The 122,227-nt window shown below is 41.5% G+C and overlaps 1 protein-coding gene across 5 annotated transcripts; it reads right to left on the bottom strand.

The window, feature by feature from the left end:
• Nucleotides 1-17,930: 17,930 nt before the first annotated feature.
• LOC116984905 (mucin-2-like) lies at nt 17,931-107,291 on the bottom strand. Of its 5 annotated transcripts, XM_033039294.1 has the most exons (46): nt 107,216-107,291; nt 98,770-98,805; nt 97,141-97,215; nt 96,816-97,044; nt 94,758-94,875; nt 92,483-92,573; nt 84,366-84,460; nt 79,662-79,839; nt 79,391-79,513; nt 73,832-73,952; nt 73,606-73,744; nt 73,402-73,503; nt 73,253-73,325; nt 73,033-73,170; nt 70,942-71,100; nt 69,965-70,056; nt 69,224-69,350; nt 66,650-66,884; nt 66,505-66,566; nt 66,323-66,414; nt 64,517-64,665; nt 64,287-64,425; nt 63,882-63,986; nt 62,508-62,696; nt 59,760-60,005; nt 56,590-56,746; nt 54,624-54,749; nt 52,086-52,224; nt 49,498-49,526; nt 48,712-48,714; nt 45,125-45,414; nt 45,019-45,082; nt 44,873-44,913; nt 44,657-44,830; nt 39,407-39,566; nt 39,061-39,293; nt 35,962-36,148; nt 35,620-35,839; nt 32,398-32,567; nt 30,723-30,792; nt 26,642-26,742; nt 26,520-26,551; nt 25,203-25,313; nt 23,348-23,399; nt 21,322-21,436; nt 17,931-18,329 (listed from the first exon to the last, which is right to left on the bottom strand). In XM_033039294.1, the coding sequence occupies exons 1-46, from the start codon at nt 107,262-107,264 to the stop codon at nt 18,125-18,127; spliced, it is 5,841 nt and encodes a 1,946-aa protein (XP_032895185.1). In that variant the 5' UTR covers nt 107,265-107,291; the 3' UTR covers nt 17,931-18,124. The 5 variants fall into 5 exon arrangements, with proteins under 5 accessions (XP_032895185.1, XP_032895184.1, XP_032895187.1 ...); XM_033039293.1 differs by having other exon boundaries at nt 44,657-44,913; XM_033039296.1 differs by lacking the exon at nt 45,019-45,082 and having other exon boundaries at nt 44,873-44,923.
• Nucleotides 107,292-122,227: the final 14,936 nt, after the last annotated feature.

Genomic DNA, 122,227 nt, shown 5'->3' with positions numbered 1-122,227 from the left:
TCGGAATTTATTCCTTGGAATGTACGATGATGAGGAATGATCTTAGACGTGTATAAGAATATGAGAGAAATAGATTAGGTAAATGCAGTTTTTTTTTTACCCAGTAGGGGAATCAAGAACCAGACAACATGCGTTTAAGGTGAAGGGGGAAAGATTTAGTAGAAACCAGTGGGACAATTAAAAAATATATATACATTTATTTTTAAACAGATTGATGGAATAAGCTGCTGGATGAGATAGTTGAGGCAGCTACTATCATAACATTTCGAAAACACGTGGACAGATACGTGGATAGGATAGGTTTAGAGGGATAGAGGCCAAAACGCAGCCAGGTGGGACTAATGTACACGGGGCATGTTGGTTGGTGAGGGCAAGTTGGTCAAAGGGCTCGTTTCCACTCTGTAAGACAATGACTCAATTAACTCTACTTTGGAACTGCCAAAGATTTAAACATTAATTTTTGGAATCTCTCTGTATTATGAGTTAAAGAATGGGCTTGAATGAAGGCAGGCAATTAATTAGAATTTACTTCTATTTAGGTGGTCAAACAAAATTTCCTGTGAATGCGTGCATGGCTGGTTATTGCCCTAGTACTATGCAGATGAACAAAGGAGAAACTTTCTTTGGGGTGAGGCTGGTGTGAAAATAGTTAAAACAATGAATGAATGCAAATAGTTTGGTAAATTTCCATCTTGGGAGTACATGAATCCAATAATAATTGTAAACATTGCACAGTGTTACTTTGAATCAAATATTCTCAATGTCAAACAGATTTCCATTATTGGATTCACCAATTCACTCTGAACCTTTAGTATTCTCTGCCTGAGAAAGCAGCCATGGTCATGACGTTTAGTTTATTGAAGTATGAGACAGATACATTTCTTAATGGCAAAGTGATCAAGGTATAAACAGACAAGGTAGGTACAAGGTATTGAAGTAAGCAAATCATCCATGATCATTTTGATTGGTGGAATAAGTCTGATGAGCCAAATAGCTTACAGCTGCTGTAATTTCTAAGTTTGTTGCTATATAGCTCACATGCACCAAACACATGTACATACTCGGCAATGTTTACCAGTATCATACTGCACGCATCATCTGGTGCAAGCTCAACTTTGGGTTTCAGGTGATCTTCAATAGCACACAAGATAAAGGCTTCGGTCATATGCCCTTTCACACATTAAATTATTGACCGAGCAAAACCAACTCAGCTGGTCAGGCAGCATCCGTGAAGGGAAATGGACATTTGAGACCCTTCAAATGGGCTGAAAGAGTAGCTGGGTTCTAGACTACCTAGGTGGAATGCGAGGTGCTGTTCCGCTAGATTATGACTTACTCTGACAGTGGATGAAGCCAAGGACAGGCTGGTCTACGTGGGAATGGAAAGATAATTTAAGCGGCTTACAACCAGGAGGCAAAGATGGCCACAAAATGCTGAAGTAACTCAGCGGGACAGGCAGCATCTCTGGAGAGAAGGAATGGGTGATGTTTCGGGTTGAGACCCTTGTTCAGTACTGATGGGAGTGTGCGGTACAGAGATAAAACGTATACTGATGTCTGGGGAAATTCATGGAAGGTGTTGCTGCCTGTCCCGCTGAGTTACGCCAGCTTTGTGTCCAGCTTCGATTTAAACCAGCATCTGCAGTTCTTTCCTACATCGGTAAAGATGGCCGCTGTCGATAGAGAGCAGGTGCTCAGCAAAAATAGAATGCGCTCGTTCTCATCTAGAGAGGAGACAACGTCATTAGCATTGAATGTAGTAGACGAGATTGGATGAGGACAATGCACATTCTTCATTTCTCCAGGAGTGGCTGTTTAAGTTACTGAATGGAAGTGAGCGAAGAAGTGTAGGACAATTAATACTGGGCAGTCTCAATAAGAGAAGTAGCATTGCTGGACCATGTTTGGGAATGGGTCTTTAGGTGGATCAAATTTCCACATAGATCTACATCTGCACTGTGAAAGTATTCAAAGGGCCAACATATTCCTGTAAAGGTGAAAGTCAATGACATATCCATTGACATCAAGAGTTGGATAAAGAAAAAAAAGCATATTGCAGCTGTAGAGAACTAAAGACAGGGAGTCATGTCAAGAGTATAAAATATGTATGGTGATGTTGTTGTGGTTACCAATACTCAAAATTAACTCAGGCGACACAGAGAATGATAATGTTTCAGGCTTCCATCACCTGCAGCTGATTGATTGTTTTGCCAACCAAGTAATCGGAATCCATTCCCTTTCAAACCAATTCAATTACTGCATTCCTATCCATCACCTTCGTTTCAAGACATTACTTCTCTATTGTTGTAAATTATGATCACTATTTGATTCTGGGAATTTGCGACTTGTTGAATTTTAATTGAAGTGATTCATGATCAGATAAAGCAAGCTTCCTTGTAGAACCTGAAGAAAACAATATAGATCTTATCAGTGTTTGCTATAAAAAATATCAATCTCCCTCCAACTATGCCTCATGGATACCTATCTTTGATTTTACTGTTGATGGTGATGGAGATTTATCAGTAATGGTTACAAGACACAAGAAACAAATGCCGACTGAATTAATTTGTTATAATGGAATTCCCAGATCTTTTTCAACAAGAAGTATGTGGGTGGATGACAAGAGAATCTTCTGCTCTCACCGAGTACGGTCTTTCTAAAGGGCCTGTCCCATTTTGGAGACCTCCACAGCAACCTTTGAGGACCTTGCCGCCACCCATGGTCGCTGCAAGGTCGCCTCAGGGTCACAGGAGGTTTGGTCACTCTCCCTAATGGTCGAAAGTGGTTTCCGCGTGGTGGAGGGTTCATCTAGTTTGCTGTTTTTTCCCCCCATCATGATTAAAACCGGCCTCAACTAAAAATAAGTAGCCATTTGAAAAATCGATAATCGCAAGTCTAGTTGTAACTGGTTGTGACGCTAGTCGTAGGTAGTCAAAGGAGGTCGAAGCGCAGTGGAGTGGGGTCGCTACTTACTTACAGGCAGTCGAAGGCAACCATAGGCAATCTCCTTTGCTGACCGGCCATTTTGATTGGCTTATTGGAGTTTCACGACCTAGAAGACCCACCGGTAGGTAAAATGGCCGCTAACTTTGGGACAGGTCCTTTACCATCATGGAGCTGGCTGACTTCGGAGGCTGTGATGGCGTTGCGGCTGCGACTCGACTTGAGGCTTCAGATTTGCTACAACACGTTTCACAAAACATGGGCGGGGGGGGGGAAACAGGTCCCCCCCAGGATTTCCCACCATGCAATTTGTGCGAGCTGCAGTCCGGAATGTTAATGGATGACCACGGTAAACTAGAAGCTGCAGTTCATGCAGTGATTAAACGGCTGAAGAGGTCAGCATCCAGCGGAACTTTTGTCTGATCAAACCCTCCCAATAATATCACTCCGGTAGACACAAAATGCAGGAGTAACTCAGCGGGACAGGTAGCATCTCTAGAGAGGCCAGCGGGTGATGTTTCAGGTCGAGATCTTTGCTGTAGGGAGAGTTATTCCAGCATTGTGTCTACCTTTGATTTAAACCAGCATTTGCAGTTCTTGCCCACACATCAGTCCAGCCCGCTTTGGTCTTTAGACTACTGCCTTTTAGACTTTAGACTGTGCGGCAACAGGCCCTTTGGCCCACCGAGTCTGCGCCGACCAGCGACCACCCCGTACAGTAGCCAAAAAAGTTGGGGGGCTGCAGCCTCCTTCCCCCACGGTTCCGCAGCCCACGATTAACTGACTTGCAGTGAGCAGATTATTTGCTATTTTGACAGGTCAGTCAAAGCTCTGTAATATAATTACATTCCACAATTATGTGTTCCTAGTTTTCCCTACCTAATATACGTCAGAAAAGCTTAGGTATGAGGCTGTTGTAGGTCATTTTAAAAGAGAAAAAAAAATACAAGAAATATAATGTTGGAGTTAGCCTTGAAACAAGAAGGGAAAATGGCCAACATAGGGTTACGAGGGTAATTAGATGTGTCAATGTGTTAAGCTCGGCACAGCTAGCTTGGATAGAATAACATTGGATGTTGTAAACCAGGCCAAGAGTAATAAAATACCCAGGAAATGGGTCTTTTGCCCATTTGTTAGATATGGGAGAGGTGTCAAAATAACAGGAAACATAAGGCTAAACAGAAGTGTGAGGAAAGACAAAGATGAATGGTTCCAGAAACATTGATTCATGATGACTTATTTCAAGTCCACAAGTAGGGTGGTGGGGATCTGGAACGCATTGCCAGGGCTGGTGGTAAAGGCAGATACAATGGTGTCTTTAAGAGGCTCACCAAAGTCTTATATAACTGTAACATGATCTCCAAACTTCTATACTCAATACTCCAACTGATGAATGCCAATGTGCCAAATGCCTTTATGACCACCCCATCTACTTTCAAGTGACACCATGTTCAAGGAAATATGTACCGGCATTCCAAGATAACTACTCCACCACACTTCCTAGAACACTGCCATTCACTGTACATGTCCTGCCCTTGTTAGACTTCCTAAAAAGTAACACCTCATATTCATCTGTATTAAATTCCATCACCATTCCTCAGTCCACCTGCCCAAACAATCAAGATCCTGCTGCAATTTTGGACAGCCATCTTCACTATCTACAATCCCTCCCACTTTAGTGCAACTGTCTTCTAAGAATAAGCCAGTTTTGAATCTATACAACAAAGTCATTATGAATCTTGTAAATCCTTTGTATGTTCAGGGAATGTGTTTTAACAGATTGTTTTGTATATATTTTTTATTCCGGATAAATTTTATTTATTGGAAAAAACTTGGCTTGCCCGAGGAGAAAAATGAGGCATTATTTTAAAAGGAAAGTTTCTTCTTATCTGCGAAATGGTATTTAAATTCCAGAGAGGTTAGCAAGCATTCTCACATTAAGCCATGATTTTGCTTCTCAAATTCCAAACAATAACAAAGCATTATCACTGTATAGATCAACACGAGAAAGCAACAGTCAGCTGGCACCTGATACCAACCTGCTAAATCACAGCGCAAGATTGATGTAGTAATTAATAAGATTATCCTCAGCAAGAACATTTTTGTCTCTCGGGTCAAAAGTTGTGGGTTCAGCCCCATTACAAAGATTTTTCAAAATGGATGCTTTTTTAACATTTATTTTCCTGAATCAAGGTGTTGCTAGCAAGACTGGGATTTTCAGGCATCTCGTGTTTTACACGCATTTGATTTATGCCTTTTTGAAATAATACACTTGTTCATTTAACATCAAATTCTGATTTATGCGCTCATAATTAGTGAATAATGCACTCAAATTTACACCTGGCAACGTTGTCTCGTATACGTTTAATTTACTCGTTCTTGAATTAAGTGCTGCTGCTGCTGCCTCACAGCCCCGGGTTCAATCCGGACTTCAGGTGCTGTCTGTACGGAGTTTGTATTTTAGCCCTGTCACTGAGTGGGTTTCTTCTGGGTGCTCTGGTTTCCTCCCACATTTCAAAAACATGCAGGTTTGCAAGTTTGCTAAGTTAATAGGCTTCAAATATGCAAGTTGATACGCTTCTGTAAATCGCCCCTAGTATATAAGATGTGAAAGTGGGATGACATGGAACTAGTGAATGGGTGATCAATTCTTCGTTGCAGCTCAAAAGTAAACTAAATGTAACCCCCGCATAAACCAAGAGGTGGTTCTATTAAGCATAGCTAACTGCCTTCAAGATGGCACCATCTTTAACAGCTGCTCTGCTTCTGGTGTATAGAAATATGATAAGCTCATGATCAAGAAACAGTTCAGTTTAAATTGTGCAAAGACCACTCTCCTTCAGGCTTCGTCGGAGTATTGGTCCAAACAGCCAAATTCCAGAGGTAGGATAACAGGGGCTGCTCTTGGCACCAACGCAGCATTTGACAAAGTGCAGCATCAATGAGCACAGGTAAAACTGAAGATTATTGAAATCAAGGGGAAAACTCTCAAATGGTTTTTGACCTACTGCATTCTTACAGTTGTTGGAAGTGAATCGCCCCACAACATCATTGGATGGGGTCCTCAGGACCCAACTGCCATGAACCACATCACTAATAGTCATTCTTCCATTATAAGACCAGAAAATAAGATGTTTGCTGATGATTGGATAGTATTTGATTATACTCAAGTTTCATCAGCCAATGAAGCAGTCAGTGCCTACAAGCAGCAAGACTTCAATAAAATCAGACATGGGCTGCAAAGTTGAAGGTCATATTCATACTATACATATGACAGGACATGAGCATTCCAAACATAGGGAAACTTAATTACCTACATTTAATACTAAATGGCCATTGTCAAGTCATTCACTCTCACAATCCTGGGGATCCCTGTTGTCCTGTCACATGAATACTAAGGCTACAAGAATAGGTCAAAGTGAGTCACAAGTAATTCCCTTCTAGACACTCAAAGTATTCCAATCATCTAAAAGCCGCAAATGAGAAGCGTGAGGAAATATATCCCACTTAATTAGATGAGTGCAACTTTCACGTATCTCAATCAGTCCACGAGTGGCACTGAATCCACCATTTTTAGGCTCCACCATTTTAGCAAAGTCACTGAGGGGATTTATATGATCAGCCTGTTCCATCAGAACCTATTGGAGGTTGTAGTGTTTAATAGCTTGATGTAGGGAAGAAGCTGTTCCTGAACCTGGACGTTACAGTTTTCAGGCTCCTGTACCTTTTACCCGATGGCAGGGGTGAAATGAGTGTGTGGCCAGGGTGGTGTGAGTCACTGGTCTTTCATCACTGTTGGGTCTAATTGGTTGCAATTCACAAAGGTGGCTTGCCACCCACCACTTCCAGGACATTAATAATTGCCTGCCTTGGCAACATTCTAAAACATATTTAAATAAAAGATTCGGCATAAAGTTAAGTATTTCAATACTTGCCTCGTTAAGTATTTCTGGCATTTTGCTTTTGTCTAATTTCCAGCATTTACGGTTTGTTTTGGTTTAGAGACAACATGGAAACAGCCCTTCAGCCCAGCGAGTCCATGCAGATCATTGATCACTCATTCACACTAGTTCTATGTTATCCCACTTTCACATCTTCTCCCTAAACATTAGGGGCAATTAAAAAAAACCCAATTAACCTATAAACTCGTACATCTTTTGGATGTGGGAGGAAATCAGAGCACCTGATGGAAACCCACTTATTCACAGGAAGAACATACAAACACCACACAAACAGCGCCTAAGGTCAGGATCAAACCCAAGTCTCTGGTGCTGTAAAAGGGCTTTCTCACTGTGCGACCTGAAGCAAGACTTAACAAGATTTAACATCGTGGGAACCTTCTGCGATAGCAGTACGGCATTCGTGGACCACCGAGGACCTCCGTGGCGCTAACGGCAGGTAGTCGTGTGACTTGGTAAGGTCGGGAGAAAATTCAAACATTTTTGAATTTCTCCAAGAGTGCCTTGAGCACTTTTTAGTGAGCGTTGCAACATTGTATGAACGCAGTGGCCCGTGCGATATCCGTAATAACTCTTGCGGGTAACGTGGGAACTCCTGCGAACGGTGAGTAACTGAGCAGTTTGATTGTCAGTGCTTGTTTTACCTCATTGTTAAATAAATATATTTTTTACTATCAGATTGATGTCTGCAATTCTTCATTAACACATCACTACAAGATGAATGTCTCTAATGTTATAATCCCTCTCATGCTGAAACACAAAATAGTTGAAGGGAGGTGAAATAATCACATTTTCATTCTTTTTCATTTTTGAGTGTTCAGGTACCTCACTTGCTGAGCTATTTTACTCCAGCAGTTTGTGTCTCTTTTTGTCTAAAGCAGTTTCTAAGACTGGAGGAACTCAGCGGGCCAGGCAGCATCTACGGAGGGAAATGGACATGCGACCCTTTCTTCAGGCTGCCTTATCTCTCTCCCCCACCCCACCCCCCCTCCCCCAACTCCCACCCACACACACAAATGCTGGAGAAACTCAGCCCGAAACGTTGCCTATTTCCTTCGTTCCATAGATGCTGCTGCACCCGCTGAGTTTCTCCAGCATTATTGTGTACCTTCGATTTTCCAGCGTCTGCAGTTCCTTCTTAAACACAAATGCACCGAGTTCCTCCAGCACTTCGTGTTTTGCTCAGTATTCCAGCATCCGCTGTCTCCCGCGTCTCCAATAAAATAAAACTACTGTCAAAAGGGTGAAGAATAGGGGCAGAGATAGATACATTCCTGATTAGTGCGGCTGTCAGGAGGTTATGGGGAGAAGGCAAGAGAATGTGGTTGAGAGGGAGTGCCCATCTGTTACTATTAATTGGACAGTTCGGTCTGTGAAACGCAACACGCCAGACCCGACATCCAGCCCGGTGGTCAGTCCTTTGAAGATAGACAGCAGTTGCTTGGAGCAACTCAGCGGGACAGGCAGCATCTCTGGAGAGAAGGAACGGGTGGCGTTTCGGGTCGAGAGCCTTCTTCAGACTGAAAGTTTCACCTCTATAAAATAAGACAATCATCACGGTCAATGTGAGACAAAGTCTTTATTCCTATTTGACAAAATAAAAAGACGACTTCTTGCACATATTGAGAGAAGGTGCATCACACCAAACAACATTTGTCTAAAAAAAACCAGATTATTCTTCAGCTCATTAAAGAGCTCGGGTGAAAAAAAACAATATAGTGTGTGAAAAAAAGTAACATCATTTGTGCCACGTGATTAACAACACTACAGTCCACGATGTTTATTCAAGATTAACGGGAAAGATCGGGAGACGAACAAGTCACTCGCACAAATAACAGAAATGCCGAGTACCGTGGGAACTCTTTATCGTGGGAACTCTTTATCGTGCGGAACTCGTGCTGGACCACGACCACTTCACTCGGGTGACATCTTGCTTCAGGTCGCACCGTGAGAACTTGTCATAAGGCAGCAGCTCTACTAGCCGAGTCACACGAGATATTATATGATTAATCAGAATCTGACTAAAATTTGTCCAGATTCAATTCATTGTAAAATATAAAATATACATCAGTATATGTTGCAATGAATGAAAAGAGTTAGCAAGGATTCAAAACCATTGTAGCCCAGACCTGGTTGAAGGATACAGAGAATATAGGGGCTGAATGTTCCTGCTAAGAAAAGGTAGGCAAAGCATAAATAAGTTGTCAACAGGCTTTTGTTTTGAAATGCTCATGTCCTGTCATAAGTGCGGTATGAAAACACACCAGTCAGTTAAAGCACTTAAGGAATTTAATTTATATTATACGTTGCATCGGCATTTTCTCCAGGCATTGTTTTCTAAAATGCCACATCTGTTTCTTTCAAATAATTTAAATATTATACACCGTGGAAAGATAGGTAGCATTTCATCAGGAGAGCTGAGAAAGCACAAGATGCTTGGAATGAGGAAACCCAGCGGAACGATCAACAAACCTAGGCTCCCTATATGGCGTGGCATTGTGCACTATGTTATGAGTGCGATCACATGCACCAGAACAGCATTTCAACAATTTAACAGCCTTTTGGAACTCATACACAAGTCAGACCTGAATTGTACAATGTTGGACTGTGCTGTGCATTTCAAGGGGTGCGTAGTGAATTTGCCCATTTGATGCAAAGAATGGAGGTCTTGGAATGGAAATAAGGAAATTCCTGCAATTTATACGGTTGACAAATTATAATAATAATCTCATCCAAAGGAAATGGATGAGATAGCACGTAAAACAGGAACATATGATTGAATTTCTGTGCAATCTCATCCATGAAGTTCAATTCATCGTGCCTCCAGCTTCTCCCCCCTTTTCTCCATTATGCTGGTGAATATTGTAAAACTCACGGAAAAGCTAATTATCCCAATTTAACCCATAACAATCCCAACTCTTCTCTTGAAAGTTTCCCCCTTTCATTCCTCTGTCAATACGTTTCATACACTGATCACCTAAACTATGGCCCATAGTAAACAGTTCTAAAGATTGCAAACGTATTACATTGAATAGTAACAGACTTTGCAAAAATGTTAACCAGACTGATAACACAAATACATGCATGGGAAATTAAATGTAATACAGATAACGATGTGATACATTTCCATAGGAAAAATCTAGTGTGAGATAAAGTAAATGGTGTAATTTTAAAAGAAATACTGAAGCAGAAAGCATTGGCGTGTACCTACAATAACAGTTCAGGCTGCTGCTATAACATCATTTAAAAGACATTTAGACAAGTACATTATTACAAAGGTTTGGAGAGATATGGGCCAAACACAGGCTAGTTGAGATAGAGCATCTTGGTTGGCATGGACGAGTTGGCCCTCAGGGGCTGTTTCCATGAGGTTAATTCCCGGGATGGTGGGACTGTCATATGGTGATAGAATGGAGCGGCTGGCTTGTATACTCTGGATTTAGAAGGATGATAGGATATCTTATTGAAACATATAAGATTATTAAGGGATTGGACACACTAGAGCCAGGAAACATGTTCCCGATGTTGGGTGAGTCCAGAACCAGGGGCCACAGTTTAAGAATAAGGGGTAGGACATTTAGAACAGAGATGAGGAAAAACCCGTTTACCCAGAGAGGTGTGAATCTGTGGAATTCTCTGCCTCAGAAGTCAGTGGAGGCCAGTTCCCTGGATGCTTTCAAGAGAGAGTTAGATAGAGCTCTTAAAGATAGTAGAGTCAGGGGATTATGATGAGAAGGCAGGAACGGGGTACTGAATGTGGATAATCAGCCATGATCATAGTGAATGGCAGTGCTGGCTCAAAGGGCCAAATGGCCTACTCCTGCACCTATTGTTCATGCTGTATGACTCTAAACAAGATGGCAGATGTGCAGGAGTGGGCGCCGTCTGTGTATGGCAGCCTGCCCGCAGTCCGTCTCTTCACCTTTTTTAATTTATTTTAAGTACTGTCAAAAAATGTTAGTTGGAGGTCTTTTATGTGATGGGTGGGGTTGGGGAAGTGGGAAACTTTATTTCTTAGTCCCCTACCTGGTCGGTGAGGCAGCATCCCTCCGAGCTGCTTCTTTGCCCCGTCCTCGCGGCCTACCATCGAGAATGGAGCGGCATTTCCTGTCGGGACTGGCCAGAACTACAGCTTCGGCCGCGGCGCAGCGCTGGATTTGGAACGCCGCGGAGCCTGGGATCGAGTTTGCTGCCGTTGGAGCTCCAACCGCGCGGCCTGAGGACTACGAGTGCCCCGGTCTCTGGGGAGGAGGCAGCCGCTCCAGACTTTCCAAGCCGCTGAGGAATGTTTCACCCGACACCGGTGTTTCATCTTCACGGCAAGAGGGCCCTGAAAATTATCGGACTGGCTGCAAGGCCACAAATGGGTCCCGACCTCGGATGTTTCACAGAGGAAAAGGACAACTTTCTGGTGCCTTTCCCCACAGAGAAAATTTTTGATTCTGCTGTGGGGGGACGTTTGTGTTGAACTCTATAATGTGTTGTGTCCATTTTTATTTTTTTAATATTTTTTTTTAAAACCTTTTTTCTATGGTTTGTATGGAAACATTATTTATTTTATGTAAAGCACTTTGGTGTCAATGCGAGTTGACTTAAAACGTGCTATATAAATAAAACTTACTTACTTACTAAATATTTATATGAAAGGATCCTAAAGGGTTTTAGAAACAGAGGCAGAGTTGGGCAATGTTACATAACACAAAACCCTTCTGATTTACTATGTACAAGAAAAACCAAGGCCAGTGTTCGCTCCCTGACCAACTGCCTGAATATTGAGCCCCAAATTACAGTCAGTGGACTATGTTAGGCAGGCAACATCACTTTATCCTCAACACTTTATATCAAGCGTGATGTCAGGGGTAACACCAGCTTTGGCAGTGAACACACCATCATTCATAGTAGGGTGAACTCACAAGACATATTTTACTTACAGTGGTGAGGAGGTCCAGGACTGCATGAGAGCAGGCACTGTTCTCATTCCCCCTCCTCCTTTTCTCCTTTTTCCCCTGGGGCTGGAATGCTTCAGAATGAGCTGACGAGGTGCAGGTGGCCAAGCCAATATCAGCTAATTGGAGCCAGCTGGTGATGATGGGGATAGGCCCCTCTCAGCTAGTGATTGGGAACAGAGCAGCATCCCAATCAGCAGAGGGGGCACTGTTAATTTGTGTTTATTGTGTTTTGTTATTATTACATGTATGGCTGCAGGCAACAGCATTTCGTTCAGACCGAAAGGTCTGAATGACAAATAAAGGATTCAAAATCACACCAGGTATATCACAGGAAGAGATCACAGGGCAGGCAGAGGGAAATGTTCATATGTTATGCTCAAATTTCCTTCAAGAAATGTTCCTTCTGATCCCTCTCGTCCAGGGCTGCACAAAGTGGAAAAGAAGGCGAGTTGAGGCAAATCAAGTTTATTGTCATGTACAGGTATAATGAAAATCTTGCTTGCAGAAGTATTACAGGGACACTGGGTTTATACCCAAGAGACACTCATTTAACAATGTGAGACGTCTGTTTAATATAATGTACTCACATAGAACGATAAAATAAGACATCAATGAAATCATTAGACGCAGAAAAAGCATTTGACTAAGTAGAATGGAAATATCATTTTACAGTACGTATTGCAAAAATTCCAGTTGAGAGAAAATTATATTTCATGGATAAAATTGCTATATGACAAGCCGACTGCCAGATTACTGACTATTCATGTATTCTCACCTAAATTTCAGCTATACAGGGGCCATAGACAAGAATGTGTATTATCACCCCTATTATTTGCCCTCGCGATTGAAGCTTTAACGGAAAGTATAAGAGTACACCCGAATATTCACGGCTATAACACTAAATATTCTAATAATAAAATATCATTATATGCAGATGATTTATTACTCTATATCACCAATTCCCAAGTTAGCATTCCAAGTATACTAAATCTTATAGAGGAATTCGGTTCCTATTCAGGATATAGAATAAATTGGAACAAAAGTGAAATTATGTCAATATAACCTCAAGAGCCGACACACCTCCTAAAATTCCCTTTCAAAATTACCACGGAAAAATTTAAATATCTTGGAGTTCACTTAACTAGAAAATAAACTTCTCTATTTCAAGCAAACTTTCCTCCTTTAATTACCCAACTAAATGCCCTTATTCAATTTTGGAAAACGCTTCCGATGTCTCTCATAGGCAGAATAAATGCCATAAAGATGATCTTCCTCCCACAAATCATGTACTTATTTCAATCAATACCGATTTATCTTCCTAAAAAAATGTTTTTAAAAACTTGACTCTCTGATCACAAACTTTATTTGGGATTATAAAACACATATAATCCATAAACGACATCTATGTAAACCCAAAGAAATTGGTGGACTGGCTCCCCCCAATTTTTTATACTATTATTGGGCAATTAATATTAAAAACGTAATCTATTGGATGGACAACACATGCCAACAGGTAAAATGGTTAGTAATGCAGAGAGAGGATTGTTCGCCTTTTAATATAGGCGCGATTCTTCTCTCTCCAATGAATTTGAAGAAAACACTATATGAGAAAAATCCGATTATCCACAGTAACCTACGAATCTGGAAACAAGTGAAATCAACCCTTAAACTGAGAAATTTATCTCTTCTCTCACCCAATTGCCAACAACCCTTCGTTCAAGCCGTCTATTTTAGACAAAACGTTCACACATTGGGAAAGATTAGGAATTTAAAAACTCGGAGATCTTTATGAGATGGGAACTCCTCTCTCATTTCAAGAATTACAGTTGAAATATCATCTGGTAGTCAATATATTAGATACCTTCAACTATGAGACTATCTGAAATCATATATCCTAGACTATCAATCTATGTTGCCAGACACACTAGACGAATGTATGAATAGAAACTCGGATTCAAGCAAGTTAATATCATATCTGTATAACACTCTTTTAAACATAAAAATCCCATCATCGGAAGTAATTTGAAGAGCTTGGGAAGATGAGCTTGGCCTAAAAATTTTAAAGGACAGATGGGAGGAAAACCTTCTATATATACACAACTGTTTGCTTAACGTTAGGCATTCGTTAGTCTAAACTGAATAAGATCTTTCCAAATACCAAACACCACTTTTTTCTCTCCTTTTCTTTATGTCCTTTTATTTTTTTTTCTATTCCTCTCTGTTTTCTTTCTTTTATTCACTGTTTGGCTACACTACTTTGGTAATCTAGGGGTTCTATCTTTGCACATCTCACTTTTTCCTCTTTCTTGCTTTTTCTCCTTTCTTTTCTTCTAATTCAAAGCAAGAATGTTGAAATTGAAGCTGTACAATAACTGTATAATTTTATATGCCGTTGGGAAAAAAAAGTATCATAGGGACATAAACATTGACTACACACAGAAATATCAACCATACCTAAATTACACATCCACAAGACAATGAAAAGAAACAGAATAGGCAAGTTCATGATTGTGGAAGATGTGGACCATGGTGTTCTGTTGCCAAGTTGGGATTAGTGTTATGCAGGTTGGTTCAATGGTCTGCAGGTTGTTGGAAAGTAGCTGTTCCTGAGCATGGTGGTGTGTGACCTCAGGCTTCTGTGCCTCCTAGCTGATGATAGCAGCAAGAAGAGGACATGGCATGGATGGTGTGGCTCCTTGACGCTAGATGCCTGCCTTCTTGAGGCAATGCTTTATGGAGATGCTTTTGAAGGCAAAGATGTGCTCATGAATGACTAGACATAGTAACCACTCTCTGCAACCCCTAGCACTTCTATACATTGGAATTGCCATACCAGACCATGATGCAACCTGTCAGGATACTTTCTACAGTACACCTGCAGAAGATTTTTTTAGGGAATTCAGTGACATGCGAAATCCTTTTAAGCTTCTAAGAAAGTAGACTGCTGGTGACTTCTTCATGATTACATCCTTGTGCTGAGCCCAGGACAGGTTATCTGAGGTTAACACTCACAAACATGATGCTGCTATCTCCCTCCTCTCCCGACTGACCAATGAAAACTATTGTGTGGTGTCCCATTTTCATCTTTCAGAAGTAAATGGTTTGTTCCTTGGTCTTGTTGACAAGGAGCGAGAGATTGGTGTTACGTCATGACTCAGGCAAGTGTTCTATCTCTTTCTTGTTCTCATTGCCAGCATTAATCTGGCCAGTAGAAGTGCAGAGAATAAACACAAAAAGCTGGAGTAACTCAGCGGGACAGGCAGCATCTCTGTAGAGAAGGAATGGGTCATTTCGGGTCAAGACCCTTCTTCAGACGGGTCTGAATCTGAGTATGAAGAAGGGTCTTGACCTTAAATTACCCATTCCGTCTCTCCAGAGATGCTGCCTGGCTCGCTGAGTTACTCCAACTTTTTGTGTTTATCTTCAGTTTAAACCAGCATCTGCAGTTCCTTCCTACAGAGAATGCAGAGATGATTGAGGGTGTTGTCAGGACTTGAGAGCCTGAGCTATAGAGAGATGTTGGGCAGGCTAGGACTTTATTCCTTGAAGCTCAGGAGGCCGAGTGTTGATCTTATAGAGGTGTATAAAATCATCATTGGGGAAAGATTTACTATGATGGGATGGGGACCCACAGTCCCGTTTATATCAACGGGACTGTGGTTGAAAGGGTCAAGAGCTTCAAATTCCTGGGCATGCACATCTCTGAAGATCTTTCCAGGTCCGAGAACACTGATGCAATTATTAAGAAAGCACATCAGCGCCTCTACTTCCTGAGAAGATTATGGAGAGTCGGTCTGTCAAGGAGGACTCTCTCTAACTTCTACAGGTGCACAGTAGAGAGCATACTGACCAGTTGCATTGTGGCTTGGTTTGGCAACTTGAGCGTCCAGGAGTGGAAAAGACTACAAAAAAGTAGTAAACACTGCCCAGTCCATCATCGACTCTGACCTCCCTTCCATCGAGGGGATCTATCGCAGTCGCTGCCTCAAACAGGTTGGCAGTATCATCAAGGACCCACACCATCCTGGCCACACACTCATCTCCCCTTCAGGTAGAAGGTACAGGAGCATGAAGATTGTAAGATCAGGTTCAGGAATAGCTACTTCCCCACAGCCATCAGGCTATTAAACTTGGCTCGGACAAAACTCTGAACATTAATAGCCCTTTATCTGTTATTTGCTCTTTATCAGTTTATTTATTCATGTGTGTATATATTTATATAATGGTATATGATCTGTTCTGTAGTCATGCCTACTATGTTCTGTTGTGCTGAAGCAAAGCAAGAATTTCATTGTCCTATCAGGGTCACATGACAATAAACTCTCTTGAATCTTGAACCTGAGGCGCAACTTTTTGACTCAGAAGATGCTGGGTGTATGGAAAGAGCTGTCAGAGGAGATAGTTGAGGCAGATGCGATAACAACATTTAAAAGACACTTGGACAGGTACATGGAGAGGGAAGGATTCGAGGGTTATGGTCAATGAGATAAAGATGTTGTTACCGATTCACACTGCAAGAGATCTGCCACTGAGGAAGTCAAGGATCCAATTGTAAAGGGAGGTTCAGAAGCCCAGGTCTTGGAGCTTGCTAATGAGTTTGGAAGAGATGATATCCAAGCTTTGTTCAATGGAGAACATAAAATATCTTTCCTATAACAGGGTGACCAAAACTGAACATCTTATGTACTTAAAACTCTGCTCTTAGATGTGTGTGTGTGTATATAATCACATCTGCTCGCAAAAACGGCGCCCTAACGGTAAAATTTTTACATATTCCGATAGAGATTTATCACGTGGACTCCGAAATTGCCTCATCTGAAAAATTAATGCATTATTTCTTGAGTTTTTAATCAAAATGATCAAAAGTCTGAAATAACTTCGAAAATATAACCGCTGGCATTGGCTGATGATGTGATTGTGTCACAATGGCTGCACGCTATGTTCATGTGCTGCGAGTGACGTAGCCCGGTCGTGCCGCTCGCAAGCCCAGCCCGGGTGTTCACAAATCTAAAAGACCTTTGAAAAAAAACCTTCTGACTTCTTGCCCCCCTCACGCTCCCTCCCCCTCTTCATCCTCCTCTCTACCCCCCCCCCCCTCTCTCACCACCCGTCTCCCTCCCCCCCCCCCTTCCTCATCGGGGGGTTGGTTAATGTGTGTGAGTGATGCCGCAGGCCACGCCACACCCTCCCCCCCGCAACCACGCGTTTAGGGGACGGGTCCCATTTGGTCTAGTAACATTTTAAATGTGGCCTCGGCAATGTCTTGTAAAACTGTAACATGACCTCTCAACTTCTATCCTCAATACTGAATGAAAAGAGCCTTCCAGGTATCAAAACCATTTAAAATGCAGGCAAAATACCAGCTACTTATATTTGCAGCCTTCAAGCAGCCACTTCAATACTATATTCACTTGAGGACTACCTCTGTGACATTCAAGCCAGTTTTTACACAATGGCAGTAATATTTTAGGGTGAAGATAGGGGAATTAGCTGAAGAGTTCAGCAATTTCCATATTCCACATTAAAAGAGAGCATTTGTCTGGCAGCTCTTAGAAAATAATATATTTGATAGAATATTTCAGATGTGTTGGGTTGGATCAGATCTTTCTGCCCTTTGTAGAGAGTCAGAACATTTATCCCAGGATGGAAAGATTTAAAGGGCATAGCTTTAATGTCAGAGGGCGAAATTTTAAGTACACGTGTCAGGTGAGGTTTTTTTTCACTCAGAGTGTGCGTGCTTGCAGTTCACTGCCACAGGTGGTGGTGGAAGCAGGTTCGTTAGTGGTGCTTTGAAAGGCTTTTAGATAGGCACGTGGATATGCAGGGAAGGAAGAATATGGAAAGAGTAGGGACATAGGATATTAGTTTAACATTGCATCATGTTTGGTGCATTTGTTGTCGGCTGAAGAGAATGTTCCTGTGTATTCAGTTCTAGCTCAATTTCTGTCCAAGAACTGGCAAAAAACACATTTGAAAATTTAAAGAAATTGGTATGAATGTGATGAATGAAATGCTCATCCTTGGTTCGATATTTTACAAGTTAAACCATCTTTACAGATAATAATTGACCATGGAAATATGCTTGCAGTTATTTATTAATATGCTTTTGAAATTGAAAACAAGTAAGCAGTTTATTGATCAAAGTAATAATGATGCCGATTATGTGACGGCCAACTAAAATTCTTTCTAAACGTTCTATCATTGGCTCAATGTAATGAATTATATATTTTTCCAAAATAGTAACAGATTGGATTTAATATCATGCTTTATCATCTAGAAGAATGTTTCAGTATGTGGCTTTTTGGCAGAAGCCCCAGGACAGACCTCCTTCTTACAGCGACAGGATGTGAAGCGAGGGTAGGTGTACAGTTCATTTTTTCTACCATCTTGGCAAGTAAGTGCCACTATCCTATCTTCGGTCCCCATTTCTTGACAGCACTCACATTTGCGTTCAGTTTTGTGTGTCTGGGTATCATAGCTGGAAAATAAGATGAGAGTTGTAAATTTAAGAACAATAGCATAGTCTTGGATCATATAATTGCGATAATCAATGTAAATATTTTCCTTATGGTAAAATTCTATCTGAAATGTTCAAGAGAATTTCATATTTGAATGAATGATGCAATGAGTTAAAGAACATCATACCACAATTCAAATACAGCTGTGTATAAATCAACACAGCGATTGAAAGAGATTAAAATAAAATGATGGAAATAGACACTTAGCGGTAGATGTAGATTGCAATTCATGGATAAATATCATGATTTAGTTGTGCTTGGAAGCCTATAAACATCCTCCTGCTGGTCTAGCAATCAAGTGTCAATAACAAGCAATTTTTGTAGACTATATTTTAAGCAGGCATATACTTACACTGACTGTATGGTATCCTTCTACTGTTGTACAAAGCAATGTTTCAGAATGGGTCAAAAATCTGGGATGTCACAGATGCAAGGAGTGGAGAGGAGTCCACTACTACCTTAGCCTGTGGAGTCGTAGTGCTGTATAGCACAGAAATAGGGCCTTTGGCCCACCTTGTCCATGTTGACCAAGTTGGCATACTGAACTAGTCACATTTGCTTGCATTTGGTCCACAGGCCACCAAATCATTCCTAACTGTATATCTGTCCAAATGCCTTTAAAAGTCATAATTGTATCCACTCTGTCAGCTCATTCTAGAAATGGACCAGAAATGCCCTCTAGTTCTAGAATCCACTACCCTGGGGAAAAAAACTGTGAGCTTTCACTTCATTCATACCCCTGACGATCTTGTACACCACAATAAAGTCATCCCACAACCTTCCATGCTCCAAAGAAAAAAAATCCCAGCCTATCAATCTCTGCCTAGAACTCAAGCCCACTAGCCCAGGTAACATGTTGGTGAATCTTTTTTGCATCCTTTTCAACTTACTAACATCTTTCCTTTCTCTAGGTGACCATGACTCACATGATCCTTCAAGTGTGGCCAGTTGCAGAGAGAGGTTTTCTCACTGCACTGCAAAAAAACTAAAGGTTGGAGCTGTATGTAGGACAGATTTATTGCGAGTGTGCAGTGGGGTCGGGTGCCTGTCCCCTCAGGAAATTTCTTATTTGGTAGGATTGTGACTTTCTCTGGAGGTGGCTCAGGAAGGTTCAACAGAGGCGGGAGCTGATGAGGATGGATTTTTGTTGTTACCTTCGGTGAATTCCCTCCCCACACAGTTGTGTTTTGCCATAGTCAGCTGGGTGTTGGAAGATTCGTCAGTGTTTTAGACTTTCCCGAGGGCCTCTCCTGAGCTGGGGATGGGTCGTAGACACACCATGACATGGTGCACTCCTTGCATTGCTGGACTGTACTCCCATTGCTTTTCCTTCTCTCCTGTGCTCTGTTCCACAGCAAAGTGCTTGGTACTGTCTGCAGTGCTATTGTAACAATGTTATTGACTTTATAATGTTGAACCAATGATGCCTGGGTGCTCAACCGAGCTGCAACTTCACCATTCCTGTACCCCAGTCACCTTTCAGAATATTAACCTGTAGGAGCGGTGTGAAAAATTATGTGCATCCTAACATGAGTGTTGATGGCTGTGTGAAGGCAATGGATGGAGTTGTTGGCCCTTTGGCCATTGTCGTAGCCTCCAAGATGTCAGGAATGACTGCGATCTTCCTGAAGACTAAGTGGGCAATGTCCCTGGCCCTGAGTAAATGGATCATGGGCGGGTGGGATATTCCTGCCAGTGGTCCCACTGGGGGCCATTGCACAATGAGTTTTACTCTCCAACATCCTACCCTTCAAGGGGATAAGGGGCTACGGGGAGAGGGCAGGGATATGGACCTAGGTATGGTTAGTATAGTAAGACCTGAGTGATCTCCTGGACAAGTGTCGATCGCCTAGATTGGGGTCGGAGAGGAATTTCCCGGATTTTTTTCCTGAATTGGACCTGGGTTTTTATCCGGTTTTTTGCCTCCCCCAGGAGATCACGAGGTTTTTGGGGTGGAGAGGGGTGATAGCGGTATAAAGGGGAGGGTAGTGTCTTGTGTTCTGTGTCTTGTGTCTACTGTTTGTGGGTAAGTGTGTCTGTTTAGTGTTCAGCCATGAGCGAATGGCGGTGCGGGCTCGACGGACCTGGTGGTCTACTCTCGCACCTACTTTCTATGTTTCTATGTTTCTATACCCGATCAGCTCCTTCTCCACCCATCTCTGCCGTCTCGGGGAGGTGCAGTCAGATCTTACCCCTAGCTTCTATACTCCCAACTTCTATACTCAATACTCTGACTAATGAAGGTCAATGTGCAAAAAGGCCATTTTACCACCCTATTTACCTGTGACTAATTTCAAGGAACTATGTGCCTGCACTCCTAGATCCCTACTCTACAACACTCCCCCAGAACCCTCTGCAATGGCTTGCTTAAACCAATTCAGCTGATCACTGTTAAGGGTTAATTGAAACACCGACTACAAATGCAGCCCTTTTGATGATCAATACATCGGTGTATCAAATCTCAATTAAATTTTGAGCCGCTATTCCTGGTAGGCAATTTGCCACTTCACCAGGTGCTTGTGTTAAATGAAGGGGAAGCCAGCATTACAACTTGAGACTCTATTTTAGTCAACTCTTTAGAACTATTACACAAAAATCATCCTGATGAGATGACCATGAAAGCCACAAAAGAAGTAAACTGCATCAGCTTTGTTGTGTTCATTATCTCCATTCTGTCTTCATGGACAAAGTACTAAACATGTACTCTCCACCTTGGCAGAGAATATATGGAATATAAAGGGAATAACAAAAATATCACATGCAAGTGAGCAAAGTTAATTTTACATTTACCATATATCTCTCAAGTAGAATAGATTTGTTAATGTAGCAAGTATTACTCTGGTTATTGTTTCAGTGTCAGTAATTATTTAATCTCTCATATGAAACAGTACTTAATGATTCGAGTGAGAAGCAATACTTACTAAATTTTACTTACTATTACTTAATACTTACTAAACTGAGCCTGGACAATTCCCTTCACACACGTACAGTTCAATGCTTGCTGTACAGTTTGTATTCTGGACTTCTTTTGTGACATTGGTGATTTTGATTGTCCGCTTGCACAAACCTATTGAAATAAATAATTGAACAATTGTAAACCTCATCTGTAATTGAATAAACAATATTTTTGTGACTTGCATCACGGTGAACATAGTTCAATCATCAGGTGATTTTGAATTTTGGAAAATCCATTTACACTTGGCTATTCGTAGCTATTTGCAGTTTTCCCCCAAAATGTTATTGGTTACATGAAAACTAATACTGTGAAATACCTGCAGGTGAAACATAAGAATCAGGGAAAAATATATTTTACAATTCTGCTTTTGAAAATGAAAACTGAAAATATCTACATGATTCAGCAGAACTCAAGGGGATTTATTTGTTTTGAGGTAGGAATTGTTAGTGTTAAGGTTGGGCATTTCCAATCTGCAATATAACAGAGCTGAAAGAGAAGGGAGAGGTATAGGCTTATACCCCTAATATTTTGCTCCAATAATGACCCTCTGCTCTTGCTCAGAATACTGCCCAATAAACAAGTGTGGTATTTTCCAAATGTATCCAACTCCAAATGCAGCATCTGACAATTGTGGAACCTCATGCTGAATTTGATAGATATTTATGTTATGAGGTCATAGCCTCAAATGTTAAACTGACAATCCAAACTAATTTTGGAATTGACGCTGATCTATATAATTAAAAGTCTCATCTTGACCACTTACTGTCTGCGCTGTATATTGATTTTAAGGTCTCAATGATTGAGCTGCCAGCCCAAGAATCCATTCGGCCCACAATGTCCATACTAGCCCTCTGAAAACCAGTCCCTTCGGCCCACAACACCATGCCAGCGCTCCAGAAAGCCCGCCCACTGGCCAGCAATATTTAAATTGGTGGAGAGGTGGAATATTGCATTGGGGGACCAACCCACCCGTGTGAAGCTGGGACCCAACAGGTCCCACTTAGTCTAGTAGTTGTTAAAATTCTTCTGGCGCTACTTAAAGTGCAGGGGAGTTAACTTAGTGCTTGATCAACTTTTAACCAGAACAAAATTCCATAACAACATGTCAAAACAGATGATGTTTACTGGACATTAAATGGCCGTGGCTTCATTTGACAAAAATTACAAAATAGCAAAAGCACTTCTATGGCTGTTTTGTTAATTGAATCATCCTAAGAACTGCCAAGGGATGTGCAGGAATAGAGGTTTCTACATCAAGGACATTTTATTTTATCCTTCGATGTGAAAACTGAATGTAACTTGCTGATAATTGTTAAAATTTTAAGGGGCTGTCCCACTTGGCGTCATTGACTAATGTATCAGGGTCGCTGAAACAGGGAACATTTCAAAATCCAGCGGTGACAATAAAATATTGCGACACTTGAGGAAACTTCGCGCGTCAATACATCACCACGCCGTGTCACCGCCGCATCACTCCGCATCACGCCATGACTTTTTCAGTAACCTGATATGTCAGTCAATGAAGCCGGCAGTCGCTGAAAAAAAATCGCCAAGTGGGACCGGCCCTTGAAATAACACCCATATTGAACAATTTAATACATAGAATTACCCAGTGAAATGTTCTGAGTGTGGGAAAGCATATCATTAGAATCCAGCAAATCACGTATCTCTGATAATGATTTGTTTATTAAGTGGAATTGGTAATAATTTAAGGTCAGCAACCATTATTACATAATTAATAGATTGTTTTGTTCAAATGTTAAAATATTTTTGAAACATTGTAGTAACCTAGCAACGTGTTCAGATAACAATTAGTAATGTTACTAAAAATCTAGATATTAAGAAAGACCCAAATGATGTCCAGCATGAATGAACAATCAACTGTCACTGAGGAAAAATTCTGCGATGTGAATTGATTCACAATTAGACCTAGTTAGGAATATTGAATGTGGCTGATAATTCATAACAATCATTTGCAATGTTCTATAAAATTAAAGCATTTATTGAAAAATAAACATTTACCTTGACTGACACACGTGTAGCAGCAGTGTTTATCATCCCATTTTTTGTCAGACTGAAAAAATAGATTTAACAGTCAGATTTAATACTGTGCATGATCCAGGCATACTTTGTTTAGTTTTAATTTAGTTCAGAGATACAGCATGTAAACAGGCCCTTCAACCCAGGAATGAAAAGGAAGGGAAGCAGAACATAGAAAGTTCATGTTTAAGAGTTTAAGATTTTTATTCTCTGCTTTATGTCAGAGGAATATCTACAATGTTTAGCATTCGCTGTTTTATAATTTACAATATTTAAAAGTGGTTACATTAGGAAAGGACACTGGGGTTCATTTAACAGAAAGAGCAAGGTCATTTCACCTAACCTGGAGAATGTGCGGAGAAAATTCATTAGTTTGTGTTTGAGCATGAAGAACTTCCATTACTTGCCAAGATTGGGTGTTTGAAAGCAGAGGGTGTTGGGAGGCCTTTTTAGAGGCATTCAAAATGAAGTGTCTAAATAGACGGACTATATTTATGGAAAGATCAAGACCAGAGGATATAGATTTAAAATGATTGCAAAAGAATTACTGGAGCCAAGAGCGAAAATTTAAAAAAAATCTACAGTTTTTGACAATCTGGAATATAAACAGAATATGCTGGAAACATTCATCACATCAGACTGCATCGGTGGAAGGAGAAACAGAGCTAACATTTCTGTTGTCAATATTGGGAATGGGAGGAAACAAGTTGGTATTAAGCCTCAGGGAAGGTGTTGGATTGACAGCAAAGGGTATGCCTGTGATAGGGTGAGACCAGTGTCGAGTGGGAATAAATTGTAAATAAAGTCAAATGGTCAGTGGGCTATCGAGGATGGTTACTGGAAGAGAACATGGTCATTCGTTAATACAGTGTGTGAAATGAGACTGTTAAAGGGTGAGAACACATACAAATGAATGTAAAAGCTGCTAAGTGCAAAGACTGTAATGGAAACCCAGCAGTGTCAAGATGTGTTAATGGAGAAACTTAATGGAATTACAATTATAAATGGAGGACCTGGCCAATTCTCATATAGTCAGAGAAAATGGGTTACTTAAATTGTAGAATTCAATATTGAGTCTGGAGGAATGCAATGTGTCCAAAATTGAGATTGTGGTATTGTTCCTCCAGCTCTGTTGAATCTCACTACAACAGTGCAGGAGGCCCAAATAGTTAGATTGAAATAAGAGTCTGATAGTAACTTAAAGTGGCAGCCAACAGGATAACCCCTCCAGACTGAACACAGCCTTCTGCAAAGAGGACACACATCTTTGTTTCCCATCCTCCGATATAAAGGAGATCAATTGTAAGCACCAAATGCAGCTTTAAATTGTTGCTTCAGCTGGAAGAAATGTTTAGGTAGGTAGATACTGGAAGATAACAGGTGAAAGGCCAAGTGTTGCATCTCCTCTGGCTACATTAAACAGTCAGGTGGTGTAAGAGGGAATAGTTAGAAAGGAAATAGTTGGTGGAGATGGAAGAGCAGAACAAGGAGTCACAAAGTAAATAGTACCTTCAAAAGAGTAGAAGGGGAAGGGAAGGGAGATGTGAGAAACAAATTGAAGGAGACAGAACTGACCATGAAACCTTGAAACCTTAAGCATATTACTATTTTGATGTGAAAAAATGAAAAAGTCATCTGTGTTCCTTTTATTGTGTATTTAACATTCTTGTGATATTTTATATTTTAAATTTAATGACTTTTCATCAAATTATTCATTTTATAATAATTGTTAATTTCAATTAAGCAATTCCATCTTTCATCTAAACCACATCATTATCGAATTAAGGTCGCCAATACTAAAACAAAATGTATCTTGCAACTTATTTGTTATACAAACCTCTATGCAATCCTCTTGAGCAGCACAAGTCAGTGTGTGTGTTTTGACTCCATATTTAGTACATCTGTAAGAAGTACAAGCATTGTTCTGATCCTGCCATTTATCATTTATCTAGGAAAGAAAGAAGCAAATTAAATACATTCAACTGGCTTCACAAAGAAAAACTACAAGCAATTTATGTTAACAATTCTGAATTAAATAGGCAGTGTCAGGAACTCCACAATTAACATTATAATTAAGCACAAATATACTTGTTAAATATGTGCCTAAGATTTCACAACATTCATTCCAATGGGACATGCATTGCTCTTGCCACTGGAAATAAAATGTGGGTGGCCAAATAGTATGAAGACTAGAAAGATGAAAGGTTGAAATAAAATCGTGCTAAAAATTGTCCAGGTTCATGTTTGGTTTCCTTGGTCTCAGCTGGTATCCTGACTACTGGAGCTTGCATGTATGGGTTGGAGTTTATTTTTAAATTGTAGGCCACCCAATAGATAGCTGGGAGATAGAAAATGCAAGGTGTAGACAGATTACAGAGGATTTTGGAGTCCAAGTTCACAGCTCACCAAAGGTGGCAGCACAGGTCGTTAACGTGGCATATGGTATGCTTGCCTTCATTGCTAGAGCCATTGAACATAACAGTCAGGAAGTCATAATGCACATCTATAGGATTTTAATCAGGCTGCATTTGAAGTATTTCATGCAGCTCTGGTCGCCCCATTACAGGAAGGATGTGGAGGATTTGAGAATGGTGTACAAGAGGTTTGTCAGAATGCTGCCTGGATTAGAGGGTTTCAGCGACAGTGAGAGGTTGGATAGACTTTTATTGGGTTTTTTCTGGAATGTCGGAAATTGAGGGGAGATATGATATAAAATCCTGAGGGGTTAGATCATCAAAAACTTTCCCCCAGAATGGAAATGTCCAACAGTAGAAGTTTAATGTAGATGTGCAGGGCAGGTTTTTTTTTTTTACACAGAGTGGTGAGGGCCTGGAATGTATTGCCAGGGGTGGTGGTGGTGCAGGCAGACAGTGGTGTTTAAACAATAAAGAGGCTTTTAGATAAGTACATGGAAGTGCAGGGAATGGAGGGATGTGGATCATGTTTTGGCAGATGAGATCAGTTTAACTAGGCATTGTGTTCGGCACAAACATTGTGGGTCAAAGGGCCTGTTCGTTCGTTATATTGTTCTGTTCTATCTGATCATTAAAATGTTACAACACCTTTTTGCTGGGAAGAAAGTTGGAGTGAAAAATAAATTGTTTAATTGTGCTTATAAAACATATTTTGCACAAAGGAAATTTCAAAATCCTACCTCTCTTCGGGTTCCATTAATATCCAGGCAACCTGTTTTTTTAAAAAAGAAAAAGGTTCATGAGTTCTGTTATTTTAATTGATACAATGATCAAAATTGTGTATTATTCACTCCAAACTTACATGTTGAAACACATTTTGTCTTGTCTTCAGATTTCATCATTCCAGCTGGGCAGAAACAGCCTTCATGATAATTAAGTAGATTTCCCCCCGTCATCACTGAACTGAAAATTAGAATGCAGTTACCATCTTATAAGAGAAGGTATTTATTGTCACATCGATTTCTAACCTGTAATGTCAGCAAATGTGCCAGAAGAATGGCTTCAGGGATCCTCTTGCACCAACTCAGAATAATGGGTTCAGTGGAAGAGGAAAGAATGCACATATAGAGCAGCTCTGGATCACATAGCTGGAAATGCTGCATCTCACTTTCCATCAGTGAGACCCAGAGATTTCCCAAAGATTGCCCACCAAAAATTCCATGGTGTAATTCTTTCTCAATCACAATTAAATTAGAAAGGCAAATTCACTTAAAGTCTCTGGACTCTTACTTGGACTCTTCCAGTGAACAGTAGGGCCCCAGGGAGTGTTGTACAGAAGAGGGATCAAGGAGTGCAGGTGCATAGTTCCTTGAAAGTGGTGTCACAGATAGATAGGGTGGTTAAGAAGCTTTTCAGAACATTGACCTTCATCAGTAAGGGTATTGAGGAGAGAAGTTGGGATGTTCAAGTTCAAGTTTACATTTATTGTCACTGTAACAATTGGTACAGCGAGATTTGGGTTGCCATACAGCCATACAAATAAAAAGAACACAACACACGATAGAATTTAACATGAACATCCCCACACAGCGGAATCAGTGTTTCCCACTGTGAGGGAAGGCAATAAAAGTTCACCCACTCCTCTATGTTCACCCGTGGTTGGGGCCAATTGAGGCCTCCGGAGTCACCGCAACGGCGGCCCGATGTTCTGGCCCTCTCGCCGGATGATGGAACTCCGGCGTCGGAACAGAGTTCCGAATCAACCGCTTCCTACGGAGACCGCGGCTACCGAAGTCCACAGACCACAGCTCCACGGTGTTAAAATCAGCATTCCCAGCACTCCGGAACTCCACACAGCGACCCCGGTAAGGCATCGTCCATTCCGCGATAGTACTTCAGTGCTGCACCGCTGCTGAAGCTGAAGCTCTGGCTGGTCACCGGCAGGAAAGGCCACGCCAATCCAGATGGTAGGCCGCGAGGAGGGGGCGAAGATGTGGCTCGTGGAATAGACGCATCCTCGACCAAGAAGTGACTGAGGAAACGGTTCCCCCCCCCATCCCCCACATTAAAAGACTAAAATACCTCCAAAACAAAACTTTTGACAGAATACATATAAAAAAAGGATGAAAGGACGAGCAGTTGCAGGCGAGGCAGCCATACTCAATGGCGCCACATTCCAATGTTACTGTATGTTATAATTGAATAAGATGTTGGTGAGGCACATTTGGAGTATTGTGTTCAGTTTTAGTCACCCTGCTTTAAGGAAGAATGTTGTTAAGCTGGAAAGAGTGCAGAGAAGACTTATCAGAATGTTGCCAGGCTTTGAGGGCCTGAGCTATAACAAAGGTTGAACAGGCTAGGACATTATTGCTTGGAGCTCAGGAGGGTGTGGGGCGATCCTATAGAGGTGTATAAGATCATGAAGGGAATAGATAGGGTAAATGCACAGCAGTGACGTGCGGTGAGGTCAATAGCTGGGGAGGCACTGGCTTCTACCACATCCTAACTTAGTTGTGTGTGTGTGTTAGTTGTGTGTGTGTTAGTTGTCTGTGTGTGATGTGTCTGGGAGGAAAGGAGAGGAGGGAGGGACGGAGGGAAGGTGAGAAGGGAGGGAGGGAGGGAGAGAAGGGAGGAAGGGAGGGGGGAAGTAGAGAAAGAAGGGAGGGAGGGAAGGAGAGAAAGAAGGGAGAGAAGGGAAAACCGAGAGAGGAAGGAGGGAGGGAGGGAAGAAGGGAGGGAAGGAGAGAAGGGAGGGAGAGGGCAGGCAGTGGGAGTGGATGCCGGGGTCCTGAGCCTAGAGTAGATTACTCCAGCGTGGGGCCCAATTGGGAGCTCCCCCCCAGCGGCCCAGAGCCTCCGAATCGGCCGCTACAAATCAACAAATCAACCAAAGATACTAGAGGAGTATCTTTGGAATCAACCTACCAGTCAGCGCCGCCCGCGGCTGGAAATTCAGTGCCGCCGCTGTTGAAGCTAGCTAACTTGGGGGAGAGTGAGGCAGCTTCAATTACGTGGGCTGAGTCTAAGTAATTGACGCTCACTCTCCCTCCACTGGGCTCAAGATACGCCCCCTTGTGAGGCAGATGTGATCGCTGCCTCCCCTGGTGCTTTTTCATTGCAGTTTTATGTGAGACCAGTGACCACAAATGTAATATCTTTATATGTGAAATAAGTTACCTGGTCTATGACAGGTGAGGACATGTAATGAGGAGGTTTACACTCATTACTTTGGTGACATACATAGGGATAGTAACAGGCACATGCTTATTGCCCGCGCTCCATTCAGTTTCTGAGGGGTTGCACAATCAGAGGGGAGGCTCAACTCGTGCTGCCTCACCTCTCATCTGTCCCTGCATTTGCAGCGGAGTTGCGAAAATTTGGCGATTTTGACTATAAAAAATGATTGGATTGATATAGAAATTACATTAACAACACAGATCAGTGGAAAATTCTTCATATTTATTTTATTTTATTATTATTTTTCTTTACTTTTCTTAACAGCTATTTTCATTGGGAGTATGACAGGTGAGGCTCTGCCTCCCCTGACCGCACGTCCCTGATGCACAGAGTCTTTTACCCAGGGTAGTGGAATCAAGAGCCAGGGGATATAGATATACAGTGAGAGGGGAAACATTTTCACACAGCGGGTGGTGGGTATATGGAACGAGCCGTCAGAAAAGTTGAGCCAGGTTCTAAGGCAATACTTAAAAGACATTTGGACAGGTACATGTATAGGTTTAGAGGGATATAGGCTAAACGCGAGCAGGTGGTGCCAGTGTAGACAGGGCATCTTGGTCGGCACCGGCAATTTGAGCAGTAGGGCCTATTTCCATGCTGTATGACTCCATGACAACTTGTAGCCAGCTAACAGCCTCCACAAATTAACTCTTGGCATACATGCACTAATGTGTAGGATCATGGCTGACCATAGGAAACAGCACCAGTATCTCCTGTCTACTAGACCACATCTTGCTGTTATTGAACCTTTGGCAAATTAGTGGTGGATGCTGGACTTATGGTGGACGTGAGTTTTGAAGTATACCACCCTATCTAATTGTGACGCCACTCTAATGGGAGCATCCTTGCACCCGTTCCAGTTTGACAACATCTTTCCAATAACACAGTGATCAAAACTGCACGCAATACTCTAAACGTGGCCTCACCAACATAATTTATAACTGCAACATTACCTCCCAACTTCTATACTCTGGGAAAGAGCATAAACCTATGCTCTCTAGCTCTTGATTTCCAAACCGTATGTGTATTCACCCTATCTATGCATGGTTTTATACATCTCTGATAAGATCAGCTCTCGGTCTCCTGCGCTCCAGGGAATAAAGTTCTAACCAGCACAACTTCTCACTATAACTGACCCTCAAATCATGGCAACCTGCTCACAAATCGTTTCTACACGCTTTGAGGCTTAATGCCATCTTTCCTGGGTGATCAAAACTGAATGTGAATATTCAAAGTGTGGTCTCACCAATCTCTTGTACAGCTACAACATAACATCCCAACTTCTTTACTCACTACCCTGACAGCTGCATCACCTGCAGTGGTTGTGGATAGTTACTGATGAGGGGTCAGTTTGGGTAGGAAGAGATGAGCCACCCAAAGAATTGCAGAGGGAGTGGTCTCAACAGAAAGCAGCAAGTGTGGGAAGAGAAGATGTGACACATGGTGAGATCACATTGAAAGGTGGCGGAAATTCATGTCAGTGAATGATATGTAGGGTGTGGTGGCTGATGCGGTGAAAAGTGAGGATCAAGGCAAATCTATTCTAGTTCCATTTGGAGGTGGGAGTTAGAGCACTCCTTCCACATATGCTGTTTAACCTGCTGAGTTCCCCCAACACTTTGTGCTTTGCTCAAGAGTCTGGCATTCCTTGCATTCTCCAACAACTAATTAAACTGAAACTAAATCAAAATTGCCCCAATACTTACTTGTCCTCGCAGTAATCGTCAAGTTGAGTAGCACATGCCTTATAAATAAGGTTTTCTGTACAATTCATTTCTAAACAAACAAAGAATCTGGTTTAAAATGTATAACATTAATTAAGATTTCACAATAACTATTAGAAGAGAAAAAAAATCAAGCATTAATTGTAAAAGGGTTGAAGGCAACAATGCCAATATTTTGATACAAATATGAATGCAAATCCCTACATTGGAATTCCAAATGTTACAATTAAACCTATTCATATTGCTTAGTCATGTAATTTTACCACACTTTCTCTTCTTGCCTGGTGTTGAAGTGGAGCTAAATAGCAGAGAAACCAGTTCCCTTAAAAAGTTCCTATCATGCTGTGCTTGTAAGTGCCCACGCTGACAAACTATATCATCATCATGGAGATGAATCCTGATCCAGAGAATGGCAGAGAGACAGAGGAGATTAAAAAAGTGACTTCTGATGCCAGGGTGGGCAAAGAAGCAAATAGAGAGTAGCATACATGCCATATTTAGCCAATTTTATGAATAATGCATAGAAAAGAAACAGCATGGATCATTAGAAACTAAATAGATAGTTGTTGGCAACAGTCAAGAGGTAAAACCTTTCTGGCTTTTGGTGACTCTCACTCACCTTAAAGGGCCTGTCCCACTGTACGAGGTAATTCAAGAGCTCTCCTGAGTTTAAAAATAATCAAACTCGTGGTAAGCACGTAAAATGTACGTAGCGGCTACGTCGGAGCTCGTGGATGTCTCGTAGTGGCTCATAATGTTAACGGCAGGTTCTCGGGAAACGCGGTAACTCGTGAAGTTTTTTCAGCACTGTGAAAAATGTCCACGAGAGCCCCGAGTACCTACGAACAGCTATTACCGTAATTCGCCAAGTTCGAATCAGGGGAAACTCGGGAGAACTCTTGAATTACCTCGTACAGTGGGACAGGCCCTTAACCATAAGATAAGGTGCATGGTACTATCCACAATCTGGCAGCATTGAAAGATCATAATCTTTATTCAATTTGTAATAAAACAACACAATGTGATGTTGGAAGAAGATTAACTAAACAGAGGGAAGAACTTTTCAAATTGGATGGAAAGGACATGCCCAGAAAGCCACATGAAACTATAAACTACTTGCACATTGAGGAAGACAGTCCAGCTAAAAAATTTGATTACCCAGTCTTTTTAGAACATAGAACAGTACAGCACAGGAACTGGCCCACCCGGGCCACGATGTCTGCGCCGAACACGATGCCAAAACCAATTCTTACTTGCCTGTAGATAATCTATATCCCTACATTTCCTGTCCTGAACAATCATTTATCATCCTCAAGATATTCCCAAACCTTTCCCAGTAAATGGCCCACTTGTCGGCATGCCTTCCCAATGTGTATCCTCTGGCCACCTGAACTTTACTCAGCTGCTGGCCAGTTGCCACTTTGTACTTAATTTGGGCAGATCTTCTGTTGCACACAGATTGAGCCATGGTATTAAAATATTTCAGATGTCTATGGCAGCATTCTACCCCTTCCCTACTTCTGCCTGATACCCAAAGTTAGCCTATTATCTGCCCATTTAAAATTGATGATATACGTTGAACAAATTAAAACACTTACAGTATAAGAACTGTGTTACAAAGTGCGATTGGATGGTTTCCGAGATTCAAAGTACTTACTGCATTCACCAGCAGGGGATCTCCAGTCAACACATGTGTCACTGCCACAATTGTCAGCAGCAGATTGAATGATGGAACAGGCAAGTTCTGTAGAATTTGTCGTAGCACAGTCAAATAAACAATTTTCATAATAAGTAACAAGAAAACTATTTGTGCAGTTTTCAAATGATCTGTAGGGAAAATCACAAACAGATGAAAATAAATGCTTTGTTATATTTTCCTATGTCATTTTACATTTTAAACTATACATTTGATAACTTAAAAGTACCATCAATATAAAGCTAAAACAAGACTTTCTGCCTTAATTCCACTGAGAAATAAATTATTCTTCTGACATTCAAGATCAAATTGATGTTAGAGTGGAAACCACCGGTATATTTTGGACGATGGTAAAGAATTTGAAGTAGACTTCCACAGAACATTCTCTGCCACTGACCATTGAGCAAAGTCTGGCCTTGCCCCACTTAGTTCCTTCGGAGGGAATTTGGTTTCCAGAAATATGTAAATTTCCCTTGAGAGTTCCAAGCAACAAAATCCTTACAAAATCAGATTGTGAGCACAATGAATTAAAAAAAAACCCTGTGTGCAATGAAATAAAAATAATTTCTGTCAGCCAGTTAAGCTTGTCCCTGGTTTAGCCAGTCAGTAAGGCTGACAATGCATTTTCAGATTTGAATATTCTCATTACTGTTCAAACTGGAATTCCTGCTTCTGTTTACAAAAAAGGCTGCCTCGAAATTGGAGGTAGACAAAAATGCTGGAGAAACTCAGCATGTGAGGCAGCATCTAGAGAGCGAGGGAATGGGTGACGTTTCAGGTCGAGATCCTTCTTAAGACTGATGTGGAGGTGGGGGGGGGGGGGATGTGGGGGGGGGGCGGATGGGGGGGGGCGGGAAGAAGAAAGGAAGAGGTGGAGACAGTAGGTTGTGGGAGAGCTGGGAAGGGAATGGGAAGGAGGGAGAAAGCAAGGACTACCTGAAATTAGAGGTCAATGTTCATACTGCTGGGGTGTAAATTGCCCAAGCGAAATATGAGGTGCCGCTCCTCCAATTTGCGGTGGGACTAATTATGGCCATGGAGGAGGCCCAGGACAGAAAGGTCAGATTCGGAATGGGAGGAGGAGTTGAAGTCCTGGTCCACCGGGAGATCGGATTGGTTACTGCGAACCGAGCGGAGATGCTGGGCGAAGCGATCATCAAGCCTACACTTGGTCTCACCGATGTAGAGCAGCTGACACCTAGAGCAGCGGATGCAATAGATGAGGTTGGAGGAGGTGCAGGTGAACCTCTGCCTTACCTAGAAAGACTGCTTGGGTCTTTGGATGGTGTCAAGGGGGGAGGTAAAGCGACAAGTGCAGCATTTCCTGCGGTTGCAAGGGAAAGTACCAGTGGAGGGGGTGGTTTGGTTGAGAAGGGACATATTGACCAGGGAGTTATGGAGGGAGCAGTCTCTGCATAGAGCCGAAAGATGAGGAGATGGGAAGATGTGGCCCATGGTGGCGGTGGCGAAAATGTCAGAGGATTATCTGTTGTATGTGACGGCTGGTGGGGTGGAAGGTTAGGACAAGGGGGACTGTCTTTGTTCCAAGTGGGGGGATTGGGAGTGAGGGCGGAGCTACGGGATATAGAGCACCTCATATATTAGGTATGTTGCAAAACGTACCCGAAGATCGCTGAAAATCTGTCCCAGCCCGTGTGCGCGATTTTGGCGCCGTTTAGAGGGGGGCGGGTTTAAAACGCGATTTTCCCTAGGCTGGTCAAATCGAGGTTTTTCAGCCTAGTTAATTATTAACGAAAAATCGTTGGAAGATTCCGTCGCTTGAGCTATTATTAGTTTTAAGGGCTTTATTTACTTGTTATAGTAGGTTAAAAATTAACTCTAAACCCGCGACCGCCGACAACGGGTCGGATCTCATGCAGGGGAAAACGGAAGGTAGGCTGTTTATTTTTACGTTAAAAAGGGCTTCTTAAGATCCCTTTATACAAAGTTTAATGTTGCGAGTAGCTAATTTGGGGCCCATTATATCCCGCAGTATTTTTCTGGGCATTTGAGGGTACAAATCTACTGCAATGTGAACGTTCTAAACCAGCGCGTTCACAGGATCCCACTGGAAAGCTGATTTAAATGGACATTAATTTACAGCAATTAAACACTAAATTCCTTCCATTTGGCCTATAAATTTATGTAAATGAGATTTAAAAATCATGTTTTATTGTGAATTATTTGTGAATATTATTTGGACAGGCTATTTAAAAATGTTAATGGAGGGGGTGGGGGGTGCATGTGGGAGGAGGGTGTGTCGGGGGGGTGGGGGAGGAAGGGTGTGTGGGGGAGGGGGGTAGTTTGTGGTGGAGGGGGTTTGTGTGGGGGAGGGGGTGTTGGGGGGAGGGGGGAGTGTGAGGGGGAGGGTGTGTTGTGGGGAGGTGGGGTGGTGTGAGGGGTGGGGTGGTGTGGGGGTTAGGGTTGTGTGGGGGGGGGGTGGGTAGGAGCGGTGAAGGGGGGAAGAGGTAAAGGGGAGGTGTGGGTTTGTGGGGGGGAGGGGGGTGTGTGTGGAGGAGGGGGGAGCGGGGAAGGGGGAATGGGGGAGGAGGGAGGGGAGGTGTGGGTGTGTGGGGGGGGGGAGGGACTCCACAGCGGCAACCGGCCGCTGCACCACACAGCACCTCACGACTCCACACAGCGGCTTCCCTGACTCCACACAGCGGCTTCCCCAACTCCACACAGCGGCTTCCCCTCATGTGGGCTCACTCAGCATGGCTTGTGGACTCAATAAACACAGCTTGTGGACTCAATCTGCATGGCTTGTGGACTCAATCAGAACCTGTTCTGCTCTCAGCCTCACCTCCGGGGCTTTATTCTCCTTGCCCCGGTGATTGACAGCGGGTTCCTGGAAGGGACGTTACCTTCATGGTGACTGAGAGGCAAGAAGACAAATCTGCTGATCTCACGATTTTTTAAACCTTCATGACTATTGTAATATTCCACCGATCGGAACAAAACTTGGTGCGCTTGGAGCAGAGGAGAACGGTGAGTAAGATGGCAAAAAATCCTAGTGGTATAGGGTACCGTTTTTGTGAAAATTTAAAAACAACGCAAACCGGAAGAGGATAAGATGAGAGTTTTAGTAATAGTATGGAGTTTAGAAGATAGTCTAGAAGATAGGTATAGAAGAAGATAGAAGACAGGTAGAAGATTAAATTAATAGCTTAAAATCGTACATACGTTTCTAATATTTTCATGCATAATGTCATGCAATTTGGGGGAACGGGGGGAGTAGGAGTTGGAGTGGGCGTAGAACAAGGTGCTGGAGTAGTTGCTACACAATATGGCTTGTTAGTGTCATTATATAGCCAATCTCGTGCTGTTGTGGGGCAGCAATCAGTGTCCTCTATTGTTCCATCTGGTCTAATGCAGTCATCATCCTGAAATGTTGTACAAGTTCCTAAAAGATAAAAGAAACACAAATTCTTGCAAATGCTGTGTAGAGAACATTAAAACACCAGCAATTTTAATTTATGAATAAAGTGGAAATTATCAAACACATTATGAAAAAAAATCACATACCACACTGTCCTTGGGTATTATTCAAGAAGAAATGTTCGGCCACACGTAACTTGAAATTTAACCGGGAGGCAACAATTGTTGTTTTAATATCAGTGAAGTAAATATTTACAGCTCCATCGGGCAGTTCAGTTATCCATATTCCATTTGTAATGTAGGGAACCTTTTGTTGAATTCCATCAATTGTCAACTGTAAAATTATAAAATAGTTGCATTAAACCATCAGCTGCAAAACAACAAAACCTGATGGATATTGCATATTGCTGACCAGGAGGTGTTTTATCTGTTCATAGTATTAATTAAAAAATGTATAGTGCTCCAAAATAAATCTATTTAAATACGTTCAGTGTTCTCTCTTACCCATTCTAAAGGCACCAAATTCAGAAATAGTTATGCAATTCCATTAATGACAGTGACCACCTTCTAGAAAGATTAGAATATTTGTCTTAGTTTAGGAGATACAACGTGCAAACAGGCCCTTTGGCCCACTGAGTCACACTGCAAGTGTCTTGAGAGCAGTCAGGGTTACCGTCGAAGAGGTACTGAAGGTATTGTCGTGTTTGAAGGTAGACAAACATCCAGGATTTGATCAGATATATCCGAGGACATTGCGGGAAACTAGAGTGGAAATAGCGGGAGCCCTGGTTAAACCACAGGAGAGGTGCCGGAGGACTGGAGGGTGGCAAATGTTGTACCTGTTTTCAATAAGGGCTGCAGGGAAAATGCTGGGAACTATAAACCGATGAAGTTAACATCTGTAGTTGGCTAGTTACTGGAGAGTATTATGAGGGATTGGTTATATGGTACCCGTACGAGAAGCCGAAGCCAACAAGTGGAAGCCAAGATACTGACAGTACATCGTGCCGAAATGACACAAAGCCGAAAGTGCATCACGCCGAAAGGATACGAACCCAAACAGGCACCATGCCACAGAGACAAGACATGACGTCGAAAAGCCGCCGAACGGACATGACGTCTCCGGAGACGGGATTGGTCCGACACCTTGTCAGTCAGCGACATAGGTCAGCGATTGGTCCAGACCCCCGTGTCCATCACAACACTGGCCGGGGGGGGAGACACGGTAGGGTGGGGGGGAGCTGGAGCTTGCATTTGTAAAATGGTGGCAGTGACTCCAAGCTGCTGCGATTGCCACAGAGGCAGTGATGTGCATCATTGGCCGGGGGAGGGAGACGGGGGGGGGTGGGTGGGGGGGTAATGTACTTTCGGTATCTTGGCTCTTCGGCGTGATGTCATTTCAGTATCTTAGCTTTTCGGCGTGATGTACTTTCGGTATCTTGGCTTTTCGGCGTGATGTACTTTCGGTATCTAGGCTTCCACTTCTTGGCTTTGGCTTCAGGTCCTTCGACATCCCGTCCACACACGTGGTTATACAGGCATTTGGATGGGCAAAGGCTGAATAGGGATAGGCAGCATGGGTTTGTATGTGGAAGGCCGTGTCGCACAAATCTGATTGATTTTTTTGAAGACGTGACCAAAAAGGTTGGTGAGGGCAGAACTGCAAATGTTGTGAACATGGACTTCAGTAAGGCATTCAACAAGACTCCACGTGGTAGGCTGCTCTGGAAGGTTAGATCACATGGGATCCAAGGAGAGATAGCTGAATGGATAGCAAATTGGCTCCATGGAAGGAAGCAGAGGGTGATGGTGGAAGTTTGCTTCTCAGACTGGAGGCCTGTGACTAGTGGTGTGCCTTAGGGTTTGGTGTTGGTCCCGTTACTGCTTGTCATCTACATCAATGATTTGGATGAGAACATACAGGGCCAGATTTGCAAGTTTGCTGATGATATAAAAGTCAGCGGTTTTGCAGATAGTGAAGATGGTTGTGAAAGATTGCAGCAGGAGCTGAATCGATTGGCCAGGTGGGCGGAGGAATAGTTGATAGAATTTAATCCAGAGAAGTGTGAGGTGTTGCATTTTGGGACGTCGAACAAGAGCAGGACCTACACAGTAAATGTTAGGCCTCTGGGTAGTGTTGAGGAGCAGATGGATCTAGGAATATAGGTGCATGGTTCCTTGAAGGTCGAGTCGCAGGTAGATAAGGTGGTCAAAAAGGCTTTTGGCTCTTTGGCCTTCATCAGTCAGAGTATTGAGCATAGAAGTTGGGAGGTCATGTTAAAAGCAGTTATATAAGACGTTGGTGAGACTGCATTTAGAATATTGTGTGCAGTTCTGGGCACCATGTTATAGGAAAGATATTGTCAAGCTTGAAAAGGTTCAGAAAATATTTACAATGATATATATTTACAATGATGTATATTTACAAGGTTGTAAAAAGGATTAAACTAGCATCTGCAGTTCTTTGCTACAAGGATGTTGCCAGGACTAGAGGATGTGAGCTTCAGGGAGAGGTTGAGTAGGCTGGGTCTCTATTCCATGGAGCGCAGGAGGATGAGGGTCGATCTTATAGAGGTATACAAAATCATGAGAGGAATAGATAGCGTAGATGCACAGAGTCTTTTGCCCAGAGTTGGGGAATCGAGGACCAGAGGACATAGGATCAAGGTGATGGGGAAAAGATTTACTAAGAATCCGAGAGATAACTTTTTCCCACAAAGGGTGGTGGGTGTATGGAACAACCTGCCAAAGGAGGTAGTTGAGGCTGGGACTACCCATCGTTTAAGAAACAGTTAGACAGGTACATGGATAGGATAGGTTTGGAGGGATATTGGCCAAGCGCAGGCAAGAGGGACTACTGTAGCTGGGATTGTTGGCAGTGTGGGTGAGTTGGGCTGAAGGGCCTGTTTGCACATTGTATCACTCTATGACTCTATGACCAACGATCACCCGTGCACACTAGTTCTATCCTACAGACTAGGAACAATTAACCGAGACCGATTAATCTACAAACCTGCACGTCTTTGGAATGTGGGTGGAAACCAGAGCACCCAAAGACAACCCACGCAGTCAAAAGGAGAATGTACAAACTCCGTACAGACAGCACCCATAGTCAGGATCGAATCAGGGTCTCTGATGCTGTAAGGCAGCAACTCTACAGCTGCGCAACAATGCTGATCTTGCCAATTCAATTGAACTAAAGAGATCTGGGGCAGTAATACTGCAAATAATAAGCAAAATACTTACCATATTGACATTATGAGTTGTGATGACGATATTAACATTTTCATAAAAAATGATTAAGCCTTTTGGACATGAAAAAGGCACAAAAGAAATGCAGTTGTAATTGTCCACTAGAACACGTAAATTGTATTTTGGATTCTGTTCTTCCATAAGCACGTAAGTGCAACGCTCATAAAAATCATAGGACAGCTGATTGAAGGTTTTATAATGTGGGTCACCATATACTTCACATTCACCTGGAAGAGTAAGCATTTGTTTGTTTTGTGAAAAGGCAAACAAAACAGAGAATGTTAATGTATTAATAATTCACTGTGTGTTAGTAATTAGTGAAAAAATAAATTATACTAACATCCACATTCCCAGTCTGCACAGCCACATTCATTTATTACTTCAATGGGATTTAAATTGTTGGCACATGTAGGCTTTTTCGTCATACATTGTTTTACAATTGTAGTTGTTCCATTGTCACATTGTTTAATAGCACAGTCTTCAGTCCATGTTCCAGTGCACTAGAATTATAGAATTAATTAATTTCATTTGGATTAATAGCATATATGGATAGAAAGATTTTAAAGGGCTTGGGACCAAAGTAAGGCGAATGGAAGAAGTCCAGTATGGCAACTTGGTCGGCACGGACAAGGTGGGGCAAAGGGCCCATTTCCATGATGTATAGCTCAATGACTGAATAAGTGGATTTCATTAACCATGTGCATCCAGCACATTCCAATTCAGTAATGTCTTAGAACAAGTGAAAATATCACAGTGTTCGAAGTCCAACTTTTACATTGATCTCTGGGTTTTTCATCCACTTCACAAGAAGTTGTGAAAATATGGCACGAACCCCAACATTCACTCCCAATCAAGAGGCCCGCATGGCAAGCAGAAGTGGTAGGATCACTGAACTTACATACTCTTAAACCTCTCTATAACAGCTAATAAATAATAACACTACCAAAAGGCTGAACACTTTCCACAATGCAATATCATGTATAGGTAGGCAATAAACAGCTAATAGCCAATACACTGCAATGAACCAGATTTAATAAGGGAACTTGAGGAATCACTAGGAGGTAGTGACCACAATATGATAAGATTTAACCTACAACTTGAAAGGGAGAAAGGGAGAATTACAGAATATTGAAAGGGATAGATAGAGTGGATGTGGAAAGGATGTTTTCACTGGTGGGAGAGTCTAGGACCAGACATAGCGTCGTGTGCAGATGCAGCGTCAAAGGACGGGATGCCGAAGCGAAGAAGTGGAAGCCAAATAACCGAAAGGACGCAAGGCCGAAAAGCCAAATAACCGAAAGGACGAGACGCCTGAAAGCCAACTAACCGAACGTAAATGACGCCAAAAAGCCAACTCACCGAAAGGGCAGATCGCCGAAAAGCCAAATAACTGAAATGGCGGGACGTCTAAAAGCCAACTAACGAACGGACGCATCGCCGAAAAGCCAAATAACGGACATGACGTTGCCGTGATATGAGTACGTGTGAATCGGCATGAGTTAATGTCAGCGTGCAAGCCCGAGAAATGGGAAGTGTCCGCGCTGTGCTGCCTTGGGTCTTTATTTCCATTAAGCAGAATTCTTCCAACTTCCGTGCATGGGCCTGGGTGGCTGCATGTGATGTGATGTGATGGATGCGCAGGGCTGGACCAATTCCTGACAGGTCCCGCCCCCCCCGGCGACTTCATGTCCATTATTTGGCTTTTCGACGATGCGTCCGTTCGGTTAGTTGGCTTTTAGACGTCCCGCCATTTCGGTTATTTGGCTTATCAGCAATCCGCTCTTTTGGTGAGTTGGCTTTTAGGCGTCGTTTACGTTCGGTTAGCTGGTTTTTAGGCATCTCACACTTTCGGTTATTTGGCTTTTCGGTCTTGCATCCGTTCGGTTATTTGGCTTTTCGGCCTTGCGCCCTTTCGGTTATTTGGCTTTTCGGCGTTGTTTACATTTGGTTATTTGGCTTCGGCATCATGTCCTTCAACGCCACGTCCGTATACCAAAGCCTCAGAAGGGCACTCTTTTAGAAAGGAGGTGAGGAGAAACTTCTTTAGTCATAGAGTAGTTAATCTGTGGAAGTCATTGCCACAGAGGGCTGTGGAGGCCTAGACAGTGGATATTTTTAAGGCAGAGATAGACACGTTCTTGATTAGAATGGGTGTCAAGGGTTATGGGGAGAAGGCAGGAAAATGAGATTAGGAGGCAGAGATCAGCCATGATTGAATAGACTTGATGGGCCAAGTGGGCTAATTCTACGTGAACTTGTGAATGTAATTGTGTAAATTTGCATACATTGATAACTTTGCTCCAGCTGCTACAAAGGAAATTGATAGTCCACTAAACATGGTCCTAAATGCATGAAGTGGCAGTTTTGAAACAACATTTACTTCCCTCAAAATGCTGAAAGGGGAGCGGAGGGGAATATGATTCTGGTAGTGAATTCTTGTAGGAGCTGTTGGTAATTTGGAGGGCTGATCCATTGAATGCAGAAGCAGTGGGTGTACAGAGTGAAGTCCAAGGGGAACTCAGGGGATTTCTGTTCTTGCTCTGTTTCAGTTCAGGCAGAAGGGACATTTTTCCGACCCACCAGTACAAAAAGTCTCATAGTCACACCAAATGTAATTGAGACAGAAGAACTTGGGAGAACAAAAGTCCTTATTGGAGGCAGAATGGAAAGAAGTACTATGAAGATAACCCTCTACAGGAGCCTGTGAGTTTGTAATGATTGTTTGTGCCTTGTCTGACCCCTGAGATGAAGACAAAGGGATTCAGAAAGAAAAGGGTAGAATCAGAGCTAGACCATGTAAAGCTGGAAACTGGCAGCAAAAGCAAAGAAATAATCAAGTACTATATCAGTTAAAGAAGCGCTAATGTATTGGAGAAAGAGTTGGGGGGAGTGAGGCTCAATCAAAGAGTTTCTGTGTATCCCATGGCAGATAAAGCCCATACCTTTTATAAGGAGAAGATGGCTGTATTTGAAGGGAAATTGTTCTATGTGGCTATGTTCAGGCAAGGCAAATCAGTATATTGATAGAGAAGAACAGGAGTGGTACAAGCAAGAGTTAAAATGGTGTGCAGCTTGGTAAAGCTTCAGTGAACACAAAGACCATGAGAAGGTCTTGATCTCAGGCTTCACAGAACAACAATGTTACAGTCTTCCTCTCCTACCCATACAACATATCATGGGAGTTACTCTCTGCTCCAGGCAATGTAGAATTCTGACCTTGATAGTCCCATTGCTCCAGACAGCATCCCTTCCCCCGAGAAGAGTGTAATTGGCTATTGGTTACTAATACTTATGAGAATATATTAAGTTTGTATTGGCTATTAACACTATCAGAATGTACTTAGATTGTTAATTCCATATGTCAATTAGAAAGTAGGTAGCACCCAAGATTCCAATTGATTAACTGTCTGTATAAAGGTTGACGTTGATCAAGTTGAATTCAGAGCAGTGTGGTATTTGGGACTGTGCTGCTCTCCTTGTGCATAAGTAAATTAAGTGTGTCTGGAAAAGAGTTAATGTTGTCAGAGTCCTATGTTATTCAGCGATGTCAGCTTCTGTTCAAGGAACAAGCAAGGTTGTCACACCCTCTTGCTATGAAGGGCAGATGTAGAGAGAATGCATGTTTATGGTGACCATGATCCAGCAGTTACAAGGAAATTTGAAACCATTGAAGTAGTGAAGGGCCTCTGGAGAGCCGTGGACACAAATGGGAGGGACAGGACAGAGGAGAAATGTTGGAATCATGATAAGAATAAATATTTTTTGTGAAGCAAGATCAGAGGCCACCTGTTCCTCTCCATCAACAGACTTATTTGTCTGGCCTAACTCATCCCCACATTGAGCAATTTCTCCTTGAAATCTACTTGCATTCTCCAAATAAAGGTGTAGCTTCGAATCTGTCCATGCAGTCTACATGAGGATCTTGAGTGAACATAGAGGTAGGCTTTGCAGGCCTGAGGCATTACAAAGTTAAAAGCTCCAGATGATAGTGGTTCCTTCTTGGTGACGAGGGCAACCTCCTTGATGATGTTTGATGGTGGAATCATGATCCAAAGAGAGCTATAAAGACGTTCTTGACAGGCTTCCAGGAGATCAGTCAGTTCAGCTCAATATTGCCCTAGTCACTAGATATCAGGATTGTTTGTTCAGAGCCTGTTTCTGTGCTGTATGGCTCTATGACTAAGTCTTGATGGGCATTCTTCCCAAAAAAGACACAAAATGTTGGAGTAACTTAACGAGTTATGCAGTAACTCTGGAGAATATGGATAGGCAACATTTCACTTCGAGTTTCTGAAGAAGGGTTTCAGCCTGAAACGTTGCCTATTTCCTTCACTCCAATAGATGCTGCCGCACCCGCTGTGAGTTTCTCCAGCACTTTTGTCTACCTGAGACTGTTCTTCAGACTGATTGTATTAGGGGAAAGAAAGCTGGAAGAGATCTAGAGGTGAAACAAAACAAGGTAATTGATAGATGGATGTGAGAAGATGACAAACAGCTGTGAGATAAAGGGAGTTGAGGGGGAAATGTGAAGCCAGAGGAAGGGGTGTAGGTGGAAGTGGATGTCATCAATGTCACCAAATTGAATATTAAAACTCACAATGTAGTTATTCTACATTAAAATGAATAAACTGAGTTTAGCTTGTTTGAGGTTTTTTAATGAAAGGTTAATTCATGAGGAAGTCAATTATCTCTTCTCAAAAACAAGTATTTTTAAAGACCAATTAAAAATGTGTATGAAAATACATTTTGGAGGTGAGGGAGGTCATAAACAGAGTAAAGAAAACAGATAGGAATTTAAATATAGAGATGGAAAATTACGAAATAATTCTGTTATTATACGTGTACTCCCGCATTCTGACTGCTAAAAGTCATCTCTCTCCAGTGCCATCCTTAAATGGCATCTCTCATCAACGATCCCTACTATCAGGGCCAGGCCTTCTTCTCACTGCAACATCATGCCGGAGATATAGATGCATGAAGTCCAACACCACCAGGTTCAGGAAAAAGCTATCAACCATCATCTATCATGTACTTGAATCAATCTGCTTAACCCTAATCTTACCAGAACACTGTAGTTTACCTCTTACACTACCACTGACTTGTATATTTGCCCTAAACATGTTTTTTGCACTATTGTCTTGCATTTTGCATAGTCTTTTAGAATGTTTATGGGTCATTTCTGCAGAATTTGTCCAATTTGTTTTTGTGTGTTTGTGTGAATCCTGTGATGTTGTGCTCATTGTACCCATACTTCATCATGGGTGGGTATGAAAATAAACTCAACTTGACCAGACTTGAGTTATTAGGCAAATAAATGCCATTTGCAGGCAGAGAAAACCTTCAAATCAAGACACAGAAAAACCCAGGATGAATGTGCAGGAATCAATGGGGTCTTGACCTGGTGCAGGCTTTTATCACATAAACAGAATCAGAAACAGAAAGCTTCTCATGTATATCTTATAGAAATAGCTGAAGAAACTCAAAGCATGATCATTCACAAGTAAACGTTATGATGGCAGTTCAACCATCTTCCTCCCAAACACTTCACTTTCAGGTCTGCTACAATAAAAAGTTCTATGCAAAAACATACCTGGCGTTCTTTGTTCACACTGCAGGGACATGTTGTTGAAGGAGTTGTTGATATTACTGTAGTTGTGGTTGTTGGTGTCGAAACAGTTGATGAACTGGTTGTTGTGGTGGTTGTTAATGTTGTTAAAACAGTAGTTGAACTGGTTGTTGATGGTGTGGTGGTTGGAGTGGTTGTAACTGTTGTGGTTGGTGTTGTGGTTGTTGGCGTTGTGGTTGTTGGTGTTGTGGTTGTTGGAGTGGTTGTAACTGTTGTGGTTGGTGTTGTGGTTGGTGTTGTTGTGGTTGGAGTAGTTATAACTGTTGTGGTTGGTGTTGTTGTTGTGGTTGGAGTAGTTGTAACTGTTGTGGTTGGTGTTGTGGTTGTTGATGTTGTGGTGGTTGGGGTGGTTGTTGGTGTTGTGTTTGTGGTTGTTGATGTTGTTGTGGTTGGAGTAGTTGTGGTTGGTGTTGTAGTTGTAGGGGTAGTTGTCAGAGTTGTGATTGTTGTACTCAATACACAACATACTCTAATTCTGTAGTCAGGGCACAAGAAATCATTGGATGATGGGGTGCATTCAAGTCCTTCCAGCAAGTCACAGGTCACATTGTGACTTGTTTCAGAGATTGGTTTCTTGGGGTATTTAATGGCTTGGCACTGAATGTCATTAGGTGAATGACTGGGATTACAGAGACCCTCCGGTGATTCATGATCGCCTCTGCTTGTCACTTTGGGCTGGTGTCTATTGTTCCAGGGTGACCAATAACCTGCACAATTAGTTTCTGCAAAGTAAAAGGAAAAAGTATTAAGTTTAATGAAGGACGTATTGAAATGCAACCATTGTATGCACATATCAGGGATCAACAAATAGTTGTATAGTAAGTGGCCAGATTGTCTGTTAAATGTCATTTGAAAATGAAACAAAGATAATTCTTATTTTCTTTGCAATATATCTCCACCCATCCCCCCCTCCCCCTCCCCTCTCCCCCCCCTCCCATCCCAGTCAGGCTTTCAATTAATTTCATGTATCCTCACTATAGCACAAACATATTAACAGCCCAGATGATGTATTCATTCTTATGAATGAATCAGCAAAGAAGATGTACAATGTTATTTGAGGATAAAAATTCAAAGCTTATAAAATAAATATAAATATAAATTCTACTGTTTCCAAGGACCTATGTCCTTCTCTGTGCTTCCTTCCCAATGTCCATTCACTTTCCTGCCCGCACTTACTTGTTGTGGATAAGGTTGAAGATGTTGAAAATATTGTTGGTGTTGTGGTTGTCAAGGTTGAAGTTGGCGATGTTGTGGTTGGAGATGTTGTTGATGTTGTTGGAGATGTTGTTGATGTTGTTGGAGATGTTGTTGTGGTTGGAGATGTTGTGGTTGGAGATATTGTAGTTGTTGACGTTGTGGTTGGTGACGTTGTGGTTGGTGACGTTGTGGTTGGTGATGTTGTGGTTGGTGTTGTGGTTGGTGACGTTGTGGTTGGTGTTGTGGTTGGTGATGTTGTTGTTGTTTTTGTCGTGGTTGTTAGTGTTGTGGTTGGAGATGTTGTGGTTGTCAATGTTGTAGTTGGTAATGATGTTGATGTTGATGTTGTGGTTGTTGATGTTGTAGTTGGTGATGTTGTGGTTGGTGATGTTGATGTTGTGGTTGGAGATGTTGTGGTTGTCAATGTTGTAGTTGGTGATGATGTTGATGTTGTGGTTGTTGATGTTGTAGTTGGTGATGTTGTGGTTGGTGATGTTGTTGATGTTGTGGTTGGAGATGTTGTGGTTGTCAATGTTGTAGTTGGTGATGATGTTGATGTTGTGGTTGTTGATGTTGTAGTTGGTGATGTTGTGGTTGGTGATGATGTTGTGGTTGGAGATGTTGTGGTTGTCAATGTTGTAGTTGGTGATGATGTTGATGTTGATGTTGTGGTTGTTGATGTTGTAGTTGGTGATGTTGTGGTTGGTGATGTTGTTGATGTTGTGGTTGGAGATGTTGTGGTTGGAGATGTTGTAGTTGGTGATGATGTTGATGTTGTGGTTGTTGATGTTGTGGTTGTTGATGTTGTAGTTGGTGATGTTGTTGATGTTGTGGTTGGAGATGTTGTGGTTGTCAATGTTGTAGTTGGTGATGATGTTGATGTTGTGGTTGTTGATGTTGTAGTTGGTGATGTTGTGGTTGGTGATGATGTTGTGGTTGGAGATGTTGTGGTTGTCAATGTTGTAGTTGGTGATGATGTTGATGTTGTGGTTGTTGATGTTGTAGTTGGTGATGTTGTGGTTGGTGATGTTGTTGATGTTGTGGTTGGAGATGTTGTGGTTGGAGATGTTGTAGTTGGTGATGATGTTGATGTTGTGGTTGTTGATGTTGTGGTTGTTGATGTTGTAGTTGGTGATGTTGTTGATGTTGTGGTTGGAGATGTTGTGGTTGTCAATGTTGTAGTTGGTGATGATGTTGATGTTGTGGTTGTTGATGTTGTAGTTGGTGATGTTGTGGTTGGTGATGATGTTGTGGTTGGAGATGTTGTGGTTGTCAATGTTGTAGTTGGTGATGATGTTGATGTTGTGGTTGTTGATGTTGTAGTTGGTGATGTTGTGGTTGGTGATGTTGTTGATGTTGTGGTTGGAGATGTTGTGGTTGGAGATGTTGTAGTTGGTGATGATGTTGATGTTGTAGTTGGTGATGTTGTGGTTGGTGATGATGTTGTGGTTGGAGATGTTGTGGTTGTCAATGTTGTAGTTGGTGATGATGTTGATGTTGTGGTTGTTGATGTTGTAGTTGGTGATGTTGTGGTTGGTGATGTTGTTGATGTTGTGGTTGGAGATGTTGTGGTTGTCAATGTTGTAGTTGGTGATGATGTTGATGTTGTAGTTGGTGATGTTGTCGACGTAGTCGTTGGACTTGTCACAGTTGTGCTTTCTAAAAAAAAATAATTAAGTCAGTAGCAAACATTTTACTTTGTGCATCAAATATATTTAAGGAATGGTTACAAAATAGGTATGGCACTTGCTCTCCAGAATATAAGCAAATATTTTTAGAGATGAACAGGAATATTTAAAGTTACCATACAATTAACTTTACTGTAGTTTAATTAGTCAAGCTCTGAAACTAATGTTAAACTTGTGGTAAAGTGAAATAGTTGCTGATCCGATCAACAATAGAACAGTATAAAAAGGACACAAAGTGCTGGAGTAATATTGCGGGTCAGGCAGCGTCTCTGGAGAGCATGGACAGGTGACATGGAAGTTCCCCTCCTCTTGAAGAAGGCTTCCAACTTGCAATATCTCCTATCCATGTTCTCCAGAAATGCTGCCTGACCCACTGAGTTACTCCAGCATTTCGTATCTGTTTTTGTAAACCGGCATCTGCAGTTCCTTGGTTTGAAGAATAGAACAGTGTTCTGTTTGTTAATGCTAAATTTTAGCGTGAAAGATAGCAACCAAACTTAAATTTATTACATTTATCTTTAGAGCTGCATTATTTTTCTGTAAAAAATGACATTCACAAAATAGGTTATGAATAAATTGGTTGAGCTTTAGCCAGGCTGCATTTCACCAGGGATACAAAACTACCAATTTGCAATAGATAATATTCTCTTATTCTGTGGCTGGCACAATGACACAGTTTAGTAGAGCTGCATGTTTTGTCAAATCCAGCTCATATCAAGCTCTTGGTACAGCCATGCTGTTCTCGTGGACACAGACCCATCACTGTATGGCCCTAGATTACAGCAGTACTGTGAACAAACGTTTGCCATTGTATAATACTGAGGTACAGTAGTGAAAGACAATTATATGACACTATTATATATTCCTTATACAGTATGTGTAGGTGTGAATCTTCACACAATAGTGCAATGCTGCAGTACTGGCAGGCTGTACTCTGTTCTGGCAGGTTGTATCTGTATAACAGTGGGGAGCAGTGATATTGGACACATGTCACCACTGTCTTACACTGGAGTGCCTTTCTTATATGCATAAGCCTACTTAATTAAAGTCTTGAATTATTATAACACCCAGATATGCATTACACACCTGTCGTGGTAGAAGTTGTAGTTGTAGGTGCTGTAGGGGTTGATGTACCTTCTAAAGAATGAAGATAGATAAGGATTCATTGATATATGTTGAGAGACAGCCAAATATTAATTGATATGACAATATGATATACTTTCATCTAAAACTTGATTCATATGCAAGCAAAATATGAAAATTAGTAATGTATATATGATATTTTGGTTGAAGTGAACAGCAAAAACATGTATCTTGTTCACTCTCATATTTACTCAACTGAGCATTTGCCATTCATTATTCTTCTCCTAATCTAGAACCTGGGATCATGTTTTCAGATTACTGGATAAGAAATTTAAGACGAAGTCAGGGAGAAACTCGCAGTGTAATCCTTCATCACTCATCAGAGCAGAGGCCAAGTCACTAAATAAATTTAAGAGAGACATGGATGGATTTCCAGCTACAAAATGTATCAATGGGCAGGGGGAGAGAGGGGGAATATGGTATTGAGACTGAGCGTCAGCCATTATGGCATTGAGTATATGAAATAGGCTCAATGGGCTGAATGCCAACACCAATACTTAGATTTCTATGTTTCTGTGTTCCCAACACCTTATTTCTCTGAGAGAAAATGCATCTGTTTTATATCTGATCCTCCATTTTTTAATCACAGAAATTTAAATAAAATTAAGAATATTAAGTGTTTATTCCCCGACATCTATCGTCCTTGCTTAGCATTAAGAACAATTCTACATGATGAAGCTGATCTATAAAATGAGTTACCGCATGCTGCAAACATTCATATATTTCCATCATGATTTATGCAGTTAAGTGTCTTATTGAAAAAGAAAATTTGCTCACCACATATGACTCTTCCATCAGTGCATTCACTGTAAAATATTAAATGGTTTGATTATTTATTCTTAGGGAATCAGTACAATACATTCCCACATCCTCGACAGAGACTCCATATCATTGACAGTTATCTTTACACAATATAGGTTGATATATTTGTTCAACAGCGAAGTGGAGAGGAGTTATATTACCAACAGTTCTTAACTCACTGGTGAGAGAAGCCAAGAATGTTGTACACTTATCCAACTGTGTGTCTGGGGTTTTGGGGAGAAGGCAGTAGAATGAGCTTGAGAGGGAAAGATAGATCAGCTGTGATTGAATGTCAGAGTAGATTTGATGGGCTGACTGGCGTAATTCTGATCCTATAATTTATGAACTGTGTCCAGCAGTCATTGATATTTTCCTATCCAAAAAATTTACTTTTCAGAGGACACTGAAACCATCCTTTAAAGAGTACATTTTTCAAACATGAAGGATATGCATCGTTTTAATTTATTCTGCACCATTTTCATTTGCATTGTGGACAATGCAAGATGCAAAATATTTGAGGACACTCTTAAACTTAATTTTGGCGATTGTGCACGCACTTGGACTGATGGATGAGGTTGGTAAGAATGGGGTTGGATTTTAAATTTCTCCTTTTATACAATCATTATTTTCACCGATCAGAATTATGAAATATTTCAAAATATTCCCAGAAGACCATATTATTTTTGGTTATTTGGTTTACTTATTAAAAACACAATCAAACCACTATCAAACAGGAAATCATGTTCAGCTCACATCTACAGTAATTGTTTAGAATGAAATTGTCATCACAATATCCCCTGAGGGGTAAAAATTGTGCTTGGCAATATTGTTCCTATTTTAGAACTTGACAGGTTTTCTTTCATTAAATTCAAAGTTTAAAAAAAGTGAAAAGAAAGTAAGCATGGATTAAAGAAGCTACAGTATCACTAAAGGATAGTTTTACAAATACTTTCTATATTTTATATGCAATTTGTAGTGTCAATATAATGATGAACGATTTCAAATAGGATACTGAGGTTAAAGCTCTATTCATGTGTTTAACAGTATTATATGGTATTATAATTTTATAAAGCACCGACTAGTTCTGATGGTATGGAACATTTTAGCTATTGTACAGTCAAAAGAAAGGGAATATTTCAGCTAATTACATTAGTTATCGCAGTAATTATTGCTCCATTCATTTTAACCATTCATTTTTTTAAATAGTTGTTCATGAAAATAAATTCATGAATTCGTCAAATTTAGTCCTGTACATATGGATATGTGAAAGAAGGATTTTTATTGTTTAAATGAAATTAAACTGGATGAAACTAAGACTAAGATCCTGGCGTAGGCCGTGCCTCAATTTATGCAGCAATCCCGCAACTTGCAGCTTCAAAACATGTGCAGACAGTAGGGTTTGCACTGTAGAAATAATGTAAACATTACATATCCCTACAATTATTATAACATGCACATTAATTTAACTTGTTTGTTGGACATAGGTATCTCCTTTTTGTTTCATTAACCCATGGAATTGTGAAACAATGTCCCAGCCAGTCTTCTCCAATATTCCTATGGCATGACAAGTGACACAAAGTATGTATAGTTTCCAATATCTTTTGCATCAATTCTCATGTTCTTAGGAAATAGTGAAGAAATACAGAAGTAAAAGAAGAATGTTAAAAATTCATTAAACTAAAAGGCAACAATAAAGTGTTAGACTCAGATAGGTACCAATGATGGATTTTTTAAATGGCCCAACGAGGCAAGTATTGCTTCTTGTTTGTAAATGGAAGCAAGTCACTTTTAATTAATGTGATGATTTAAAAAAAATATCCCAGGGAGGCCATGCCAGTGGCAGAAGTTTGGACTTGGTTTATAGGCATTTAGATTCATAAATAAAACAAAGGTCCATATCAATTGAAAGAAAATCATAATCAAATCCCTCCAATCCACCACCTGAAGCCCCAATTATTACAGGTCTTAAACCAAACTTTCCAAATTTCATTACGGGTCTGTAGTTGAATTATAAGAGGAACAATGTGAAATCATGAAGTTGCTTCCAGTCATCTCAATAAATGCCAATTTACAGAAAAATACTTCTCAATTCTGAAATAGATTTTGGGTTAACAATAAAACATCAAAATGCAGCTTTAATACTATATTACATTGCTTGCTGCACAGAAGTGAGGTATTCAGGCATATCTTCTTATCTTCTTTTCACTCTGTTGTCTTAATATAAACTGGTAACATGTCATCCATTCTTTTCACCATTATGTATTAATTTAGCAACTCCACCCTGTGATAGCATGTTTCACATTCTAACCAGTCTCTGGAATAAAAAATTTCAATTGCCTTAATTTCTGCTTCGTTACTATGTTGTACATTTGATCCCTTCTTTTTAACTTCCCAACAGGGTTCAAGGAAAGAGCGTTCACGTTGCGGCCCTGTTTTCACCAATCTTTCCACCAACACGCACAAGAAGCACAAGAAGCGCTTGTGTGTGGACTCGATAAGAAGAAGAACTTCCAAACAAACATAAATATTTTAATTACAGATTATAAACTGGTAAAGCACTTTACCAGTTTCCGCAGCCAATTATGTTTTCATTTGCATTATATATTTGCCCATTGTAAAGGCAGGTGCACTGATGGAGACGGACACATTTCATGAGATTTTCATCCAAATAAGGAGCCGCCTCTGGGCACTTTGGATAGCAGCCTAATCAATAGAAAAAATGTAAAATTAGGATGAGGTATTAAGATTTATTATCATATCATCAATACATTAGTTCATGGTTTCATCACTTATAATTTAGTGGCGGAGCTGACACATCTTCAACATTCTGGTATTGGTTTATTACTGTCATGTGTACTGTGAAAAACATTGCTTAGCATTCAATCCAGGCCGACCGTTCTATACATAATTACAACAGGTGGTGCAAATAGAGAGAAACTAAACAGTTATGCTGCTACAGAGAAAACACAGGGAAAAGAGTGCAAGGGTGTAAGGAGGAAAACATCCTTAGTTTATTAGAGATCTGTACAGAGTCTGATAAGCTTGATGAGAAAGAGGAAAATAAGAAAAAACAGGAGCCGACTGGCGTGATAGACCTGGGGGTGACACTGAACACGTTAATGCTGACTGGGGTCTGAACTCCAGGTCACTTCCTGAAGTGCTTTCTCGAGGTGAAACCTGAAACTCAACTGGACCAGTCACAAATGCACAACAGAGGCTAGGTATCCTGTGGCCATCAACTCACATTCTGATTCCCAGGCTTTTCCACCAACTCCAACAATATCCCGAACAATGCAGCCTGTTTCAATGGCACAGGCATTCCCTCCCCCACTGACAGAGTGGCGGTAGTTTGTATCATCAATACATTGCACTGTCGTTTGCTGTCTAGGTTATTCTGACAGCATCACTCAAAACTACAAGATTTACATTGAAGAAGGATAAAGTCAGAAGTCACATGGTAACGCCACCATCAGTAGGATTCCTCCTAGTTACATAACAATCTAACTTGTGATGGTAGTACATCGTTATCACTTGATCTAAATCTTGGAAGTCGTTATTAAACAGCACTGCAGCAGTAGCTTCATCAGCAAGATTGCAGTGGTTCAAGCAGGTAGCTCAGACAATCAAAATTAAATTACTTCTACTTTATCCTTTTGTCTCACATTGTTTTTTTTTTACTAATTGTCACTAAATGGCCCACTAGATATGCCAGGTTGACTGGATGGAAGCTCAAAGAGCAGATATTTCAGCTTAAGAACTAAGAAACTTGTAGAAGTTTGTGTCTTCAGGATAGTGGGCAAAAGATATCCAATGATGATACCCAATTACTCAAGAATTAGGGATCAGATGAGCAGATTTTTAGATTTATTCTGACTTCTGAGTGGTTAACAATAATTCTGTCCCAATCTTTCTTTCATGGATTTTGTTTTAGACTTTAGACTTCTGAGATACCACATGGAAACAGGCCCTTCAACCCACCGAGTCTGCTCCGACCAGCGATCAATCCCTACATTAGCACAATTCTGCTGGAGAAACTCAGCAGGTGAGTTTCACCCACTGAGTTTCTCCAGCATTTTTGTCTACCTTCGATTTTCCAGCATCTGCAGTTCCTTCTTAAACACAAGCACTATCCTACACACTGGGGACAATTTACAATTTTACCGAAGCCTATTAAACTACAAACCTGTATGTCTTTGGAGTGTGGGTGGAAACCGGAACAAGCGAAGGAAACCCATGTGGTCATGGGGAGAACGTACAAACTCTGTACAGACAGCACCAGTAGTCAGGAACAAACCCGGGTCTCTGGTGCTGTAAGGCAGCAACTCTACTGCTGCACCACTGTGCTGCCCTTTAATAATGTTTAACTGCTTCAGGAAAAAGAGACGCCTGTCTCCCCTACACCATTCTGGTTTAAATGTCGGTCTATTTTCCACATTAACTTAAATATGTATCAGGAAATTACAACTACTCAGTTTCACCAACATTTCCAGACATGAATGAAACAACATAAATCATGAGCAAAAACCATGAATAATCTTACAGTATACAAATGCACATAGATTGAAATCAATGTTGTTCTCCATCTCCTCTCCATGCTGATCTGAACATGTGCCACTGCTTAACAAAATATTGAATCTTGGCTCGTTGCTTGTGTAACTCAGCACTCAAATATTAGCAGTAAATAAAACATAGCACAGTGGCGCATAAGTTGGGGGGTCTGCCTTACAATCCTGGATTGATCCTGACTATGAGTGCTGTCTGTACAGAGTTTGTACGTTCTCCTTTTGACTGCACGGGTTTTCTCTGGTTTGCACCCACATTCCAAAGACATGCAAGTTTGTAGGTGAATTGGTTTCTGTAAATTGTCCATAGTTTGTAGGATAGTACCAGTGTATGGGTGCTGAAGGGCCTTTTTTCCACGTTGTATCTACGGTGCTGGCTCGAAGGGCCGAATGGCCTCCTCCTGCACCTATTTTCTATGCATCTCTAAATTAAACTAAACAGAAAAAGCACTTCTTACCCCTTTAAAATCAACATAAACATACATCATCAAAAATCCAACAGCATAGCCCAGTTATGGTAAAATTGTGAAATAAACCCACCTTCAATAACCGCAGAGAGCTTTTTTTTAATTGTATGATTTGAACATGTTTTAGCTGTCAATGTTCCACATGGCTTGTAGTGCCAGCTACATTCATTGTCGTCATTATAATAGTCACAGTAAACAGCTGCAATATAAAATGAAAAGAGTTGGCACCTTACAAAATTTAGTAAACAGATTACAAAACATGTAAGCGGAATGAAACAAAACAAAAAATAACAACAAAAAAATAAATTTAAAAAATAGTAAAGACATCAACAATACACAATTCAAAGAGAGAGCAGCGGCAGCTAATCGCTCCAGCGTTCACTCTCCCTTCCGGCAGCCATCTTGGAAATGGAACAATAAGAATCTTTAACATAAAAACATCCCCCCCACAATGGTTTCCATTATGAGAAAAGGCACAATGTCCAGTCCCCAACCCCAGTTCACCCATAGTCGGGCCTATTGAGGCCTGCACAGTTGCCTCTACGGAGGCCCGATGTTCCAGGCCGTTCTCGCCGGGTGCTGTTGCTCCGGCGTCGGGAGAGTCCTCACAGCGGCTTGGGACACCTGGAACGGCCGCTTCCTTACCGGAGACCGCGGCATCCGAAGCCGACAAGGCCGCGACGGTTGAAGCTCCACCACTGGCGATCTCATCGAGAGATCCCAGGCTCCCGATGTTAAAGACAGCGCCGCCACCCGCAGCTGCCCGCTCCACAGACCCGCAGCTCCGCAATGTTATTCTCGGCGGTCTCAGCTCACCGGAGCTCCAGCGTGGCGACCCAGGCAAGGCATCGCCCGCTCCGCTCCGCGGTAGCGCTCCAGCGCTGTGCCGCCACCAAAGCCGAAGGTGCCGGGCGGTCCCACAGGAAAACGCCACTCCAAGCCCGCTGGTAGGCTGCGAGGACGGGTCGACGGTGCAGCCCAGAGAAAAGCTGCCTCTCCGACCAGGTAGGAACCTAGAAAGTAGTTTCCCCCTTCCCCCCCCTTTCCCCCTTCCCCCCCACATAAAAAAGTCTAGACCTCCTAAAAACAAAACACAAAACTCACTAAAAATTAAGGAAAAGAGTGAAAAAGACAGACAGCTGCTGGCTAGGCAGCCGTGCCCCAAGATGGCGCCCCCTTGTATAGGGGGAAACACAGTAAAGGCTAATTATCTTATTCTGAAGAGTGCATTTTCCAAGGTTCAACACACCTCGTGTGCGAGGTACTAAGTTCCCTACACTACTTAGACAATAACTTGGGCTCAGTATGTGTGATCATTGTAAATTTTGTCCGTTTAGGTGTATTGGCTCTTATCCGTCTGGTATTTATTTAGATCTTGATGTTGAATCAATAATGATTTTATACCACAGGGTTTATTTCCTATTTATTTTGTGCGTTGTTCACCCGTTCACTCTCATAGGCTAGTGCCCTTTCGTGAGTACAACTTATATTTAAGATATATCATTTTCAACTTTCATCATTTGATGTGGTTGTGTTGCGGACTAGACTGATATTTGGTATTGATGTATTGCTTTAACGAATCATTTTGCCTTAACTAACCATTTTGCAGCTTCCATTCTCAGAAGGCTGCTGCCGGCAGCCTTGAGGGGTGATGAGATTACACACAAGGACGGTGTGAATGGGCTACTTTGTCAGTAGTTCCTGGGAATGTGTGCTGGACAGAAACAAGACTGTGTGCAGGGACAGATAGAACCATTTGAAATGAAAGGGGAAGATAGCTAATGAGTGGGGGGACCTCAGAACAAATAGAGCAGCAAAGGAACAAGTGACGAAAGAAATTGCTAGTGAGGAGAAAGGAACTATCAAAGCCTGTCTAGTAAAATTGTGTACAAATATGGAGGTAGAAAAGAAGAAGAGCGGAAAAGAGGGAGTAAGGGAGGAGATAGGTGGTAGCTGAACATGGGGAGGCAGGAGTGGCTGAAGCTCTAGCACGTGTAAGGCAGATACTCATTTCTGTAAAACTAATAATTAGGACTTACGACATCGTTCAGGAGTTCTCCAGCGAATACAAACACCAGCTTTATTACAAGCCTCTGCATATACTGCTACAGCAGTACAGAAACCCAGGTACTTCCCCTCTTTATCGCAAGCACAAGCTTCTTGGAGACAAGCTTCATAGTATGGGTTAGGGTCAACCTGTTAAAATGACAGGAGTCAGAAATCAAATCAGCACGTGGAAGAAAAGGACAGTATCCTTCATTTAAGCAAGCAAAATGTTTATTTTAAATGTCAACAACAGCATTTAAAAAATGTGTATTCGTCTAGGCACAAAATAAAATGATTTGCGTAGAACAGGGCAATGCAGTATTCATTTTGCTAGTGTGTCTACTGCAGTCCCAGGATTCACAGCAATTTCAAGAAGAGAAAGTGGTGAGACCTGAGAATAGTGATTGGCTAGCCAAGTGGTTCCTGACAGCTACCTCAAAGCACAAATGTGAAAAATGGGAGTCTTCAATGTTTCTCTCACCTAACATCTTTCCAGTGATGTCAAAATATACGGGTGTGTACCACTTTGAGAATTGTTATTATGAGAGGCCTAGATAGATAGACCGTCTGAGCCTTTTTCTCTGGATGGAAATGTCCAACACTAGCGGACATAGCTATAAGATGAGAGGAGGAAAGGTTACCTGGAAGGCAGATACAAAAGTGGCTTTTAAGAGGCACAAAGAAGTGCAGCGAACAGAGGGATATGAATCATGTACTGGTAGATGAGATCAGTTTATCTATGCATGATGTTCGGCATAAACATTTTCGGCCGAAAGGCCCGTTGCTGTGCTGTACTGTTCTATGTTCTATACTGAACTGCACTTTTGCAGAAACTAAACATCCTTACCTTACCACATAGAATTAGAATTGTTCTTACAAACATGTCACTAAAATTGGGGAGATAGAGTCATAGAGTGATGCAATGTGCAAACAGGCCCTTCGGCCTAACTTGCCCACACATCCCAGCTACACTAGTCGCACCCGCCTGCGCTTCGTCCATATCCCTCCAAACCTGTCCTATCCATGTACCTGTCTAACTGTTTCTTAAATGTTGGGATAGTCCCAATCTCAACTATCTCATCTGGCAGCTTGTTCCATACACCCACCATCCTTTGTGTGGAAAAGTTACCCCTCAGATTCCTATTAAATCTTTTCCCCTTCAAGTTGAACCTATGTCCTCTGGTCCTAGATTCCCCTTCTCTGGGCCAGAAACTCTGTGCATCTACCCAATCTATTCTTCTCATGATTTTATATACCTCTATAAGATCACCCCTCATCCTCCTGCGCTCCACGGAATAGAGACTCAGCCTTCTCAACCTCTCCCTATAGCTCACATCCTCTAGTCCTGGCAACATCCTAGTAAATCTTATCGGAACCCTTTCAAGCTGGACAATATCTTTCCTATAACATGGTAACCAGAACTGAACACAATATTCAAAATGCGGTCTCACCAATGACTGATACAACTGCAATATGACCTCCCAACTTCTATATTCTACACTCTGAATGATGAAGGCCAATGTGCCAAAAGCCATTTTGACCACCTTATCTTGTCCCAAATTGTCACACTTCACACTTCTCTGTATTAAATTCCATCACCCATTCCTCAGCCCACCTGGTCAATCGATCAAGATCCTGCTGCAATCTTTCACAACCATCTTCACTGTCTGCAAAACCACCCACTTTTGTGTCATCAGCCAACTTGCTAATCTTGCCCTTTATGTTCTAATCCAAATCATTGATGTAGATGACAAACAGTAACGGGCCCAGCACCAAACCCTGAGGCACACCACTCGTCACAGGCCTCCAGTCCGAGAAGCAACCTTCCACCATCACCCTCTGCTTCCAACCATGGAGTCAATTTACCATCCATTCAGCTATCTCTCCATGGATCCCATGTGATCTAACTTTCCAGAGCAGCCTACCATATGGAACCTTGTCAAATGCCTTACTGAAATCCATGTATACAACGTCTACAGCTCTGCCCTCATCGACCTTTTTGGTCTCGTCTTCAAAAAAATCAATCAGATTTGTTGGACACGACTTCCCACGTACAAAACCATGCTGACTATCACTAATCAGCCCTTGCCCATCCAAATGCCTGTATAACCTATCCCTCAAAATATTCTCTAGTAACTTTCCAACTACAGATATTAAGCTCACTGGCCTATAGGTACCAGCATTTTCCCTGCAGCCCTTCTTGAAAAGAGGCACAACATTTGTCACCCTCCAGTCTTCCGGCATCTCTCCTGTATTTAAGGACGACCGGTAAATTTCATGCAGAGCTCCCACAATTTCCCCTCTGGTTTCCCACAATGTCCTCAGATATATCTGATCAAGCCCCGGAGATTTCTCTACCTTCCATAAACAATAGTAGCTTCAGTACTTCTTCGACGGTATCACTGACTACTATCAAGACACTTCCTTTGACTGTCCCTAGTTCCTCCGTCCTACTGTCTTTCTCCTCAGTAAATACAGAGGAGAAATACTCATTGAGGACCTTGCCCTTCAATCTAACGGGGCCGTACATATCCTGAGCTTTTGTCAGCACACTTTTAAAAACATCCCACTAGGCCGATGTTCCTTTCCCCTCAAATAACCTACTCCAGTCAACTTGAGCGAGACCTTCTCTCATACCCTCAAAGTTGGCCTTACCCCAATTGAGCATTTTAACACGTGGGCCTTCTTTGTCCCTATCCATAACTATCTTAAACCTAGTTAAAATCCCCGACTACAACAACCTTATTTGACCTGCAGCTGTCTGCAATCTTCTGGCATATTTGTTCTTCTAATTCCCGTTGGCTATTCTGCGGTCTATAGAACACCCCGAACAGGTTGATCATCCCTTTCTTGTTCCTCAGCTCCACCCATATATCCTCACTGGACGTACCGTCCATAATGTTCACCTCTGACCACTGCTGTGACATCCTCCTTAACCAACAATGCAACGCCACCTCCTCTTTTTCTCTCACCATTTTCTCTCCTGAAGCTCCTGTACCCCGGAAGATTGAGCTGCCAGTTCTACCCCTCCCTTAACCAGGTTTTAGTAATGGCTACAAGGTCCGAGTCGCTCGTACCTATCCAGGCCCTAAGCTCATCTGCCTTACCCGTCGGGCCCCATGCATTAATATACATGCGGAATAGATTTATAATATTGTCTTACCTTACTGTGACATTGCTGAAACTCCCCATTTGGATTAGTAACTATGGAACATTTCTTTGTTGCCCATGGTGAACAGAATGGATTTTCTTCACAGGGGAATGTTTGATTTACTGAACTTGGGCAGGAATCTGTAGACTTCCAACTGTTCCCAAACTCAATGGAATTGCTTGCCAGAGAGTTAAATCTTGTTGTAAGATCATCTTCAGTGTTATCATTGAAGTTTCCACAGAGACCACACACTTTATCCTATTGTACCAGTTCCAAAATAATCAAAAATATTGTTGAAGATGTTAATCAGGCATTCCATAGTCAATGTTCAAGTAGACTAACAAATAAAATGACATAATCCACCATTCAGAAATATATGCTTTCAGCCTGCAAATATCACAATTTATGTTACAACATTTGATTATGTTGTACTTTTATACCCACATTGGTCCACACTAAATAAGTTAGTTCACCTCGGCTGACATATCAGAACTGGGCCACAGCATGACTGGTTTAGGGCAGAAGATCAATTGAGTATAACAGTTGGGAGCAATTTGGATAATAGTTAGCATGTCATGTTGCAGTTGTACATAACATTGGTTAGATCAGATAGTTTTGGTTTCCACACTAGAGGAAGGATAGGCTAATAATGTAGGGGGTGCAGACTTTTACCAGGATATTGCCAGGAATGGAATGCTGCAGTTACAAGGAGCTATTGGATCAGCTGGGCTTATTCTTTCTAACAACTTTGGAGGACTAACATCGGAGGCTGAAGGATAACATTGTGGAGGTTTATAACATTGAGAGACATAGGAAAGATAGATGGAATCTTTTTCGAGGGCAGGGAAATCTATAATGAGAGAGCATAAGTATAAGGTGAAATAGGAGAAATTTAAAGAAGATCTGAGGAGTAAGTTTTTGACACAAAGACTGGTGAATATCTGCAATGAGCTGTCCAAAGAGAGTGGAAGCAGACACAATTACAATGTTTAAAAGGTATTTGGACAGGTACTTGTTTAGGATCATACGAACAAATGGGATCAGCATAAATGGGCATTATAATCGGCATGGATAAGATGGGCCAAATAGACATGTTTTTGTGCCGTAAGTTTGTATGATTTTTAATTCTCCTGCATGAAAGAGGTTGGCAGGACAGGAGTGGACTGGAATACAAAACTGCTGGCCTTATATTTGGTATTATATTTAAACAATGACCTCTTGGCCTCAGGTCTGGACAGTCAATAATGCCTCAGCCACTCCACTCCAGCATCTTTTCTTTTTGAGATACAACGTGGAATTGGCCCTTCAGGCCACCAAGTACACAGCGTCTATAGATCACCCTATTTTAGACCCGTGTTATCCCACTTTTGTATCCTGCACCCTAAGGGCGATTTACAGAAGCCAATTAACCTACAAACCCGCATGTCTTTGAGATATGGGAGGAAACGCATACGGTCACAGGAAGAACATACAAACTCGGCACAGATAGCACCCATAGTCAGGATTGAACCTGGGTCTCCAGCGCTGCGAGGGAACACTTCTACCGCTGACCCACTGGCAAGATCTTTGGGAAAGTAAACTGGAAAACTGGGGGAAAAAACACAATGCTTTCATCTTGATTTTTGCAGGACTAAACTAGATGGTACCAGTAGTAATATACCATCCTATCCATGAGCAACCTGCAATTATTTTTCTCTTATCTGAAAGAATCTGAAAACTGGTGATGGATTAAAAACATTTTGACCAGGGGAGGCACAGTGGTGCAGCAGTAGAGTTGCTGCCTTGAAGTGCCAGAGACCCAGGTTCGATCCTGACCATGGGTGCAATCTGGACGGAGTTGAAACATTCTCTCTGGAAGCTCATTGGGGAGCTTGACAGACTAAATGTTTTGGTTGGAATGTTAGGCTTATGGACCACTGCCTCAGGAAAAGGTTCAGCCACTGTACGATTGAGTTGAGTAGAAATTTCTGTACGATTGAGTTGAGTAGAAATTTCTGTACTCAGAGAGGAGCTAGTGTTTAGAATTCTTAAACCCTTGGTTCTATGCATCCTTAAACATGCTTAACTCTATGTCTTATTCAAATGTTCAACTGTTCTGATCAGTGGCTACAAAGCAGGCTAAGTACATAACATAAAAATTCATACACCACACACCATTACAGAGCTGGTTAGGGTCAAGACATAGTTGTAGGCCATCTCCCTGAACTCTTTGCAAATGGCTCAGCATTGCATAAACATCTTATGTGAGGAGTTGTGTGAATTTATCACTCATAAATATTAATCCAAGACTAACCCATCTGAATTTTCTCCAGATGTATTATTTTTCCATTGATGGCTCTGGAAATGTAAATGATCTAAGGGAAATTCATAGGGCATTGAGGAATGATGAGGAAAATTAATATTTTATTTTTCTCAATGGGTTAAAACCCAGAAGTTGTATTACGTGATTGGTCATACATTTTCCTTTTCCATATCCAATGTGATCCATTATTGATGCATATTTGCTGATATTCCATCTTTCTTCTCTGCCAATACCATTACGATGTGTTTTGGTTCAGAGAATAATGCTTTTATTTTGGTCATAAATAGCCTCATCTAATCAAGCATTTTCTCCAGAGCATCACATTGCTGACAACTTATCTGATCGATCTTCATATTATACTCTTCTGTAAGCTTCCAGATTCTCAACTTCCATTTGTCTGGATTGAGGAAAAAGATTCACAAACAAAACAAAATGCATAAATTCAAAACCTCACCCACCTTCCAGCGTTGATCAAGTGTGACTGAGAACCTTGTGTGCTTGTCCCAAATCATAGTAATACCATTGGAAAATGTCAGGCTTAAATAAAGCCCAATAGTGTGAAGTGAATAAGCATCAACTGTGCAATTTGAATTAGAATTTTCATCAGACACTTTTACTTTCCCATCTTCCAAAATTATTTCTTTTCCCTAAAAGACAAATAAACTCTTGCAAATTAATGGTTAATGATGAGATTGATCATTAATATTCAAAATCAAAAATCTGCATTTTGACAACATTTTTTATCTTTGCCTTAATAGATCAGACAATGGAGTTTAAGAGTCATGGCATCACGTTGCGGTTCTATAGGACGTTGGAGTATTATGTGTGGTTCTGCTTGCTCCACTACAGGAAAGATGAGGAAGCTTTAGAGAGGGTGCAGAGAATGTTTACCAGAATTCTGTGGGGATTAGAGGGTATTAACTATACAGAGAGATTGGACAAATTTGATTTTTTTTCCCATCTGGAACGTTAGACGTTGAGGGAACACCCTGATAGAAGTCTATAAAAGAAGTAAATGGAGGAATAGGTAAAGTAAATATTCAGAACCTTTTTTTCTCAGAATTGAAATTTCAAGGACTAGATTTAAGGTCATGGATTTAAGTTGAGGGTTACAAAGTATAAAGGAGATGTGTGAGGCATGCTTTTTGACACCGAGTTTGATGTGTGCCTAGAACACGCTTGCCAAGAGTGATGGTGGATGCAGATTTTATAGTGGCATTTAGGAGGTTTTTAGATAGTCACATTCAATATGCAAGAATGGAGGGATATGGATCACAGGCAGGCAGAGGAGATTAGTTTAATTTGGGATCTTTGGCAGACATTGTGGGCCAAAGGGCCTATTCTTGTGCTGTACTGTTCTATGTTTAAGTTATTTTAAGAAAGTAGCAGCAGAAACCAGGAGGAAGGAATCAGCAATGATGGATGAGATGGGCGAGGAGCTAGGCCAGTAGGAGGGGAGAGGGAACTGGGGTCTGGCCCTTGTGATTTCCTGTGGGGGGAACTCCCTGGGACGGACGAGGAGAAGGACTTGGCATCCAAGGTAGGAGATGATAGGAGACCCGCAACAGCCTGGGACTTGCCAGGAAAAGGCACCACTCATAAGAACTGGAGCATGGACTTTGAAAATGACACCTAAACATAGCGCCTCTTGCATGCGGGCTTATTAGACTATTTATGTAAACTTCCTAACCATGGATCAGGGGCATGGCAATATTCTACTGGACCATTAGTATGAAAAATAATTTCACTGTGTTAGCACTTCACACATGTGGCAATAAAGACACAATTGGACCATAGAATATAGCTAGTAATAATTGTAAATTAGTAGATACCTCAAAAATAATCTTAATATTTCTTGAACATGTCACTCCATTTTCACAGCAAGGAACATTTTCCATGAGCACTTGAAATGTACCACGTTCTCCTTTGCAATGGTCCTGAATAAAATATTGTTTTAAATAAATTAATGGAGTGCAGTTTATATTCCTGTAAACAGTTTAGTAATCAACACCAATCTGCATATCAATATAACGAAAAAAATGTACAAAACAATTTTACTCGTAAACAATTAATGTGATTAATTATATAGTCAGGTTGAAGAGGAACTTTAAATGAACTATGTTGTCATTTAGATATTGGTAGAGTATTGTTATATGTTTAAATCTTTGTTTAATGTTAAGCAGATTAGATACAAATATATGAATCATTTTCTCTTAAAATAGGTAATTGCAATTTACCTGAACAAATATATATTCACAATTACCCTCGTATGTGAATCGAAAATCATCAAATGTTATGTAATGACCTTCACCATAAACTTGACAGGTCTTTGTGCATGGCTTATCAGTGCAGCTCCATGAACCACCTTGGCATTCGCTGCAATATAAGGAACAGTGAAATTTCTCTCTTTATATCAAGCACCTTTTAATATTTCAGATTTATCAATTTTACATTTGCTGGGCCTCACCACTGGCTGCAATCAAGTTGGATTTCTGTTCCTATGGCATAACTACTCCCTTCATATAAACAAGGGCAATTTTCAGTCAAAACGCAATTTCCACTGTCATCCTCAGCTGTACCTTCAGGACAAAAACATCCAGGTACACATTCGTTTGGCTGTTGTGCAAAAGAAAAATTTAAATTATTTCTGCAAAATGTTTGTGTCACGATGTCAAAAGATATAAAAGAGCTCTATGAATATATGAAATTATAAAAATTACACAATTGCAACATAGTTCCCCAATGCTTAGAAATAAATCTGAAGAAGTAACCCGATCCAAAACATTGTCTATCCATTTAGTTCTGCAGATGCTGCCCGACCTACTGAATTCTTCTATCACTTGATTTATTGCTCAGAAGTGGAAGGCTCATTGCAGAGAATGAGAAAAAAGCAGAGCAATGAAACAAGTGCATTGGCTCTGTATCACAGAAGGCGAATACTGGTAATTTTCCTGAACTGTCAAGACATCAATAGTTAAAGAACAATTACAGTAATAATGGATACATCAGTTGCATTTTCAAGAATTCTATAAATCATGGAGTCGGTTATGCTAATTGGATGGCAACTGTAATCCTGCCATTTAAAAAGGGGAGAGAGAAAACAAAAGAAACTGCAGACGTTACCTGATCATCAATAGAAGGGAAATGTCTAGAGCCTATTACAGAGGATGAGTTAACAGGAAACAACAACAAAAAATGTTCAAATTACATTGTCAACATACATTTCTATGAAGGATATAGTGTTTTACAAACCTACTGTTTTTTTAAAATATAATTGGTAAGGTGGACAAGGAATAAGCAGTGATGTAAAGTGATTGCATTTTCAAAGGTTTTATAAAAGTCCGACAAAAAAGGATAGCATGCAAAATTGTAGTTTTTGGAAGTGACGGACAGGAAATAAGGAAATTGAATAAATAAACACTTTTTGGGGCGACGGGTGATAAAGTGAAGGATCCAACAGGATTTTTGCTATTCATATATAATTTGGATGAGGGAATAAAATAAAATATTTTGAAGTTTGCGAATGACATTAAGCTGGGTTAGATTGTGAATTGTGAGGAGGATGACTGAGACTGAGTGAGCAGGATTTAGATACATGACACGTACAATATTGTGTGGGCTATCAACTTCACTGGGAAAAATAAAAAGCACAGTATATAATTTAAATAATGTGAGATACTCCAGATTTTTGTGTCTATCTTCCGTATAAACCAGCATCTGCAGTTCCTTCTTACAGAAAGCAAATAGTATGCTGGTTTTCATAGCAAGAACACATAAGTAGAGGAATGATTTGTTGCAATGATGCAGTGTCTTGATGAACTCACATTTGGAATATCGTGCTGTGATCTACTCTTGACTGAAAGGGAGTGAGACAAAGATTGACTACACTGATTCACTCACATTTCTGTGGGTCAGGAATCACAGGAAGTACATTGGATTTCCTTCTAGACCTTTGACCAAATGTTGTGACAATTTATTGTCACCAATACTGAAATGAGGTTCATGTTCTGCCTCTGTCTTTGATCATTACTCCAAGCCTCCACATTAATATTACAGTAATGTAACCAATAATTTACAATATCTTGATTGGGAAGGTATGTTTAATTATATGTTGTACAATGATATTGTGTTATGTTGTGTTATAATTAGATTTATATTATGTTATAATTATATTTTTGTTTAAATTGAGATAGACAATTTTGTGTTATGGTTCAGTTCTTTCCAGGTATGCAATGTACAATTTGAACAGCTTGTTATATTGGACATCACTTACACAGTTTAATGCCAGCTTACTGCATTTCTTTCCACAGTGAATCTGATTTTCAGTAGGGGAACAACGAATAAGTTCCTTTTCGCCTGTGCATACTAATGAATTAAACAAAAACTGAAAATTATTTCATGGGTATTTCGATGCAGGCCTCTGATTATGACAGCGTGTAAAGATACTAATTTTACCTGTGGGTGTAGTCGTGGCTTCAGTAACTCGATTGCAACCAATTGATCCCCCTTGGCAATAGCTGAAGGGACAAAAAATGAGTTAACTATCTAGTTTCATCTGGTTCACAATCACATTTTAATAGACTTTAACAGGTATGTTTACCAATCATCAACTTCCTCTCCAGGTTGAATATAAATCCCCTTGTAGTAACAAGAGCAGTCTTCAGCATTAACACAGGCTCCATTTTCATTCATATATTTGCCCTCTGGGCAGCCACAGCCATAAACTGGAGTATCCTTCACGTCACAGGTGAAATCAGTTTTGGTTAATAATTTGCAGTTCCGGTTACAGGTTGTCATTTCATTGTCAAAAATGTGGCTGTTCTTACAGGTTGTATCTGCAAAAAAAAAAATCAGAGTAGAGCTGAGAACCCATGAAAGCCACACATCGAGCACTCATAATTATCTTCAGAAAGACGTTTCATGTCAGAAAATCCACCTTGAACAGGACAGGTATAACTGGCCACCAATGCCAAATTCCAGCTGATTTTCTTCACTCTACATAATATTTAAAAAGTGGCTGAGTGAACGGTGACAATTGATGCAGAAGATCAGTGTCGTATTGATACCGTTCCTGGTTGTTCAAAAATGTCTTTAAATCTTTCTGATAATGAGGAAGTATGTTAGGGGGACAAAAAGCTGGATTAACTCAGCGGGTCAGACAGTTTCTCTAGAGAAAAGGAATAGGTGACGTTTCGGGTCGAGACCTTTCTTCATGTCCTATCGACAAAAAACAGACCAAATCCATTTTGTCCGATTACTGTTCAGTCAGTTTACTTTTAATTGCCAGCAAATTTATGGAAGCTGTTCCTGACAGAGTTGTTTGTCACTTTGTCATGATCAGCCTATTCATCAATATTCATCTATGGTTCCATTAGACACACCCCACACCAGACCTTCTCCACACATGTATAAATAATAATAAGAACATTTTATGAGGAGTTATGTCGAGGGATTAGGTGAAGACCCCGCCAGCACGCATGCGCGTCAATCTTCAAAGCAGCGGTGTGAGCCATTCGAACCAGCACCGGCATTCAATATGAGCATGGCTGATCATGCAAAATCAGTACCCCGTTCTTGCTTTCTCCTCATACCCCTTGATTCCGTTAGCCCTAAGAGCTATATCTAACTCTCTCTTGAAAACATCCAGTGAATTGGCCTCCACTCCCCTCTGTGACAAAGAATTCCACAGATTCACAAATCTCTGGGTGAAAAAGTTTTTCCTCATCTCAGTCCTAAATGGCCTACTCTTTATTCTTAAACTGTGACCCCTGGTTCTGGACTCCCCTAACATCAAGAACATTTTTCCTGCATCTAGCCTGTCCAATCCCTTAAGAATGTTATATGTTTCTATAAGATCACCTCTCCCTTCTAAATTCCAGTGAATATAAACCCAGTCAATCCATTGTCCTCCCTGTGTAGTGGGGAACTATCCTCATTGTTGGATCTATCCAATTCAGGAACTATCCAATATTTCCAATTTTAAATACCCGATTTCATCAGTATTGAACATTCTCTCACAATAGGTCAGAAAGCATCTTTAAAGAGAGATACATGGTTAACCTATACAGAGTTAATCTACACCAAACTTCTGTATTAAACTCAAATCTTTCCGCAGATGCAGTCTGATATTCAATGTTACTGTAATAATTTCTCTCACCTTCAGGATTGTGGATGTCACAAAATTATTTTGATGTTATGAGCAGAAAAGTGATTGGTTGTGATTTGTAGTGAGTGGTTCACCTCCTGGCTCATTAAAGTCTTGCACCAACTATTAGGAATCAGTCAGGTGCCATGGCTTAGTTAGCGAACTTCACAAACTCATGGTCTCCACTATTTGAAATCAACATTTGGAAACACCAGTGCCCCCACAAGTTGCTCACATCTTAATCTGGAATTACATTAGTGTACTTTCATTGTCTTTACATCAAATTCCTGCAAGCCTAAGCATAACAAGGCAGGCGATGTTTTGGTTCAGGACCCTTCATCAGTCGAAAGAAGGGTTCCAACTCAAAATGCCATCAGTTCATTTCTTTCCATAGAGTTGCCTGACCACAGAGTTTACCCAGCAATTAATTTTTTGCTCAAGGTTCGATCATCAGCAGTCTCTTGTGTCTCCAAAACAAGGCAGACTATTGAAATGAACATAAGAACTAGCAGCACGATATACCATTTAATATCATGGCAGAACTGAATGTGAACACAAGTCCACTTCCCATCTATCTGCAGTAACACATGAAAAATGCTGAGCTGCAGAGAAAAAAATGATAATGTAGTGTACTCTCGATCCATGGCTACTCCAGGATATTATCTTAGGTGATACCATAGCAGCAGAAAAAAGGTACATAATTTCAAGGATGTGAAGAGCAAATTTAGAATAACGTCAGTATACATGTTTTTCAAAGAGGAGTAATTACTGTTGAAATCGATTGTCAGGAAATACTTCATAAGTCACAATGCTGTATTTGTTTAAGAATCAGCTTCTAATTGCAATGGAAAGTTAGTATAGTTAATATATTGAAAGAAAACAAAAATCACAATATAAACAATGTTCACATGGTGCTGGGCTCAGATCTCTACGTATCAATAAACTGTAAGTTTTATCCAATGTCATAAACTGCTTTTCGTTAGCAGGAAAGGAGATGAATTTCTATGAAATTTAAAGACCTCAACTTACTGCAAATTGTTCCACTCCAACCCCTCAGTATGACACCTCTTGCAGCACATGCATGAACATAAGCCCCCAGTGCAGCACAGATGCAATGATCAAGATTCTCGCAGTTGCATATGGAAATCTTGCACATCTTTAAAAAAAAATGCAAATATAATAATCACTTGTTCATTTAACATTATTAAATTCATGTCAACTGGAATCTAGAGATGACAATATGAAAACACAAGCCATTATACCACTTAAAAACAAAATGGGATCTTATTTAACTAGCAGTAAACATGATTTTTGAGACCTCTTACATCCAAGTTTGTGACAAGAGCCGGCCGCCATCAAATCCAATTTACAAGATGCCTCAAAAAAAGGCAGATGACCTTTTTCAGAATGACATTACAGATTTCATCAAGGCAGTAATCATCTTCCGTTGCTTCATCGATGACCTTCCATCTTAACATCAGAAGTTGCAGGTTATTGCCATTTACCAGCATGGGCTGATAAGTGGTAATTAACATTAATGTGCAGAAATGCCATGCAATGAGAATCTTCGGCAAGAGAGTGATTAACCATCCTTGCAAGGTAATTTAAGAGATTATGCATGGGACAATAGGACAGGTTATAGTCAGTTTAACTTTTGCCTCTTTTACTGTTTCTTTGCCGCAGATGTTGAATACGGCTGTGTGACTTTTCATTTTACTTAAGGAAGGAAAAGTTTCTATTTGTACATATTTACATAATGCTTGTCCGTACCTGATAATATTGAATGTAATCCACTGTGGAATGACATTGAGCAAAAACACCATTTGTTTTCAGCAGAGCACAACGTTCCTTTGCATAGAATTCTACAAAAGAAGTTGGATAAGGTATGGTTGAATGTAGTCTGTGAATATCTTGAATTCAAATATTAGAATCAAACATAATTTAATACAGATATAGTGAAATAAATTATGCTGGGTCAATGGAGTTGCATGACGTTGCTAGAACGTTGGTTCAGTATGAAACGCAGGTTTTTGAATTTGTGTAGCAGCAACACTATTTGCACTCTGCTGTGCACTGTCAACCCCCAGCTTGAAATTAAGTGATTGATCAATGCGGTATCCAATTGAGAAGGGAGCATCCTAAAGTATGTTGGAGTTCAGTGGGGAGGTTATTCATTTTCAGGTTTGATGGGTCTGACCCTAGGCCTCTTCATGGACTTTGGAGATCTGTTGAGAGAGGAACAGTGAAGATAGACACAAAATGCTGGAGTAATTCGGGGGGGCAGGCAGCATCTCTGGAGAGAAGGAATGGGTGATATTTTGGGTTGAGACCCTTCTTCAGCGTTGAAAGTGGAAGCTTGACAGAGTTGTTCCATCATTGAAAACTGTGTAGGCCTGAGAACATAGAGCAGTACAACACAGGAACAGACCCATCGGCCCGCATTGTCTGTGCCAAACATGACACCAAGACCAATTCTTATCTGCAGGCGCATAATTCATATCCCTCCTTTCCCTACATATCCATGTGTTGATCGAAAAGTATCTTAAATGCCACTATCTTATTAACTTAGGTTTTAAATAACATCATTCCATTATGTTTGGCCTTCTCTGTTTTCTCCTGTGACTCAAACAATCCACTTTTTTTGTGCCAAAATTAACATGGCCATCTAAGTGATCCATGTCAAAAGTATGCCGTTTCAGACTAAATACTTATTGCAGCAAAAAATTGGGGTGAAAACAGTACATTACCTTTTGTTGAACTGACACAAGTTGGACTTTCCTTTTCAGGAGGGCTGCATTTAACGTCAGCAGCCCATGAATGAGCAAAATTGACATGTGATGGTTCCACCACATTCTGTACAGAGGTGAAGTCATCAATAGCCTTGCCATTAAAATTGCCACACAAGCCTAGAATGCAAAAAATAGAAAAACTTTGGGAAAATGAATGTATTTAATTCTATTGAGCAGTTGTTTGAATTGAAAAAGATCATAAAATAAGAGCCTGTTTCTTTGAACAGCATTACAGTATTCCTCAAACACTGAACAATATACCTTCAAACATGTCATCTCTTTCATTGTTTGATGCATATCTTGAATTCATTTTTTTCAGTCACTAGTTAACTAGTGCTCCATAATTGTTTTTTTATTTCATTGTGATTGTGAATTAATACGTATCAAAATCAAAAATCTTCCTCTTTATAATTGTGATACCTTTTCTCTTTTTGTCCGGTTCAACTTCCCTGCAAATGTTGACAGTCTCTCATAATGTCACCCAACAGAGCTTCAGATTTAGTGTAATCTCTCTTGTTGGCTCTAAAATGAACTGTTGCCACGGTATCCCTTGTATTGGTTTACTAGTTTCCCCTGCACCATCACCTCCAGATGTCTACAAGGATATTTCCTCCGACTCATTCTGAATTAAATGTATTTCCTACAGGTTTTTGCAAGCATAGAGTTGGCTTCCAAAGACACATTCACATTTATCTTTCTTCCATTTCAGTTCTAGTTGCCATAAACCTCACTGGCATCCAGATGCTACAATTCTGCACTTCCTTCTTAGTGCAGCCATTCTTATCTAATACTGCACAGGTTTACTCACATTCAACCATCACCTCTTCCAACAACCTCAATATGAACAAGGATAACAAAGATAAGGGTGTCCTTCACAAACTGCGATGTCAACAAACTCTGCAGTAACTCATATAAAATGTCATTCCACTTGGTTATTACTGATCATCAGATTCTTTGTCCATGAACAATTTGATTGGCTTTATTTTGATACGCTTGAAGCTGGGCCACAGAACCAAGATCATTTGCCAGGACACAGTGACTAGATGTCTACGTTACGTATGCCTAAGAAGTTAATGCAACAACACCTTTTCATCAGGTGATTATACTGTTGCCCATTTCAGGATGGGATTATCTCAATCAAAAAATTGGATTGGCGTCTAAAGCTTATACAGCATTAGATGTATATGAAATTACAATGCATCGTCCAATGCTGCAGTTTTCAGCCCTATTTTACTAAAATGAGGTAACCCAGATCAGCATACCAAATATCATTTCATAATCACAAAAATAAAGGAGCATCACGTGCCAAAATGTTCAAATGAAGATAAATTCAATGATCAACATTCCAACCTTAGTGTTTGACAACTTTTTCACATTGTATGAACAACCTGCCTGAGGAGGTAGTTGAGGCTGGGACAATCCCATCGTTTAAGAAACAGTTGGACAAGTACACGGATAGGATTATGGGCCAAGCGCAGGCAAGTGGGACTAGGGTAACCGGAACATTGTTGGCTGGTGTGGGCGAGTTGGGCCGAAGGGCCTGTTTCCACAATCTATGACTCTATAACTCTACCACAATATCTGATGTACTCAAAATATGCAGACATTTTCTTTACTCCATCATCATTCACAACTTTTTGGCTTTTTTTATCTTTCCGCAGCTCACAGTAATATGGAGCCACCTGTGTCATGGGAATTCAACACAGTTTTGGAGTGCAAGGAAGATGGCCACACACATTAAAGGTTTCAGTGCCTTCAATGCCTCAGCAATGTTTTGAACAGTTGGTGTGTTGCTGCATCGTCAATGTGATCTTTCAGTTTTGGCAAATTTCCTCGCACACTACTGGGCAAAACCTTGACAATAACCATGAATTTCTACAGCTCCCTCTGGGAAATGGGTACTTTGCGATTTTTTTGATCTGAAGTAAAAATGATGTCAATTTGAATTGCAATGACTGTTATGATTAGTTGGGGTTATATGAAATAGTGCTTCTATTCAACTCGAGGAGATTGAATCTTGTCCACTCCTAAGTAGTAATTTAACCTTACCTCCTAAACTTCGTTTATTACCATCCAACAACGAAACGTAAAGCTGCATAATGGGAGAAATCTGTATCTGCATTTTCAACCCGTGTGTTGTTTCAAGTTGAATAAAATGTGAAGATGGTTTAAATATTATAGTTCCATCTATGAAATAAAAAAATATTAATTTAATTTAATTATAACTTCATCCTTAAGGGAACTTAATTTCCTTTAATTTTGTTCATACCCCTTTGCAATGGAAGTACAACAATTTCTCCATTCAAGGTAACGTCACCATTATTATTGAATTCATATTTGGTCTATAAAAAAAAAGATTTGTTTCAAATATCATTCAAAATTATAACAAAAGTATTAAAGCAACTGATAAACTCCTACCTCACGTGAGGAAAATATAATACGGCGTAAGCAAATATGTTTAGTTGCTTTGTGACATTCACGCATCTCAATGATCACTTTCCAGAGATCGTCCTCAAGAGTCTACAAAAAAAAGACATTAAAGTTTAGAACTATTAGCTTAACTTCAAGGGTTAATATCAGTGACCATCTAAACTGTGAGTTGCAGCAAAATGTCTCACTTACTGAAACTGCAATGTATGTGCAATCTCCTCTCAAATTATAGTATTTCCCATCAAATGTTGTGATATGTGTTCCTTCTTCCACTTTGCAACTTCTGGAACAATTATGATGAGAACATTCCCATAGTCCTCCTTTGCAAACACTGAGAAAAAGAAGACCAATATTGTTAGTAAAGTATTTGATGAGAGTGTATGAATGATCCACAATAGGATGAATTAGAAGCTGTTACCATGTTTCACACGAAGTGTTCCTTTTGTCTCCTGCATCATAAATGGTTCCACTGTATTCACAAGGACACTCTGATTTTCTGATGCATTTGTTCTCATGTCTTATGTTATCAAGAAGAGTGCCTGAAGTTGAACAGAACACCTGCTTCAGTGTATTGTTTCATGAACAGGATTATGTTTAAGATTTTCACAATTGAAGAATTTACCAGAACATTCTTGACAGGTATTTTGAACTCATTAAACAAAGGGAATTTCCATTCATGGAAAATAAGTTGTTTCTGAGTTAGATGGCAATGAAGGAAAGCAAAAATATAACATTTGAAGATGGAGTTGTGCTTTGCATTCATCATGACTGCTCCATTATTCAATAACGTTAAGGCCGACAACTTACTTTGATGCCTAAGAAGCTCAGAGGCTGGCAGCATTACTGGAGAACATGGATAGTTGATAATTCGGATTGGGACCCTTCTTCAGAATGTTGGGGGTGGAGGTGGAGAAAGAAAGCTGTAGGAGAGGTGGGCAGGATAAACCCGGGCAAGGAATAGGTGGACACAGGCGAGGGGGTGGGAACATAGATGATAGGCAAGTGGTTGGACAATGGCCAGAGATGAAAAAACAGAGGTGTGGGACAAAAGGATTAAAGAGTTGTGAATTGTGAAGCTAGAGGACGGAATGCAGGTGGAAAGGAAGGTGGTAGGGCAAAATAGATGTGTCCAAGTGGGGCACAGGAGGGAAATGGGGCAGGAAAAGTAATGGGGTGTGGGAAGAAGGGAAGGGCATGAGTTCATAGCCTTGTTGTAAGCTACTGTACCTAAGTGGAATATGTTGTTCCTCCAATTTGTGTGTACCCTCACTCTGGCAATGGAGGAAGCACAGGGCAGAGAGGTCAGTATGAGAATGGAAGAGGACTTAAAAGGGTTAGCAACTGGATGATCCAGTAGGCATTGTCTATCCTGATCTCACCAATGGACAGGAGGCTGCATCGGGAACATCGGCTGTAGTAGATGAGGTTGGAGGAGGTGCACCAGGATCTCTGTTTCACCTGGTAGACTGACTGGGTGAAAGTAAGGGAAGAGGTACAAGGACAGGTGTTACATCTCCTGTCCCTGTGGAAAGTACCTGAAGAGGCATGGTTTGGGTGGGATGGGATGAGTGAACCAGATAGTTGTGGAGGGAGCAGTTTCTGCAAAATGTGGAAAGCCGTGGGGATGGGAAGATCTGACTCGTGGTGGGATCACGTTGGAGGTGACAGAAATGTCAGAGGATGATGTGTTGGATCCGGAGGCTGGTGGGGTGAAAGGTGAAGACCATGGGAACTCTATCGTTATTCCATCTGTGGGAGAGAGGGGGTGAGAGCAAAACTATGGGACGCAGAGGATGATACATCTATGACAACAGAAGGGAAATTACATGTACTAAAGAAAAAGGACATCTTCATGATCTAGAATGGAGAGCCTCATCTTGGGAGCAAATGCAGCGGGGACGGAGAAATTGAGATTAGGTGATAGCATCTTTAGAAGTGACAGGGTGGGAGGAAGTGTAGTCCAGATAACTATGGGAGTCAGTAGATTTGTAATGGACAGCAGTTGACAGTCTGACCCCATTGATGGAGACAGGGGAGAGAGGTGTCAGAGATAATCTAAGTGAATTGGAGGGCAGGTGGAACTTTGTGATAAAGTTAAATGAAATCAACGCCAAGGGAGGTGCTGTTGTAATCGGGCAAGCCGCCAACAATTGAGGTGCTGTTGTAATTGGGCAGCTGACCTCTACGGTGTGGAGGCCGTTGCCAGCTCTCGGACAACTTCTCATATCCATCCGTCGACCATGACCCCAAAGACAAACACCAGGCCAACATCTCCCAGACATTTTGCGATCTCATCACCTCTGACGATCTCCCCTTCACAGTGTCCAACCTTATCGTTCTCCAACCCCGCACTACTCACTTCCTTCATCTTCCTGAAATTCACAAACAGAACAGCCCTGGCAGAACAATTGCTTCTGCCAGCTCCTGCCCCACTGATCATCTCCATATACTTTGATTCTAACCTACCACCCCCCCTCCCCCCTTGTCCAATTCCTTCCAAACTATATCTGACACCACACATGCCCCTTCATCTACTCAATTACTTTCAATTTGTAGGCATCCATTACCTCATATTTCCCATGGATGTCCAGTCCCTTTACATCTTCATCCCCACCAGGAACGTTCTTCCTTGAACAAACACCCAATCAATTCCCCTGTACTAACATTCTCCTCCACCTGGCGGAATTTGCCCGTACCCTCAACAACTTTTCTTTTGACTCCTCTCACTGTCGGTTGGGGGGGGGGGGGAGAGAGAAAGAGAGAGGGGGAGAGGGGGAGAGGGGGGGAGGGGGGGAGGGGGGGGGAGGGGGAGGGAGAGAGGGAGAGAGGGAGGGAGAGAGGGAGAGAGATGGAGAGATAGAGAGATGGAGAGAGAGAGCGCGTCGGGGGCCCAGCCGATCGTGGCTTCCACAAAGGTAAGCACACCCACCAGCAAGCCGGACCGGGGAGGAAGGGGGAGGGACAGACAGACGATCGGGCCTCCCCGGAGAGGAGGTCGTCCACTGTGACGGGTAGAGAGAAGAGGGGAGAGAGTGAAGGAGGAGAGGGGAGGAGGTGAGAAGAGGAGGGTGTGTGGAGGGGAGCTGGGTGAGTGAGTGCGCTGCGAATTGCGGAGACAGAAGCGGATTCTGACTCTCTGGGAACCCATATCTGGAATGAGCGCGCAGGGGAAAGGATGGGCGGGACTTCACGAGCTACGCCGACAGTGAGGAGAACCTCGTTCAGTGCACGAGCGATCTGCAGAACAAAGACCCTATAGCGGAGCACAGTCTTTGCTGCAGAACATTCTCGTTCTTTCTGCGCCTTTTGAAGAAAGTGGGGTGGGTGGATGAACGTACCTCGTGGAAAACTGCGCATGCGCGTTCACAGCAGCTGCATTAATCCACAGCGGTGGGGGGGGGGGGGCAGGGTGGGTCCAGGTGGGCCTTGATTGGTGGGCATGTGGGCATTGTGTCATCAGCAGCTGGCAAGCGGTGATTATATTTTTTAAAGTGAGTTTTGTGAACAATTTTATTCAAAATCTGGGAAAATTATAGACCAAATTTAGAGAGGAGTGGATTTTTGAAATCATAAGTTAAATCAATACCGGAATATGTAAAGTTTTCCGCGTTGTAACGTCTGGTTTTCGAGAAAATACGTTTCAAAGACAAAATCTCACACACACACACACACACACACACACACACACACACACACACACACACACACACACACACACACACACACACACACACACACACACACACACACACACACACACACACACACACACACACACACACACACACACACACACACACACACACACACACACACACACACACACACACACACACACACACACACAGATAGATATGATATGATGATAATATATGATAGATGCCCCAATGCAACTAAATAAGTACTTTATTTTGCCATAAACATTTGTGCAAACAATGAAGATATTCATCTAGATTGATCCTCACAGTCTGATGTGATCTATATCAGATTATTGAGAGAGACAAGACGGGAGATCATAGAAGCCTTGATGAAGATCTTTGTGTCTTTAGTCACAGACGGGATCCCGGCTGATTACAGAGTATCTAATGTTAGTCCTTTGTTTAAGAAGAGAAGTAGAGAGAATCCACGGAATTATAGGCCGGTGAGCCTCATGTCAGTGGTGATGAGCTATTAGGGAGGATTATTCGAGATAAGATATATTCCCATTTGGAAGAGACTGGTTTAATTAGGGATAGTTAGTATGGTTTTGTGTGTGGCAGGTCATGTCTTAGTAACTTGATTGACTTTTTTGAGGAGGTGATGAAAGCGATCAATGACGATTGATGTCTACGTGTATTTCTGTATGGCATTTGACAAAGTCCCCTATTGTAGGCAGATCCAGAATATTAAGATGCTCATGATTCACAGCAATATGGTCTATATGGAGGAAGGCTGTCAAAGAAATGACAGATTGAGTTTAATACCTGCAAGTGTGAGATGTTGCACTTTGGGGGGGGGGGGGGTTAAGTGAAAGGGGAAAATATATAACTAATGTCAAGACCCTTAACATCATTGATATATAGAGTAGGTATGTTACAAAATTTACCTTCAGCGGCGCTGCAGTTCTGCCACTGACCATTTGCGCGACTTTGGCGCCTTTGAGGGGGGGGGGCGGGGTTAAAATGCGGTTTTCTCCTGCCCGTCCGAGATATATTTTCTCGGGCTGCTAGCTGATGCTGAAGAATTGTTCCGACTGCCGTTCCGTGATTTTTTTTTTTTTAAACCGCGGACAATTTCAGCAGGAGTAAAATAAAAATCCGCTTCTAATGCCATCAACGCTGACAGCGGGATGGATCTCCCGTACGGGACAGCTAAAGGTAAGCCGTTTATTTTACATATAAACGTGCTTCATAGGATTACCTTAATCCAAATTTTACGTTGCGAAAAGGTGATTTAGGCCCCATACGAACCGGCAGTGTTTTTCCTGCTGATATGGGGTTTAAATTCACCGCAAACCGCAACGTTCCAATCGATCGCATTCCACAAAATCTCACTCGCAAGATGATTTAAATGGCCATTAATTTACGGGAAATAAACACTAAATTCCTTCCATTTGGCCTATAAATTCATAACAATGAGATTTTAAAATCATGTTATGTTATGAATTCTTGTGTGAATGTTATTTGGACACTTAGGCTATTTAAAAATGTTAATCTTTTCTTAAGAAATGGATAGATGTTTAGATCTAGTAATTGAATTTTGTAATTAGCTACAAGTAGGTAACTAACTAATTAGATGCTTTAATTTAAGGTCCTCCAAGTATGATTGTTTCTTAATTGTTTCAGAATGCTTCAATCTACAACTGAACATTTATTTCAGTTCTTTTAATTTTTAAGAAAGTTATGGGCCTTTGACTGTCCTCGATCACAGATTTTGTGTTGTCAATGGAAAAGCAATAGGGAACAAGATGCTAATTTCCGAGTATGAAAATGGCTATAACGTTTTTAATACTGAAGATATGAAAGTGAATTAAGCGTCAAATTAAACTTCTTGTTATGCTTTATCTGATGGGATAAATTACAGACTTGACTTTTTAAATCTCAACATTTTGTAACATTGCTATATAGAGGCATCTCGCAGCTCCAAATTTCAAGAAAAAAATTGAAAACATACTAAGCTGTTGCCAATTAATTAAGAATGTAAATATAGTGAAATAAAGAAAAGATTAGGAAAAAAAATTACAGAAACCTACATTTCTAATTAAAGTTGCCAGACATAAAATGTATCCAGTCACTCAGCCAACCAATTCCAGGGGTAAATTTGAACATGGAATTGAATGAAAGGTCAGATGCACTAGCACATTCTAAACTTCTGCATTGCAGTCTATAGTTATTGACTGGAATGCAATGTAGCAGTCCTCGAGAGACGTGCTGGCTACCCATCAGCATATTCTCCAAGTTCAACATAATGAATCTATCTTAGTCAAAAGTATTGTTACCTTTTGGACATACACAAGTATTTTCAAGAGCATCTTTCTGTTGAGGATCTGGATCAGTACAAGTTGGAATAAATGATTGACCATAATCACTGTAGATCTGATTCCCAGGGCATTCAGGTTTCTCTAAAATAAGAAAATTAATGCATTTCACATTTTCAGTTATTATTAAGTTCAAAGGCACAACTGTCATTGTGTTATTTCTGAATGAAAATATTTGGTAACTCTAAACTTAAACTGTTTATTTATTTTCTCTATGTGGAGAAAATCGTACCGCATCCTGAGATCTTTCTCCAATCCTCCTGAATTTGGCAATGTCGTGCAAATTCTTTTATACTCGGGCAGTGACCTTGATTTTTATTGGGGAAAGCAATGATGTCCATTGCACACAATTTCAAGAAGGTTTCAGCATCCTTACACTCCAAATGTCGTGAGAAGGTCTCTGTGCAAGCCTAATAAGTAAAACAATAAACAGTAAAATCACACAGTTATTAAACATGTGGATGAACAAGAAATCTACTCTAAAAATTAAAAGTTTCAAATTAGGCCCTTCCACTTGCTGCAATTTTAAGTAATTATATTTAACAAGTTATTATGTTTTCTAAAGAAAGGCATTACACTTCTAAAGGCATTACACTTCCTTCGCTCCATAGATGCTGCCTCATCCGTTGAGTTTCCCCAGCATTTTTGTCTACCTTCGATTTTTCCAGCATCTGCAGTTCTTTCTTTAACACTTCTAAAGGAGAGCATTTTTATCCATTGTTAGATCTATGTAGCTGAACTTCTAAAGCATGGAAGAAATGGATTAAAACTTTACCATTTTTAATGTCTGATAACTGGTTGCAAATGTGAAACAGAATAGATGGGAAGTTTGAGATTAAATGTTTAGCTTGCCAGCTGCACCTTGCAGAATTTATCATAGTTTATCATATTTTTGTTGAAATTAAAAAAAAAAAAATAGGATTTTAAATCGTATAACAACAATGACTGATCAATCTGCAGAAAATACTCGTGAAAAGACATCGAACTGAAATGTTAACTCTGATTTTCTCTTTGCAAGTACTGACAGACCTGTTGAATATTTCTAGTATTTTGATGAATCTGAAATTGTATCATTTCGTGCTGGCTGTACCATCCAGTCAGTTGGAAATCTATAAATCTATTTCTGAAGCATCAGAATAAATTAATCAAAAAGTCTGTTCCATTTATTTATGTCATAAAAATGTAAAGGCTTAGCACTAAGTTCTGTGGAAACCTCCTGTAAGTAAAATTATTTTTGTCTGTTTCTCCCTGTTTTCTATCACTGAACCAGTTTCACTTGGATGAAAGATCATTACAGGCTTGATAAGTCTACTATATAATACCTTGCACAAAGATCTACCCTCCTCAACACACATTGCCCAAACAATTTAATAGCTAGACTTGACATTCCCTTAAGGGCCGGTCCCACTTGGCTGTCATTTGCGCGTAATTTATGCGACATCATTTACGTGTCTCGACACACGACGAGCGTGTGGCGTGACACGCACGTGATGCGCACATGGTGCGCATTACGCATGCATGGTGCGTGGTGACTTAGGCAATGACGCGCAATCGCACGTGGCATCCCAGGATTTTGGGATGTACAAAATCTTTGTGCACCATCTGCGTGACGCGCAAATGACGGCCAAGTGGGACAGGCCTTTTAACAAATCCACACTAATTGCTTTTGATCAATCTTTGCCTCACTTAGTGCCATCCTTCACAGCTTATACAACAATTTTCTACCATTAATTTCAGGCTTACAGGCCGACAGATACAAGAGGCTGCAGATGCTGGAAGCTTGAGCAAAATAAATGTTGGAGCTCAGCAGATCATTCAGCATCCGTAGAAGGAAATGGACAGGTGATACTTTGGGTCGGGATCCTTCTTCTGATTCAATGGACAAATAATTTTGAATCAGATGAATAGTCCCAACCCAAAATGTCTCAATTTCTCTCCACAAATGCTGCCTGACCTGATGAGTTGCTCCAGAACTTTCTTACTAGCCTGCAGTGTGTTCACTTTCCACCATTTAAAATAACAATATCTTATTGGTAAGCTTCCAGCCCTGTCCATAACCAAACAACATTAGAAAATGAAAATAAGTGTCTTAGACTTTATTAAGCGCATGGAATACATTTTGTTCATTTTTAAAAATGGCAACACATTAATATGTACCCACATTCTACGTTTATCACTTACAATAATTCATATCTCTTCCTTAATGACAATGGCTAAACCATTCCCGACTTCCATGTGCAGATACAAAGAATGCAATCTGAATTTTATAAATCCTCCAACTTCACAGGAAGACGGCCAGTTTGGTTTTTAAAGGGAGCAATCCTTTATCCTTGGCATTTTTCCAGAACACATTTTGGTTTTCAATCCGTTTACCTACCACATTATTTTCATACCACCCTCTTTGGTATCCTAAGTGTGATGATAAGAGCTCAGGTCATGATATAGTAGTGGCCACAGGATCTGGGGTGACGGAGGAACTGAAGAAAATCCACATTAGGTAGGAAATGGTGTTGGGTAGACTGATGGGACTGAAGGCTGATAAATCCCCACGGCCTGATGGTCTGCATCCCATGGTACTTAAGGAAGTGGCTCTAGAAATCGTGGATGCATTGGTGATAATTTTCCAATGTTCCATAGATTCAGGATCAGTTCCTCTGGATTGGAGGGTAGCTAATGTTATCCCACTTTTTAAGATGGGAGGGAGAGAGAAAACGTGGAATTATAGACCAGTTAACCTGACAATGGTGGTGGGGAAGATGCTGGAATCAATTATAAAAGATGAAATAGCCGCACATTTGGATAGCAGTAAATGGATCGGTCCGAGTCAACATGGATTTACGATGGGGAAATCATGCTTGACTAATCTTCTGGAATTTTTTGAAGATGTAACTAGGAAAATGGACAAGGGAGAGCCAGTGGATGTAGTGTACCTGGACTTTCAGAAAGCATTTAATAAGGTCCCACATAGGAGAATAGTGGGGAAAATTAGGGCACATGGTAATGAGGGTAGAGTGCTGACATGGATAGAAAATTGGTTGGCAGACAGGAAACATAGAGTAGGGATTAACGGGTCCCTTTCAGAATGGCAGGCAGTGACTAGCGGGGTACCGCAAGGCTCGGTGCTGGGACCACAGCTATTTACAATATACATCAATGATTTGGATGAAGGGATTCAAAGTAACATTAGCAAATTTGCAGTTGACACAAAGCTGGGTGGATAAAGCTAATGTGGATAAACGTGAGGTTATCCACTTTGGTATAAAAAACAGGAAGGCAGATTACTATCAAGTTGGGAAAAGGGGAAGTACAACGGGATCTGGGGGTCCATGTTCATCAGTCTATGAAAGTAAGTATGCAGGTACAGCAGGCAGTGAAGAAAGCGAATGGCATGTTGGCCTTTATAACAAGAGGATTCGAGTATAGGAGCAAAGAGGTCCTTCTGCAGTTGTACAGGGCCCTAGTGAGACCACACCTGGAGTATTGTGTGCAGTTTTGGTCGCCTAATTGGAGGAAGGACATTCTTGCTATTGAGGGAGTGCAGCGTAGGTTTACAAGGTTAATTCCCGGGATGGCTGGAATGTCATATGCTGAGAGAATGGAGCGGCTGGGCTTGTACACTCTGGAGTTTAGAAGGATGAGGGGATCTTATTGAGCCATATAAGATTGTTAAGGGTTTGGACACGCTAGAGGCAGGAAACATGTTCCCGATGTTGGGGGAGTCCAGAACCAGGGGCCACAGTTTAAGAATAAGGAGTAAACCATTCAGAACGGAGATGGGAAAACACTTTTACTCACAGAGAATTGTGAGTCTGTGGAATTCTCTGCCTCAGATGGCAGCGGAGGCCAGTTCTTTGGATACTTTCAAGAGAGAGCTAGATAGGGCTCTTAAAGATAGCGGAGTCAGGGGAAATTGGGGGAAGGCAGGAACGAGGTACTGATTGGGGTTGATCAGCTATGATCACATTTAATGGCGATGCTGGCTCGAAGGGCTGAATAGCCTACTCCTGTACCTATTGTCTTTTGTCTATTGTCATGCATGTTCCTGGTGGACCAAAGAACAAGGCAGGTGGGAGTAAGGAAGCTTGGATGATGAGGGAAATTAAAGCACCAGTCAAGAAAAAGAAGACAAAGGACAGATATAGGTAGGTGGGATCGAGTGTATCCCTGGAGGAGTTTGGGGAACTGAGAAGCATACTTAAGAAGGAAATCAAGAGGTAGCTCTGGCTATTTCCAATTCTTGCCCTATCCTAACCCAGAATATTCTTCAACAGCCAAGGATGTCCCAAATTGGGAGCTTCCCCTTTTTTTCCAATGACCATGTGCCTGTTCTGATCCCTCAGTCTTCAGCTCACATTCTCAACATTATGATTGGCCACTTAGGACAGAGATGAGAAGGAAATTATTCTTTCAGTATTTCTGATTTTTTTTTAAACAATTTACCCTCGAGAGCTGTGTTTGCCTAGCTATAGATTGTCAATATTAACATATATAGGGAACCAAGGGATAAGGATTAAAAGTAAATGTTACATGAATGTTCAGCCTTGATCTTATTGAATGATGCATTCTCATGTTCCTTATGTTCTTCTAACAGAATTGTGAAATTGAACAGAACTCAGGCATATTATATGCAAAATCTGAAGAAGGGTTTCGGCCCGAAACGTTGCCTATTTCCTTCGTTCCATAGATGCTGCTGCACCCGCTGAGTTTCTCCAGCATTTTTGTGTACCTTCGATTTTCCAGCATCTGCAGTTCCTTCTTAATTTATTTGTTGATGATTTAGCTTAACATTGTCTTCACTGGCACATATTAATAAGCACGTATTCCTGGTTAGAAGTTTGATTATAATTGTATTTAAATGAAATATTAATATTTAATATTAATTAATATTTATTATTGCAATATGGTTGGAGTAATTGTGTAGAAATGCAAAACTTACCTGGAATAATTGGGGTTTCGTAAATACAGGTACAGGTATGCTGATTGGACAATTACCAGATGTCATAGATTCACCACGAAGAGAGATAGGTGATACTGGAAAGGAGTGAGAAAGTAACATTGCATTTTGAAATGCAGCTAATGTTATAGTTGCAGCAATTCTTGTGTCCAGTTCACATTTCTATTCCTTCATTTGCCAATTTATCTTTATAGTGCATTCTGATTTCTATACATGATTCATGTGGATTAGAAGGTGAATTAGGTCCCAAAATTGTGCAGACAATCATAGTCATACAGCATGGAAACAGGCCTTTCGCACCAGATTGCCCACACTGACCTAGATACCCCTATGCCTCTACACTAGTCCCACCTGCCTCAGTTTGGCCCATATCCCTCTATATCTTTCCTATCCTTGTACCAGTCCAAATGTATTTTAAGTGGTGTTATAATACCTGCCTCAAATACCTCCTGTGGCAGTACATTCTATGTACCCACCACCATCTGTGTGAAATAATTTCCCCTCAGGTTTCCATTAAATCTGTCTCCCCTCATCTCAAATCTATGACCTCGAGTTCTTGATTTCTGTACTCTGGGTAAAAGGCTCTGTTCATCTCCCCTATCTATTCCCCTCGTGATCTTATACACCACTGTAATATCACCCCTCATCCTCCTGCGCTTCAAGGATTAAAGTCTTTGCCTGCCCAACCGCACCCTATAGCTCAGGCCCTCATGTTGCGGCAACATCCTCATAAATGTCTACTCTTTCCAGCTTAACAATATATTTCCTGTAGCAGGGTGACTAAAACTGAACACAATACTCCAAATGTGGCCTCACCAACATCGCGTACAACTATAATATAGCATCACAACTTCTATACTCAAAATCCTGACTGCTGAAGGCCAATGTAACAAAAGCTTACATTACATCTCTATCTACCTGTGACGCCACTTTCACAGAACAATGTACCTGCACTCCTAGATCCCTCTATTCCACAACACTCTCCAGAGACATGCCATTCACTGTGAAGGTCCTGTTCTGGTTTGACATCCCAAAATGCAGCAGCTTACTCTAATCTGTATTAAACTCCATTAACTATTCCTTGGCCCACTTGCACAACTACTAAAGATCCTGCTGGAATCATTTATGTTGAGTGAATGGCAGCCATGGAAACATTTTGTGAGATTGAACCAGAACAGCTATGTCTGTTGAAAGATAGACACAAAAAGCTGGAGTAACTCATCGGGTCGGGCAGCATCTCTGGAAGGAAAAGTTGACGTTTCAGGTCGAGACCCTTCCTCAGACTGAGAGTTAGGGGAAAGGGAAACGAGAGATATAGACGGTTATATAGAGTATGCAAAGAGAGATATAGAATAAATTAATTAAAGATATGAAAAAGTAATGATGATCAAGGAAAGGTGGAGCCCACGCTGGTCCATGGTTGGCTGTGGGCTAGGTGATAACGAGTTATACAGACAGTGAAACTCAACAGGGAGGGAGAGAGAAGGCAGTAAGGTCAGTGTGGAAATGGAAAGAGATTTAAATGTTTGGCAACCGGGAGATCACGTAGGCCAAGGTGGATTGAGAGAAGGTGTTCAGCGAAATGATCGCCAAGTCTACTCTTGTTCACTTTCATCTACGCTGCTGTTTAAGAGTGCACACGTGGAACAGTGGATACAGTAGATGATGTTGGAGGAGGTGCAAGTGAAGCTCTGCTCAACCTGAAAGGGCTGTTGTGGTCCCTGGACAGAGTCAAGGGAGGAGGTACAGGGACAGGTCGCAGCTGGAGAGGGGTTGGGTTGGGAGGGAATGGATGAGTTAACCAGGGAGTTGAGGAGGGAATGGTTTCTGCAGAAAGGGGTTGAGATGGGAATTTGTGAATAGTGGTGGGATCCTATTGGAGGTGGCAAAAATGTCAGAGGATTATGTGCTGTGTGCGACGGCTGATGGGGTGAAAGGTGGGAATTAGGGGGACTATGTCCCTGTTGTGACTGGGAGGATGGGGAACAAGAGTGGAGCTGCGGGATACCGAAGTGACTCATGTGAGGACCTCATCTATGATAGAAGAGGGGAACCCCATCCCTTAAAGAATGTGGGCATCTCGGTACATACCTGCTTTCATTGATTCAGCATGGAATCAGTGATTGAAGTCCATTAAAGATTTGCCCTGCTAGTCCATGCACTCATCTAAACACTTCACATTCCTATTTCAGAAACTCGCTTACTCTTCCTCAAGCTTTTATCTCCCCCCCCCCCCCCCTCTTCCACCGCTGCTCACCATGCGTTTTGGTGTTACATTGGCTCTTTGCTGCTGTAAATTGCAAATGATGGGATGGGAAGGGAAGATTTTCCTGAATCTCCCATTGATAGAGGCAATCATATATTTATGCTCACTAACTTTGTGCTTCCCTTCAAGTAAAAACATGTTCCTTACATCTACCCTATTAAATTATTTCACAATGGATAAGCCTATGATGTCACTCAGTGGCATCTCCTTTCTACATAGAAGAGCTCTGGCATAATTAGACATGTATACGTCTAACTTCCAGTGTTATCCTTACAACTTTTGTTGTATCCTTTTGTGTTGTAACCTTACAACTTCAATATCATGTTGATTTGGCATTCGAGTGAAGCTGAAAATAAGCTAAGGAACTGTAAATCCTGGCTAAAACAGAGCAGTAATAGTACCAAAATGTAGTGAAGGACATGTATTGTTAGGCCATTTTGGTCAAGTCTGACGCGCTCTGCAGAAATAAAACAAGCTTCTGAATGGTGCCAGTAAGTCTAGGGCCCAGATCAGTGTTGCAGCTTCAATTGACAGAATGAATGGGATTTCTGCAGGGGACCTCCAAGGAAGTGTAAAATGCATGACGTTGATTGAATTAATGCAAGCCAAGTGTACATATTGTAAATAATGTTGCTAGACAGTTACCCTGCTGTTTGTTGATTGGCCAAAGTGTTGAGCCCTGGCTGGTTTGTTTGGATTCCAGGGTAAATGTTGCCTTATTCAAGTTAAGTTAGACTCTTCCAGAAGCTTCACTTGCAACAATGTATGGGAGATTCTATTATTGGTCTGGGGAACTGTCTATAATGTACTGATGTAATTAATATGTTTGATTGGATTGTAAAGAGACCACCCCTCTGTAGTTCGGCCCCTCAAGGTTCAGGGACCTATAAAAGGCAGCCCCCATGAGGTCCTTTCTCGATCTTCTGGAAGAGCGCTTGGGACTGCGTGACCTTTTGGAGTGTTTCTGCTTGCACGAGGCTGAAGGGCTTGGCCAGGCAGATACAAGGATCGGACCCGCGGTGGTTTAGGTATCTAGGGGAATTCGTTGTCCAATCCAAAAATAAAGATTAGTTGTTCCAGTGCTTGACTCAGTGCTTTTTTGACTGAACTAGACTGGTGGGAAGCTTAGAAGAGATTATTTTCAGAACCGCAATTACATCGCGGCGTTTACCATATCAGCACATCCCAAAGTCCTATACAACCAATAATTGTTGTTTTAAACTGCAGTAATTTCTACATTGCAGAAAACATGACAATCAGTTAGCACGTTAGTGCCGACGGGCGAAATAATCTATCTTTAGTGCTGCTGACTGATGAATATGTATTTGTCAATATTCTGTGAATAAAATTGGTACCATGCCAATTTGTAGCACTGATTCCTAGCCACGTACACAGATTTTGTAACTCAACATCCCAATTCATCCTCTCCCAGATTTTGTGTAGACATTGAATTTCACTTTTCTAGTGTACTACAAAATTAGCTACACACATGTATGCAGAAGTATGAATGGAATTTCCACCCAAAAGGATATGCTATATGGCGATCTGCATGGATACTGGATATGAACTTCTCCATTTTTTGCAGATGCCAGCAATTTACCATGAATTCCCCACAATAGCACACTGTGTCCCCGTGCTGCAGCGTTTTATATTGTAGAAAGCTGAAGAAAGTTAAAAGAGACACAGAAAGATCACCAAGAGTATCTAAGAGAGACATTGAGATGCTGCTGGATGTAATACATGACCAAAATGAGAATCTACGAGGCAATGCCAATAAAGGATCTCCATTAGGGCAGATATTATCAGGAGGCATGAAGGAGGTTATCTGAACTGAACAGGTGTTTCCTTGTGCCCAGACCAACACCATGCTGAAGGAAAGCATTATTCTCATAGTCATAAAGCACGGAAATGGCTCTTCAGCCCAACTCAACCATGGCAACCAAGATACCCCATCTAGGCTAGTCCCATTTGTATTCGTTTATACCATACCACTCTAAGCCTTTCCCGTGTATGTATCTTTCCTGATGTATTTTAAATAATATTCCGCTTGGGTAGTGTACAATCCAATGGTACGAACATTGAATTCACCAATTTTAGATAATATCGAACTATCCCTCCAAGCCCCATCCGCTTTTATTCCCTCCCCCCCCCCCCATCCCTGTGCCCTACCTGGACGTGTGCCTTTTTCTCCCCTCCACCCCCCCCCCCCCTCCTTCTCCTGCTACTTTGCCTTCACAATCCGCAAGTCTTCAATCCTGTTTCGCACCTTCTGCTTTTACCTCTGGCCTTTGTTCCAAACATCTGCCTATCAAACCCCCCCTTGCCTGTGTCCACCTATTACCTGCCACACTTTGTCCTGCATCTCATCTTTTCCAGCTTCCCAACCCCCACAATCAATCTGAAGAAGAGTGTCGATCCCAAACCTCACCTACCCATGTTCTCCAGATCTCAGTTTTCTCCAAGATCTTCGGTTTCCTCCCACACTCCAAAGACGTACAGTTTTGTAGGTTAATTGGCTTGGTGAATGTAAAAATTGTCCATAGTGGGTGTGTAGGATCGTATTAATGTGTGGGGATTGCTGGTTGGCCGAAGGGCCTGTTTCCACGCTGTATCTCTAAACTCAACTAAACTACCAGACCTGCTGAGTTACTCCAGCACTTTGTCTCCTTTTGTATCTTTTAAATGTTATTAGTGTACATGCCCCAACAACTTCCTCTGGCAGCTCGTTCCATATACCCACTACACAAAAGGACTGCATTCACCCTATCTATTCCCCTTATGGATTTTTATACCTCTGTAAGAGCACCCCCCAGCCTCCTAAGCTCCAAGGAATAAATTCCTCAAGTTTTAGCCTGCCCAACATCTCCCTTTCGCTCAGACCCATGGTTACATCTTGTAAACTTTGTAAAACATTTCTGCAACTTTTCCAGATCAATGGCATCATTCCTATAGCAGAGCTGAACACAATTTACCAAGTGCAGCCTCACCAATGCCTTGCACAACTGAAACATAACGTCCCAATTTCTATACTCAATTTCCTGACTAATGAAGGGCAGCATGGCAAACGTTTTTTCTCTATCCACCTGCGACGTCACATTCAGGGAAATATGTACTTCTACTCCTAGATCCTTCTGCTCTTCAACACTCACCAGGGCCCCACTGTTCACTGTGAAGGTCCTGTACTGGTTTGACTTTTCAAAATGCAACATCTCACATTTATCTGAATTATACTCCATTAGCCATTCCTTAGACCACTTGCCCAGTTGATCAAAATCTCTCTGTAATTCTTGATAACCATCTTCACTGTCCATGATACCACCTATTTTAGTGTAATGTGCAAACTTAAGGGCCTGTCCCACGAGCATGTGACTCCATGCGGCAAGCGTGACCTAAAAGGGCCTGTCCCACGAGCATGCGACTGCATGTGGCAAGCGCGACCAAACCAGAAGCGGGGGCCGCGCGGAGGTCGAGTGAGTGACATGAAGCTCGAGCGAAGTCCACGGGAAGTTTGCACGTGACGTACGGCATCAAGGCGGTGCGTACGGCGTCGCGGCGGCTGCGGGCCAATAGGCCGTTGCCGCGCGGATTCTTTGAACATGGTCTGTTTTTCGGAGCCCCGCGCAATGTCGGGACCAGCTTTGCACAACTCCATACGGCTCCGGTGATCGAAGTGGGACCGGCCCCATGAGCTGTACGGCTCAAGCGACCATGTTAGGTCGCGCTTGCCGCATGGAGTCGCATGCTCGTGGGACAGGCCCTTTAGGTCGCGCTTGCCGCATGGAGTAGCATGCTCGTGGGACAGGCCCTTTACTAATAACGCCTTGTACATTCTCACCCAAATTGTTGATGTAAACCACAAACAACAAACAACAATGGGCCCAGCACATCACTAAGGCACACCAGTGGTCCCAAACCTCCAGCCTGACAAAAATCCTTATATCTCCACACTCTGCTTTCTCCAATTAAGTCAATCCTTTATTCCGTTAGCTAGCTCTCCTTGGATTTCATGCAATTTAATCTTCCGTGGAAGCCTATCATGCAGAACCTTGTCAAAGGCCTTGCAGAAAACCATATAGCCTATGTACATGATGCTGCCCCCATCAACCTTCTTCAAAAAGATCAATCAAATTCATGAGACACAATCTACCATGCACAAAATCATGTTGACTCTCCCTAATTAACCCTTGTATTTCACAAATTCCCATATCTCTTATTCCTCAGAATCCTCTCCAGAAACTTTCTTATCATGGATGTTAGGCTTACAGTTTCTATGGTCTCATGATTGAACTTAGAATTGAGACAGTGGTTACATGTGTTCCTCAGTAGTTAATTTTTTCAAGAAGCACACTTTTCTAGTTTGAGCAAAGTATCGTCACCCTGGCAGATATTTAGAGCTGTCTGATCCAATGTCCTGTTGTGAGCATAATAAAACTTTAAATAATATCTGCACATTAAAGTCAATAGATTGGGATTGCTTAGTCTAGCAACTGGATTTCACTGTATTTTTGCTGAGCTGAGGCACCATTGCCAAATCAGGTACCTCATAAGAGTAATCACAAATTGGACTGCAAAAGGATTGGAAGACAATTAGGTTGAGGAAGTATTCATTTAAGATCTGCCCATGAACCAATGGAAGTTCAGAAAAGGATGTCAGCTGTTAAGGATACTTCACTCCCACAGGCACACAAAGACCACAAACATTGTAGTTGACGTCCTTCTCAGTGAGCTGCATGGATGAGCACCAAAGTTTCAAAGAGAAATGTTAAAATGTTGGTGAATGAAATACAATGGAGCCATACAGGTGCATCTCCACAGCATCAAAATTGTGCTTTAGGATCCGTGTACACACATGTACTCACATATAGCCTATTCTCCTGCACACACCACAGTCAGTTCTCCAACAAATGTGCAATATGATGTTTATTTAAATCAAATAAACTGTCAGGAATAGTAGGGAATCTACCCGAATAGGTCTTAGAGCCCTCCTTTTTGTGGGCAGTGGGATCATTGAGGCACTTATCACCAAATAACTTTGCCAGTAGATCATTAAAATGCACTGCCCATGAGTTTGATCACATTGTATACTTTGGGAGGTTCGTGAACAGTCTTTAGTGATACTTGTAGTGGCTTTGTGGAGTGCCTGTTGTAAGCCGAGTGTCACTTTAAATAGTGTGTAGATGTTGAATTCCATGCATTTTGCAATACCACCTTTCTTTGCTAGACCTAGGTGCTCCACTGTATGAGAGGAAAGTTGCAAACAAAAAGGAGGGCTGTCAGACCGATTCGGGTGAATTTCCTACTATTCCTGACAGTTTATTTGATTTAAATAAACATCTTATGCAATGCATGGCAACTGATATCTGAGTATGTGTATAGCAGTGGGATAACATTAATAGAGTAAAGCAGATCTCATCAGGGAGTGTCTATTCTAAAATTGGATAAGATCACTTCTGGATTGAAGTGATCTTATCCAGAAATACTCCTTCATGCCTTGTACTCCCAGTGTGTCTTGATTTAGGATTGCTTAGCCATTTTCTAGGTATCCATGTTCTCTCTATCACAAGCGCTGCCGAGTTCTTTCTATCTGCTTATTTCATCATTCAGTTCACCGTGTCTCATCATGGGGCTTTCATGTGCAATAAGAACATTTTAATATTTTACTAGACAGAGTACATCCAGAAATAAATTACTTTCAATCAATAGACAACATGGTTTTTGCACTTAAATTCCTATATTCATGTAAAATTACATTTTCTGTACTTCACTTTGAGAATAATGTCAAATTGTACTAGGAAAATGAATGCTAACTCACATACTAAAAATTTATACTTACCCCGTTTAAATTTCAGATTTTTATTTCTCTTCTTTGGAAATTCTCCACAAAGTCCACAGACCTGACCACTGTACCTAGGGTGCAGTTTTAGCTGAAGACAAAAATGTATGCTCAAAATCATTTGCATTTGCATAAGTTAGTTTTCTCACAGAAACATCATCACCTCAAACAATTAATCTAAAACTAAATTCATTCTTTGCTGATCATTTACACATCTTGTAATTATTATGATTTTATTACAACACTCATAAAAACATTTAGATTGAAAATGGAAAGCATGTCAGAAGTATCTCTTGAAGACATTGTAAACCAACAACCAAAACAAAGAAGTGCTTTGAGGTAACCATAAGGATTGTCCATGATAAGGACGTCAGACATTAAGACAAATAGACAGCAGTATGAATGAGTTGGCATTTAACTGAATCCATGTTAGAGGCATAAGGAACCGCAGACACTGGAATCTTGAGCCAAAGACAATGTGCTGCAGTAACTCAGCGGGTCAGAATCCTTCTTCTGAGTGGGGAAAGAGAGGTGGGAGTGAGCCAAATCCTGACAAGTGGGTAAATGAAGGGGGGTTGATTCGGTTCATTCCAGTTTAGGCGCTGTGCACACGGCAGCCAGCCAACAGTCGCTTGTCCTTTTCTTTTTTTTCACTTTTAATTTCAGGTTTTTGTGTTTCTTGTTGTGTGTTGTGACTGTTGGCTGACCAATTTCCCTCCGGAGATAAATAAAGTTTATTGTATCGTAAAATGACATACAAGGGATTATGAGACAAATCTAGAATGCAAGTTGTTGGGGATAATGCACTGGTAAGGACTGGGCATTGGATAATGGGTAGAGAAACAAAAGTGGGAATAAAGAGATCAGTTTGGGTTGGGAGGCCCCAGTTGTTGAATCTGCATCAATGATTTAGAAAAGGAGAGGATAGGAATGGATGGGCCAAACGCAAATAGGTGGGTCCGGTGTAGATGGGCACCTTGATCAGCGTGGACAAGTTGGGCCACAGGTCCTATTTCCGGCTGTCTGACTCTATGATTATGACTCTACGAGAGTATCAAGTGACTCTACGAAATAATCCAAGTTTGCTGATGAGCAAAAGCGAGGTGGCAAGTGCAGTGTGTGCAGCTTCAGAGATGTTTGGGACGATATTGACAAACAAATGAGTAGGCAAATCTGTTGGGAATATATGTGGCAAAAGGAATAAAATATGTAACATATAATATTCAGTAGAAAAAATAGAAAAGTAGAGTATTCTTAAATGGTGAGAGGTAAAAAAAACTGTTTAGAGGTAGCTAGCTGGCTGTCTTTATACGTTCAGCACTGAAAGTTAACAAGCAGGTCCACCATGCAATTCAGAAGCCAAACAGTATTTGGCCTCTATTGCAAGAAGAGTGAGGCTGCATTTGGAACAATTTGCAAATTAATGATCAGTCTATATTTCTTTAGACATGGTCGAAGCAGTGCACCCCAAGTTCATCAGACATAAAATGTGTTTGCTCAGATATAGGAAATATTTGTTCCTAAAGCTTTTCCCACTGAGAGTAGGGACGATTCAAACAAGGGGACATGACTTGAGAATTAAGGGACTGAAGTTTAGGGGTAACATGAGGGGGAACTTCTTTACTCAGAGAGTGGGGGCTGTGTGGAATGAGCTTCCAGTGAAGGTGGTGGAGGCAGGTTCGTTTGTATCATTTAAAAATAAATTGGATAGTTATATGGACGGGAAAGGAATGGAGGGTTATGGTCTGAGCGCAGATATATGGGACTAGGGGAGAATCCGTGTTCGGCACGGACTAGAAGGGTTGAGATGGCCTGTTTCCGTGCTGTAATTGTTATATGGTTATAAAGGGTGCAATTTAAGCGATAGATTTCTATGATTGATAAAATGGTAGTTTCTCTGAGGTGGCACAGAGCCATTTTTGAGAAATCTGATTTCACCTTCATTTGCCTCTGAGAGAAACCATACAGGTGAGCTGCATGTTGTGAAGTTTCACACTTACACAATTCACAAATGTGGGGTAAAATTCACTCCACTGGAACATATATGGAAAACGAGTGAATAAATCAACACAAAATATAGTTTGGTACTGCTCACAGTTCTTGACGAGTGTACAGCTTCACGTTATGGAACCTGCAATAGGTTCCATTTTCAGAGAACAAAAACACCTCCACTTAATGCAGCCATCGTTTATATCCCATTAAAGCAGATTGAAACATAATTCATGGTGTCATTGCTTACTTGCTAAGAAGGAAGATTACATTTAAAATATCTCACCGATAATGTATTGTTACCGTTCCAGATGAGGGAAATGGAATGCTTCTTGTTTGAAAATTTAATATTAACTCCATTGCTATGAATATTGATCATCTTGTTGTCAAATGGCAAAGTTACTCTATAAATAATGGTGACATGAAAGTTGGGTTAAAAATACTTTTGCAACAAATCTTAAAGTCTTTTTAATCCCTTAAAATGAAATGGGCCAAATTGTACTTGATTCAGGACCCAATCTTCCTCAGTCTCCAAATCCCAGTGTCAGGCATTAAGGAATGACCACCTGGGTAAATAAGCCTCAGCTGGCACGTCAGCCCTCCAGAGTCAGTCTTGTGAACAGTATTCACAAATCTCTGATAAATGCATTAAAAGTATTGTAAAAACTTGAATAGTATTTTTAAAAAAACCTTAAAATGCATTGATTACTAACAAATAATTAAAAACATTAAAACTCACAGTGCCTCAAGTACTAATCTGTACTTACCTTTCGCCTCATGGGCATCGAAGGTCTTTATCCACACACCAGCCCTTCTGTTGACAGTCCTTCTTATTGTAAAACTAAGTGTCTCAAGGAAGTCCAAAACATAATGAATATTGAAAAGCCGATAATCTACAGAACTGCCAGCTATAGGTAAGCATCAAGCTGATGCTGGAATAACACCTTTCCTATTGATGCCTGAACAAAGGGCTGTATCTCTAAAACTAAAAACAACAAGAGTAAGATAAAATCAATCAATAACTTTGGTATTTTACGTTTTCACGGCGAAGCAGAGGCCATTCAGCCCATCGAGTTTTTGCCAGATCTCTGAGCAATCTCATCAATTCCATTCCCCCATTTATTTCCTTGCAACCAATTTTCTCTCACATTCCCCAATACTACATCCTTATTCTCCTGCCACCTATCTACACATGAAATAAGTTACTGTAAACATCAAATCCATCAACCAGCAGGTTTTGGGGACATGGGAGGAAACTAGAGCACTCACGGGAAAGTCACACAATGTTAGGAACTTGCATGTTCTGCACAGACAGCACTAGAATCTGGAATTGAAGCTGGGTTGTTTGAAACTTGAGGCCCAGCACTAAGTGTTTTGCCACTGTGGCACACAAATTTTGGGTCAACAAACCAAATTAATTTGCATTGAAGTATACAACAGATTACATAATGATTGACGCAGAGCAATTGTTTAACAGAACAATATTTCTGCTACTGCAAAGTTTGCTTTCCCCCAAGGCTGCAATAAGAATTTAATAACCTGACGTGTTAGTCAAATCTACCCTTTAGCAGTGTGGTACTGTCATCTTGTGGTACTTTTAAGTAATAATCGATGACCCTCCGGACAAGGGAATAGATCACAAGAAATTAACAATCAAATTACAAATCTAGTTTTATCTTGGTGTTAGTCAGTTTAATATTCTGCAATTGGGAACAAATTCAGGAATCAATATTGTGTAATAGCATCAAATATCTCTCAGAAAGCTACACTATAATGGCAAATTGTTTTCCTATATCAATCCCAAGACAATCAGTGTAGCTTTTACTTGTTAAACGAAGTACTATATTATTCCAAGTTTAGAAAAGATTTTTCATCATCACAACAGCATTGCAGTTACTTTAAAATATATTCAAAATTTGGAGATAAGGATTTTGAGGTATGGTGCATACAGATAAGTTATGTGTAAATCACAGGGAGTCACGGTGGTGGAGCGTTAGAGCTGCTGCCTTACAGCACAAGAGCCCTGGGTTCAATCCTGACCTTGAGTGCTGTTTGTGTGGAGTTTGCATATTCGCCCTGTGATTGAGTGGGTTTCCTCTGGGTTTTCCGGTTTCCTCCCATACTCCAAAGACGTGCAGGTTTGTAGGTTAATTGGCCTCTGTACATTGTCCTTAATGTGTAGTGAGTGATTAAGAAAGTGGAATAACATGGAACTAGTATCAATGGGTGATAGATGATCGGCTTTGTCCCGTGTGCTGAAAAGTCTGTTTCCATGCTGTATTTCTCTAAATTAACTGAAGTTTTAAATTGACAATCAAAAGCAATCCTGCAGAATTCAACTTACCTTTGGTTTTTAACCTTAATTACTCCATTAGTCACAACAATCGTATTGGTATCAATTTTAATGAATATCTCCTCCAGGTCTCCAGATGATCCACGGCGGATTTTCACCTCATAATCATCAAGCCCTTCCTTGCATAGCCTGCTCATGAAGAAGTCACAGGTTGATGCAAAGTAGAAAGCTTCATTGTTAAATGCCTTGAAAGACCCTGTTCCCCATGTTTTGCAGGTATCTGGAAGAAAAGAAGAACCTCTGTCACAACAGCAAAAGATTAAAATCAATGTAAAAGTAATTGATCAATCAAATATTCTGAACATAATGTACTTACGATGATTATCTCGTGCTTTAGAGACATCTTGGATTGAACGCTTGAATACTTGGGTGATGGCATCCTGACTCAGATCTTATACAAAATAATATTTAAACATTACCACTTATAGAATATGCAATGCTAGTATGCAGTTTATTTTTGTTGGAGCAAATGGAAAGGCCATGTGGAGTTGGTGTTCAAGGTCATGAGCGATTTATTAAAACTGGTGTGCACCAGGAGACCAGTCAAAGCTGATCTCCTGAGCATGACTTTCGTACAACGTTTACATTCTTAGATGACAAGATTACACAGTAACTAGATTAACAATAAAATTAGGTCTTGATTACAGAATGGAAGTTTCCAAAAGGCTTAATTAGATAACCAACGGTCTTAATTACAGAATAAAATGATTATCCACAATTCTAACTTAGCTGACAGTAGATCCAATTTTCTGTTACAACAATGGGTGCACACTATAACATAATCAATGAAGTCCCTGAAACTTGGTTGTCGTCACGGCTGCTTTCCAAGTCGCTATTTTTAGGCTTTGTCTGCAGTTCCCTGTCACCATATTAGCACAATCAAATTCCTATTTATTAGATATTAGCCCTCATTATTCTTTCCCCTATAACAATTTTCAATATTATGTTTGTGTTTATATCCTGTTTTATTAAATTACAACCTGAAATCATTCTATTTTCAAAATTGTTGCATTGATCATTAAGTTCAGCCATGAACAAATATATGTGTATAAATATAAATTATTTTATCAAATAGTTTTAGAATTTGTTTTAATTTTTGAACAAGCATTGACAAAATAAATCCATACAATTTGAACTGGCAATTTATTGTGATGCATTGGAATTGCCATTATTTATGGTTTTAAGAACAATATTTTATGGGGTTTGGAATCTCTAATTATTTCCATCTGTGGATTTGTCATCCTTTATGATAGGAACATGCCTTTTCTCATTCAGGATTGATACATATTGTTTCATGTTAAGTTACATTTTAGCTATGTTATTTGCAGTTTTGGTTGACACTATAAATTTTGTGGAGTTCGTCGATAATGGGTAGCTTTTATATTTCACATGGGAGATATGAATAGATTAAAGGCTAATCCTTTACTGAGGCATGACAAAAGATTTGAATTTTCATGTGGGTACCCTTGACGTATTGCTGAAATATACATGAAAATGGGGAAATGGTGTAAAGGAATGCCCAGAGGCTTAACCACAAAGGTTTATATTATGAGGGATTGACAGAAACAGGAGTGAGTGTAAGGAGTGAAGTCCTGAGTGTGGGACCTGAATGGAAAGAGGAATGGTCGTCATTTGTGAGGCTAAGGAAGGGCTTATTGGGCAGGAGACCAGCCATTAAGGACTTCAAGTGCGATTAACCTGTTAACCAAACTGACAAGTGAAAGGGTATGAAAGACGGAAATATGTTTCATCATTAAAAAAAACCTAATTAGAAGATAATTCCAGTGAGATATATGTGACAAATCTTTCAAAGAAAAAAGGTAGAAACATTTCTACTAGTACCTCAATACAACTTGGAATTCAATTAATACATTTTTAACTAAACTATCTGGATGTTTTCACCACATTGCAAAAATGATTCAATTGCTTGCTGATGTTAACTCACCAAAAATGTTCACGGGATTGTCATCGCCAGATGAGTCTGTGATAGAAAAGTGACAAATATGGAAAATAATTCACTTGAAATGTTTCTTTCTTCTGCAAACCGCTGGTTATTCTTGACATTCAAATATTGTAGGTCAACAGTTATTTTGATTATGAGTAAAATATTTAATTCTCACTAATTAACGTAGTTCATATCAGATCTGAAACACAGTTAAATTCAAAAGCAGACTTCCAAGATGTTGATCAGTTGGGCAAATGTGCTGAGGAATGGCTAATGGAGATTAATGCAAATAAGTGAGAGGTGTTCCATTTTGGGAAGTCAAACCAGGATCTTTAGAACATAGAACAGTGCAGAACAGGAACGGGTCCTTTAGCCCCCAATGTTTGTGCCGAAGATGATGCCTAGATTAACTGATCTCATCTGGGGGCACATGATCCATATCTATCTATTCCCTGCATTTTCATGCGCCGAAAAGCATCTCAAATGGAAATATCATATATGCATCTCAAACCACCCCTGGCAATGCTTTCCAGGTCCTCACCATCCTCTGCGCAAAAACCTTCCCCTCTCATCTTATAGCTATGTCCTCTACTGCTGGACATTTATACCCCAGGAAAAAGGCTCTGACTGTCGACCCTATGCCTCTCATAATCTATATTACTAAAAGTCTGATCTTGACCACTTCCAGTTGCTTTGCCTAATTAAAGTTGCCTTGCCTAATTACGTTGCCTTGCCCAATTAGGTTGCCTTGCCTAATTAAAGTTGCCTTGCCTAATTAAAGTTGCCTTCTAACTATCTATCTATCTATCTATCTATCTATCTATCTATCTATCTATCTATCTATCTATCTATCTATCTATCTATCTATCTATCTATCTATCTATCTATCTATCTATCTATCTATCTATCTATCTATCTATCTATCTATCTATCTGAAAGTCTGTTCTTGACCGGTTTTGGCGATCTGTGCTGCAATTTCCGAGAGAACGCCGCCACCTACGGCTGTCATTTTTGTACACCTCGCTCAGAGCCCCCCTCCGCCGCATGTGTGCCGAGGATTTTTCCAGTCGATTAAAAATGACAGAGATATTAATGATTTTACAAAATTCCACATTCTCTCTGCTGCCCCCGCTGGCGGCAGGGGGGATGGACTATAAAACCAGGAAGTGGTGTGCCTCAATTAGTCTGCAAGCTGGAGGAAGGCAGAGGGTCACGTTTCTCTGAGTTGTGAATAACATTGAACACATGTTCACACAACTGTGAGTAAGTACCCTTAATGTGGTTTGAAAATGAAAATATGGTTAAAGTAAAAAAGCAATGCCTGCAAATGGTTGATTGGGGGGTTTGGGTTGAAATAAAAAGGCACTCTCTCTCTCCCCCTCTCCCCCCCCCCCTCCCCTCACCTCACCCCCCTCTCAGCACACCCCCTCACTTCCCCCTCTCCTCCCCCCCCTCTCCTCCCCCCCCTGCCCTCCCCCCCTGTCCTCCAACCCCCTCTCCTCTTCCCCCCATCTCCTCTTCCCCCCCATCTCCTCTCTCCCCCCCATCTCCTCTCTCCCCCCCCCCCTCCTCTCCCCCCCCCTCCTCTCCCCCCTCTCCTCTCCTCCCTCTCCTCTCCCCCTCTCCTCTCCCCCCTCTCCTCTCCCCCCCTCTCCTCTCCCCCCCTCTCCTCTCCCCCCCCTCTCCCCCCCTCTTCCCCCCCTCTCCCCTCTCCTCCCCCCCTCTCCTCCCCCCCTCTCCTCTCCCCCCGTCTCCTCTCCCCACCCTCTCCACTCCCCCCTCTCTCTCCCCTCTTTTTCTCCCCTTCCTCCCCTCCATCCCCTCCCCCACCATCCCTCCCCTAAACCCTCCTCCCCTCCACACACCCCTCCCCCCTTCCCTCCACCCCCCTCCCCATCCCTCTCCCTGCTCCCCACCTCTCCCCCTCCCCCCATCCCCTCACCTCACCCCCTCTCAGCACACCCCCTCACTCCCCCTCTCCCCCTCTCCTCGTCCCCCCTCTCCTCCCCCCTGTCATCCAACCCCCTGTCCTCAACGCCCCTCTCCTCCCCCCCTCTCCTCTCCCCCCCTCTCCTCTCCCCCTCCCCCCCCCCTCTCTCCTCCCCCCCTCTCTCTCTCTCCCCCCCTCTCCTCTCCCCCCCTCTCCTCTCCCCCCCTCTCCTCTCCCCCCTCTCCTCTCCCCCCCTCCTCTCCTCTCCACTCCCCCCCTCTCTCTCTCCCCTCTTTTTCTCCCCCTCCTCCCTCCATCTCCTCCCCCACAGTCCCTCCCCTAAACCCTCCTCCCCTCCACACACCCCTCCCCCCTTCCCTCCACCCCCCCTCCCCCTCCCCACCTCTCCCCCTCTCCCCCTCCCCTCACCTCACCCCCCTCTCAGCACACCCCCTCATTCCCCCCTCTCCCCCCTCTCCTCCACCCCCCTCTCCTCCCCCCCTTGTCATCCAACCCCCTGTCCTCAACCCCCCCCCTCCTCTCCCCCCCCCTCTCCTCACCCCCCCTCTCCCCCCTCTCCTCTCCCCCCCTCTCCTCTCCCCCCTCTCCTCCCCCCCCCTCTCCTCTCCCTCTCCTCCCCTCTCCTCTCACCCCCCTCCTCTCCTCTCCACTCCCCCCTCTCTCTCTCCCCTCTTTTTCTCCCACTCCTCCCCTCCATCCCCTTCCCTCCATCCCCTCCCCCACCGTCCCTCCCCTAAACCCCCCTCCACACACCCCTACCCCCTTCCCTCCACCCTCCCTGCTCCCCACCTCTCCCCCTACCCTCACCTCTCCCTCTCCCCTCTCCCCCCCTCTCTCACTCTCACCCTCTCTCTCTCCTCCCCCACCTTTCCCCTCTCACCTCTGCACTTGGTCTAGTATATAAATAAAAGTCTTATCTTGCCACTTCCTGGTGTTCTGTATATTGATTTTAGAAAAATCGCTGTCACTTATGGCTGTGATTTTTGGTCATCTTACTCAGAGTCCCCCTCCGCTGTGCAGGACAAGAGGATTATTCCCATGGATGAAAAATAAAAGAGTTATTTGTGTTTAAAAAATGTTGAGATTCTCTCTCCTGAAGGCCACGCCCCTTCCGGAGGGACTATAAAACCCGGAAGTGTTGAGTGCTTCAGTCAGTCTCTGCAAGATGGGGGAGCGAGAGGGTCATGTCTCTCAGTCTGAGCTGTGAGTAACATTGAACACCTGTCTATTAAACTGAGTGGTTTTACTGACCTGTCAGTGCCCTTAATGTGGTTTATAAATATAGTTTGGAAATGCTAAAGCTGTGTTGCCTTTGGTTTGGAAATGCTAAAGCTGTGTTGCCTTTGGTTTGGAAATACTAAAGCTGTGTTGCCTCATTAAAGATGTCTTGCCTAATTAAAGTTTCCTTGCCTAATTAAAGTTTATTTGCCTAATTAATTTGCCTTGCCTAATTAAGTTGCCTTGCCTAATTTAAGTTGCCTTGCCTAATTAAAGTTGCCTTGCCTAATTAAAGTTGCCTTGCCTTCTATATAATTAAAAGTCTAATCTTGACCACTTCCTGCACTTTTTATATTGATTTTAGAAAAAAACGCCACCACGTATGGCTGTGATTTTTGGCCATCTTTCTCGGAGTCCCCCTCCGCTCATCGGGTGCTGAGGATTTTTCCCATCGATGAAAAATAAAAGAGTTATTGGTGTTTTAAAAATGTTTAGATTCTCTCTCCTGTCAAACACGCGATGAAGGCCACGCCCCTTCTGGTGGGAGAGACTATAAAACCTTGAAGTGTGGGCGTGGCTCAGTCTCTGCAAGATGGATGAGGGAAAGGTCACAACTCGCTGTCATTAGTGGCCTTGCACCCTGCTTGAAATGGTATGAAACTGCACTTGAATTTGGTAGCCTTGCACCCTGCATGAAATGGAATTTCAAGGAATAGCCGTGAGTCAACTACCAGCCCACCAGCCGTGAGTGAGTCAACTGCCAGCGCAACAGGCTTGAGTGACTGAGCTGCCAGCCCAAGAATCCATTTGGCCCACAATGTCCATACTAGCCCTCTGGAAACCAGTCCCTTCAGCCCACAACACCCATACTAGCGCTCCAGAAAGCCAGCCCCAACCCCCCCCCACCCCACTGGCCACCAATATTGGAATTGGTGGAGAGGTGGAATATTGCGTTGGGGGACCAGCCCTCCCGTGTGATGCTGGGACCCAATGGGTCCCACTTAGTCTAGTTTTATATACTTCTATTAAGTCTCCCATTTAGAGGCCAATTAACTGGATGTTTTCAAGAGATAGTTGGATATAGCTTTTCGGACTAACGGAATCAAGGGATACGGGGAGAAAGCAGGAACGGGGTACTGATTTTGAATGATCAGCCATGATCATATTGAATGGCAGATGCTGGTTCAAAGGGCCGAATGGCCTACTGGATCTATTTTCTATGTTTATATATTTTGCCCCTCAACCTCCGATGTTCCAGAGAAAACAATCCAAGTTTATCCAACCGCTCTCTGCAGCTGAAACCCTTTAATCCAGGCAGTATTCTGGTAAACCTCTGTACCCTCTCCAAAGCATCCACATCTTTCCTCTAATAAAGCAAACAGAACTGAATGCAATACTCCAAATGCAGTTTAACCAAAGTCCTATAGAGGTGCATCATGACTTCCTGACTCCTTAATCCAATGCCCCTAGAAATTAAAGCAAGCAGACCATATGCCTTTTGGGTGAATGGTCGGGTTTTAGAGCAGAGAGATTGAGAAGTTCAGGTTCATAGTTGCCTGAAAATGGCGTCACAGCTATAAATGGTGGTCAAGATGGTTTTGGTACATTGCCCTTCATTAGTCAGGGTTTTTACTATAAATAATGGGACATTATGTTACAGTTATACTAGACATTGATGAGGGCACACTTGGAGTATTGTGTTCCATATTGGTCACCCTGCTATCGGAATCAAACTTCCATCTGGAAACCTAATTCCATCTGGAAACCAGGCAAGGCTAATTTTGAAGTTACTCAGTAACATTTCTTGTTCGTAAGCCTGCTTCAAATACCCACCCATCATCTGTGCAAAAAACGTGCCATGTACATTTAATTTAAATTTGGCCCTTTCACCTTAAAGATATCTTTCCAACTTTAACATTTACACTCTGGAAAAATAGTTCTGCCTGTCTTCCCTATCTCTACCTCTCATAATTTTATATATTCTATCAGGTCTCCCCTCAGCCTCCAACCATCCAGAGTAAAATAAGTAACGTTTCCCCAATCTCTCATTATAGCTAAAAAGATACAAAGTGCTAGAGTAATTCAGTGGGTCAGGCAGCATACCTTGAGAATCTGGGTATGTGACGTTTAGGGTCGGGACCCTTCTTCAGGCTTATCCTCAAGAAATCCATGGTCTCTTGGTATGCTGCATGATCAGCTGAGTTACTCCAGCACTTTGTGTCTTTTTCTGTAAATTAATATCTGCAGTTCCTTTTCTTATAGCAAATACACTCTAATTCAGGCGGCATTCTGTAAACCTCTTTTACACCCTGTGGAAAGTCTCCACATCCTTCCTGTAGTGGGGTGACCGGAATTGTACACAATATTTTAAGTGTGACCTAATCAAAGCATTATTAAGTTGCATCATGACATCCTGACTCTTATACTCAATGCCCCAGCCTCTAAAGACAATCATACCATGTGCAACCTTTACCATTCTAACTGCATTGCCACTTTCAGGAAGCTATGTGCTTAGCCTCCAAGATCAACCTGTACATTAACGTTATTAAGGCTCTTTCCATTAATTGTATACTTCTCCCTTTACATTCAACCTCACAAAGTGCTGCACCTCATACTTGTCTCATTAAATTCCATCTGCCATTTCTCTGCTCATTTCTGCAGCTAATCTATATCCCGCTATGAACCATGACAACTTTCCTTGCAGTCTTCAACTGCAGCAATCTTGCTGTCATCCGCAAACTTCAATTCAATGGTTCAGTGGTTGAATGGATATTTATTGTCACATCTGCAATTAAACATCACATAGTGAAATTCATTTTGCATATAATGCCAGAACCGCCACGTTTGGCACCATTTCATTAAGTTCAAAGTCCGGATTCCCGCATGTTAGTTCTACTGGAGCAGCTCTCAATCCCCTCCGTCGCCCACAACACGCTCGGACGGTGAATCATCGTCTCTCTCTTCTCCTCGCTAGCCATCAACTCCATCTACACTAACCGACACATCTACATGTATGTCTACAGAGACGCAGGAACTGCAGATGCTGGTTTACAGAAAAAGATGCACAGTGCTGGGTAGATCAGGCAACATCGACAGTTGGCAATTCTGGTCTGAAACTAATTCAGACTCGAAATGTCACCAGTTCTTGTTCTCCATAGAGGCTGCCCGACCCACTGAGATACGCCAGCACTTTGTGTCTAATTTTACAGCGCCCCCTCCCTCATGTGCCGCTCCGATCCCCGTCACCGGCAGACAGGCCAGGAGAAGGCAAACCTCAGCACCATGAATCTCGCCCAGCTGCCGAAGTTCACCGGTTCCCCGGTCAGAGCCGCACATTGAGCCAAGCCCACGGCCAAAGAAGGAACAGCTGCCGTTGGACTGGCCCCGCTGCACCTTGTCATCTTCCTACTTAAAAACCAAAGCAATTCCAGCAAACGGGAAGGGAAGAAAGGGAGAAATGCAGGAAGCATGAAGGGGCAGAGAAAGGCTGAGAAAGAGGGGAACATAATTCCATAACACCCTATAATCACTCATCAGGACCATGTGCCTCCTATCACTTTGTACTCTTCTCCACGGTGCTAACACTTACAGTCATAAATATAATTTACATTACAAAATATCGAAGCAAAGAGCTGATTTATTTGGCAACTATTAACTAGACAGTGTCAACTGCTAAGGATTTAATTTCTGTGATCTGAAAAGGCTGGCTGATTGGAATGAATTGCATTAATTTTCTCAGAACTAGAATGTTACTAAGATAATCATTATTATTTTGTACATTGTAAAAAGTGGAAGCAAGAAAGCGAGTATATGATCTGGATGAGGGAATTAATGATCTGGATGAGGGAATTGAATGCAACATCTCCAAGCTTGCGGATGACACGGAGCTGGGGGGTAGTGTTAATTGTGAGGAGGATGCTAGGAGGCTGCAAGGTGACTTGGATAGGTTGGGTGAGTGGGCAAATGCATGGCATATGCAGTATCATGTGGATAAATGTGAGGTTATCCACTTTGGTGGCAAAAACAGGAAAGTAGACTTATCTGAATGGTGGCCGATTAGGGAAAGGGGAGATGCAACAAGACCTGGGTGTCATAGTACACCAGTCATTGAAAGTAGGCATGCAGGTGCAGCAGGCAGTGAAGAAACCGAATGGTATGTTAGCATTCATAGCAAAAGGATTTGAGTATAGGAGCAAGGAGGTTCTACTGCTGTTGTACAGGGTCTTGGTGAGACCACACCTGGAGTATTGCGTACAGTTTTGGTCTCCTAATCTGAGGAAATACATTCTTGCCGTAGAGGGAGTACAGAGAAGGTTCACCAGACTGATTCCTGGGATGTCAGGACTTTCATATGAAGAAGTACTGGATAGACTCGGCTTGTACTCGCTAGAATTTAGAAGATTGAGGGGGGATCTTATAGAAACTTACAAATTCTTAAGGGGTTGGACAGGCTAGATGCAGGAAGATTGTTCCCGATGTTGGGGAAGTCCAGAACAAGGGGTCACCGTTTAAAGATAAGGGGGAAATCTTTTAGGACCAAGATGAGAAAAACATTTTTCACACAGAGAGTGGTGAATCTCTGGAATTCTCTGCCACAGAAGGTAGTTGAGGCCAGTTCATTGGCTATATTTAAGAGGGAGTTAGATGTGGCCCTTGTGGCTAAAGGGATCAGGGGGTATGAAGAGAAGGCAGGTACAGAATACCGAGTTGGATAGTCAGCCATGATCATATTGAATGGCGGTGCAGGCTCAAAGGGCCGAATGACCTACTCTTGCACCTATTTTCTATGTTCTATGTATATAGAAATAGACTCACATCAATCAGGCTAATTAAACTACATTGCAAATGTCACATGTGCTAAGACTGCAACACTACAAGATGGGAGGAAATAGAAAAAAACATTTAATTATGGAAATTGCGAAAGAAATAAAGATGAAAGGCTTAAAAATTATTAAAGGAATTAATTCTTATTATTAATTTCTGTGCTGTCATTATTGCCTGTAATTGGTGACCATTCACGATGAGCATTGGAGAAGTGAGCAGAGGGACCAATGCTTACTTACTTGTACTAATTTCCAACAGCTGTTTGTTATCAATCACCATTATGCATAAATAGAAGCATAAGTAACCAGGTAAAATCATTAACTAACTTGCAATACAAAAGTTATAATTATCAACAATTACTTGTTACTTGGAATAATATACTATAACTTAATCAATTTGTTCCAAAGGTTATACATTTCAATGAAATCTTGCAAAAAACTTAACATGTTTTACCTTTAATGAGGATAAGAACCCAGATCACAACCAATGGATTATATTTCATGGTTGTTGGTGCTGCTGGTAAACTTATGTCCCTTTGAATGGTTTTTATACTTAAGATCAGTTCACTGATATGCAAATCAAAGGCGGAAGTGAAAACTGGAAATATTGGCTTCCAGTAATTAAATCTGGAATTGTAAAGGACCAATGCACTTCCTTATTGCAACTGTAAAAACAATTTGCTTTCTTATTCTAAAGAAAAAGATTGCAAATTAAATAAATACATTGAAATTAAATTACTGCATTTGGTCTCTTGTATGTTCATATACTTGGTCTTCCCAGCCCTGCTTCCAAGACCTAATGCAATCAGATAGACACAAAATGCTGGAGTAACTCAGCAGGTCAGGCAGCATCTCTGGAAAAATTATCTGCTCCGCAATCAGCACACAAGGGGGCAGGAAAGTTAAGTTTCACAAATCATTCAGAGATGCCCCATTAATTATTGTGGTGAAACTTGGAAAACTAAAGATAAAACAAAAAACATTACTCAAAGCCTTGCTACGACCATAATTCAGGCAAGTAGCCCATTTTATTTTTTTTACATGATGTAACATATTGATAACATATTGAGAACCTAGATAAGATTGAACAAACTTATACTAACTTAAAACCGTATACACCATATGGTATTAAAGGAATTGAGGCTGCCTTTCAGAGGAGAAATAAAATAGCTATGTTTGAGATCCTTAAATTGATCATAATTTAATTACTTTGAAGTTAATTTCATTTGAAAAATACTCTTTAGACTCAAAATGTATGAAAAAAAAACATAAAGCATATGCCAAATAATTTAGATGTTAGAAACACATGACATTTAATAAAAAGGAACAGCAGATTTGGTTTTATACCAAAGATACACACAAAATGCTGCAGTAACTCAGCGGGCCTGGCAACATCTTCAGAGAAAATGGATAGGAGACGATTAAGGTCGAGACCCTTCATCAGATATTTATTCTCAGACCTTAATATCAAAATATTACAGTCTAGGGAGCCTGAATTATACCATTTATTACACAAGAATGTACCCATTGGGTCTAATTTAAAAGGCAGTGAGCAACAGTTAAGGCTTGTGGCAATAATGATAGCCATTGCCTATAGTTCTTAAGGATGAAGTGCTCACTGCCTGCGCCCAATGGTTTAAGACATTTCAAGATCTGGAAGTTTCAAAGAAGTCATGGAAAGGATGAAAAAAATAGTCACCAATCTAAAAAAGTAATTATGAGACTTGACATCACCTCCAGGATTCACAGGCAGCTGAAGAGTTCAGTCTGATATAGGAGCAAATTTAAATATGTTTCACTAATCTATTGATTTCTCAGAACGCAGGTGTTCTTGAAGGGCCAGCATTTATTGCCTATTCATATTTGGCTTTATGAACATATGGTGAACAAACGTCTTAAAATGCTGCACTCCTACTGGTGAAGGGTCTCCCACAAAGCTGTGCGGAAGGGAGCTTGAGCATTTGGACCCAGTTCCATTGACCACACTTGGTTCAATGCCTTCTACACCTTGGTGATTCAAGTGTTCATACTGATAATTCTTAGTTGTTGTGCGAATAACTACTTTTACCCAGTGATGAGGGTTGTACAACAACAAATAATTCAGCAGTAATGAATGGAATGCTTGAAAATCTGATTCCCTGCCTTTCTCAATATGTTCAAACAACCCAGTATCATCTTAACTGCTCAAAGAATCTCCAAATTTATAATAGAATGGAATAGTACAGATTAAGTCATTTTGCCCCCTATGTCTGTGCTGGCTTGTGGAAAACTATTTAAATTTACTTTTTACTATAAATCATTGCATCCCCCCCCCCCCCCCCCCCCCCCCCCCCCCCCCCCACCACCTCCTAATAGTTATTCAATTCCTTTTTTCATAAATTTTTATTAAATTGGCTTCCAAGCTTCAATTTCAAACAACATGTTTATCTCTGGTGTCCTCTGGTTACCCATTGAATGTAATTCCACAATGAACTTATACAGCTCCAATAATTAAAACTATACTTTACATTAAGAAATTTTAGCTGCAGAGCTTTCCTTTCTATAATTTTATTTTTAAATCACATACATTTCTTAAGTTTTGTCTGAGATGCAATTATTGTTCCAGTTTTAGTATTTAACTGAACCAACTGGGACCCGTTGGATCCCTGTCACACGGGAGGCCTGGTTCCCCAACGCAACCTGTTCCCCAACGCAATATTGCACCACTAACCCGTAGCTCCCACGAGAAGCGTGGTCCCCCAACTCAACCCGTTGCCGAACGTAAGATTCCAGCACTCCTCTACCTCCCCCGGCATTGGACATAAAAAAAATTGAAATTGCACTTCCCCAATTGCAATACCAATTCACCCTCCCCCCCTGACCTGCCAGGAGCTGGAGTGAGTGTTGTATGATGGCAACATTGTTGCAAATATCGGGTGGGGGACTGTAATATCCTATTCAGGTGAAAAGATGGTGGAAGCACTGAGCTTTCCTTTTTAGCCACTTTGTATCGCAGTTTGTTGGAAGCTGGCAGGAAGGATTTTAACAGTAAAAATCTTGTTAAAGTTAGCTATTTTAAAACTATACATATCAATAACGTGAAATATAACATAAAATGTGAAGAAACTTGATACGAACGACCATGGGAAAAAAGCTGAGTAAGATTCTTCAAAAAATGTTCATGTTATTGTGTACCGTTTTGGCGTAGCTCCTGAGATCACAGACAAACAAGTCGAGACTTTTAACAATATATAGATGAGATAACTCAGATTTTGGAATTTAATCCTTCAAGTAAGCCTAATAAGTTAATATGCTTGAGGGACACTTTTTCTCTGAGTTGACAACAAAGCAAATATATACTGGTAACATGTAATTGCCAGTATCATGTTACCATTTATTTTACAACTAAATAAATGTTAAAATGATACTTAGGGTGTTTTAGTAAGGGTGACTCTGTCCGTGTTACAAACTGGGGGAAGGGGAGTGGAGCTGCGGAATTTCGAGGAGACCCTAGTGAGGGCCTCATCCATAAAGGAAGAGGTGAGCCCCCGTTCCTTGCAGAATGAGGACATCTCCAATGAACTGGTAAGGAATCCTAAAGAATGAGGACATCTCCAATTACCTGCTATGGAATCGCCTTGCTACCTCCATGGCTCTTATGCCCTGACAAATGAAGGTCACAATCCTTAATACCACAATCACCACATTATTTACCTTTTGCTGTCACCATTAGTGATCTGTTGACGTACTTTGAGGTACTTCTGTTTTTACTTCTGTTCTTTCTATTAATCCCTAAAATCCCAGCATTCTTATTAATTCTTCCCACATGCATCTCCTTGAATTTATGGAATTAAATTTAATCTATTCTTGCTTCGTCTAGCTGATCAGTATTGTTTTGTAATCTAAGACTTTTGTCCTATCACCACTACCACCAATGTTTGTCTCACTTCAAACTCACTAATTATACACCTTACATTCATATGCAAATCATTAATGTACAGTGAGGATCATGATACATTATTGATTTGTATATGAACACAGTAAATAGGGAGGGTATCAACACTGATATATTTGGTACATCACTGTTCACAGCCTTCCATTCACTAAAGCAACTTACCATCATCATCCGCTCTTTCCTATTACCAAACAAACATTGGATCCAATTTATAACCTGCCTTAAATCCAATAGTGTAGGAAAGAACTGCAGATGCTGGTTTAAACAAAGGTAGACACAAAATGCTGGAGAAACTCAGCGGGACAGGTAGCATCTCTGGAGAGAAGGAATGGGCAACGCGAAATGTCAGCCAGAGATGCTGCCTGTCCCACTGAGTTACTCCAGCACTTTGAATCCAATAGTCTATGACCTTCCAATTGGAGACATATCAAAGGTCTTATTGAAGTCCATGCACATTACATTGCCCCCTTCAATACCTCATTTAACAAATTGTTCAGATAGGATCTCCCACTTGCAAAGCCGTGCTTATTACTCCTGATCAGCTCCTGATTTCCTTGTGTAGATTCATCCTTTCCCTCAGAATTTTTACCAGTAACTCCCTTGCCACTGATGACAAGACTCGCTTATTCTTGCTGTCATTGAATAAAGATAGCACATTTGATATCCTCTGGTCATCTGTCATCTCACTTAAAGGGCCTGTCCCACTTTCCCGAGTTATTCATGAATTCTCCTGAGTTATTCACAAATTCTCCCGAGTTTTCAAACTCGCAGAATGTTCGTAACGAGTCCGTAGGAAGCCGTATGAGTCCGTGGATATATCGTAGCAGCTCGTTCTGGGCTATTTTTTTACTCGTGGACATTTTTGATCATGCTGAAAAAAGTCCCGACTTACCTGATGCCCCGTGTACCTACGGCCGTTGCCAGACTATTTGGGCAGATCTTATCATCTGATTGTTAAATTGACCTTCCTATAATTTAGGATCTTAATTTCTGAGTCATCCTTATCGCTTTGTATAACTACCTGGAAGCAGGGCCAGCCTTAATCTAATTGGACCAATTGCTCCCAATTGGGCCCCGCACCTCCTGAGGCTGGCCATGCCTGGAAGCTTGCCATGTATGATTATTACCCCTAATAAGGTCAATCACAAGCACTTCAACAACTTGACAGATTTCATTTCCCATGATTACTGTCCCTTTTCCAGGAGGCCTATCTACCTACTGGTTTAAAATGGTTTCCCGAATATACCTTTAAAAATTCCAATCCCTTCAAACCTTTCAGACTAAGGCAATCCCAGTTAATATTGAGGAAGGTGAAATCTCTCGTGACTACAATCTTAGTGCTCTTATACCACTTTGTGATTTATGTCCTGCTGAGTGTTTGGTAGCCTGTACTTTATAATGCTCAATTTTTTAATTCTTAGCTCTACCCACATGGCCTCAATTTAAGAGCGGTCTAAGACATCCTTGTTCATCACCACAACGATGAGCTCCTCATTAACCCCTTCTCTTCACTTCCTCATCCATCACGACTGATGCTTGTCTACTCTGTAACACTGAGATGCATCCTTGCCCTTCTTTCAACAATATCTCTGCAATTGCAACCATATCATGTTTCGATTTGGTGATAAACACCGAGTTCAAATGCTTTATGAGTTATGCACCTTGCATTAAAACCGATGTAATTTGGCCATCAAATTCTCCAAATCATCTTTATATGCCTATGATAGACACATGTCTAGTCCTGGTCTGTCTAATGAAATTAGTTTTTCTGCTATATTTTACTGTATCTCCCAGGCTCCAACCATTCACCTTTTCTGTGCACCATTTCATTCCCACAGTGATTTAAATTCTCCCAAACAGCACAACCAAAACTCCCTGAAGGGCTGTGGGCTCTATTTTGGTTCAGGTGCATCCTACTTTTACAAGTTCCACAACTACCAAAAACTGTCCTGGTGATTGAAAAATCTAAAGCCCTATGGGTGATCATTGGTTGGCTCAGACTCAGTGGGCCGAAAGGCCTGTTTCCACACTGTATCTCTAAAACTAAACCTAAACCCTACCTCCTGCCCTGACCTTTTAGCCGCTCATTCATCTGACCCTTATTGCAAAACTCACTCGGATTTGACATCAAAAAGTAAGATGATGACTGGCGAGTGGGAGGCTTTCAAAAGTGAGATGGCAAAAGTATAGGGCAGCATGTTCCTGTTCGGGTGAAGAATAAAATTCACAATGGAAGAAGTCATCAAAGAATTGTTGCAGAGCATTGTTTTTCCGATTAGAGTCTAGGGAATCGGCGTGAGTCCACTGATTTTTGTTATCTACATTAACAATTTGGATGGCAATGTAGTTGACTTTGTTAGGAATTTTGCAGATTACACCAAAATTGGTGGTATAGTGGACAATGAGGAAAAATATCTAAAATTAAAACAATTGAGAAGGTAGGCTTAGGAATTGCAAGGCGTTGCACTTCGGTATGTCAAACCAGCCCAGGATTTGTACAGTATAAATGTTAGAGCCCTGAAGAGTGTTGTGGAACAGACAGATCTGGGTGTACAGATGCATGGCTCCCTGAAAGTGGTGGCTCAGGTGGGTAGTGTGGTGAAGAAGGCATTTTGCATGTTTGCCTTCACTGGGAAGGGTATTGCGTAAAAAAATTAGGACATCATGATACAGGTGTACAAGTTGTTGGAGTAATGTGTGCAGTTCTAGTTACCCAGCTGGAGAAAATAAGTCATTCAGTCGAATTAGGTGCAGATGATATTCAGCAGTATGTTACCTGGACTTGTGGGCTTTATTTATAGGAGATACAGGATAGAGTGGGTCATTTTCCTTTGGAACATAGGAGACTGAGGAGTGAGCTGTTTGAGTTCACAGTCTTTTTCCCAGGGTAGATGATTCTACAACTCCAGGGATTAAGTTTATGGTGAGAAGGCAGAGGTTTAAGAAAGAACTCAGGGTAACTTTTTTTTCACCCTCTGGGTAGTTTGAACTGGAAAACTGTTGGAGGAAGCTTCAGAGGCAGATACAACTTTCAAAACAGATTTGGACAGATGGAAGGATAGGACGGGTTTATAAGGATAAGGCCAAATGTAGGCAACTGGGACGAGCCCAGCATGCCATCTTGGTCAGCATGGACAAGTTGGGCCGAAGAACATATTTCCCTGCTGTGTTGCTCTTTAACTATATTTCTGTCACTCATTATTTACAAGGAAGTACAGTTGAAATAAAATAATTCTAGAAATGTCGATTACATTCTAATCCCATGACTTTCATCAGAAACAGAAAGCCTGGGTATTTGACAGATATAAGATGACAAAGGGGAGTCTCCACAAACGTTGTAACAGGTTGGTCTTGTTTGACTATTCTAAGTGATTGCGTGAGGAAGTTATTTCCATAATGAGATTGACTGATCCTTGGCTAGGCAGACATTGTGAAATAAGGAAAATTAACATATGCATGGTGATTAAAAGCTTTTGTGCTTTATTATATAAATTATGCTCTAATTAAAATAGCCAATTTTTTCAAGCCTTTCATTGTATTTGCCATAACAAATATGTAAAGTCCATATGATTCCTTTAAAATAATAACAGAGCCTCGATAGCCCTCCAGGATGGACGTAGCCCTCCAGGATGAATTCTCAATTATTTTCCGAGTCCAGTAGTAGTATTTTGAAACTTTTAGTTTAGTTTAGTTTAATGAAACAGCATGGAAACAGTCCCTTAGGCCCATCGAGTCTGTGCTGACCAGCGATCCCAGCACACTAACACTATCCTACACACACTAAAGACCATTTACCATGCCAATTAGCTGACAAGAGTGTACATCTTGTGCACATCACATTACCCTCTTCAAAACCTATTTTAACAAATTGTTCAGATAGGATCTCCCACCTGCAAAGCTGTGCTGATTACTCCTGATCTGTCCTGATTTCCTTGTGTAGATTCATCTTTTCCCTCAAAATTTTTACCAGTAGTTCCATTATCACTGATGATAGACTCGCTTATTCCTGCTGCCCTTATTGAATAAAGATAGCACATTTGATATCCTCTGGTCATCTGGCATCTCGCTTAAGGACAGTGAAAGTCGAAGGATCTGTATCAGGCACTCAGCAATCTCCCGCTTTGCCACCTAGGGATTTATCCAACTTTTAATGCTCATTAAGATATCTAATATCTAATATCTGCTTTTTAATTATAACGTGCTGCAGAATATCCCCATCCAATGTCCTTGAAATCTGCAACTATGCTGTCGTTTTCCTTAGTGAATACCAACGTGATGTTTGCATTTTTAACCACAGCAACTTTGCCTCCAGACCTTACTTTTCATTATCAAATCCTTATCAGTCACTTCTACAGAAAGAAGTTAACCCTGAACTAACACTATTTTGCTTCTAAAAGACTACAATTTGTCAGATTCAGCTGCAATTAGCCACTGCCAGACTATTTTGGCAGATTTATCATCTGATTTTTCACTTGTTGTATGTGACGGCTGGTGGGGTGAAAGGTGAGGACTAGGGGACTCTGCCCTTGTTGCGAGTGGGGGGGATGGGGAGAGAGAGCAGTTTTGCGGGGTATGGAAGAGACCCTGGTGCGAGCCTCATCTATGGTGGAGGAGGGGAACCCCCATTCCCTGGAGAATGAGAACATTTTACATGCTTGCCTTCATTGGGAAGTGTATTGTGTATAAAATTGGGACATCATGATACAGCTGTACAAGTCGTTGGAGTTCTAGTTGCCCAGCTGGAGGAAAGAAGTCATTAAGTTGTAATAGGTGCAGATGATATTCAGCAGTATGTTGGCTGAACCTGTGGGCTTTAGTGTATGAGACATGATAGGGTGGGACAAAGGAGACTGAGGGGTGAGCTGTTTGAGTCGTGAAAAAGAAAGAGGGAATAGGTTATGTTCACAGTCTTTTTTTCCCAGGGTAGATGATTCTACAACTCCAGGGATTAAGTTTATGGTGAGAGGGAAGATGTTTAAGAAAGAACTCAGGGTAACTTTTATTTCACCCTCTGGGTAGTTTGAACTGGAATGAGCTGTTGGAGGAAGCTATAGAGGCAGATACAACTTTTAAAATATATTTGGACAGATGGAAGGATAGGATGGGTTTATAAGAATAAGGCCGAATGCATGCAACTGGGACGAGCCCAGCATGCCATCTTGGTCAGCATGGACAAGTTGGGCCGAAGAACATATTTCCCTGCTGTGTTGCTCTTTAACTATATTTCTGTCACTCGTTACTTACAAGGAAGTACAGTTGAAATAAAATAATTCTAGAAATGCCGATTACATTCTAATCCCATGACTTTCATCAGAAACAGAAAGCCTGGGTATTTGACAGATATAAGATGACAAAGGGGAGTCTCCACAAACGTTGTAACAGGTTGGTCTTGTTTGACTATTCTAAGTGATTGCGGGAGGAAGTTATTTCCATAATGAGATTGACTGATCCTTGGCTAGGCAGACATTGTGAAATAAGGAAAATTAACATATGCATGGTGATTAAAAGCTTTTGTGCTTTATTATATAAATTATGCTCTAATTAAAATAGCCAATTTTTTCAAGCCTTTCATTGTATTTGCCATAACAAATATGTAAAGTCCATATGATTCCTTTAAAATAATAACAGAGCCTCGATAGCCCTCCAGGATGGACGTAGCCCTCCAGGATGAATTCTCAATGATTTTCCGAGTCCAGTAGTAGTATTTTGAAACTTTTAGTTTAGTTTAGTTTAATGAAACAGCATGGAAACAGTCCCTTAGGCCCATCGAGTCTGTGCTGACCAGCGATCCCAGCACACTAACACTATCCTACACACACTAAAGACCATTTACCATGCCAATTAGCTGACAAGAGTGTACATCTTGTGCACATCACATTACCCTCTTCAAAACCTATTTTAACAAATTGTTCAGATAGGATCTCCCACCTGCAAAGCTGTGCTGATTACTCCTGATCTGTCCTGATTTCCTTGTGTAGATTCATCTTTTCCCTCAAAATTTTTACCAGTAGTTCCATTATCACTGATGATAGACTCGCTTATTCCTGCTGCCCTTATTGAATAAAGATAGCACATTTGATATCCTCTGGTCATCTGGCATCTCGCTTAAGGACAGTGAAAGTCGAAGGATCTGTATCAGGCACTCAGCAATCTCCCGCTTTGCCACCTAGGGATTTATCCAACTTTTAATGCTCATTAAGATATCTAATATCTAATATCTGCTTTTTAATTATAACGTGCTCCAGAATATCCCCATCCAATGTCCTTGAAATCTGCAACTATGCTGTCGTTTTCCTTGGACAGATGGAAGGATAGGATGGGTTTATAAGAATAAGGCCAAATGCATGCAACTGGGACGAGCCCAGCATGCCATCTTGGTCAGCATGGACAAGTTGGGCCGAAGAACATATTTCCCTACTGTGTAGCTCTTTGACTCTATATTGATTCTATTATTTACAAGGAAGTACAGTAGAAATAAAATAATTTTAGAAAAGCCAATTACATTTAAATCCCATGACTGGAATTCCTCATCTGAAACAGAATGTCATTGTATTTGACAGATCTCATCTTATTACAATAAGATGACATGGGAGAGTGTCTACAAATATTGTAACAGGTTGGTCTTGTTTGACTGGTCTAAGTGATTGCGTAATCGACCTAATTGGCGAATTTAGAAGAGTTTGAAAAAATGACATGTTGAAGACCTCCTTCAACTATGTAGAAGACCTCCTTCGAACTCCTTCGACCACGTTGAAGACCAGCTTCGACTAGCTACGACTAGCTACGACTAACTTCTGGAAAATTGGACACTGAATAGTGTAGAGTGAAGACGACCTCCTTCGACCTCCCTTCAGACTATCTACAACAACCTTTGATTACCGCCCACTACCCTCGATTACCTACGACTAACATGCCGACCTACTACGACCTACTACGACTAAAACTACGAGTAAAAAAAATATCGATTTTTTCAATGGCGACCTTTTTTTACTCGCGGGCATTTTTTAACATATTGAAAAAAAACGCTGCAACCTAGCTGAGGCCTCGAGTACGTGGAGACCACTCTAGAGCATGAAGGAGTGTTACGAAAAACCTCCTACGACCTTGTGTCGACTATGCTGCGAGTATGAGTCGAGGGCAAACTCACCAGAACTCGCTGATTAGGTCGCCCAAGTGGGACAGGCCCTTAAGGAAATTACTTCCACAATGAGTTTGACTGATCCTTCGCTAAGCAGACATTGTAAAATAAGGAAAATTGACATATGCATGGTGAATAAAAGCTTGTGTACTTTATTATAAAATAGCCAATTTTTTCAAGCCTTTCATTGTATTTGTCATAACAAAAATGTAAAGTCCATAAGATTCCTTTAAAATAATAACTGAGCCTCGATAACCCTCCAGGATGGATATAGGATCATTGAATTATCAATGATTTGCCGAGTCCAATGGTAGTATTTTAAAACTTTTAGTTTAGTTTAGTTTGGAGAAACTGTATGGAAACAGTCCCTTAGGCCAATCGAGTCTGTGCTGACCAGCGATCCCTGCACATCAACACTATCGTACACACACTAAAGACAATTTAAAATTATATCAAACCAATTAGCTGACACACTTGTACGTCTTTGGCAGGAAACAGATCCCGGAGAAACCAGGTCACAGGGAGAATGTACAAACTGTGTACAGACAGCATCTGTAGTCAGGATCAAACCTGGGTCTTTGGCGGTGTAAGGCAGCGACTCGATCGCTGCGCCACTGTGCCGCCCACATTTATTCAACCACAACGTTTATGCGGCATCAGAACAAAACATTAAAGTATTTGCAGACCTTAACTAAAATCTAAACATATCATGACTAACAAATCAAAGAAACTATGGAACTGCAACTGAGGGACTGAAAGTTGAACATGGTGAAAGGCAAAAGATACTCGATTAACACTTTTACAGAACAGATACAGAATACACTGCTCAAATACAAGCTTCCTTAATTTTGGCCGGCATGGTGGTGCAGCGGTTGAGTTGCTGCCTTAAAGTGCCAGAGACCTAGGTTCGATCATGACTATGGGTGCTGTCTGGGGTGCTGTCTGTACGACGTTTGCACGTTCTCCCTCTGAATCACGTCGGTTTTCTCTGGCTGCTCCGGTTTTCTGTCGCACTCCAAAGATATAGAGGTTTGTTGGGTAAATGGCTTCGGTAAAAACTGTAAATTGACCCTAATATCCAATGGGTATTTATTTATTTATTGTCACATATGCAAATAAACATTACATTTGCTGACAGGGGCGCAAATCCCGGGGGGGGGGCCAGGTGGGACACGTCCCCCCCTATTTTGAGAGGTGTGGTACGATCCCCCCCATTTTTTTGTAATCCGGATTTTAAAACCCGGTGAAATCTCCGCTTTCCGCGAGACAGTGGGGGTGGGACTGATGATCGAGGGAGCCGATTAGACGAGATAGACGTTGGTCAGCAGGTAATGGGGGCGGCACATGATGATTTAGCACGATCATTGGAGGAGGGAGGTGTCGGTCAGAAGCGGAAGTAAGGGGTTGAGACTGAGGATAGAGCACAGTGATTGGAGGAGGGAGACGTGCCAAAACACTCTCAAAACAGACCTGCGCCTCATCCACAGCCAGGATTGATTCCAGCTCTCCGGCGCTGTCCCGAGTGCCCCCCCTCCCCCCACGCCCCCGGGTGGGGGCCAGAGACGTCGTGAGTCAGATGGGAACTGTGCCCCCAGGCCCACAGCCAGCGCAGAGAAGCAGCGCTAAACCCAGCTCAACTCTGCCTGTCCCACCAGGTTAACCTACAGACCTGCCTGGACTTGCGGGAAATATGGCCCAGGTGTACAGCCAGCGCGGAGAAGCAGCGCTGGTGTCCCGTCAGTCCAGACAGGGCTGTAGGTTAACCTGGCAGGACAGGCAGAGTTGAGCTGCATTTAGCGCTGGATTGAGCCTCCGAAGACTCGCGTGTGTGTGTGAGTGTGCGCATGCACGCGCGGCCGCCAATAAATTGTGTCCCATCTGTCCCCCTCCATATTTTGATAGCGATTTCCGTGCCTGCATTTGCAAATAATGCAAGCTGTTTGGTGCCCTTTCATCAAGTTAAATGTCCCGGCCTGGCCATGCTTAGTGTTGATGTCCTCAGCCGCTGCTTCACCACTACAGTCCACGTCTGATCCATGTGCTCGGCCACTTGGATCAACCGCAGGCTGTTGCAGGGCCTCCAGCAGCCCAACCCACCATCAAGGCACTGTACTGTTTCCCGCAGCCAATCTGCTTACCGGCCCTCCATTCCACACCTTATACTCTGGGAAGGCAGGTTGGGCCTCCAGGCGGGTTCCACGTCCACAGCACTGGTCCTAGTGAGCTGGGCCTCAAGGGGTGTCTTCCGTCCACAGCTGGCAATTCCCCAGTCTGCAGCAGGCGAGCTGGGCCTCCATGGCAGGTACCGGTCTGCGACGCGGGTCATCTGTCCACTTCTGGCGAGTCAGGCCTGGATCCTCCATCCGTGGCGGGTAAGTACCTGGTCTCCAGCAGGCAAAATTTACGGGGTGACATTTACAGGTTGAAATTTATGAGTTGTCTTTAAATACAGGAAGACTGGAGGGTGGCCAATGTTGTGCCACTATTCAAGAAGGGCTGCAGGGAAAATACTGGGAACTACCCTCTATAAGACGAGTGAGCTTAACATCTGTAGTTGAAAAGTTACTTGAGGTTATTCGAAGGGCCGAATGGCCTACTCCTGCACCTATTTTCTATGTTTCTATGTTTCTATGTTTACATTGTCGGCAGCTATGGAAGGTTAGATCACAGGGTTCCAAAGAGAGAGCTGAATGGATAGAAAATTGGCTTAATTGGAGGAAGCAGACGATGATGGTGGAACGTTGCTTCTTGGACTGGAGGCCTGTGACTGGTGGTGCACCTTAAGGTTTGGTGCTGAGCCCGTTAGTGTTTGACATCTACATCTATGATTTGGATGAGAACATACATATCAAGATTAGCAAGTTTGCTAATGATACAAAAGTGGGTGGTATTGCAGATAGTGAAGATGGTTGCGAAAAATTGCAGCAGGATCTTGATCGATTGGCCAGGTGGGCTGAGGAATAGTTGATGGAATTTAATACAGAGAAACATGAGGTGTTGCATTTTAGGAAGTCTAACATGGGCAGGACCTACACAGCGAATGGTAGGGCTCTGGGGAGTGTTGTAGAGCAGAGGGATCTAGGAGTGCTGGTGCAGGGTTCCTTGAAGGTCAAGTCGCAGGTAGATAAGGTGGTAAAAAAGGTTTTTGGTACATTGGCCTTCATCAGTCAGAGTATTGAGTATAGAAGTTGGGAGGTCATGTTGCAGTTATACAAGACATTGTTCACATTTAGAGTATTGAGAAGAGATCACATTTAGAGTATTGTGTTCAGTTCTGGGCACCATGTTATAAGCTGGAAAGGGTACAGAGAAGATATGCATCAAAGATTTCTCAGAGATAGCAAAGAGGAAATAAATAGCACAAATACAATTAAAAAAGTTGAGACTGATTAAAAAGCGAACATATTCCATCAGAACATGGTGGAAAGTCAGATTTCTCGAAATCAGGCTGATAAGTAGCCTTCCACTACAGGAAACCTGCACTGCACCAGCAGACCTACTCATCCAAGGATTTATTAGAGAGAAAAACATTACCTTGGACACAGGGCATTTTTGGGAATTGTGTTCTTAGACCAGTAGCAATAAAGTGTTTATAATCAGTGGCACTGTGTCTTGCCTGTAATTGAAAACATGGCAATCTTGAATGCTGGCAACGAGATGTGGTTTGCTGTAGTTGTAATGGTGGCTGTGAAGAAACTGAACACTGAAAGACTTAGACTAGGTTATTATAACAATCTAGATGTTTTTGTTGTTGCTACAGCTTCTGCCCCATGATCTAGAAGTTGGCATTCTCGCCATTGGCATTCTCGCCATTGTGTGGGCGGCGCGACCGACGTCGCAGCGGCCTCTGCAGTCTGCCTGTGTATTTATTTATTTTTTGTCCTGTTGAGGGTTTAGTTTGTAGCGGGTTTTTAAATGTGTATATGTGGGGGGTGGGGGGTGGGGGATGGGTGGGGGAAACATTTAAATCTCTTCCCTGCATGGAGACCCGACCTTTTCCCTGTTTGAAAAATTCTCTTTTAAGGGGCCTTCTCTTCTATTTCTACTTTCCACTTTTTTTTTTTTTTTTTATATACACACTTCACGTTTTTCTACTCTCTACCATCTATTTGCCACTTTTTCCCCTTTCTATTGTTTTCTTTTTCTTGTCTTGCTTACTTCCTTCTCATAACATAAAACTAGAGGTTGTACATAGAATGGATTACGGTATGACATAGTTGGCACCTAAAATTAGGTTCCACTGTACTGTTTTGTACTGTATTAACTTCTAATAAAATAAACAAAAACAAAAAACAAAAAAGAGAGAAAAACATTACCTTGGACACAGGACATTTCTGGGAATTGTGTTCTTAGACCAGTAGCAATAAAGTGTTTATAATCAGTGGCACTGTGTC

The sequence above is a fragment of the Amblyraja radiata genome, chromosome 21 (genome assembly GCF_010909765.2).
Source record: "Amblyraja radiata isolate CabotCenter1 chromosome 21, sAmbRad1.1.pri, whole genome shotgun sequence".
In the NCBI taxonomy this organism is placed as follows: domain Eukaryota; kingdom Metazoa; phylum Chordata; class Chondrichthyes; order Rajiformes; family Rajidae; genus Amblyraja; species Amblyraja radiata.
This window is presented reverse-complemented; position numbering and strand designations above follow the sequence as displayed.

Coding starts and splice junctions, on each gene's coding strand:
- LOC116984905 (XM_033039293.1), bottom strand. CDS start 107,264: ATGAAATATAATCCATTGGTTGTGATCTGGGTTCTTATCCTCATTAAA. Junction 73,745..73,831: donor AACACTTCGTGTGAAACATG/GTAACAGCTTCT, acceptor TCTTTTTCTCAG/TGTTTGCAAAGGAGGACTAT. Junction 73,326..73,401: donor TTATATTTTCCTCACGTGAG/GTAGGAGTTTAT, acceptor TTTTTTTTATAG/ACCAAATATGAATTCAATAA.